Consider the following 138068-nt stretch of genomic DNA (forward strand, 5'->3'; position numbering starts at 1 on the left):
TTGCTGCTACAGTTTCTTCCTTACAATCTCTCGCACTTTAGCATTCTCGTCTTGGTCATGCACCATTTTCTCGGGTATAACAGTTAGCTTTTAAGGGTCTGTTGGGTTTTGTAACATCTCGTGGGTTTTTAAAAAAAAAAAAAAAAAAAAAGGGGTAAGTCAGAATTTTTGTGGACCAAAGGTGCCCCCACCTAACCCCACTACCCATCACACAATCCACTCCCTCTTTTCTCTCTTTGGCCGGTCACTCCCACTCTTATTCTCCTTTTCTTTTTCTTTTTCAGTCAACACAACACACATACACACACTCCTCTCCCTCACCCTCCCACCGGTACATTCCTCATCATCACCCCTACCATTTTTTCCAGCAAAATCACTAGAAAATCCTCAAGAACATCACATCTTCACACAAGTTAATTGAGGTAGAATTTTTAATCTCTTTTGATGAGTATTATGTTCTTGTTTGAGGTTATTTTACCCAAGCTTTAATATTGATTTTCATGTGATTTAAGAGCTTTGGAAATGATATTCATGTGATATACATATGGGTTTTGGTCTTGGTGGATGTATTTGATGAGTGTGTTCATGATTTTTACAATGTTGGGTATCTAAGGCTTGTTATGGTGAAAATTTAGGGGTTTTGAGGTATATTTTGTGAAATAAATTGTGAATATAATTTTATGGTTTATTTGGAGCTAGTTTAAGATCTAAATTGTTTGTTTGAAAGGATATTGTGATTTTGGTGTCATGGGTCTCTTGATGATGTTGTGAAAACCATGTGGAAACTATTTATAAATTATTGAGGTTTTGATGTTAGAAATAATACCTTGTATGATTCATAAGTATAATGGGAGTCTATGTCTTGTAAAGTAATTGGTTGAGAAACTTTGGAGATGGAAAATATTATTTGTGAGGCTAAATCTAGGCTTGCCTAATTTAGTGCTTATTTGGCAATTCCTAATATGTAGCTAGATACAATTTCAAGCTTTGTGCTCATTGTGATAGATTTGCTTGACATTGTTTAGGTTCTAGCTAATCTCCCCTTGAAGCTTGGAGAATTAGGATTTTGCGGTTGCTAGGCAAGTAGCTTTTTAATGGGTATTTTTGAAAAACAACCATATCTTATAAATATTGTTTTTAGGTCAAACACATTTTGGAAAATTAATGGTGGAACTATGTTTTTCTAAAAGGTGTTGTGTTATGACCCTACTATGTATATGATTATATATGAAAATGCATATTCTTATTGCATATGGGGGATTTGCATGATTTGTTAGCAAAGAAAAGACTAGCATCTTTGATTAAATTCTAGAAAATGCGTATATTATGGATTTATTGCATTATTTGCAAAAATATAAAGATGCTTTATCTTGGCCTATGTTATTTGGGAAGTTAATACAAAATCTCTTTGGCAAGAAATAAGTTGAAGGCATTGAGAACCTTGTGAATATCTTGGGCATTCAAATGTTTTATGAAACTACTTAGAAGTGAAATTATGTATTTTGAATTAAAGTTATGTGAGCTCTTTATGTTCTACCCTTGTGTTGTGACATGTGATTACCTAGCTAGATACTATAGTTTGTGTGACATTAGTATCTTAGCACCCGTCTTTGTGATGGTTATTAGTTCCGGCTTTGTGTCGGCGATGAGTTCCGGCTTTGTGTCGGCAGTTTAGTTCCGGCTTTGTGTCGGCAATGAGTTCCGGCTTTGTGTCGGCGATTATCATGTGGCCTTGGGTTGGATTTTCTGGTTTGGAACGGTGTTGTTATTGCTCACAGTATAGTAAGTAGTTTCATGTTGAGATATTTTGAGGAATATATAGTATGTAATCTCATGAGAACATTTTGAGAAGCTTTGTGCTGTGTCAATTTATTCATTCTTGTCATATTATTTTTGGGAAATGGTTTTGTAGAAACTATTTGGAAACTCCCGAATTAAAAGCATGATTTGTAAATTGTTACCATCATGAAACTTGCATTTCCCCCACCCCCTTTAATTATGCTACTTACTGGGCTTTGTCTCATTCCATTATTTTTATAACTTTTCAGAGTAGGCAACAATCTTTTGAGACAGCTTTTTGGTGGCTAATAGTAGTTAGACTAACTACTGATGGAGGCTGAATTTTTTTGTAATGGATATATTAGATGGTGTACATCTTAGTCTAGGCTTGACTCATTCTTTTGTATATTATAGTGGTTATGACTGTATTTCCACTGTTGGGACAAGCTGTTGTCATGTAATTGTTGTTTTCAGACCTCTATTCTTTTGTGGCCTATGGTCCTTGTAATTAATGCTTAGAGCTCTGACTTACTCTGAAAGTATATTCTATGGGACGATTATGATAATTCTTGTTGTTGGCACTTGATAAAAATTATGTGGATTGAATTGTCAAAAAGGAAAAATTTACAGGTACTTGAGACGTCTCTCTCATGTTTTGGACCCTTTGGGGTTTGGGGCGTGACAGGTTTTTTGTCTAAAGACAATTTTGATTGTACTTCATGTCAGTTAGGAAAACAGCTAGCTTTGCCTTTCAATAACAGTGAATCCATTTCTAATAGTATTTTTGAGTTAATTCATTCTAATGTTTGGGGACCTTCTCCTGTTGCTAGTATTGGTGGATCTCGATATTTTGTTGTTTTTGTTGATGATTATTCTCGTTACAATTGGATTTTTCCTATGAAATCTCGTTCTGAAATTTTACCAATATACAACAATTTTGCAAAAATGGTTGAAACCCAATTCTCTAAACGTATCAAAACTTTTCGATTTGATAATGCTCTTGAATATACTCAATATGCATTTCAAGCTCTGTTACATTCCTATGGCACTGTACATCATCTAACTTGTCCATGTACCTCTCAACAAAATGGTCGAGCCAAAAGAAAACTTTGTCATATTCTTGACACTGTTCGTGCTCTTCTTCTTTCTGTCAAAGTTCCTGCCCCATTTTGGGGTGAAGTTGCTCTTCATGCGATTAATCACATTCCAAGCACTGTCATCCATAATCAGACTTTGTATAAGTGTCTCTTTGGATCACCCCCTGTCTATCATCACCTTCGCTCCTTTGGATCTGCTTGTTTCGTTCTTTTTCAACCTCATGAGCACAACAAACTTGAGCCTTGATGTAGACTTTGTTGTTTCCTTGGTTATGGCGAAACTCAAAAAGGGTATAGGTGTTATGATCCTATCTCTCATCGTCTTCATTTTTCTTGTAATGTTGTCTTTTGGGAACATCGATTGTTTGTTGAACTCTTTCACTTTTGTTCTTCCCTAACTACCTCCTCTATTTTAGATATCTTTCCAGATGAATCTCTTATTCCTTCTACAAATACTCTTGATCCTCCTTTGGATTTCTCTATTCAACCTCCAGATATTTTTGATGCTTCTCCTAGACAGGTCGAAGATGAACAGTTTGATGACGAGCTACCCCACTTTCACCTCGCCACTTAACTCGGGTAAGATCCATTCCTGCCCATTTACTTGACTATCATTGTTACACTGCCCTTGCTACATTTCACGAGCCTTACACCTATTATGAGGCCTCCACTGACCTTTAATGGCAGATTGCAATGAAAGAGGAACTTGATGCATTAACCAAAAACCATACTTGGGATCTGGTCACTCTTCCTCCTAAACAGTCTGTGGTTGGTTGTAAGTGGATCTATAAGACCAAGACTCGCTCTTATAGGTCCATTGAGAGCTACAAGGCTCGTCTTGTTGCAAAAGGTTTTACATAGGAGTATGGGATTGATTATGAAGAGACCTTTACTTCAGTTGCTCATATCTCATCTGTTCATGCCTTCTTAGCTGTTGTTGCTGCTGGTAAATGAGATCTTTTTCAGATGGATGTTAAAATGCCTTCCTTAATGGGGATCTGAGTGAAGAAGTCTATATGCAACCTCTTCCTGGTCTCTCTATTGAATCAAACAAGGTTTTTTGCCTTCGATGTGCACTTTATGGCCTTAAACAAGCTCTACCATCTTTCGCTTGGGTTACACTACTAGTCCTTATGATTTTGCCTTATTTCTTCATCGCATTGATAAAGGCACCATTTTGCTTCTCCTATATGTAGATGATATGATTATCACTGGTGATGACCTCAGTGACATTCAAGAACTCAAGGATTTTCTCAGTCAGCAATTTGAGATGAAAGATCTTGGACATCTTAGTTATTTCTTGAGTCTTGAAATTACTCATTATACAGATGGTCTTTATATTACACAAGCCAAGTATGCTTCTAACCTTTTATCTCGAGCTGGACTCAGTGACAGCAAGACTGTTGACACTCTAGTTGAACTTAATGCACATATAACACCCTCGGGAGGGAAACCATTGTCTAATCCTTTTCTTTATAAATGATTGGTTGGTAGCCTAGTTTATCACACAGTTACTCGTCCAGACATTTCCTATGCTGTTTATCTGGTGAGCCAGTATCTGTCAGCTCCACGATTGACTCACTATGCTACTGTTCTACGCATTCTTCAATACTTGAAGGGCACTCTCTTCCATGGCCTTTTCTACTCAGCTTAGTCTCCTCTTGTACTTCATGCATTCCCTGATGCTGATTGGACAGAAGATCCCACTGATCGCAAGTCCACTACGAGTTATTTCTTTTTCCTTGGTTCTTCTTTGATTTCTTAGCGAAGTAAGAAACAAACTTTTGTGACCTTCTACAGTACTGAAGCAGAATAACATGCCCTTGCTGATACCACATCTGAGCTCCTTTGGCTATAATGGCTTCTTAAGGATTTAGGTGTGTCCACATCCTCTGCTACTCTTCTTTATTGTGACAACCAGAGTGCCATTCATATTGCTCACAATGATGTCTTCCATGAAGGACTAAACACATCGAGATTGATTGTCATTTTATCCATTATCATCTTGTCCATGGTGCTCTCAAGCTTTTCTCAGTCTCCTCTAAAGATCAACTTGCAGATATCTTCACCAAGTCACTTCCTAAGGGACGCGCTCATGATTTAGTTGACAACTTCAAGCTGGTCGTCTCACATCCACCTTGAGTTTAAGGAGGGCTATTAACGTGTATTATGTTGTGGGCTTTAGGCCCAGTTAGATTACTTGTATAGCACACATTCTTGTACTACACTCTTACTTGTACTGTGTGCCTCCTATATAAAGACACTCATGTATATTCTTTGATCATAAAATACAATACTACAGATTTTAGTATTTCTAACAAACACAATTGCATTTGGTGATAATGATTTTTCTTTTACATTTGACTTTGGAACCCCCAATGTAGAAGAGGAATGTATACATCCAAAACAAATTAACTGAAAAATGGAAAATATAATCTAAATTGAGAGAGAGAAAAAAGAAGAAGAAAAAAGTAGATAAGAACTTAACCCTACAATCTCATGTTTACTCTCCCTATAAAGTGTATAAAACTCCAATTGCAAAATTAATTTAAAAAAAGAAGAAGAAAGGAAAAAATCCCCACAATTGTTAACACAGTAAACTAAATAATATGACCATAAAAGAACACTCCTTGTTTAAAGGGTATTGGACTTTAATGGTGTTGTTATCAATATGGAATTTCTATTGATCCTTGAAGTTACATATTTATAAGGAAAATTGCAGCATTAAAAATAGAAAAGAAAAAAAATGGTATTCATAATCTTATAATATTCTTCAAAAAATTAATAAAATTATAACAATTAAATTTAAGCTTCGTGTAATGACTTGCTAAAAAAAAAGAAAGCAAGTCTTTACATATTGTAACACCTATGTTAACTATCTTAAAATAATAATAATAATAATAATTCGCACTTGTGATGAGGTTCTTTTTTTTTTTTTTTTGGGATTTAGTGTCATGATTTTTCACTGTCCCATTTTTGGATTATGACACTAAACCCCCCAACAAATACCAAAAATCATGTTGCTTTGAACTAAAAAAAAAAAAATTAAAAAAAATTTAGCACCCACAAACCAATCTTCTCAACCTTATTCCTCAAAGTTTTAATCAATTCAGCAAGATCAACTCTCATGATCACCACCAGTTGATCATTCTCCTTTTTGAGTTTCATAGAGTCCACGTCTGCATAGCAAATGAAATATATATAAAAATCTAGAATTTGACATATTAATGATTTAGTTTTTAATATGTGATTTAGCAAGAAAATATTCATTGTAGTGGGCATATTTTATAAAAACTTTTTAAAAATTAAATTACTTTTTTTTTTGGGAGAAGCAAAAGATTCAATAACTTGGTGACCTAGCATGCAGGTGAATTTAAACAGAAACTTTGTATTAATCTTATGAGTCACTTTGAAAAAAAAATGAATGAATGAAATTTCTGGATAGGCATTAATAGAAGCCAAGATGAAGAAGTATAAATGAAGGGAAAAAAAAAAAAACTTATTTTTCATATTTTTCACAAAAAATTACATGCAAAATTATCGAATTAAAAAAAAGAAGAAGAACAATTTGACATCAAAGAAGAGAAATAAGTACCAACTAAATAGAAAATTGTCATGTGGCAAGAGACAAACAAATACAATATTTTAAAACAACAATTAAATGTAAGAAATAGAAAACTAAAAAATAGGAGAAGTAAAAGAAGAATATTTGCTTATATACTTATCCGGATAATCTTGGAGAGTAGAATTCAAGCAATTTGTTAGGAGTAAAATGTGGGAGTGGAATTCAAACATGTTAAGGGTTTTATTTAAAAAAAAAAAAAAGAAATGTGGTAGATAATTTTTTTGATACAACATGGCTTTAGTTATTAGGTTTTTATTTTTTTTATTTTTTAAAATTTTTATCAATTTAAGATTTTAAACCATTTCTTATGATTTAGAGATAAAGATAAGTTTATTAAATTAAGGGTATTTCATTAGTTGTGTGTGTGTGTGTGTGTGTGTGTTTTTTTTTTTTTTTTTTTTTTTTTTTTTTTTTTTAAATTTATCTAAATTTTAGGACTTTTTAAATTGATAATTTTACATGTCTAACCCTATTATTTAAGCTTTACAAACCGGTAAATTTGAGGATATTTTGGGCATCAAAATTAAGGAATCCAAACAGGTGAAACTCCTTAAATAATAGTGATGGGAATGACGAGATCACATTACCCTGACGAGATCAGCACTAGTGACGAGGTAAACCTTGACGGCAAACGAGTCATCACCGACGAGGAAAAGAAAATCATTCAATGGCGCCAGCAGATAACCTGGGCAGTTACGAAACTAGCAAAACAGACCGTTGGAGCCTAATAAAAGCCCCATAATTGGGCTGAAGGCGTTACAAGAGAGAGGCATTAACACCCCAACGGCTAGCAGTCAAGCTCACATATATAAAGTCCTCACATTGGCAGCATAAGGTACATAGTTACTGAGACTCTCTAAAAATACCTATTACTTTCTAGTTCTGTGAATTGCTTTATTGTTCTAACTTTGGCATCGGAGGCGTTGTGGCAGGCACCACACCGGTGACTCCTTTCTTGAAGATAACCAAGTGCTGATAGGGAGTTCCATCTGCCTACTGCGATTGACGAGTTTGCACCTCATCAGTTTGGCGCCGTCTGTGGGGACGATATTTTCAGATTCATATTTGAAAATGTAGTTTCCGTCAACCCTCTACATTCAGATGGAATCCAACCCAGATTCAGCAGTCTTGGCCCAGCAAGTCCAGGCCCTTGCAGCCACCATTGAAGAACTCACCAAACAGAACCAGGAAATGAAGCTACGGCTCCAGCAAGTCCAACAGGCTCAACAGGAAGAGAACCGGTCCAAAGGTAACTTGGAGGAAGAAGGGGATAGTCAACAGAGAGGAACCCTTCAGAGACCAATTACTCCAGACGAGCAGAACTCGGACCTCCTTCGAGAAATGAGGAAGGAAATGGACGAGCTGAGGAGCGCCATTAAAGAAAAGACGGACCGAAGCGTGGACAAAATGGTAAGGGCTACAGATTCACCCTTCACCGCCGCGGTACTCGAATGCCCTGTGCCGTCAAAATTTCGCTTACCTCAGCTTGAGCCGTTCGACGGACTAAAAGACCCCCAGGATCACCTTAATACCTTCAAGACGACTCTGGGACTTCAACAACCACTTGACAAGATACTATGCCGTTCCTTCCCAACGACTCTCAAAGGAGCTGTAAGAGAATGGTTTACTAAGTTGCCAAACTCGTCCATAGACAACTTCGATCAGCTGAGTAGTGCCTTCTTGCGCCACTTCATAGGAAGGCAACGCCCAAGGAGGCTAGTAGACTACTTACTCACCATAAAACAGGGGGAGAAGGAAACCCTGAGATCATATGTCAAACGATTCACCCGGGAAACTCTGGAGGTGGACGAAGCTGATGACAAGGTGCAGCTGACGACCTTCAAAGCAGGGTTGAGGTCCAGAGACCTCGTGGCCTCTCTCGCAAAGAACCCCCCAAAGACGATGGCGGAGATGCTCCTGAAGGCACAAAAATACATGAATGCGGAAGATGCTCTAGCTGCTATAAAAGATACTAAGAAGCCAGGAGACAAGGCCAAGAGGGAAGACGACCGTAGGGGGCAAAAGAGAGATCGACCAGACCGTCAGAACAATGACGGGAACAGGAGGAAGGATGATAAAAGTCGGACGGTAAGATTTACTCCCCTGGTTATGCCTGTTGACAAAATTTTCACGTAGATCAAGGACGAACATTATCTCAAATGGCCCAGGCCATTACACTCATCCCCCAATGTTCGGGACAAAAACAAGTATTGCCGGTTCCACAGAGACCACGGCCACCACACAGAGGATTGTAGAGATCTAAAGGAGCAAATAGAGGAGTTAATACGGAAAGGGAAGTTACAGAAGTATGTAAAGAAAGGAGAATATAGTAAGTTCAGGGACGACAATAAAACCCAGCATGAAGCCTTCTCCTGGGATGACGACCATCCGTCCCAGCCTCCACACAAGGTGATCGGGGAGATAAACACGATTACAGGAGGACCATTCTCAGGAGGATCGTTCAGATCATTCAAAAAGGCATACTAGAGACAGGTGAACAACGTCCACGCAGTACCTCCGTTAAAGCACCGATGAACATACCAGGACATGTCTTTCAGCGAAGGAGACGCCGCAGGAGTGAAGCAGCCCCACAATGATCCCTTGGTCATAATGCTGAATATAGAAGGGTTTAATACCAAAAGAATCCTCGTTGATAACGGAAGCTCCGTGGACATCATTTACTCCCCAGCCTTCCAGCAGCTGAGATTAGATCCAAAAAGACTTCGGCCTTTTGACTCTCCACTCGTCAGTTTCAGCGGAGACAGGGTCTACCCTAGAGGCATAGTGATGTTGACGGTGACCGTAGGGACCTATCCAGTACAATTGACAAAACAAGTAGACTTCCTGGTGGTATATTATCCCTCATCTTACAATGTCATCATTGGGAGGCCCACCCTTAACAAGTGGAAGGCGACGACGTCAACCTACTGTTTGAAGGTGAAATTCCCGACCGATAATGGCATTGGTGAAGTGAAGGGTGATCAAGTCCTGGCAAGAGAATGCTATCAAGCTGTCCTAGCTGGAAAAGAGAACCACATGTGGATGATTGAAGAAAAAGAGGAAGACAGGATAGAGGCCCTAGAAACAGTGGAATTGGTAGAAGGAAATGCGAATAAGACGACTAAGATAGGGACGACGCTGAGCCCCGAGATGAGGACAAGACTCATAAGGTTCCTAAAAGAGAATCTAGATGTCTTTGCGTGGAGTCACGGGGACATGCCGGGCATATCTCCAGAAGTCATCCAACACAGGTTGAATATGGACTCAGAACGGAAGCCCGTCCAGCAACGACGAAGAACCTTCGCTCCAGAACGAGATCAAGCAGTTGCAGAGGAAGTTAACAAACTCTTGACAACTGGATTCATCCGGGAAGTGTATTATCCTGAATGGCTCGCCAATGTTGTCCTGGTCAAGAAAGCGAACGGGAAATGGAGGATGTGCGTAGACTTCACCGACCTGAACAAGGCATGCCCAAAGGATAGCTTCCCTCTACCAAGAATAGACCAGCTTGTGGACTCTACAGCCGGGCATAAGTTATTGACGTTCATGGACGCCTTCTCAGGTTATAACCAGATAAAAATGGCTGAAGAAGACCAGGAGAAGACCGCCTTCATCACAAGTCAAGGACTCTAATCTTACAAGGTAATGCCTTTTGGGTTGAAAAATGCTGGAGCTACGTATCAGAGGCTCGTGAACAAAATGTTCAGCCAGCAGATTGGCAAAAACATGGAAGTGTACGTGGACGATATGCTCGTCAAGAGCAAGGAAGAGCTTGCACATCTGGACGAGTTGAAGGAAACTTTTGCAACCCTCAAAAAACACCAGATGAGGTTGAATCCAAGTAAGTGCGTTTTTGGGGTAGCCTCGGGGAAGTTCTTGGGATTCATGGTGTCCTAGAGAGGAATAGAAGCAAACCCAGAGAAAGTACGAGCTATCATTGACATGGCCTCACCCAAAACCGTCAAGGATGTTCAAAAACTCACAGGAAGGATAGCGGCTTTAAACAGGTTTGTCTCTAGGGCTACAGACAAATGCCTCCCCTTTTTCAAAACCTTGAAGCAGGCTTTTGCCTGGACCGTCGAGTGTGAAGTAGCTTTCCGAGAGCTAAAGCACTACTTGAGCAGCCCACCTCTCTTAAGCCCGTCCAAAGAAGGAGAAAACTTATACTTATACCTGGCAGTGTCAGCCTCGGCAGTAAGTGTAGCTCTAATTAGAGAAGAAGGTAAGAAGCAACTCCCGGTTTACTACGTCAGCCAAGTTTTCCAGGGAGCTGAGTCTAGATACCTAAGGATCGAAAAGATTGCGTTTGCACTAATAGTGGCCTTGCGCAAGCTCAGGCAATATTTCCAGTCAAATCCTATTCTGGTAATGACGGACCAACCAATCAAGAAATCAATGAACAAGCCCGAAGCAGCAGGGAGAATGGTCTAGTGGGCAATTAAACTTAGTCAATTTGACATCGAGTACCATCCAAGAACAGCGATCGAGGCACAAGCTCTGGCGGACTTCATCGCAGAATTCACTGTCCCTGACGAAGATAGGATTACTGATGAAGTAGATAAATTGACAATACAGACTGATGGTTCGTCAGCCCAAAAGAAGGGGGGAGTAGGGGTCATCATAACCACCCCTGACGGAGAAGTGCTGAAATATGGGGTCCAACTAAAGTTCCCAGCTACCAACAACGAAACTGAATACGAAGGAATACTAACAGGACTAAGGCTTGGGAAAGCTCTTGATGCCAAAAATTTGTTGATCCAAAGTGATTCGAAGCTAGTGATCGGACAGATCAAGGGAGAATACGAGGCAAAGGAAGAAAGGACGCAGAAATACCTCAAGCTGGCGAGACAACTAACTCAGGAATTCGATACAGTGGAGTTCGTACAAATCCCCAGAAGTCAGAATATGAGGGCTGACGAAGTGTCAAAGCTAGCGTCATCAGAAGAAGGGGGACTAGCACAGACCTGGCGATGGAGGTCCAGAAACATCCTAATATCGAGGAAGTTGCAACATTCATCATCCAGAGCACTGATACCTGGATGACGCCCATAATGTCCTTCCTCCAGGACGGGCGCCTACCTCAAAACACAGAAGAAGCCAAAAAGATCAAGAAGAGAGCAGCCAGGTTCACAATCCTGAATGACGCCTTGTACAAGAGAGGCTTCTCTATGCCTTACTTGAAGTGCGTCGACGAGAAAGAGGCCAAATACATTTTGGAGGAAGTACACGGAGTAATTTGTGGCGACCATGCCTGCTTCAGATCCTTGGTAAACAAGGTGGTAAGAGCAGGGTATTTTTGGCCAACCATGCAGGTGGACGCTGCTGAGATCGTCAGGAGATGCGACAAATGCCAGCGATATGGGAATGTGCAACGGCTTCCAGCAGAGAAAATGACGACTATAGCTTCCCCATGGCCATTCGCACAATGGGGAATCGATATCGTCGGTCCTCTGTCCCAAGGTAAAGGTCAGGTAAAATTCCTTCTTGTTGCTATTGACTATTTCACAAAATGGGTTGAAGCAGAGGCCCTAGCAACGATCATTGAGGCTCGGATCCGGAGCTTTGTGTGGAAAAATATAATCTGCAGGTTCGGGATTCCCTCGACGATTATATCAGACAATGGAAGGCAATTCAATAGTCAAGGCTTCAGGGAATTCTGCTTAAACCTTGGGATCAAGAATCAGTTCTCATCCCCAGGGCATCCTCAGGCAAACGGGCAGACGGATGTGACGAATCGGACGCTGCTCAAGATTATCAAGACCAGACTGGACGATGCGAAAGGTGCCTGGCTGGAAGAACTACCAAATGTCCTGTGGGCTTACAGAACCACCGCCAGAACCCCAACAGGAGAAACCCCCTTCAGGCTAACCTATGGCACAAAAGCAGTAATTCCAGTTGAAGTAGGGGTCACGAGCATCAGGCGTGGAACTTTCAACGAAGAGACCAATGACGACGAACTGCGACTCAATCTGGATTGTTTGGACGAAGTAAGAGACAATGCATCCAGCAAGATGACGAAGTATCAGAAAAAGATGGCCGAATACTACGACAAAAGGGTCAAACTCAGACGACTGGACATAGGTGACCTCGTCCTACGCAGGACAATCATGGCAACTAAAGACCCTACCCAGGGAAAGCTGGGTCCTACGTGGGAAAGTCCCTACCGAGTCATTCACTACTCAAGACAAGGAAGTTATCACTTGGAAACCATGGACGGACAGAGGCTCCCTCGACCATGGAACATTGAGCATTTAAAAAAGTACCACTAGTAGATGTAATAGACAAATACGGTTACTCTTGAATTCAATAAAAATTTTATCCTTTGATGCCTTTATGTAGATGGGTCCAGTCAATTGAAAGTCAAACTAACGTAACAAGAGTCCGCCTTGACGGATGCAAGTTATCGACGATAACGCCAACGAGTACGAGATAAACTAAAGTAACAAGATTCCGCCTTGACGGATATAAATTACTGGCGACCCTCATAATGGGTACAAAATAAAAATGACTAAGTGATAAGATTCCGCCGAGACGGATCTAAATCACTGACGAAGCCCTAAGTGACGAGATTCCTCAATTGGATGTAAGTCACCAAAATAAAAATAGCTAAGTGATAAGATTCCGCCGAGACGGATGTAAATCATTGACGAAGCCCTAAGTGACAAGATTCCTCAATCGGATGTAAGTCACCAAAATAAAAGTAGCTAAGTGATAAGATTCCGCTGAGATGGATGTAAATCACTGACGAAGCCCTAAGTGACGAGATTCCTCAGTCGGATATAAGTCACCAGAATGAAAATGGCCAAGTGATAAGATTCCGCCAAGACGGATGTAAATCACTGACGGAGGCACACAAACGTGCTGGAAATGTAGACGTAATCCTAAAGTCTACGCGAATGGCGGGGTCCCACTTAACGAACTAAGGATACTGACGAACCCGCAAGGAAAAGAGCAAGGAGAAAAAGAAGAAGGATAAAGAATGACGAGCAAGTTACAGGTAGAAAAATTTGCTCTAATTACCAGCTAAGTACAAGGTACGCTAAGAAGTTTGTGCTAAATCACGAATATGTGCATAGTCATAGACAGTAGCATAACCACAAAAGCAAGTAAGCATTAAATCATAAAAAAAAAGGCCTAAAAACATAGGGCAATTATCCTTGTTCTTCCTACAGACCCATAAAACGAAGGGCCAAAAGATATTGTTCTGAAAATAGAAATAAAAACAAAAAGAAAAAAAAAATGTACATCTCCAAAAAAGGGCCCAAAACACAACGGGAAGATATAAATGATAAAATCTCCTAAGTATCAGGTTCGGGGGTCTGGAGCGTCAGTAACAGGATCGTCAATAGCAGGAACGTTCTCAACAATAGGAGCGTCGTCAGTAGCAGGGGCATCACCGTCAGGAACAGAAGACTGGGTAGCCTCGTCAGCAGCCATCACTTGATCTACCACTTCTAAATCCAGATTTAGCAGATCAACCCCTGTAGGGTACTTGACGAGGTACCGGTGGAGGAGTTCAAATCCCTTGAAGTACCAACTGAAGAGTACTGTGGAATACTCCTTAGTCTGCTGAAAGGCCTCGACAGACCTGGCAGCGATTGTCTTCAACTTCTCTTTTGCCGCCTGAAGCTGGTCGTCCTTCTTCAGATTCAGCTGACGCTCAACCCTTAGGTCAGAATTTAGAGCCTTGACTTTCTCCTTCAAGGTGGCAGACTCGTCCATCGACTGTATGAGGTCCTTTTTCAGAGTTGAGTTCTCCTTTTCCAGAGCCTCCATCCTAGAAGTCAAAGAAGCCACCTTAGCCTCTTGAGTAAGACACTCAGAAGCCAGGTGAAGGCTCTCCCCCAACACCTGACGAAGCAAGATAAGTGCGTCAGTAAAAAAAAAAATTTGGAAGAAGAGACCAAGGAAAAATGTATGAATAGCCTTACCTGCACAATCTTATGGACATGCTGACTCGCAACCACGTTGACAGGCACCCCAGAAAAGACCTTAAGGTCCTCAGCTTTCACAACATTGTGTGCCCGCTCCACAGCCACACCTTTGTCATCAAAGACGGACGAGCCAGCTCTCTCCTTCTCTTTGTCTTTGGCTGACAACCTCGGCCTCTTTGATGACGGGGTAGGGATCTCCTCAACGGAGGTAGCTGGCGAAGCCACCCAGGTACCCTCTACTCCCGAGACGATTGGAGTAGCATCCACGGAACGGACGACGGAAGGACCCTTCCCCGTCACACGAACCACTTTCTTGTCGATACTAGCCAAGGGTTCGTCTTTCTTGGCCCTCATCTTGGCGTACATATCCTTATTGAACTTGGTCGTCATCTCTAAAAAAAAAAAAAAAAAAAAAAAAAAAAAAAAAAAAAAAGACTAAGAAATCCAAAGTACGCAAATGAAGGTCAGTATTGACGAAGTAGACACTTACTCTTCTTCTCCTCGATGCTAATGCTGCGCAAAACATAGGGAGATGGATCCGGGCCTAAGCAGTAGAAAGCAAGTGTCCGTGGGTCAAGGAGATCGTCCCAACTCTCAATCGACTTAGAGTATTCGATTGCCTTTTGAAGATGTTCCTGGTATTTGCTCTTCAACTTGGGACGCTTTTTAACTGCAAAAGGAAGTGAACAAGTGGTTAATGACGACAAAACATGCAAGACAAAAAATAAACAAACGAGAAGAAACATAGACGCACCTAAATTTGGGGTTCCCCACCGACGAAGTAATCTTGGGATATCACCCCAAGCCTCGCTGGAAGGGGTCTCAAAGTCATCCCTGGACATGAAAATGAAACGGGACTTCCAGTACCTGAATGACGAGGCTAGACCCTTAATGATTCTAGTCCTCCTCGTCCAAGGGACTAGTTCGTAGTACCCATACTCTTTTGATTCTTTCAAACGATAGATATGGACGAGCTCACTCACTTTGATCATATCCTCGTTGGCAGCCAGCCAAATCTCCGTACAATTAATGACTATCCTCCAGGAGTTAGGCATGAGTTGCCCGGGGGCAATGCCAAAATGATCCAATAGCTCCATCACCAAAGGATGGACAGGTAGCCTAAGTCCAGAGGTGAAAGTAGCCTCGTAGAAGCACACTTCACCTGGAAAGAAATGGCAGGCCCGATCCTTAGGACCAGGCCGACGAACACAGACCCGGGCAGGGAACTGGAACCTGTCCTTAAACCTAGCCATTGTATCAGCGTCCAGCCCACACTCTTCGTTGAGAGCGTAAAAAGCCTTAACCTGACGAGGGGTAGAAACGGCTGTATCACCCTCGACCGGGCCGCCGCTAGACGACAACCCAGTGTCTAACTCACTGGATCTCACCTCAGACATCCTCTTCGTCTCTCTCTCAAACCAAGCCAATGACCGACCCAAAATCGGAGATAGCTCCCCTAAAACCACACTCAACCCACTACCTTCAAAAAGATAGTCCCCAATCGAAGGAAAAAAGTCCCTGGAAACACCCAAAGCCACCCCTAAGCGAGCAAAAAAGAAAGAAATTGAGGGGCAAGCTACCCAAACCTTAGATGAATTAACCATGAAAAGGGATACCCAATCCTAAATGCCCAACATACCAAACACGAAAATAAAAGAAAAAAGGAGAAAAAATCAGAGATTTATAAAGAGACCTTGAAGAAAAAAATCTGAGAAATCGAAGAAGTAGCGTACCTTGGAGAACGGAACAGTCGAGGCCGAAGAAATTCGTCGCCGGAGTAAGGTCAGAGTCGTTGGAGTAAGGTCAGAGTCGCCGGAGCAGAATTGGGATGGTGGCAGAAACAAGCAAAGAAAAAAGAAAAAAGGACAAACACTCGGAGCAGAAAAAGAAAGAAAAACCAGAGTGAAGAAAAATGAAAGGTCTTTAAAACCAAAAACCCAAGGAAACTGAAAAGTAGCGGGAAACCCAATGGGTCATGCCATCAATACTCTCAATCAACCTATGCCACGTGGCCACGTTCCATACTGCGCCACCATCACACATTAAATTCGGAACGAAACCCCAAGCGTCACAAACAATTCAGGAAAAGAAACTTTTCACCTTCTATGGCCTTCATGACACGTCACTGACGACCACAGAACCTGGGGGGCAACTGATGGGAATGACGAGATCACATTACCCTGACGAGATCAACACTAGTGACGAGGTAAACCTTGACGACAAACGAGTCATCACCGACGAGGAAAAGAAAATCATTCAATGGCGCCAGCAGATAACCTGGGCAGTTACGAAACCAGCAAAGCAGACCGTTGGAGCCTAATAAAAGCCCCATAATTGGGCTGAAGGTGTTACAAGACAGAGGCATTAACACCCCAATGGCTAGCAGTCAAGCTCACATATATAAAGTCCTCACATTGGCAGCATAAGGTACATAGATACTGAGACTCTCTAAAAATACCTATTACTTTCTAGTTCTGTGAATTGCTTTATTGTTCTAACTTTGGCATCGGAGGCGTTGTGGCAGGCACCACACTGGTGACCCCTTTCTTGAAGAAAACCAAGTGCTGACAGGGAGTTCCATCTGCCTACTGCGACTGACGAGTTTGCACCTCATCAAATAGTATAGAGATGATACCATGTTAACGGTTTCAAAATCTAATAAGTGTGAAATGTCAGTAAAAAATAACTTCCCCATTAACAAATGAAAGACATGTGTTAGTGAATACTTATTTTTGTACACATGTCTCTTGGCTATTAGATTTTGATATAGATGATGTGGTATTATTTGATATATAATACTTTTTCCAAAAACTGGTGAATGCACAAAGTGATGACACGTGTCCCTTTACCAATGCATATAAATATGACAAGTAGGATTTGCTTAATCTTTTATTTTATTTTTTAATTTTTGGGATACAAACAGGTTTTGCTTCTTCTTAATTAGTAAAGTACAAGAAATTTCATTAAAATGTAATTGTCTAATTGCTACCGACCAATTTTATATTATAGAATGTGAGGTCCACAAATATGTCTAGAAGACCTAATATGCATATAGCTACTGGACAAACCAAACCATAATTATATATTTTCTAAACTACATAGGTTTTTTTTTTTTTTTTTTTTGACTAATAACTACTTAGTTGATTTGCGGCAACCTAGTAACAAATAAAGAATGACAAGATAAGGCAAAGGCAAAAAACATAAATCAACCGCCCATGGAAAATAACTCGTTACACTCATTTATCTCTACTATTTTATTTCAATCTTCACAATTAATGTAAAAATATACACATTTTAATATATGAAAGTATGGATGTAAAAACAAAAACATTTTTTTTTAAGAACTGAAAATATTATTCAACGGAAAGCAAATTACAAGGAAACAAAAGAGACAACCCTACATGACTATAAACACTGGGAGGGCAACAACCCAGACCAAAAGAACCCACCAAACTTTGAATCCTAGACCATTTAGCTAATTTATAAGCAGTCATATTTGTCTCAAAATAAACTCAATTAAAGGAAACTGAATCCAGAGAGGACCATGCCACGTGGACAACCTCTACAAAATGAATTTTTAGTCTCCAATGCATACTGTCCCTGAGAGGGAATCTATACATGTCTTAGAATCACTTTCTATAATTACACGTGAAGCATCATAACAAGTTGCAAGAGCAAGACTGAGTGCCTATAACATTGCTAATGAGAGTGATGAAATAAAAGAAGAACCTACACGCTTTTAACGAGGTTACCTTCACCAATCTCATCCACAAAAGCTTTGAGATTGATATAGGAAGAAGAACCAGCTTCGTTGGTAGCCTCCATAGCCAACTCCTTCCATTTCTTGGCATTCTTTCTGATTGCTTCCCCGCTCTCTCTATCTCCCACAACCAATTCCAAACATCTCTTAATCTCATCACCTTCAACAATCCCATCCTTATTCACAGTCACCCTCACTCCTATCTTCCACACATCTTCAATTAGCTTTGCATTCGTCCCTTGATCAGACCACTGTGGAAATGCTACCATTGGCACCCCTAAAATCAAACTCTCCAAAGTTGAATTCCACCCACAATGTGTCACAAAGCATCCTAGTGAAGGATGTGATAAAACCTCCACTTGGGAACACCATGGCACTATCATTCCCCTTTGTTCTAATTCCTCTCTACAACTCAACTTCTCTTCTTCTCCATTTTCCTTAGTTCTTATGACCCACAAGAAGGGCCTCCCACAATCCAACAATCCATGTGCAATTTCCTCCATTTGTTGCCTTTTTAACACCAATAAGCTTCCAAATGAAATGTAAATGACCGATGATTCGGACTTCGAGTTGAGCCATTTGATGTAATTTTTGGAGCCATTAGACGGATCTCTTCCATCCAAAATAGCATATGGAACTAGCGGTCCAACTGAAACCAAGTTAAGTTTTTCGAGCACTTTTAAAGCCTCAGGCTCTAATGCATCAATGGTATTCACTAGAACTCTAGGATTACTCTCCTTTTCAAGTGCTTCAAGTTGGGCTTGGAATTTAGCGCGTACAAGAGCATATGGGTTTGAAGCAAGCAAGAAGGAGGGAAGGTCACGAGTAGCGAGTGATGGCAAACCTGGTAACTGTATCGAATAGGAAGGCCCGTCATCGTTGTTGTTCCCAATAACATCAGCAAAACCATTGTAATAGTAGTAGTATATATCGAAAACTATTGCAGGTTGAATCCAAAGAAGGGCGGAAGGAAGATGAAGCTCACGAGCCACGTCAGCAACCCAAGGTAGAAGCATTGTGTAGACTATGCACTGTTTATTGGCGATGGAGACAATGAGATCAGTGAGAGCTTTGGAGCCATTGCGCTTGAGTTGATCCAATTGTTTTTCAGCATCGTCTGTAGGTACAACTCCGTCATCATAACCGTCAGAAAAGGTGGCGAATGACAAGCCGTCAGGAGGAGGGCTTTTGATCATGCCTCGACGATGGGCGCCAATGCTGGTGAAGAAAGTGACATGCACTCCCAAGCGAATGAGGCGTTCTGCGAATTGGAAGGCAGGGTTTATATGGCCTTGCGCAGGAAATGTGACTATGACAAATTGGCTCTGCTGCTGCTTCAACATGGTTATTTGATATTTGATATGGGTTGTGAATAGTCTAAACAAAAACAGAATATATAGTTGTTTTGTACTTTAGATATGTGAGACTTATATAGAAGGACCAATGCATATGAGGATGGGCAAGGCTTAAAAATGTAGCAAATTTTTTTTGCTTTTTAAGTCACAATTTTTGCCACAATTGTACGTATAATAAACTATAAGTGATGGAAAAAAAAGTAATTGAAGGATTTATAGGAAAGTGATAGATAATCAATCATAAAATAAAATAGTTATAATAAAAATTATAAAATTTTTTGTAGTACCAGAAATTAGTACTAAAGTGGACTGGGTATGAGTATTAATGACGTTTGCGGTGACGATTCGGAGGAGGTGGGGCTTTGTGATTCAATTTCTTCTTGTTGTTTTCGTTATAAACGACAAGGACTAGGTTTTTTGTGGTATTAGAAATTAGTACTAAAGTGGACTGGGTAAGAGTATTAGTGACGTTTGCGGTGCCAACTCGGAGGAGGTGGGGCTTTGTGATTCAATTTCTTCTTCTTGTTGTCTTCGTTATAAACGACAAGGGCTAGTTGGTCAGACAAAAACAATCCAATGCGTGCAAATTTCAAAGCGTGGGCCCCCAAGATTTAAAGCACTTGCACTAGTTTTAGACACCCAACGGCGTCGTGTTTGACCTGGCATTGTATTGGGCAAGACTTTGAATATAGGTTTTGACTAATGCATTCAAAACTTATCGAAACTAGTTAGTTTGGTTCTTAAAATTAATTTAAGCTCTAAATAGTTAGTTATTTTTTCTCAATTATTTTAAGGATTAAACTGATTTTAGGAGGTCACATTGATTAGTTTTGAAAAGTTTTGAATTTGTTTAACATTAGCTCAAACCTCTGGGGTTATAAATGAAATTTAACCTTAAAAAATATTTTTCAAGACAATGATTTGAGCATTAGCATCTAATATTTAGAAAATGAGATGGGTTAAAGTTATACATTTTCTAAACCATTAGATTTAAGTAAATCCAACCGTAAAAAAAATGTACTTATTAATGTTGATATTCTGATAAGGATTTAATTTATTATCCTTAGTTATAACATTTCATACCTATTTCTAATCCCAAAAATAAATAAATTTTTCTCTCTGCTATTTTTTTTTCATCCACTACACATTTCTCTCTTCTCCATTGCTCTTCCACCTTTATTACCTCCATTTTTACAAGATTCCACCTCCACAGTCACATAATGAAGGCAGCAAATGCATTATTGCACAAAATGGCAAAAATTAGATTGGGATTGACATCTCTGAGTGTGAGAGCCATACCAGCTGTGTGAACCTAATGGCATTGATAATTTCTTGCACAGTGAGACTTTCAGTGCATGAGATTGGAAGTAAAATGATTACTCTGATGTATGATGAATCAGTAGTACTCTATCAGATAGATGATTCATATATATATATATATATATATATGAATCATATCCCGTTATGGGACTACTGGACTAGTCAGTGGAGCAAATGTATGGACTTATTAGGGCCTTAGGAAATTAAGGATATAGACAAGGAAGTCAAATTTCACTTTGCAACATTTAAGACTCAAGCTAGTTGCCTTTGGGGGTAGAACCGTAGATCTAGAGGTGTCTTATTGCAATGAAAGCATTGACGTCCCATCAAAAAAAAAAAAAAAAAATGTAAGCACTGACGCAATTTCAATTATTTGACAAATCTATTTGTCAATTTCTTACATATTTACTTAAAAGCTGTGCTCATGATAGAAATTATGACCAATTTTTTTTCTTTTTGGTAGAAAGGAAATGCATTAAAAACTAAAGAGTTTTGGGACAAAGTTTATTACATAACACATCATTCAAATTTGCTACAATACAAAATCAAAGGTTTGATTGACTCCCAATCTTGCCAACCAAAAGCACATTCGTTAATTTCACAGTAATAATGCCTAACAAGCACCTAGTAAAGCTGGGGAACCAACAACCTGTGATTAAGTTATTTACTTCAGTCTTATGTTTAATTAGTTCAACTTTTTGATTCATTAGATTTTATGTGGCTGTGGAGGTGGAACCTTATGAAAATAGAGGTGGAAGAGCAATGGAGAAGAGAGAAACGTGTAGTGGATGAGAAAGAGAGAGTACAGAGAAAAATATACCTATTTTTGGGATTAGAGATAGGAATGTAATGTTATAAATAAAAATAATAAATAAGATCCTTATCAGAATATCAACATTAATGAGTGGATTTTTTTACCGTTGGATCTACTTAAATTCAATGGTTTAGAAAATGTATAACTCTTTAGAGTTACACTAAGTGTAACTTGAACCTATCTTTTAGTAAATATCTTATTTTATTATTTTAAAAACTACTTTATCTATTATAGTATATTATTTTACAATTGACTTAACATCCCAATTTTTATTTTACTATATAACACATTAAAATAATATATTTATACAATAAAATAATATAACTCAATATCCAAACAAAACCCAATATCCAAATAAAACATTATTTTTAAAAAATACCATCTTGCTACAATACCATCTTATTTATAAGATGGTACTATAGCATAATTGTAAATTTTTTTCCAATTAGAGTTTCGGATAATGCACACTTTTAAGGTTTGGATGCTATAAATTTACAATTTTTTTTTTGTTGGGGGGTGGGGGGTTACAATCCCCAATGCCAATTAATGCTCTAACAAACTTAAATTATACAAAATCTAAAAAAGAGATAATTTCATGTATTGACAAAAAAAAAAAAAACATGTAAATACATAAAGTCTTACAATTTCATTTTACAAGTTTTCTTATTTTGAAATTATTGTATGATAATCTCATTATTAATGATAGAAGTTATATCACTTTCGAAATTTTAGTTAGATAAAAATTTTCTTGGGCTTTTTTTTTTTGGTAAGGATCTAATATATTGTTAAGGGAACCAAAGTTTAAGCATGAAATTTGACTACAAACTTAGTTGTAACGTAAGACTATAATTCTCACGAAACAAATTAACATGACTACACATTTTGAAAATCTAACCGTTGAATTGATTGTTCTTAAAACACAAGTGAAATTTCATGTTAATTTGATGTTATTTACTATTTAATCAATAAACTTATTTTTTATGTATAATTTTAGACTATAAAAACTTGAAAGTTAAACATTTAATTGATGACATAGTTATTGACCTTTGATATTCTATAAATTTTGCAAATATAAAAGATATAAGAAAAAAAAATGGTCTAATGGTGGATTTGTCAAAATTCACATCCAATAAAAAAATATTAAGTGGAGTTTTAGCCTTAGTCTATAATCAAGTTTGTTGCCAAACTTTAATTATATTGAGCCTAAAAAAATTTAGGATGGTCACAAACTTGGCTTCAATATGGGGCAGCCCCTGAATGGAAGCACTAGGTGTACAACCAGGTTATGAGTAGTGATTATTAGTTATTACATACACTTGGTTATGAGTAGTTCACATCAATCACTTTTACATGTAGTATGTAAATGTGTGTAATAGCTTTTTATCCTTAGGTCATATAGATATATAAAAAACTTTCATTCTCATACATCTACTTTTATTTATTTATTCACTTTTATAGGTTAAAATGTGGACTTTTTTAAAAAATTAAACATTTCCACATTATCAGTTGTAGAAATATATGTGAAATAGTAGCTGTGAACTAGTATGAAAAATATATTTCCTAGATATATAATATGTTGTGAGAAAGAGAAGCATAGATACTTTTTGCTTCTCATGAGTCTCTGACTCTAGCTGATTGTGTCAAGGCATCTTGCTATGGCTGAGCATCGATTAGTTGATATGGATCGTATGCCCTATGATTATTACAAAGGCACTCCTAATTTTTCATAATTTTTTTGTTGAAATATACTATTACTTCATGAAGTTTATCTATGGAACATTTTGTTTTTTATCTTTGAAGCTGATTAATTAACCATTTTTGTTATTTTGATTTCTAAAGTTTCACCGAAGCATTATTGATTTCTAAACTTTTAAAAATGAGCGCTATTAGTCTCTTGTAAATTTCGGTTGTATATGGAATTCTCGGCAGCAACTGCATAACTTAGCAACGTATCAATTAGGCTAGTTAGGGGCAAAGTGAAGGCAGCAATTTCGTGCTTCAAAATTCAAATGTGGAAGTCCCGTCCTTGATATTACCTCTACAAAGAAGACTTTAACCAAACTGTGATAATGTATTCCTATTTAGACGTGACCAAGCATGATTAAATTAACTGTAACTGAATGCTAAACTGAACTAACTTGAACAAAAGTTGAATTGTTTTCCCTCTGCTCAAATGCTAAATTGACAAGGTGATTTATTTACGAATGGGGAAAATTAACACGGCAAAAACCCCACCGGGTGATTTTCAGGTTACCATTCCCAAAATTCCACTATTATCACAACAAGTGGTTATAAGTAAAAGAATCTCAATACCTTATACCAATCTATAGTTGAACACTTACCCCAATACTCAATTGGACTTGTTCTGTAGTGATAATTTCTCCTTTCGATGCACGACTCCTAGTCCGTGACTAACCAATTGCGCGGATCTCAGTATGCGACTTCAATCACCAACTAGAGAAAGTTGTTAGTTGCAAAGTTTTTTAGTTCATCCCAACGATGAAGATCAAGAAGATGCTTGGTCACAAAACCTTACGGTGCACAAACACAGCAACTTCGTCACAAGAATAATGAACTAGGGCAAATTCTATCTCTGGTCACAATTTGCTTAAACAAACTTTGGTTAACACTTGTGCAACTTGTGTACACTTTGACGACCCTTAAAATAATCATTTTATATGTCTAGGATTGTGAGAAAAGAAAGCCCAAATACAAAATCACGGATTAGAGTCAAAATAGAACTAAAAATCTGTTTTTCATAAACCTTGATAGATACCCTATCTATCGAGCTGCTATTGAGCCACGGGGCTGAATAGCTCTTTTAAGCTAGATAGATGGCAAGCTATCGAGCTTTAATGATAGGCACTTTTCAACTTGTTTCTTGGACAGACTTGCATGGCTTCAACACTTGATCTTGAAACAAAATTTCTTGAAGTATTAGGCTGCATTTGGTTTGATGTAAATTGAATTCCGAGTGTAAAATGAATGCAAGGGAAAATATTTTCGGAAAAGGAAAATATTTTCAAGTGTTTGATTGCATTCCAAAAAATGCTTTGGAAAATATTTTCTAGTGCTTGGTTGTGTTCTAGAAAATGCTCTAGAAAACCCATTTTTATCATGTTTCTCACATTTTTTTATGATCCAAACAAATATTATTATAGAGAATCAAAATATATAAACAATCAAAGAAACAAAAATCAAAACAAAAAAATCAAAATCCCAAGACCAATCGTGAGAGAGAGACTCAAGTGACAGAGAAAGAGAGATCGGTTCGTGGGTGACTTGGTGGTGGCGACGGTAGTGGCGACATGGACATGGTGGGTCGATCTAAAGGTGGTGGCTTGATCTAGGAGTGGGTCACTCACTGGGTGGTCCGATCTAGGAGTGGGTTGCTCACATGGTGGACAAATCGACTCAGGGGTGGGTTGCTCATGGCAGTCCGATTGGCTTAGGGGTGGGTCATTCATTGGGTTGGTGACAATGAGGAATGGGTCGGTAGAGTGGGATGGGTGGTTGGAGTGGGATGGGTCAGTGAGGATGAGGGATGGGTCGGCGGAGTACCTTCTCCTTGCTCGGCTTGAGGGATGGGTCTTCTTTCTTTGGGTGTGAGTTCAGAGACATTGTGCTTTAGGTGGATTGTGCTTGTTTGTGTTTCTAGATCACTCTCTGTACTCTCTCTTCTTGCTCTTTCTCACTCTCTTTCTTCGGGTGTCTGTGAGTCTGGAAATCATTTGAAGGTAAAATACAAGTGTAATTGGTTTTCATGCGTGAGGCTTTCTAGTTTACGGTCAACTGAAATTCATTTTCAGTTTGATCGAATTTTCATGCGCACCCAAACACCCTCAAGGGTGTAAAACGTTTTCCTGATTTCTTTTACCACCGAAACAAATGCAGCCTTAAACGCATCCTAGATCTACCCAAATACAAGTAAAATGTGTTTTGTCAAAGGATTAGCCAATTACATAAAATAGTGACATATGTTCCTAACAAGTGAATCACATATGTCCTAACACTTCTTGATCTTCATTGTGCATGAAGTGAAGAACTTTGCAGCCAACAACCTTCTTCAAGTTGCTGGAGTTAGTCATGTACTAGGATTCGTGCATTAAACGAAAAGAGTGTCATTAAAAGATCAAGTCTACTTGGGTATTGGAGTGAAGATTCAACTATAGGTTGGTAATTTGGGATAGGCCAAGGGTAGTTGGTAAGATTCCTTTTACTTGTAATCGCTTGATTATTGATTAGTGGGTTCTTGGGAGTGGTGACCTTAAAATCACCCAATGAGATTTTTGCCTTGGTGGTTTTCCCCATTCGTAAACAAATCACCATGTCAAATTTAATTTTCACTAAATTTATTTTAGTTGGTGATTTATTTGTGCTACCACGCCATTGCATGTAATTGAACCTAATTAATTAACTTGGGTAATTAATTAATTTGCAAGGGGTCAATATATTTTTACCCTGTCAAGTGGTATCAGAGCAAGCACACTCTGATTAGGTTTTAATCATTGCTGTGAGATCCATTGACCCCTGTTGTCATGGCATTAATCAATAAGACAAGATCTTATGTTTCAAATACATCTTGCTTTTCTAACCTTTGTCTACTTAAGTGTTTTAGAAAATGCAAATCTAAAAGTTATTTGAAAGCTCTTTTATTAAATATTGAAGAGGATTTTAATGTAACCTAGAAAAGACTAGATTGTCTCAAATTGCACATGTGTAGAGGTGTTCATCTAAGAAAGGTGAAAATCAAAGGTTTTACAAGAAGATGGCAGTTGAAGGAGAAAACCATTCCAAGTGATCTCTCAAAGAAGCATGAAGTATGCTTTATGTTGAAATTAGCATTCAAAGTAATGGAAACTTGTTTATGGTATCCTGACAGTGGATGCTCAAGGCATATGATTGGAGACTAATCTCTCTTTAAGGTTTTTAAGTCTAAGAAGGGTGGTAATGTTACTTTTGGTGATGGTAGCAAATCACAAATAAAAGGGAAAGGAACTATCTCCTTGCTTGGACTGCCTGCCATTACCAATGTATTGTATGTAGAAGGCCTGAGAGTAAATTTGTTGAGCATAAGTCAAATCTGTGATCAAGACTTCATGGTATTATTCTCCAAAGGGAAGTGCATAGTACTAAATGAATCCGGAAAGCATCTCATAAGTGGGGCACTTTGGACAACTGCTACAGTTTGGTACCTGATGCAGATATTGTGTGCAATAGTATTTGACTACCTAATGAAGAATTATGGCACCAAAGGATGGGACATGCTAGTTACAAGCATTTGTCAATTATGTCCAAGCATGAATCAGATCTAGGAATGCCGAAGCTCAGCAGAGTAAGCAATGTTGTGTGTGGACCATGTCAACTTGGGAAAAAGACCAAAGCCAAACATCCTAGTACTCAGACTTCAGACACATCTAGACATCTAGAACTTCTACACGTTGATCTCATGGGTCCAACTAGGACAGAATCTCTTGGAGGAAAGAGATACATCATGGTTGTTGTAAATGACTTCACTAGATTCACTTGGGTAGTTCTTCTCAAATCCAAGTTTGATGATCCTGAGCACATTGAAGCATTGTGTATGAGATTGCAAAATGAGAAAGGTATGAAGATTGATCAAATTCGCAGTGACAACAGTAAAGAATTCGAAAACTCTTACATGGAGACATGTTGCATTAAGGCCGATATATCTCACTCCCATTACTCCTCAACAAAACGGTGTGGTAGAAAGGAAAAACAGAGTTATTTAAGAGATGGCCAGAGCCATGCTACACAATAGGGATGTTGCCAGAAATCTATGACGCGGAGCAATCAACACAGCGTGTCATACAGTTAATAGGGTATGCTTCAGACCTGGCTCAAAGAAGACTCCTTATCAGATGTGGAAAGGAAGAAAGCCAAATGTGAAGTATTTTAGAATATTTGGAAGTACATGCTTTATTCTCAAAGATAGAGAGAATGTGGGAAAGTTTGACTCCCGAAGTGATGAAGGGATATTTTTGGGATACTCCTTTACAAGCAAAGCCTATAGGGTTTTCAACAAAAGAACTATGAAGGTTATGGAAACAGTCAATGTTGTTATTGATGAAGCATCTTCATCGGATCTATCTAGAAGTGTTGAGGAGATACCAAGATGACTTTTACCTCGGATCCACAAGTCAATGATGAAGAGCTGGCTGAGGAACCTTCATCCCCTAGTACACCGAGTACTCCAAGTGTTGTAGAAGTCTCAGATACTTCAAACTCCCCAACTATTGCGAAAGCCCCTGTGGAGAATACCTTATCTTCGAAGCCAGAATTTGCTGAAGGAAAAGGACCATCTTCTAGAATCAAATTAAACCATCCTCCAGAAGTCATTGTTAGAAACATGAATGAACTGAGACTAAGAAAGTGTACAATTGATAAGTGTGTTGTTAACTTTGTATCTTATTCTTGCTACTTTTCGCAAGTTGAGCCCACAAAGGTAGAGGAGGCCTTCTAGGATAAGAGTTGGGCAAAAGCCATGCATGATGAATTGCTCTAGTTTCAAAGAAATAATGTATGGACCTTGGTACCTAGACCAAAAGGAGAGCATATCATAGGCATAAAGTGGATATTTTGCAACAAGACAGATGAGGAAGGAAATGTGATCCGCAACAAAGCAAGATTGGTGGCGCAAGGATATTCCCAAATGGAAGGAGTGGATTTTGATGAGTCTTTTGCCCAAGTAACTCCAATGGAATCCATTCGAGTTCTTCTAGCCCTAGCTTGTCACCTAAAATTCAAGCTATACCAAATGGATGTGAAGATTGCTTTTTTGAATGGATTCCTGAAAGAAGATGTTTATGTTGCTCAGCCTAAAGGTTTCATTAATCCACACTATCTAGATCATGTGTTGTACCTTAAGAAGGCTTTATATAGACTGAAGCAAGCACCCAGAGCTTGGTATAATCGGCTTACACAATACTTGATCTCACATGGATTCACAAGGGGACAAGCCGATCAAATGCTCTTCATCAAAAGGGAGGATGGAGAATTGATAATAACATAAGTCTATGTTGATGATATCATCTTTGGTTCCACAAAGGATGATCTTGCTTACACCTTCTCAAAGCTAATGCAAGCTAAATTCGAGATGAGCATGATTGGAGAATTGACTCACTTTCTTAGGTTGCAAATTTGACAGCAAGAATCAGGTATAATCTATCAATCTAAATGTGCCAAAAATCTTGTGAAAAATTTTGGTTTGGAATCTGCTAGTTCTGTTAGAACTCCTATGAGTCCAAATGTTAAACTCACTGTAGACCTATTAGGAAAAAGTGTTGCTCTTTCTCTCTATAGAAGCATGATAGGTAGTCTTTTGTACCTTACTACTAGTAGACCTGACATAAGTTATAGTGTAGGAGTATGTGCTAGATATCAGACTAATCCCAAAGAGTCTCATATGATTGTTTTAAAAAGAATCATAAAATATGTCAAGTCCACCACTGATTTCGGGGTGTGGTACAGAAAGGACACAAATGATGTCTTAGCTAGATGTTTTGATGCTGACTAGGCTGGGAATGCAGATGATAGAAAGAGCACATAGGGTTGTTTCTATGTAGTTAATAATCTCGTCTCCTGAATGAGTAAGAAGTAGAATTCCATCTCTTTATCTATTGCTGAAGCTAAATATATTGCTGCTGGTAGCTGCTGCACCCTACTTCTATGGATGCAAAAACTTCTCTCTCATTATGGTATTTGTCAAGAAAATCTCACCATTTATTGTGACAATACCAGTGCCATCAATATCTCTAAAAATCTTGTTCAACATTCTCGAATTAAACACATAAAGATTAGACATCATTTCATTCGTGAACTTGTTAATGATGGCACTCTCACCCTTGAATTCATTCATATTGATGATCAAAAGGCGGACTTATTCACTAAGCCCTTGGATAGCAAACAGTTTTAATTCCTACACCAAAACATTGGTTTAATCTCCTTGGAGTGATCTCTTTCTCTCACTCTCCTCCTTAGGCATATGCATCTAGTTTTATGCTTTGTGTGTTTTCTTTCATGTTTTCATTTTGGTTGTTTTCAGTTTTTCTTTATTTGTTTTTCATTTAAAAAAAATTGAAAAATCAGAAAAAAAAACAAAAACAGTGTGTGATGTGTATATCGGTACTTGTGTACCTTGGATGGCCTTTGAAACAAAGTTTCTTAACTTTGTATTTCTTGTAACTTAGATGAACATTTCAATGCACAACTAAGCAAGTGAGCTTTGTGGCTTGTGTTTATAATGAGTACGATTAAGATTATTTCTTATATCTCATGCTCATATAGCTTTTTGATGGGATGGATTAGAAAATCCTAAGAGAAAGACATAAATAACTATCTCACCACTAAAACTTGCCAATCATGAATAACATCCGTGTGCTTAGGCACAGCAAAATTGGGATATTTTAGCTTACATAAATGGGTATTTCTTCTCTCCCTTATATGCCAATGCATGCTATGCTTAAAATAAAAATATGTAAAGAAAAAATAAAAGCAAAAAGAAGCAAAATGCTTATAAAATGGTTGCAAGCATGTTTAGTAGATGTGGGAGTTATAGGATGTACCTCGAAGGTGATAGTTCCCATCAACCAGTTATGATTGTGTGTGAGTGCATTTGATTTTCTCATGTCTCAAATCTTTATAATATGAGACACTTATGCACTCTTGCTATGTTTCACACATAACACGCAAATTCTTTGCTACTCTTGATACATATGCAAGTACAATGTGATTTGGCCATCACAAGAAATACATGTATTGATAAATACTCACTAAATTGTCTTAACTTGTTTTTGAAATATAAAATTAGTTAGACTTGTTTAATGTGTGTGTGTGTGTGTGTTGGATTTATGAATACCTTGCATATATGCTGAGAGATGTTTTCAGAACTTAACATGTTGATTGGATCTTTGGTTGAGTTGCTTGCTTGTTGCTTTTATCTCCTTGTGTTTTTCCTCCTTGAAAAACTCCTTTTGTTCAAGCTCGACAGCTTCTCGACAAATCCTCGATAGATTCCATTTCTATCAAGCTTCTTTCTTTAGCCTCGATAGAAACCTCGATAGATCTTCGATCCATCGAGGAATTTTCCTGTGCTCTCTGCCTTCTCAATAGAATCTTGATAGATCTTTGATCGATTGAGATTTCTGGGTCATTTCTAGATAGATGTTCAACAGTTTCTCAATCTAACGAGAATTTTGGGTTTGATCTTGACAAAAGCTCGACAGCTTCCTCGATCCATTGAGCCAAATTTCTTTGCTCTCTGTTTGCTCAATAGATTCTTGATCTATCGAGACCTTCTTTTTACCATCGACAGATCCTCGATAGCACCTCGACAGATTCACTTTTGTCGAGATTTAAAGCTTGACAGATCCTCAATAGAAACTTCGATCCATTGAGTTGCAATTTTTATTTTAAGGCAAGGCATGATTTAGATTTCTTTTTTCACTCTCTTTCTCAATAGAAATCTCTCTCTCCCGACCCAAACTCTTCACTCGCACTCAAATCTTCACACCCAAGTGATTTTTGGCCTAGATGTTGCTCCAAAGTGTTCTAATCCTCTTTCTTTTCATGCATTTCATGCATTTAGACTTAGGTTTTGGGGTTTTTCAAAATTTTTTAGGCTTTTGAGTTTCTCTTGAAATTTTTGGGTTGGGTGTTATGATGTTGTTGCTATATGATCATTTGTTGCATTCCATTAGCATTATAACAATGTTTCATGCATTTTGTTAGATGTGTGCTTGATTATTGATGTGAGTGTTGCTAGGTTTGGATTGGGTTTTACCCATGATGCTCTTAAATTTTCATGTCACATGTTCATGCACTTTTCATGCATATGTATTTCTCATTTTTTCTTTTTATGGTCTGAGATTGTGTTTCTGTTCTATCTTCTCTGTCATTCTCAAATAGAACCTCTCTATGGCACCCAAACAGAGGAAATCCATTCCCGCTCGGAACCCTCTTCAAGGTTCCGGGTCATCCTCTTCGTCTCTTCCTTCTGTTCCATCTCACATCTGGTTTTGTGATGAGAAGGCCAAGACGGACTTCTTTAAGAACTTCCAAGACCGTGGTGTATATTCGAAATGCTAGGTCATTCTATCGGATTTCTCCGACACTACACTACCCAGTGTCATTCAGACTCGAGGATGGGAATCTCTATGTGAGAAACCCGTGCGTTGTCCTCTATGCCTCAGTTCGCTACGCGATTCCGAGGTACCCGTATAGTAGTTACCCCAGATCTTGTTGCTGAGGTACTATGAGTCCTTAGGGTAGTGCATCCTGACTACCTTGGCTATGATCGTCTCCGGACCGTGTCTAGAGACAAACTCATCTCCCATTTTTGTGGGACTCCTTCCATATGGGGCAGTAAGCTAAACACTTCGTGCTCGGGTTTTGCAAAGGGCCCGAGATTCCTTAATATGGTGATGACATTCACTCTCACACCATTGTCTCACTATAACTTCATCACTGAGCTGCGTGCTCATTTTCTTCTTTCTTTGATGAAGGGTTTTACCATTGACTTTCCCTCTCATTTCATCACATCTATTATTGATGTCTATCAGGATACCACTACTCATGATAAGCTCATCTTTCCTTCAGCTATCACGCAGGCCCTTCAGCACTTCTCCATTCCCATTCCTCTCTCTTCTTTCTTCACTGTCATGGGTGCCATCAGCATTAGTTTTGTTCGGCCGAGTGAGGCCCAACTTCAGTCAAAGCGACCATGTGTTGAGACGACTGATCTTGCGGCTCTTGTAGCTCCACCATCTTCGGCTCCGTCTTCTTTAGCCCCTTCTACCTCCGCGGCTGGTGGTGTGACCCTCGAGGCCATCATGGAGTATCTCCAGAGGATGCAGGCTGACTTTGGTTGTCGTCTAAACTATCTCACTGATGAGATGTGTCAGATGAGCACCCGAGTGCGTCGCATTGCTCACCGGCAAGCTCGTATGGCTGGTTTTGCTCCCCTCCTTCTATAGAACGTCCCACAACTTCTCTTTTTGAGGACGATGATGATGATGAGGATGATGAGGATAGTGTTGGCTCTTCCGATGATGACAAGATGACGACCTCTCAGTGATTTTCCCTTTGTCATTCATGACAAAAAGGGTGAGTAGTTTTGGTTTTGAGAGTAGTCTTGTACTTAGGGGAAGAGTTAGTATAAGACTTTTTTGTTAGGGGGAGTGTGTATATCTTTTTGAGGGATGTAGTGAGAACTTTATGTATTTTCTTCTTTTATTACATTAGCTTCCTGTACCTTGGTTTTGTGACCATTATATTTACATACATTGTACTTATCTTCATATATGATGATGATGTATGTTTTCTCTTCACCTACCTTTACATGTGTTGTTTCTTCTCTATCTTTATATGCATGTTTCTTTATGTATACAATCTTTATTTCTGTTTCACACATGATGCTTTGATGAGTTTTATTTAAGTGTTTCGGAAAGACAGGTTGTGAAAGTCTATCTTGTCATAAACTCTCTTCTTGCAAAGTTTTTCAAGAGATTGTAGTAGGAATAGATTTATTTTGTAATACAACAAGTGGTTATGAGTTGAGTGATTTAAGACTTCTCTCATGATTATTTGTTTTGTTGTGGTTTTGTCATGGATTGCCAAAAAGGAAGATTGTTAAGGATATATTTTATGTAATTGACTAATTGTTTGACAAAATACACTTTACTTGTAATTGGGTAGATCTAGGATAGGTATAGTAAGAAACAAGAGTTCAAGTCAAGTGTTAAAATCATGAAGATTTGACCAAGAAACAAGTTGTTCACTAAAGCTCGACATAAGTCTTGACAAAATCCTTTCTATTGAAACTTAATGTTGAAGCTCAACATAAGCTGTTTCTGCCAAGACTTATAGAATCATAATTTTCAGATTTGATTTTCAGCCCAAGCTGATGTATATGTGTTGGGTTTCTTTTCTCACAACCCTAGACATATATAAGGCTTATTTTAAAGGCCGTCACACATGTATTGAGTGACCTAATGCCTTATTTTCTCTGAAAGAAGCTATTGCGTTTTTACACCAAAGGGTTTTGTAATCAAGGAGCTTCCCGATCTTCATTATGCATGAAGTGAAGAACTTTACAGGCAACAACCTTTTTCAAGTTGTTGGAGTTAGTCACGTATTGGGATCTATGCATCATTGGTTAGTCACGTACTGGGATTCGTGCATTAAACAGAAAGAGTGCCACTACAAGATCAAGTCCAATTGGGTATTGGAGTGAAGATTCAATTGTAGGTTGGTAATTTGAAATAGGCCAAGGGTAGTTGGTAAGATTCCTTTTACTTGTAATCGTTTGATTATTGATTAGTGGATTCTTAGAAGTGGTGACCTTAAAATCACTCAGTGGGGTTTTTGCCATGGTGGTTTTACCCATTCGTAAACAAATCACCGTGTCAAATTTAATTTCCGCTGCATTTAGTTTAGTTAGTGATTTGTTTGTGCTACCACGCCATTGCATGTAATTGAACCTAACTAATTAACTTGGGTAATTAATTAATTTGCAAGGAGTCAATACATTTTTTCCTTGTCAAAATTTTTTTTAAACCAAATCTCAAAACAGATCTCTAGATTAATTTGTCACTAGCAATAAAAAAATTATATATATAAATATATATATATATATATATATTACTAAAAATTCAATTAAAAATCTTACCAATGAACAATAAATTTATAAAACAGAGTTCGAAGATAATAATGAAATAATTTCACTTATTATCAATTAAAAAGAATATTTTAAAAGAAGTTGAATACAAAAACTTAATTAATAATTTTGCATTTTAACAAGCAAGAAAAATAAAATTTAAATAAAAATATTCTATATAAAGTTAGTAATATAAAGTAGATATTTAAACAGTAAAAAAAGACCCATTTAAAAGTTTCGCTTAAGGCCTCAAAATAGTTTAGGCCGGCCCTGTTTGAATATGGAAGCATGTATATGCACATGTTTCCACTATGAAAATTACTAATGTCACATAGAACAAAACTTTTCTACTTAAGCTTGATATCAATCTGTAGTTTCCAATACAGGGAGGCGAATCTATTTATCTATATATTGACAGGACCTTGTCCATGTGCTTGCAAAGCTCTCTTCTTATTTATCTCTTCTTTTCTTAGTTACTTAGTATTTAGCATCTAACCACTCTAAATTATCACAAACTCAAGCTGACCTAATACCTAATATTACATACTAAACCAAATTAAACAAATTCAATACCACCAAAATAAATAAGAACATGATCATGAGGTGCTAAAATTTTGTTTTCTATTTCTTTGTTGTATAGTTGACACTGCGCACAAAACCCAGTATTTTTGTTTTGCTACAAAGGACATAATTTTATGTTCTACATAGACTCTTATAAATTATAATAGTAGATGATATTCGTACTTGACTAGAGGGTATTCTAGATACAACCAGCTAGTTCATGAGAATATCATCAACCCAGTTGTTATTAGTCTTTGGCAATACCAACAGTTTTTCAAATTTAATTTCTGTTAAAAATTAGTACAATTTAATTTCCATAAGACCATATATTCACGTTGGAACATATATTGAGTTTATAAAAACTATGCGAATTCACTTTAAAAAGAGGTCCAAGAAGGCCACAAGAACTTCTGATATGTGACTACCAATTTTTGTTGGATTCACCATGCTAAAGAACTTAACACGGCATAAACTCGATCAACTTGAACACCACCAAAATAAATAAGAAAATACATGAAGTACTAAACTTAACATCAATCCACCCGTTGTGAGTTGCAATACAAATTTTGATCACATTACAAAAAAAAGTTGCCTATAGTAATGTTTTTTTATTGGTGTTTTTAAAAAACGTTGCTATAGGCATATCTATAGCAACGTTTAAGGGGGCTTTATAGTGGCATTTTACCACAATGGGTCCATAGCAGCGTTTTACAAAAGCCACTATAGGTCCTGGTCTTACAAGGACATATAGTGGTGTTTGTAAAACACTGCTATATGCCCTTTAAAAAAAAAACCAACAAAAAAAAAATAATACAAAAAAAAAAAAAAAACCAACAGTCATGATTTGCAATACAAATTATGGTAATTCATGCCAAACTTGAGTTATAATAATTCGATAAATAATAATGCAACAAATAACCCAAGAAACACTATTTATAATATAGGGTTTCTAATTTTAAGCAAATCTAAATTCCTATTCAAATTTGGAGTTTGAATAAAAAATTTAATCGACGATAGTGACTATACTATATGAGATAGGATAATGCGGTTTTGTTTTTTTGGGAGAAAGAGATGATGGAGAGACTGGGAGAGTTGAAGAAGAAGAGAAAAGGAGGGGAGTTGCTCTGAATGAAAAGAAGGAGATGGAAAATTGACTTGGGTTTGCATTTGGAAGTTTTGGGGCTGGGTTTACGTTTTTAGAATTTTATCATATATATATATATATTTTTTGGGGGGTGGGAGTAAGAGAGTTTTTTTTTTTTTTTTTTTTTTTTTTTTTTTTTTTAAATATTGCTGATGTGAAAAATTGTAAGAGTTTCAAATCCTATGTGCCAAGCTATGAGAAAGTCAAAAGAAGTTTTAAAAATGTCAAAAACTTTGATTTTATAGTATATATAGATGAGTGAACTATTGGACCTCTTCTTAGGATCTAGACTAAGACAACAAAGCACCATTTCATGAAAGTTACTGGACAATTTCTTAGAATTCTTAATATATTTCTCATACCGTAGCCCAATCCTTTCTCTAACTAGTTGAGTTCCTCAACGATGTGCAATGTACATTGTTATTAATTTCCTCCAAAATTTCATAAATTTTCGCTAGAGTTTTATGGCTCAACTAGTTGGCAGCTCCTAGTGTTTCCAATAAAAACATCTAGAGTTTAAATCCTCCACCCAAACCCAACAATCTATTTATCAAACAAAGTATTTCAATAATTTTCCTTGTACAAAATTATAATCTTTAGCGTTCTATTTCATAGACAAAATAGAAAGACATTAAAAGTGTTGTAGCGATATGATCATACTACATGTGTTTACAAATTTGCAAAATGCATGATATAGTGATTGATATAGATTGGTATGATTTATGCCTATTCAAGAATGCAAACATCATTTTGATAAATAAAAATGCAAATATATTTTCTACATTCTTAATTGTGTGTTATTAAATTTATTTATTTCTTTTGTTAGACTTTGTTTCAATTTTTGCAAAAGCAACTAAATTTGAGGAACAATAACATATTTTAAAATCAATTGTTTCTCATATAAATCTTGGAAAAATGACATCAAAATTTCATTGTATTTAAATAATTAGCGCACCACTTAAAATAATTAATATAACAGAATAAATGTATTTATTTTAATATTAATATTTCTAAATACATTGAATAAATATTACAATGTTGGCTCCATTCATATATATATATATATATATATATCACTGAAAAGAGTTTGGAAATTTAAATGGTTAAAACTAATTTTTGTAAATTCACAAATATTTAATTTGTTATGGCATTTGTGTCAATTGTTGTCACATAAACTAAACATGAGGAAAAAAGTCATATTCTAAATCTATTATTATTATTATTATTATTATTTCAAATAAATATTTTTTCCTATATAGAGTTTGTAAAAATAATCATATATATTCTTTTAATATAAATAAGTAATGCACAACAATAGATACATCAATAAGTTGAGTCTAAGTACAAATTTACTTTATGTTTGCCCCCGTATGATTATTTTCTTCATCATTAGAGCTTGACTTGTTTCATCTTTAATATTTCTATACATCTTAATTTTACTATGCAGTTGTTTCATATTCAATTTTAACTTAACTTTCTTTAATAATGACACTAATCTATAATATTTTCCAGCTTTGGAATTGCCAAGACTTATAGTTTGAATTGGTTAGGATTGAAGATTGATACCATCAGTGTTCAAATTAACACTCTCTTTACAAATACTAGTAATTTGCTTGTGTGATGCACAATACATGGATAATATTTTAATATTTTATATATAAAATGGTTTTAGAGAATGTTGTACATATATTATAATATAATTGTTATAGAACTTTTGTTGGAGCATCCTAATATTATATAATTAAAATTGATTAATATGACAACATAAGTATAATAATATAAGAGTTAATATGGAAGATAAGAAGTTAGTAAAATGTTTAATCCTACATTGAAAATAATAGAAACTATTTTATTTTTTTTAATTGTTATAATTAATGAGCTAATATGTTTTGGACTAGATATTGGACTAGATACATACTCAAGGGAAAGGTGAAGGGAGGAGGTCTCCCCAAAACCTTATTTGGTTAGTTATATTAACGTTAAAAATTAACTAGCTCTTTGCTTTTAGATTAAGTAAGAAAAAAGTAAGGCTAGTTGTTATACTCTTATGTACTTTAGATTTAGATTGATTTTATAGTAATTTTTTTACGTGGCAATACATGATTGATTTTAGGATTAATATCTTAGCTTCTACTATTCTTCTTCTACTATTATTAGGGTTAAAAATTAATGAGCTCTTTAGCCTTGCTTATACCCTCATGTACTTTAGATTTAGTTAAAAAAAAGTAAGGCTAGTTGTTAATTATACTCTCATGTACTTTACATTTAGATTGATTTATAGAATTAATATCTTAGCTTCTACTATTATATAGCAATTTTTTTTACATGGTAGCGCATGATTGATTTTAGGATTAATATCTTAGCTTCTACTGATCTCTTTCTAAATATTTTTATGTGGCAGAACATGATTGATTTTAGGATTAATATTTGATTGATTTTAGGATTAATATCTAATTAAGCTTCTACTATTGTATATAGTAATGGATATTGATTACAAGTCTCTTTCTACGTATTAAAATCTCAAGCAGAGTACATTATCAGCCAAACAGAAACAAAATGCATAATAAAACCACTAAGGTTTTCCTGTAACAAATCCAACTCTAAGTATAGTCTTCAACATAGCAATGGTATCTTAGTAATGTTTCAGTAGATTATTGTGCTTGAGTATATCACTTTTTCTTTTTCTTTTTTGAGTATATACTAAGTTAACGCCAATTACTTTGGTGACTTATAGAACTCGCTAAGTTCAATGTTAAAGAACTCAGTAATCTAAATTGACAATATATTGGAGTATTATAATTTTAAGTATATAACGGACTTTCTTCTCAAAAAAAAAAAAAGTATATAATGGACTTTAGGATTTTTCTAGTTTCTCTAAAATTTGAGCGGCCAAATATTTATGGCTTTCAATTTGAAAGTCTAATGATATTTCAATTTAGTGATTTATTACGGAATTAATTTACAGTTGAAAGCTCGAAAATGTGTTAAAAATACAAAATCTATTTAGATCCCCAAATTAAAATAATAGCTCGATAGATTTTACACTAATTTAATTCTAAGTGCGGAATAGTGTAAATGCGAGCGGATAAATAAACAAGCTACTCTAATTCATAATCAAGACAACACAATAGTAAAATGGAATGTAAAAGAGTAGGGAAAAGAGATGCAAACACAAGATAACACACCAATGTGTTATCGAAGAGGAAACCTAAGAACTCGGCGAAAAACCTTTTCGCTGCCCTCCAAGCGGTAATCGATCCACTAGACAATCAGTTGGGATACATGGGTTAGCAAGAGACTCTCAAAGCCTAATCTACCCAATGTACCTAAGCCCTTTAAGCTCCTACTCCAACAAGGCTTCTCGGAACCGTGTCTTGTCTAGTTTCTGGATCCCACAATCCATCCGATTGCATCCACCAAATCCTGGCTTCTTCCAATACTTCCTAGCAGCATCAAATCCTCACTTAACACTTTGAAAGGGTGTAGTAAGTGTTTGGGCTATCAACCTCTCAATGGTATGGAAATTGAGAGGTAGGAGTTGAGGAAATCCACAAGCATATGTGTAGAGATATATGGGTAAGATAATCTCTAACTCTCAAGGTTTGAGGTTAGGGTTTTTTCTCAGAAGCACTCCTTAAAATTTGTGGGTAATATGAGTATATATAGTGTGAGTACAGAAAGTGTGTATTAGATAACACAGTTTGACAAAATAGAATGTCTCGCGGGTGTCTCGTGGGAAGGCCTTATTCGCGAGATACTCGTGAAACACAGCTGTCTCAATTTGTACTGACTCTTCGTATTTCAGTCATGTGCAGGACACATGCATTACTTCGCGGGATGCTAAGTCGCGAGCTACTCGTGAAAACCTCTTCAGCCTTCAATAGCATGAGTCTTCACACACTTTCTCTCTATCACACAACCCTTACAATCAAATCCCACAATAAATATAGGGTACAAAAGATTGATTAAAATTACAATCAAATTTGGCATGGAATTAAAGCCAACAAAACACATAGTTGTGGTGTGCTGTCACAGGCAACTAAAAATAAAATCTATACTTCTAAAAATATATGTAGGAGTGCAAGTAAGGATCGTTCCCACGGAGAGTATCTAGCCTAGTTTTATGCTACGTGAACAAGGAGGGGGAGGGGTTTGAGTATAATGAAAACAATTTTAAGAAAAACAATTAAGGAACAATTCAAATTAAAATATCGAAATCAATCAAGAGAACAAACCTTGGTTCAAGTCAACATCCACCATTGGAATTTTACAACTAATCATCGATGCAAGTATAAAAGTTTAGCCACGCAAGGCCATGATGAAAACTCAAATGAAAAAAAAATCAGAGAAGAGGGGAAAGAGAGGCGTAAGTGTAATTCTGATTTCTCTTCCCCCTTTTACACGTTAATTCCCCCTTTTCCAAGCCTACAAAATCTCCTAAAAATATTCTCAATAATAATATCCAAATCTAATTAATTAAGGAAAAATATTAAAAATAAAACAAAGTCCTAATACAACTAGGAAAGTAGTGTTTTTCAGCTGGAAATTTCGTACACTAGATCTGTAGGCTTCAAAAAATAAACCACATCAGATACGCGTATTAGAATTTTAGGCAAAGGAACATTCCAGAACGTCAGCAGTGCAGGTGCAGCAACTTCAAGCCCGATTTCGGCCTTGATGCAGCCCATGTCTCTCAAAACTCAAAATGAAAGTTGTAGAGCTTTGTCTTTGAATTCCATAGCATCTTGAATAATCTCAATCGGAGCTTGGATGAGAGAGTTATGCCCAGATTATGAAGCAATGTCAAAGCTGTCCAGTATTGCCCAATTAGCTACGTTTTGCACTTAATGCCTCTATTTGCATCCTAAACCAAAATATAAGAATAATGAGTATATTTAGGCACCAAATAAATATAAAAGACTAAACATTAAGGGAGAAAAAATATGACATTTTGCATTCTTATCAAATTCGCCCACACTTAACTTTTGCTCGTCCTCGGACAAAACTCAAATTCACTTTCCCAAAAACACCAAGGTTGCAACACCATCAGTAAAGAACAACCAAGTTCTTCAAAACTCATAACATATCATGAACAAGCATTCTTAAACAACTTACAATTACTTAGTAAGAATTTTCACTTGAAGATGGAGTAAACTAATCAATGTGAGACTCTTCTCTTTTTTTATTTATTTTTTTAATTTTAATTTTTTTTATTTTTTTTATTCCTATCATAATTTTTGTTTTTATATAGATTTTCAACGTTTGAATTTGAGTTTAAGTTGGACTTGTTAGAGAGATAGAGTTTCACTCCTTGTTAAGTTTTGCTTAAACAAAAATAATTTTACTTTTAAAAAAATGATAATGATGAGTTTAAGTTGGACTTGTTATAGAGATAGAGTTAATTTCATTCATTGTTAAATTTGAACTAAATAAAAATAATTTTATTTAAATAAATTTAAATATTGTGCTAATGTAGAAAATTATGAGAAATTTAGCGGCTTCGATTATATATATATATGTAGGGATGAAGGGCTCAGATGAGAATATTGGGCCGTGGGCCACGCTTGAGGATATCAAATAGCCCAATGACAGACCAGTGCAAATGAAGGCAGATAAATTTTGGACCGAGGAAGAGGCCAGGGCATGATGAGTAGGTGATGCTGTCCGAGGAGCAATGCCACCTCGGCCAACAGTACATAAGCCTAAAGTTCGAATGCCCATCAAGTACTGGGCAGCAGGTAATCGTGCTTGGATGGATAAGCGTTAGAAAGATAAAAGACAAATGAGAAGTGAGAAATATCTGAGAAGAAAGTTGCTACCACCGCATTGAATGCTCTACATCTAACCCCCTGACTGCATTAATGTGGAAGTGATGTCTAAATAGTAACTTTCAGCCTTATAGCTACCCCCAAAGATTTCAAGAAGGTGCTGATGAGACAAATATCAAGAAGATTAGTAGTTTGATCTACACATGGAGGGCTAAGATGAAAGAAAGAAAGGAAGTATAGAAGGGATGAACTCCCTCACAGAGGGGATGAGGAGAAAAACCAAAGAAAACATCACTATGTAACCAAGAACTGTAATTTTTGTATAAGTCTAAGAGAAATATATAAGAATATACATTCCTCGAACTTGACCGAGGAGAGCCTTTTTTGTTCAAACAGTTTGTTCATTCAACTAATAACTAATTTATATGATATACAACATGTATATCCTTCCAATACAAATACATATGAAGTTTCAACTTGAAAAAAAAATAGCGTGGGTTGCAAGAGAGATTCTATAGAACGACAATTGGTGAATATATATAAGTTTTGAAATTTAGATAATAGATTCTTAGTTGGAGTTGAATTTAAATCTCTAAAACTTAAATGCATGTTGTATGTTTTGTTAAAACATTTATTATTACTTTATCTAAAGAAATTGACAAAAACAAATAGGTTGTTGTTTCTATCAATCAAAATTTAGATGCATGTTGTATGTTTTGTTAAAAAATTATTATTACTTTATTTAAAGAAATTGATAAGAACAATTCAGTTGTTATCTCTATCAAGTAAAATTTAGATGCATGTTGCATATTTTGTTAAAATACTTATGGTTATTTTATTTAAAATGTGTGTTGCATGTTTTTAAAAATTCTTATTTTTATTTTATTTAAAATGCATGTTACATATTTGATTAAAACACTTATTGGTACTTTTTCTAAAAAAAGAACAAATAAGTTGTTGTCTCTATTTAAAAAATTGTTTTAGCCAAAATATTGTTGTAATTTGCAAGGTTTTAAAACCATACTAGATTGGCCAGTTTGACCAGTTGAACTGGGAACAAGAGGCCAGTCTAGTAAGGAAAAAAATGCTTAAAATCAGTCAAAACCAGGAAAAACCTGTAAAAAACTGGGAGAAATTCGGAAACGAAAACAAATTCGGTTTTGCCCCTAGTTCAGTTTTTAAAACCGTAATTTGGTAAAACCACATAGTATAACCATGGCTTCTAACTTTTATTATATAGTATATGATATGATTAATTTATAAAAAATTGATAAGATTAAATAAGTTGTTGTCTCTATCAATTGAAACTTTGATGTATGCATGTTTTGTTAAAACATTTTTTGTTATTTTATCTAATTAAAATGCATGTTGCATGTTTTGTTAAAACATTTATTGTTATTTGATCTAAAATGCATGTTGCATGTTTTGTTAAAACACTTATTGTTATTTTATCTAAAAAAAATGATAAAAACAAATAAGTTGTTATCTCTATCAACTAAAACTTAGATGTAAGTTGCATTTTTTAAAAAAAAAAATTGTTTTATCAAAAATATTGTTGTAATTTGGTGAAGCTACTTGGCGCAATCATGGCTTCTAAGCGCAAAATTTATTTTATAGTATATGATATAATTGTTTTGGGCAAGAAATTGTTTCTTTGAGGGCCAAATGGAAGCATGAGGTGTACAATTAGGTTATGCGTAGTGATTATTAGACTCCCTCGGCTTGAAAATCGTTCAAGTGTCATAGTTTCAATTAATTTTTCATGTGGTGTGCAATAGCTTTTATCCTTAGTTTATATAGATGTGTAACAAGTTTTCATTCTCGTGCATTTATATTCACTTTTATAGGTTAAAATGTGGGATCTATTTAAAATTTAAATATTTCTGCATGATCAATTGTAGAAATGTATTTGAAATAGTAGATGTGAACTAGTATGAAAAAATATCTTTCCTAGATAATATGCTGTGAGAAAGAGAACCTGATGGCGTCAAGGCAGCTTGTTATGACTAACCATTGATTAGTTGATATGGATTGTATGTGAGAAAGAGAAGCTGGTGGCGTCAAGGAGTCTCGTTATGGCTGATCATCAATTAGTTGATATAGATTATATGCTCTACAATTATTACGAATATTACAGAGGCACTCATTATTTTTCATTTTTCTTTTTGTTGAAATATACTATTAATTCCTGAAGTTTATCAATCAAGTATTCTAAACTAAAAAAAATGAGCACTATTATTCTTTGGTCAATTTCTGTCGTATATGGAATTCTCAGTTGCAGAACTTAGCAACGTATCAATGAGGCTAATTAGGGGCAATGTGAATGCACCAATTTCATGCTTCACAATCCAAATGTAGAACCCGTCCTTGATTTGGTAAAAGAGTTTAATAAAGGACCAATTAGCCCCTATGATGCTGATAAATTAAATTGTGAAATTGAGAGATCTAAGGCACCTCAAAGTTATAGCCTTAAATTCTATTCTGGCTTGCCCAAGGTAAATTACAAAAGTTTACCCAATGGGCTGATAATCCTTTCCTTAATTAAACAAGACCTTCAAACAGAAGATTGCAAATCTCATCACTTCCAACCAGCTCTTGTGGTTGCATTAGTTTCCTTGTCCAGCCTTCATCATATATAAACATGACGACGTATGCATTTAACTCCATATTGCAACTAAGCAAAAAAAAAAAAAAAGTTCTTGCTGCAACTCCAAATTTTAATGTCTTCACTTGGATATCATAGCCCAATATGTTGGATCATCTCCATTATATAACCGAGCTAACCGTTTCATCAGCAGCTCTCACATGGTCCCACTACCAGTTGAGAAGACCGACAACTTTCTAATGTACTCTAGCTTAGAAAGAAATAAAATTTCCCAATGTAGCACCTCTAGGCGCAACAAAGAAAATGGATGTGAATTAAGTTTAGGCTGCATTTGGCTTTAAGGATTTAGAATCAATGGATGTGAAAAAGGTAATTGTTGGTACTAATTGCTTTAATTGAATTTAAGAACACATTCAATATTTGTGTCTTACTGTTTTTAGTATGTTATCTGGATAAAAAACACAAAAGATTAAGAGAAAACAAGATAAAAAAGTGAGAGTTTTGTAAAAATTGAAAACAAACATTACCACCACCATAGAAACTTCTGTCAAGAATCATCTCTGTTGTTTAATTTTAATTTTTCCTACCTTTGTTCTTTTAAATTTTAGTATCTGTTTTGAAAATACTAGAACTCAATTAGTCTAATTATTGTTGTCAAGAACTATTTCTTGCAATCTTAGGCTCTACAATCCTAGTGTCAACAGACTTGGGCATCATCCCATGAATACAGCAAAAATCTAAAGTTGATCAGTATTGTGTTTTTGCCAAGTTCCGTGACTATACATAAGTACAAATCCAACTGCGCCTAACTGCCTAAGTCTTCCTTCAGTCAAAACTCCTCACAAAACCCACCATTAACGAACCCCAAAAGCCAATTACAAACCCAGCCTTCTTCTCATATGAGCTATGGAGGTGCAACAAATTTGAAGTCTGAATTTATTGATGGGTATTTTTTGGATTTTTTGGTTTGCCATTGAATTTTTATTATATATTACGTTCTTCTATAGGATTATAGACTTCACAATGAATTAGGTATATAAATTCAAATGAACAGGATTATATTGAAAATTTTAACAACCAGGATCCAACCGCCACATCAAGATTATCGGCCAAAAAAATTATATTAATGAGTCGTGAGTCATAAATATTCCCATCTTGGCTTAAGCCTATACAAACTCACATTTGCAAACCATTTCTTGCATGTTGAAAAGCGAAGGAGGAAAAAAAAATGGTGTACAATGTTTCATTCTTAGATCATGTGATCAAAATGGTGGATGGTCATCTATATATACTGGCAGATATTTGTGCGCAAGGATTTCTGTCTTGATGGCTAGCTGTGGAGCGTTGTTGTTCTTGGTACATACAGATATTTTCAATACTGTATTGAAAATATTATAATAAATTTGGAATGAACTCTTGCTCAAATCTTAACCTCTCCTTATGAGTAAGTGAGTCTTGAGTTTATAATAAAGTTATTCTTAATATTCATTTTCCTTCTTTTAAATTTGTGGCACTGGATAGTCTACACATTTTCTAATGTTTTATTGCAGCTCTCTATTGTTGATTTCTTTTGTTTTTGTGAACACGTTTTATTGCAGCTCTCTATTGTTGTTTTCTTTTTGTTTTTGGGAACACCATGGCACAATAAAACATTAGAAAAGGTGTAGACTATCCAATCTAGTAACAAATAAAGAAAGAAAAGGTAAGACAAAAGGGGAAAAACATAAATTAATCAATATACAATCGTTTATCTCCACTATTTTATATCTATATTCACAATTTATATAAAGATGTACATATATTAATATATGAAAGTGGACATAAAAACAAACACTTCTTTTATTTCAACAGCAGACCTACACTCTTTCAACAACGACATTACCTTCACCAATCTCATCCACAAAAGCTTTGAGGTTGTTATAGGAAGAACCACCTTCGTTGGCAGCCTCCATCGCCAACTCCTTCCATTTCTTGGCATTCCTTCTAATTGCTTCTCCTCTCTCTCCATCTCCCACAACTAATTCCAAGCATCTCTTAATCTCATCACCTTCAGCAATCCCATCCTTATTCACTATCATCCTCACTCCTGTCTTCCATACATCTTCAATTAGCTTCGCATTCGTCCCTTGATCAGACCACTGTGGAAATGCTACCATTGGCACCCCTGAAACCAAACTCTCCAAAGTTGAATTCCACCCACAATGTGTCACAAAGCACCCTAGTGAAGGATGTGACAATACCTCCACTTGGGAACACCATGGCACTATCATTCCCATTTGTTCCAATTCCTCTCTGCAACTCAACTTCTCTTCTTCTCCATTTTCCTTAGCTCTTATTACCCACAGGAAGGGCCGCCCACAACCCAACAATCCGCGTGCAATTTCCTCCATTTGTTGCTTCATTAAGACCGCTAAGCTCCCAAATGAAACATAAATAACCGATGATTCAGGCTTAGAGTTGAGCCATTCGATGTAGTCTTTGGAATCATCTCCTCCAAATGACTTATCTGATCGAAACAGTGGCCCAACTGCAACCAAATTAAACTTTTCAATCGCCTTCAAGGCCTCAGGCTCTAGTGCATCAAAGGTATTCACTAGAACTCTAGGATTGTTCTCTTTTTCAAGCGCTTCAAAGTGGGCTTGAAATGTTGGGAGAGGAGAAGTGTGAGTGTTGGAAGCAAGCAAAAAGGATGGAAGGTCACGGCTAGTGAGTAATGGTAGTCCCGGTAACGTTATCGAAGATGAGGGGTAGTCATTTTTGTCGTTTCTGATAACATCGGCAAAACCGTTGAAGTAGTAGTAATATATGTCCAAAACCATGGCAGGTTGAATCCAAAGAAGCGTGGAAGGAAGGTGAAGTTCACGCGCCACGTCAGCAGCCCAAGGTAGAAGCAGTGTGTAGACTAAGCAAGTAAAGGGGCGACCCTGGTTGGCGCTGGACACAATAAGGTGAGTGAGAGTTTTGGAGCCATTGCACTTGAACTGATCGAAGTGGTTCTGGGAATCATCCAGGGAAAATCCGTCGTCGTAGCCATCAGAGAAGGTGACAAACGACAAGCCGTCGGGAGGAGGACTCTTGATCATGCGACGGTGGGTACTAATGGTGATGGCAAAAGTGACCTGCGCTCCCAAGTGAATGAGACGCTTAGCGAATTGGAGGGAAGGGTTGACATGGCCTTGCGCTGGGAATGTAACGAGAAGGAAGTGAGCCATGATATATTCTGTTGGATTTTGGTCCGTGTGTTGAGGTGTTGTGGGTTGTGACTTGTGAATATAATAAGCTTGAAAGGGGATCGTTTTGTGTTCTTGGAAATGGAGATTACATGGGACCTGACATGAGTCATTGAGTTGTACTGTGTAAATTGACGTTTGCGGTAACAATTTGAAGGACCATATTATGTTCGAAATGATAAGGGAAGCTGGCCAAAGAATATTCCTCGAAGTTTCTACAATCTAATTCAATTTTACTACTTAAAAATGGTTGGTTAATGAAGTATTGGTTAACTCCGGTGTCCGACAAGAAGAGGACGGTGTAGGTAGAATTTCATTGTCCTCAATTAATAAAGTTTGTCTTTAAGATAGTTGTCCACTAGGACTGTGAAGTCCGTGGTTTGAACTAATTCTAATCCATGATTGCTTTGGAGTGGCATGCAAGCCTTGATTTCCTATTTGAAGTGTGTTGCCGTGTGTGTGGCTTGAATTGCCACCAGCCCAAAGTCAGTCATAAGTAAGCCGAATTCAACTAGGAATATAATTCCTAGTACAACCGACCTATAATATATACATATATATATTAGGTTTGTGTTGAACGGCAATACAGAGAGAGAATTAGAGTAATTCCTAAAACTCTAGCAGCAGCCGCATAAGAAGAAGAATTGTATTTTTTTGTCTTGTGGGTGATAGAGAGTTAGGATGTATTGAGATTTGGGTTTCTTGAGAGTGTTCTTGTGCACTATTGTATCTCCCTATTTTTATAGTGAAATTTCTCCGTCCTCTCCATGGAGGTAGGTAGTTTGCCGAACTACGTAAATTCTTGTGTTCTTTGTGTGTGCTTGTTATTTAATTTCCGCTTATTTACTATTATTGATTTGAGTTTTGGGGTACTATCTGCACAACAAGTGGTATCAGAGCAAGGTTAGGATTCAATCCTTTGAATACAGTAAAGATGTCAAGCACAAAGTATGGTGTAGAGAAGTTTTGTGGTAAGGGAAATTTTTCACTTTGGCAAAGTCGAATGAAGGATCTCCTAATTCAACAAGGAGTTCACTAGGCCTTGCTTGGGAAGGAGAATAAACCGGAAACGATGAAGGATGTAGAATGGGTAGAGATGGATGAGAAAGCAGCTAGCGCTATTCGTCTCAACCTAGGTGATGAGGTCATTCACAACATCCTAGAAGCAAAGACCGCAAAGGAGGTTTGGGAAAAACTAGAAGGTCTTTATATGAAAAAGAATCTGATGAACAAGTTGTATGTGAAGAAGCAACTGTATAGTTTGCATATGAAGGAGGGTTCAGATCTGTTGGAGCATCTCAACACATTTAATATGTTAAACACCCAACTGTTAAGTTTTAGGGTGAATTATGAGGATGAAGATAAAGCGTTACTCTTATTAGCATCGTTTCCTACTTCTTTTGATCATCTAGTAACTACGTTGATGTACGGGAAAGAGACTATAGTACTCGAGGAGGTGACTAGTGCTCTCTTGTCACACATAAAGATGAAGTAAGATGGTAATGGTTCTCAGGTTGATGGACTTATTGTAAAGTTTGAGTCAAGCAATAGGGGTAGAAGCAGGTCAAGAGGACGAAACTCCAACAGGAATAGATCACAATCTAAATCACGTGCAAAGAAATATGTAGAGTACTTTTATTGTCACAAGAAAGGGCACTACAAGAATTAGTGTAAAGAGTTGAAAGAGCATTTAGAGGAGAAGAAGAATGGAAAAAAAGCCTTTATAATCAGCTAGTGTTGCTGAAGAAATATCAGATGACAATAAAGTTGGTGCAGATTTACTTTCAGTCTCATCAGGTAACAATGTTCTATTGGAATCTTGGGTTTTAGATTTAGCATGCTCATATCATATGACTCCAAAGAAGGATTGGTTTGACACGTATAAGCCTTACAACGGTGGTATGGTCCAAATGGGTAATGATGCTACATGCCCGATTATTGGGATTGGTATTGTGAAGATCAAGATGTTTGATAGAGTTGTGAAAGTTCTTAGTAATGTCAGAGATGTTCCAGATCTTAGAAAGAATTTAATTTCTTTAGGAGTATTGGATGATTTGGGCTATTCATACTCATCAAAGGGTGGAATCATGAAGATTACTAAAGGTGCTTTGATGGTGATGAAGGGACAGAAAATAAGCACACTTTACATATTGATTGGGAACACAGTTGTAGGAAGAGTTGCAGTCACCACTCCAGTGGAGTTCTGCACTGATGACACAAAATTATGGCATATGTGACTTGGTCATATTGGTGAACGTGGTATGTTAGAGTTGCACAAGAGAAATTTATTGAAAGGGGTGAAGACATGCAAGCTAGAATTTTGCAAGTATTGTGTGTATGGGAAGCAGTATAGAGTCAGTTTCAAGATAGACTCTCATACAAGTAAGGGTGTTCTTGACTACATTCATTCAGATGTTTGGGGACCAGTATCAGTTTCTTCTCATAGCGGTGCTCAATACTTCGTCAGTTTCATTGATGACTATTCTAGAAAGGTATGGATTTATTTTATGAAGCATAAGTCTGATGTGTTTGGCAGATTTAAAAAGTGGAAAGCAAAGGTTGAGAATCAGACTGGCAGGAAAATAAAATACCTTAGAACAGATAATGGAGTAGAGTATAGAGATAAAGAATTTATAAGATTTTGTGAATTAGAAGGAATTACTCGTCACTTCTCAGTTAAAGGAACTCCACAGCAGAATGGGGTTGCAGAGAGAATGAACAGAACCTTAGCAGAAAGAGCCAGATGCATGAGATTGAATGCAGGGTTGCCTAAGGTGTTTTGGGCAGAGACAGTTAACACAGAAAGCTTCATTATTAATAGATCTCCATCATCAGCCATTGATTTCAAGATTCTAGGAGAGGTTTGGTCAGGTAGACAGTTGATTATTCGAGTCTAAAAATCTTTGGTTGTCCAGCTTATGTGTATGTGCAGAGTGGAGAGCGTTCTAAATTGGATTCGAAGTTAAGAAAATGCATATTTCTTGGTTTTGAAAAAGGTGTTAAAGGCTACAGGCTTTGGGATCCAATCTCATAGAAAACGGTGACTAGCAGAGATGTCATATTTGATGAAGCCTTTATGTTAAAACAGAATGAATCAGAGACATGTGATGATAGTCCACAGGAGAAATTAACTGTTGAGGTGGAGTTTGAAGAGAATAGTTCACCCAGTGAGAAGGGTGATGTTGAGATTGATCCACAACAACAACAAGAAGAGTCTTATTCAATTGCTAAAGGTAGAGAGAAGCGGGTTCACAAAGCACCACAGAGATATGGCTTTGAAGACATGGTTAGCTTTGCTCTCATAACTAGCAGTGGAGATCCATTGTCTTACAGGGATATAGAAGAGATGAGATCACTACAGAAGAATAAGACTTGGGAATCCTCTAATATGTTGACAAAGTCAATTCCAACAGATAAGTTCAAGAGTTACTTGGACTTGGTTGATGTTTGTAGCTTGTAAGCCCTTAAGGGCTAAGGTGGAGGCGATGGAGGAGTTTGCTAGTGTAGTTTGATCAATTCAAGCCAAGGTGGAGATTTGTTGCCGAGTGTGTGGCATGAATTACCACCAGCCCAAAGTCAGTCATAAGTAAACCGAATTCAACTAGGAATATAATTCCTAGTACAACCGACCTATAATATATATATATATATATATATATATTAGGTTTGTGTTGAACAGTAATACAGAGAGAGAATTAGAGTAATTCCTAAAACCCTAGCAGTAGCCACATAAGAAGAAGAATAGTATTTTCTTGTCTTGTGGGTGAGAGAGAGTTAGGGTGTATTGGGATTTGGGTTTCTTGAGAGTGTTCTTGTGCACTATTGTATCTCCCTATTTTTATAGTGAAATTTCTCCATCCTCTCCGTGGAGGTAGGCAGTTTGCCGAACCACGTATATTCTTGTGTTCTTTGTGTGTGCTTGTTATTTAATTTCCGCTTATTTACTGTTATTGATTTGAGTCCTGGGGTGCTATTTGCACAACAAAGTGCAATACTACTTAGTAATTGTTTTAGGAGTAGTTTTTATAGCATGTTGAATTCCCAACCGGCTTAGATATCCAAGTTCAACTTGGAAGATATTTGGACCTCACGCATTCAATCCATTGACTGGTTTGGAATGGTAGCAAATTACTAGATATCCTTGAGATGAGAACTAGAGTTCTACTTGAAGCGGGGGGAGTGCCCCCTGAACTTCCAAATTTTTTCCACTGCTAATATAGTACATATATCATTATGCCCTCCTTGACAAAAGAAGATACTAGACGTAGTTGTGCACAAAAGGCAGATTCTACTATTATAGAAAATCATGTGGGAGACCCACCTAATAATGATTTGAAAAAAAGAAGAAGAAAATTCTATAGCAAAATAAAATAGGAATCACACAACGTCATCCTATTGCCATAAGGAAATTGGAAATCATGTGGGAATGGGACCCACCTAATAATGATTAAAAAAAAAAGATCTTAAAACAAAACGAAATAGGAAAGATATATTCAAGATTATTGAGTGTGAACAAATTATGCAGTGGTTTCAAAATATGAAAAATCGTCGAGGGCAATTGAGTAAATTAAGCTAGGTGTAAAAAGACAAATTAAAGTTTAGATTTTATGTTACATTCTATATGACAATTACATTAGCATATGGTTGTTTATTTATTTTGTTATTAATATTGATTAATTTTTTTAGATTTGTTTTTTACTTTTACATTAGCCAATTAATATTGATTACTTACAACCCAACAGTCCGCATGCAATTTCCTCCATTTGTTGCTTCATTAAGACTGCTAAGATCCCAAATGAAACATAAATAACTAATGATTCAGGCTTAGAGTTGAGCCATTCGATGTAGTCTTCTTAAACATCTCCTCCAAATGACTTATCTGATCGAAGTAGAGGTCCAACTGCTACCAAATTAAACTTTTCAATCGCCTTCAAGGCCTCAGGCTCTAGTGCATCAAAAGTATTCACTAGAATTCTTGGATTGCTCTCTTTTTCAAGCACTTCAAGGTGGGCTTGATACATTGGGAGAGCATAAGTGTAAGGATTGGAAGCAAGCAAAAAGCGAGGGAAGGTCACGGCTAGCCGTGAGTAATGGTAGTCCCTGTAACTCTATCGAAGATGAGGGGCAGTCATTGTTGTAGTTTCTGATAACATCAGCAAAATTGTTGAAGTAGTAGAAATTTCAACCCAAAAGACAAACCCACGAAAAAAATGTCAATGTAAATATGGAGATTAACCCAAATACTCAAAAGAAAATCAATTCTAAACATAACAAAAGAATAAGATAGAAAGAAAATGTAAGGCACATATGAAAGCAAATAAAAAATTCGACGTAAAAGATAAAATTCATTAATAACAATATAAACAAATATCCACATATGTTGAATTGAAATTTTATTAATAATAACAATATAAACAAATTTGACATAAAATTCATTAATCAAAGAAGAAAAATTGAATCAAATTGCTTGTAAATTTTTTATTTTTTTTATATCCTAAAGTGAAGTTAAGTTTAGGGTTTTGAGGTGATAATTTCTAAGGTTTTGAGGAGGGAAAAGAGACTCCTAATAGGAGTCCTTCTCTCTTTTTTTTCTTAATCCTAACTTTTTTTTGTTTGTTTGTTATGTGAGTCTCTCTCTCTCTCTTTATTTATTTATTTTTTTGAATCCTAAAGTGAAGTTAAGTTTAGGGTTTTGAGGTGGTAATTATTAAGACTTTGAGGACGGGAGAGAGAGTCCTAACAGGAGTCTCTCTCTCTTTCTCTCTTTTTCTTAATCTAACATTAGGTTTTTTTATTTTTATTTTATTTTTTTTAACATAAGTCCCTTTTATTTTTTTTGAGTCCTATTTTCAGCGTGAGTTTTTTTTTTTTTTTTTTGAGTCCTATCATAATTTTTGTTTTTATATAGGTTATCAACGTTTGAGTTTGAGTTTAAGTTAGACTTGTTAAAGAGATAGAGTTTTATTCTTTGTTAAGTTTTGATTAAACAAAAATAATTTTACTTTTTAAAAAATGATAATGATGAGTTTAAGTTAGACTTGTTATAGAGATAGAGCTAGTTTTATTCCTTGTTAAATTTGAACTAAATAAAAATAATTTTATTTTAATAAATTTAAGGCGAAAATCACATTTTCGTCCCTACATTTTTAGGCAATTCTCACTTTGGTCCCTAGATTTTATTTTTACCACTTTTAGTCCCTATTTAAAAAAACGTCATTCATTTTAGTCCTTTCCGTCAATGCCCTAACGGCAAAATCCTAGGTGGCAAACAGAACTACAAAATAATAATAAAAATTTTATTTTGGCATTAAAAAATGCCACGTCAGCATCTAAATTAAAAAAAATTAATTTATTAATTTTAACTAAATAAAAAAAATTAAAAACAGAATTAAAAACCAAAAATCACATGAATTGAAATCTAAGTGTGTCTTGAACAAGAACAACAAGAACACAAACTTAGATTTAAGAACACAAACCTAGAAATTAAAAAAAAAAAAAAAAAACCAACAAACTATTATATTGACATTTGGAAAGAACCCAAACAAGGAAGCACTTGCAAAGGGTTAACACCCAAGTCAAGTTCACAAATTCCATTCTATTATCACAACACGAATTCATCAAAATGCAGATTGTGGAAATGTCAAGAGACCCCACACCTCAAGCAGAAGCTCAGTATCGAAAGAATGCAGATCTAAGAGTCCAGGACTGAAGTCGCCATCAGGCGAATCTTACCTAATGGCATCGTTGACATTCGCAACTCTTATGCCGTTCCTCACAGCGAGTCCACCGATTAGGTTTTTTCTTTTTTTCGATTTTTAGCTATTTATTGGTTTCTGTTTGGTTGCTGAGAAAATATAGAAAGTAGAAACGGAATATATGCTTAAAATTTGAGAGGTTGGGTTTTCATTGTTTGGGATTTGAGATAACGAAACGTTTGATTTGAAATTTGTAATGTGAAGAGCTTTTAGGAATGGAATTTAGTGTTAATGTTTTTGAACGTCAACAAGTTTCAGATTTCTGATGTAGTTTTGTTTATCGGAATTGCAGGTTGCTTTAGATATTGAGTACCATCACAATATGTTAGTGTCCCACAATATATTGAGTACCATCACAGATTTCTGATGTGGTTTTGTTTGTTGGTTTTATTTACCCTTTTTTTTTTAAAATTTCTGGGTTTGTGTTCTTAGATCTGGGTTTGTGTTCTTGTTGTTCTTGTTCAATACACACTTAGATCTCAATTCATGTGATTTTTGGTTTTTAATTTTGTTTTTGATTTTTTTATTTAGTTAAAATTAATAAATAATTTTTTTTTTTTAATTTAGATGCTAACGTGGCATTTTTTAATGCCAAAATAAAAATTTTTTATTATTGTTTTAATAGTTCTGTTTGCCACCTAGGATTTTGCCGTTAGGGCACCGACGGAAAAGACTAAAATGGATGGCGTTTTTCTAAATAGGGACTAAAAGCGGTAAAAATAAAATATAGGGGCCAAAGTGGGAATTGCCTCAAAATGTAGGAACGAAAATGTGATTTTTGCCTAAATTTAAATATTGTGCTAATGTGGAAAATTATGAGAGCTTCAGAGACTTTGGTTATATATATATGTGTGTGTGTGTAGGGATGAAGGGCCCAGATGAGAATATTCGATCGTGGGCCATGCCCGAGGATATCAAATAGCCCGAGGACAGACCAGTGCAAATGAAGGCAGATAAATTTTGGGTTGAGGAAGAGGTCAAGACATGATGAGTAGGTGATGTTGTTCGAGGAGCAATGCCACCTTGGCCAACAGTACAAAGGCCTAAAGTCCAACTACCCATCAAGTACTGGGCAACAGGCAATCGTGCTTGGATGGATAAGCGTCAGAAAGATATAAGACAAATGAGAAGTGAGAAATATCTGAGAAGAAAGCTGTTACCACCGCATTGAATGATTTACATCTAACTCCCTGGCTGTATTAATGTGGAAGTGATGTTTGAATAGTAACTTTCAGCTTTACAACTAACCCCAAAGACTTCAGGATGGTGTTGATGGGACAAGTATCAAGAAGATTAGTAGTCTGATCTACACGTGGAGGGCTAAGATGAAAGAAAGAAAGAAAGTATAAAAGGGATGAACTTCCTCACAGAGGGGATAGGGAGAAAAACCAGAGAAAACATCATTATGTAACCAATAACTATAATTTTTGTATAAGTCTAAGAAATATATAAGAACATACCTTCCTCGAACTTGACCGAGGAGAGCCTTTTTTGTTCAAACTGTTTGTTCATTCAACTAATAACTAATCTATTGTGACCAATATCTTCCTAACTCATTGAACGTTCAGTCTCAAGCCCACCCTTTAACAAATTCATTGTTTTGGGCTCATTGGGCCATTGTCTATCCATTTCTTGGGCTGTGGAGCAAAACGTGCCCCTACAATATATATATATATATATATATATATAAAGTGCATAATTTTGTATATTTGTGCTTATATAAAATATTTTTAATTAAAATTATCAGTAAATTTTTTTTTTTTTTTTTTTTTTATAATTCCTTATTTATTAATGAAAAGAGTGATTTGAACTCAAGCAGTTAAATCTTTTCTAATACTTGTATAAAACAGTTATCCTAAAATAATTAATTTTAAACTTAAGATTAAAAAATCAATTGTATTTGTACACCTAAAAGAAATTTCATTTTTAAGTCTTATTTTGATAGTTAAATCATCTGTTTTAGCGTTGATTTGATTTAAATGGTTAATACCCTAAGTTAAAAAAATAGAGTAATGTCTCTAATTATATTGTGCTTTAGGCTTTAAGAACACATATATTAACATTACACATGAAAAATAATCCAAAATTTTGAAATTAAAAATAAAAATAAAAAAGAAATTAAGAAAATATAGACTTACATAGGAATTTGGACTGAAAAATCTAATTTTGCTAAATATTATCTATGATCTAAAATGATAAAGGAGGTATTCTAAATTAAATTTAGTTAGATTTTTGAAGAAATATGGGAGGAATTCCGCATACTAATAAATTAACACAAAGTACAAGCAAAATGAAATAAAGAAAGAAAGATAAACATTGATAAAGTCATAACAATCAATAAGTAAAAGTAACTTGGAATTAGATTGCACTACAGCACATAAAGAAATGTTTCAAACCAAAATTTTCATAGTGGTAATCAATTGAGAAAATCAAAATGCTTACAAACTAAATACATAGAATAACCAAAACCTATAACACAAAATAGTTCAAAAGTTGAGAATTTAAAAATAAAAATAAAAAACTTACCTAAGAGAAACCAAGAATTTAAATGGGTGTCCCTTATTTTTCTTATTTATAGTAGACTTCCTTTAATATAATATCCATACACGAAAATTTAGAAACAAAAAACAATAAGTAAGATGAATTTATTTGATCAAAACTATCATATACAAATAAATATGCGTAAGTTGCAACTTGAAAAAAAAATGTAGGGTGCAAGAAGGATTCTATGGAAAGACACACCATTGGTGAATTAATATATATAAGTTTTGAAATTTTGATAATAGATTTTTAGTTGGAGTAAGATTTAAATTTTTGAAACTTGGATGATAAATTTTTAGCTAAATTAAATTATAATTAAATCTTATTCCTTAATTTGAGGAAATATACCCTAACAATTAATAAAAGAAAATTTTAAATAATTAATAAAACTTAAGATGCAACATCAGGGGAAAAAAAGCGTGGGGTGTTGTCAGTTGTGTGGGATTTTGGATTTTAGTTTAGAATTTATTTATTTTTTACTTTTTTTTTCTAGGGAAGGATGTTAAAAAAATTATAATAACTTTTTAGTTTGAATAGAATTTAAATTTGTTAAAATTTAAATACCAATTTTTTACGTAAATTAAACTATTGTTAATTTTATCCCTTAATTTGAGGAAATATATCCTAACAATTAATAAAAATTAATTTAATAATTAATGAGAGTAGTTGTTTATTTGGAAAAAAATTGTTCCAAACATAGAGAGAGTGTATCATATAAATTTATCAACTCCTATGAATCTATACAACATGTATATCCTTCCAATACAAATACATATGAAGTTTCAAACTTGAAAAAAAAAAAAAGCGTGGGTTGCAAGAGATTCTATAGAAAGACCATTGATGAATATATATAATTTTTGAAATTTAGATAATAGATTCTTAGTTGGAGTAGGATTTAAATCTCTAAAACTTAAATGCATGTTGTATGTTTTGTTAAAACATTTATTATTACTTTATCTAAAGAAATTGACAAAAACAAATAGGTTGTTGCTTCTGTAGGGACTAGGGCCCAAAATAGCATATTGGGCCTTGAGCCTTGTCTGAGGACATGGATAAGTTCGAGGAGGAGCGAGTAATTTTTAAATGTCCCTAGCTAAATTCTCAAAGATGAGGAATAAGTGGGAGGCAATCCGAGTAGGAAATCCTCCTCGGATATGATGAAAGTAGTTCACAATATGTACTCCATCCATTAGTATAATCCTCCAAGAAGCTCCAATGATGAAGACACGTTTCAAGAACATACAAGAAGGAAGGAAACCTAAAAATATCTAAAGGAAAGCTGCCACCACCGCATTAAATGCACTGCAGCTACTTTTCTAGCCGCATTTATGTGGAGAAGACCTCTAAACAGTACTGTTTGGGCTACCACAACTTACAAGGAACCAGAGAGGGTGTCTGATGGGACAGGTACTCAAGTGAGGGTTCGGATGACCAACAAGTGGAGGGTGAAGATGATTCAAAGGAAGATATATAAGGTAGAAGGCTCTTCATGGAGAAGAGATCAGAAAAAAGAAAGAAAGAGAACACTATAATAATCCAAATTGTCTCTATATTCAGCTGTGATCTATATACAATTATAGTCTCCTCGGACTGAAGGTCTATTGATATTAATATATCATGTTTGCATTTGATTAACATCAAATTCTATATTAGCCGTTGTTCAAATCGTTAGGGCCTAGTTCTTTGACCTACTCTCTACAAATTTATTGTATTGGGCTCATTGGGCCGAGATTCCATACGCATTGGGCTTGCGCTACAAATCGGGACCCTACAATTGGGGCCGTCTGTGGGGAGAACTTGTCTGGTAGTAAAACAACGGTCAAATCTGGAAAATTTAGGCTCACATAAAGCAAAATCCATGACATCTCAACAGGAAAATCCTTTCGTCAATCTTGAATGCAGGAAAGATAGAGAGGGCATGATGCGAACCTCAATAGACACGCTTTGAGACCCAACAAAAATATTGGAATATGTTGCGAACCTTAATCGACACGCTTTGAGACCCAACAAAAATATTGGAATACTTGCCCAAGAAAACTAAAATTCAGATTTTGATAGAAAAACCCTGACCCAACGTTTATAAGTGAAACACGAACCAAAGGTGTAAGTAACACCTTGACCCAATGATTATAATTGAATCATGAACCAAAGGTATAAAGTTTGAACGCCACAAGGAAGAATCCCTGATAAGTTCACAGTTCTTGATGAACCAAAAGGAGAGCAAAGCCTCACCTTTTCTGTTTTTTATTCAATAATTCTCTATTACAATGAGTGCATGCTACTTATAAGGCATGACTGAAAAATAGAAAATATGAAAAACGTAGTAAATAATAAAACCCTAAATAAAAGTTGATTTGGTCTGAAATTAGCATATCCAAAATAGGAAAATAGCTAAAAAACGTTCTAAATAATAAAAGCCTAAAATTAAGGTAGATTTGGTCTAAAATAATAAGTTCTAGAATAGGAAAAATGGCTATTAACTAATATGGGGCTGGAAAGTCAATCAGCCATTAATCCACGCTATAAATCACGCCTAATCAAAGCAGATCAGCCCTCAATAGCTTGGATTAAATTTATTACACCTTCATCTTCCTTTAGGCCAAGCTTGAAATGTCCTGCGTTAGAATTAGCCCAAATCTCTTGAATCAGCCCATTAAGTGCTTCTTTGATCTTGCTTTAGTAATAGGCCCAACTGGAACATGCAATGGATCCTTGAATGCTTTGTGATTCTCATCATTTGAGACCCAACAAAAATATTGGAATACTTGCCCAAGAAAGCTAAAATTCAAATTTTGATAGAAAACCCTGACCCAACATTTATAAGTGAAACACGAACCAAAGGTATAAGTAACACCTTGACCCAATGATTATAATTGAATCACGAACCAAAGGTATAAAGTTTGAATGCCACAAGGAAGAATCCCTGATAAGTTCACAGTTCTTGAAGAACCAAAAGAAGAGCAAAGCCTCACCTTTTCTGATTTTTATTCAATAATTTATGAAAAACGTTTACAGACTTAGAGGACTATTTAAGGGCTCCATAAAACTTGACAGACAAGAAAATATATTCTAAAATAACTCCTAATTGATACCTAACCATATCAGGAATAAAATTTGACCTAAAAAGCATTAAATGCACCTAAAAACAAGGAAATAAATCACCTAAACCTAAAATAACTTTTTTTTTTTTTTACATAAAAATACCAAAAATAATAAATTACAGTAATTAAATAGTAAATTGTGTCCTACATCAGGGCAACATGCACGTTACGCACACAAGCAAAATCCATTCTCGGGCTGGGAGTCACGTTTCTCAAGAACAACATAATAAAGACATGCAAAGGGAAATCGACCAGCTTAAGAAGAAGTTATGCCATGCACAACGAAAATGGGCTCTTACCCCGTCTGATTCCTCCTCCGACGATGAGAAGGATAGCGGTTATTGACGTAGATCAAGGACTCCCCCCAACGAACGAATCCTTCTCATATGAAGAAGAGCATCGTAGTGAATGTCGATGCAAAATCCCTATTCACAGAGGGTTGGGAAATGATGTGATGAGCAAAGTTTTGAACCAGATTGCCAAGTCATCGTTCACACGTAGAATCGAAAGAGTAGCTCCTCTTTAGCATTTCCATAAGCCAACATTCACTATCTATAATGGGTGAACAGACCCGGTGGAGCATGTGAGCCATTTCAGTCAGAAAATGGCTGTCTAATCTAAAGACGAAGCCTTGATGTGCAAGATGTTCCCGTCCAGTTTAGGACCCATGGCGATGAGATGGTTCGATGGCTTGAAGACAGGTTCTATAAATTCCTTTAATGAGCTCACTCGGGCGTTTGGCTCCCGCTTTATCACATGTACGAGGGTCCCTCAGCCTTTAGACTCCTTGCTGTCTTTGTCCATGCGAGAAGGGGAAACCCTGAAAACGTACTCGGACAGGTACTGGGAGATGTATAATGAAATAGAGGGGGACTTTGAAGATTGCCATCAGTACTTTCAAGAGTGGACTCGCAGCCAATCATGGTTTAAGGAAGTCCTTAACAGGAAAACCAGTCACCAGTCTGCGCCAACTTATGGATCGTATTGACAAGTATAAAAGGGTTGAAGAAGATCAGCAACTGGGTAAAGGAAAAGCTAAGGTTATCCCTCAGGAGAAAAGGGATTTCAAGTTGGACTGATTCAATAATAACTGGCCCCGGAGAGATTTTGCTGGACAATCAGGGTCTACCAACACCCAGACCGTTAATACAGTATTTCGAGAATCGGTACATCAGGTTCTAGAGAAGATTAAGAACGAGCCATTCTTCAAATGGCCAAATAAGATGGCTGGAAACCCCTTGAAACACAACCAAAACCTTTATTGTCAATATCATCAGGACTAGGGACACACCACGGAAGATTGCAGGAATCTTTGGGATCATTTGGACTAGCTTGTCCGAGAAGGGAAGTTGAAGCAACTACTACATCATTCTAGTGGCCAAGCGGGACAGACAATTTTGGATCCACGAAGAAATTCTTCCTCAAGACCTCCTCTAGGAACGATCAATGTCATCTTCGCTGCCCCCAGTAGAATCGGCTCCTGTCCTTCCAAAGTAATGTCGATGGCTCGGCTATCAACTGAAAATAGTAATTCAGAACTAAAAAGAGCCAGAATAGAGGCCCCGTTAGTCTTGGGCTTCTCGGCCAATGATAAAATCGAAACTATCCAACCCCATGACGATGCTTTGGTGGTCACACTCAGAATAGGGGGGTATGATGTGAAAAGAGTGTTGGTAGATCAGGGAAGCCCTGTTGAGATAATGTACCTTGACCTGTACAAGGGGCTGAATTTGAGACCCGAGGACCTGACAGTGTACGATTCCCCATTAGTAAGTTTCGAGGGGAAGATAGTTACTCCAAGGGGTGAGATTAGACTGCCAATACAGATCAGTTCGGATGTGGTGAAAGTGGACTTCATTGTGGTGGATGCTTATTTACCTTATACGGCTATTGTGGCCAGGCCTTGGCTCTATGCTTTGGAAGCCGTTTCCTCTACCCTCCACCAGAAGGTAAAATATCCATCCAACGGCCAAGTTAAAGAGATTGTAGGGAATCAATCCATGGCTAGACAGTGCATGGTGGTTGCCATCTTGCATAGGCCCAATATGAAGTCCTCGGCGCTCATCTAGAGAACGTTCTGACGCTATTAAAGATGAGGTGACGAAGCTTAAATAGGCGGGGGCTATTAAAGAGGTTTTCTATCTTGAATGGCTGGCAAATACTATGGTAGTGAAGAAAAAGAACCGAAAATGGCGAGTGTGTGTGGATTTCACGAATTTAAACAGGGATTGTCTGAAAGATCCCTTTCCTATGCCTTGGATAGACTAGTTGGTAGATGCTACTGTAGGCCATCCTCAGATGAGCTTTTTAGACGCTTTTCAAGGATACCATCAAATACCATTAGCACTAGAGGACTAGGAAAAGATAGCTTTTGTTACTCCCACTGGAAACTACCACTACAAGGTAATGCCCTTCGGCTTCAAAAATGCAAGATCCATCTATCAAAGGATGATGACTAAGATTTTTGAGCCTCAGTTAGGCAAGAATATTGAAGTCTATATAGACAACATGGTAGTGAAGAGCAAAGTGGTGTCCGAGCATATGGGAGACCTTAGAAACATTTTCGAAATACTGAGAGAACACAAGTTGCGCCTTAATGCCTCCAAATGTTCTTTTGGTGTGGGATCAGGATCGTTCCTGGGCTACATGGTAACCCACCGAGGAATTGAAATTAACCCCGATCAAGTTAAGACGATAAACGATCTACAACCACCTCGAAATCCAAAAGAAGTTTAGAAACTAACCGAAATGACTGCTGCTTTAAATCGGTTTATTTCTCGATCCGCAGATAGATGTAGACCTTTCTTCCTATTGATGAATAAATGGAAAGGATTTAAATGGATTGAAGAATGTGCTTTGGCATTTCAGCAGCTTAAAGAATACCTATCCTAGCCACCTATTATGTCCAACCCTGAGACAGACGAAGTCTTGTTTTCTTATATTGTGGTGGCCCCCCACGCTGTGAGCCTGGTATTGATACGGGTTGATGATAGAGTACAATGGTCAGTTTATTATGTGAGCAAATCACTGCATGAGGCCGAAATTCGCTACCTACCACTGGAGAAGGCTATCCTGGCAGTGGTGCATGGTACAAGAAAGCTTCCCCAATATTTCCAAGCGCATATAGTCATCGTCCTAACTCAACTTCCACTCAAGGCCATACTTTGAAGTGTTGATTACACAGGGAGGATTGCAAAATGGGGCACAGTTCTAGGGGCTTTTGATATTAAATACATGCCTCGTACTTCTGTCAAGGGTCAAGTATTGGCAGATCTCGTGGCCGAATTCACTGAACCCTTGTTAGAAGAATTATCAACAACGCATAACATGGATGGAAAATCGGTTGACACAATATCCCTACAAGAACTTTCAGACTGGAAGGTATACATTGATGGTGTGGCAAGCCAAAGGGGCTCTGGAGTAGGGCTAGTTCTAATCTCACCCGAGAAGCTCACCATAGAAAAGTCACTAAGATTAGGCTTCTTGGCCACGAATAACGAAGCTGAATACAAAGCCTTGCTGGAGGGAATGTCCATGGTTCAAAGAATGGGAGGAAAGACAGTAAAGATGTTCTTAGACTCGAGATTGATTGTCGGCCAAGTGAAGGGTGAGCTAGAAGCAAGGGATGATAGGATGCAAGGATATTTAAATCAAGTTTGACATCTGCAGTCAGGATTTGAATCCTTCATTCTTTTGCATGTCCCCAAGAGTGGAAATACACACACCGATTCTCTAGCCACGCTGGCAACCTTCTCGACACAAAGCCTACCTTGGGTTATCCTTATAGAAGACTTATGTAAACCCACGAAAGTCAAGGGACCAGTAGGTCATGTTCACCAAATCAGGGTGAGGCCCAATTGGATGGATTCTATAGTGTTATATCTGAGAGAAGACATCTTGCCAGAAGACAGAGGCTGAAAAGATAAGGAGAAAAACACCTCGTTTTTGGCTATCCAAGGACCAAAAATTATACAAGCGCTCTTTCTCTGGGCCATATCTACTCTGTGTTCATCCCGAAGCAACAGAGCTACTCCTTGAGGAGTTGCATGAAGGAATTTGTGGAAGCCATACGGGAGGCAGATCTTTATCTCACAGGGCCATCACTCAGGGCTACTAGTGGCCAAATATGTAGAAAGAAGCATAGAAGTATGTGAAGAAGTGTGATCAATGTCAGAGATTTGCACCAAACATACATTAGCTAGGTGGAGTTCTGAATCCCTTGTTTAGCCCTTGGCGTTTTGCTCAATGGGGCTTAGATATAGTCGACCCTTTCCCCAAAGCAGCAGGGAACAAGAGGTATTTGCTGGCCGGCACTGACTATTTTACTAAATGGGTTGAAGCTGAACCGCTAGCAAACATCAGAGATGTGGATGCTAAAAACTTTATTTGGAAGAACATTATTACCCGATTCGGGGTCCCTCATTCCCTCATCTCGAATAATGGTTTTCAGTTTGACAATAAGTCCTTCAGAAGATACTGTTGTGAATTGGGAATTACGAATAAATATTCTACTCCAGCTTATCCTCAAGGAAATGGGCAAGCCGAGGCTATTAATAAGGTCATAGTTAGTGGACTCAAGAAAAGGTTAGATGATACGAAGGGAAAATGGGTGGAAGAATTGCCACATGTCTTATAGACGTATTGAACCACACCTCGTAAATCAACAGGAGAAACCCCCTTTTCAATGACTTATGGAGCCGAAGCTGTTATTCCCTTAGAGACAGGCTTCCCAACACTAAAAACTAGCTCATTCAATCCAAGTAGTAACAATAACTTGCTAGAAAGGATTTTGGATCTTATCGAAGAAAGAAGAGAAAGTGCAATGGTTCAATTGGCATACTACTAACACAAACTCAAACAAGGTTATGATGCCAAGGTAAAGTGAAGGCCACTAGTGCCTGGTGATTTGGTATTGAGGAAAGTTCTAGGCACAACAAAGAATCCAGCATGGGGAAAACTAGGACCCAATTGGGAAGGACCGTATTGCATCACCTCTGTGGCGGGAATAGGGGCCTATCTTCTTGAGGACTTAGATGAACGTGTAATACCGCGCCCTTGGAATGTAAACAACTTGAAAATGTATTATTATTAATGAAATTCTCTTTTATCAGATAAATTCTCTTGATGTGTAAAAGCATTGTGTTCCATATTACTCTATTCAAGTATTAAACAGAACCTGAGTTCTGCGTGGCTCCTCGAACCTCAAATTTAGGGAAAATTAATTACTCTTAACATCTATTCAAGTATTAAACAGAACCTAAGTTTTGCATGGCTCTTTGGACCACAAACTTAGGGAAAATTAATTACTTTTGACAGCTATTCAAGTATTAAACAGAACGTAAGTTCTGCATAGCTTCTCGGACCACAAACTTAGGGAAAATTAATTATTTTTGACATCTATTCAAGTAATTACTTTTGACATCTATTCAAGTATTAAACAAAACCTAAGTTTTGCATGGCTTCTCAGACCACAGACTTAGGGAAAATTAATTACTTTTGACATCTATTTAAGTATTAAACAGAACCTAAGTTCTGCATGGCTCATCGGACCACATGCTTAGGAGAAATTAAATATTTTTGTCATCTATTCAAGTATTAAACAGAACCAAAACTCTGCATGGCTTCTTGGACCACAGGCTTAAGGGAAATTAATTACTTTTGACTTCTATTCAAGTATTAAACAGAACCTAAGTTCTGCATGGCTCCTCAGACCATAGGCTTAGGGGAAATTAATTACTTTTGATATCTGTTCAAATTTTAAATATCTTAAGATATGTCAGGTTTCTCGAATCACATATTGGGGTGAAATTACTCAAAGGCATGTACATAAATGTTTAAACAAAACCTAAAGCCAAAATGGATTCAAGGTAAATTTAAACTTATATTTATGGGCAACATACAAATTGTCTGCCTCTTTTATTTTCTTTCATATGATATAAGTCCATGAATATCAATCTTCATTACCTAAGATTCAATTCACAACTTTACTCTTGATACTTAATCAGATTATTAAGCAAAGTATTATTGTTGGCTTCAATTAAAGGCACGGTAACATCAATTCAATGCCATGTATAAAAAAAAAAAATAATGAAAATCAAATTACATGAGGTAAAATAATAAAGGATGAAAGGAAGAACATTCTCATTAAGTAATAAAGAAGATACATTGAACGCATTGACATAATGTCATTTAAAAAAAAAAAAAAACTTTTAAACTACTACAAAAAGGAGTCCGAGGGGCTAAGCTTCAGCAGGAGGATCTTCTTTTTGGCTTGGCTTAGTAGTAGGAGCATCCTTGGCCTTAGGATCAGCTTCTTGAGTCTCGGCCTTTGCTTCCTTTGCCTTAGCTGCATCTTTGGCCTTGGCAGAGGGCTTTTTCCCCTTATCTTTGCCCTTGCCTTTCTCCCCTTCAACCCTCTGGCCTTGGTCACCAGCCTGGCTGGATCCCTTTGAAATTGCAGGAAGAGGGAGGGCATCCGGGATGGCCAATGGCTGCTCGGAAGATTCTGGCGCAAGGGCAGGAAGAGAGGAGTCAGCTGGGACCTCACGGATCTCTAGGTGATAGAAAACATTTTCAGGCAGCCTCTAAACAGAGTCGGCTGGGACTCATGCAACAGTGAGGGCCTTATCCCGTGTCACGTTGCAATAGTCCCTGCACACCTTTGAAAGTTCCTCAACAAGCCTTACTTGAGTTTCCTCCACACCAAACTGATATGCAGCCTTCTTCTCAGCCTCGGCTGCTTCCCTGACCAGTTGAGCTTCTTTCTTAGCCTTCTGCAACTCAACCTTAAGATCTATAACCGACTGCTTTTGTGTGGCCAGATCTATCTCAGTTATGTACAGTTTTTGGCGCTGATCCTCAGCCTGCCTCTCAGCTGTTTTCAAGCCAGCCTTAGCACTCGAGCGAGCTTGGTCCGCCACTTTAAGTTTCTCAATCAGATCTATTTGCTCCTGCTTAGCAACTCCCAATGATTTCTCAAATTCAGCACGAGTGAGGGCCTCAGCATGGGCCTGTTTACGAGAGTCACGGTACCACTCCTCGGCCACAAAAACTTGTTGAGTAATCTGCCCAAAGACCACAAAAATAATATGGGTTAAAAGCTAAAATACAATTTAACATCTAAATTCATAAATGGATAAGTTGTTTACCATAGCAAGATCCCTCTTCAGGGACATAAAAAGGTCAGTCTGCGAAAAGCGCCTGTAGGCCTCCATATCCTTAGGCAGGAGTAGAGGTTGCTCCAGGGCTTCAGCTATGTATCCGGCTCGACCCCTTTGAAACTCCCAAACCGAGGCATTCCAGGGAAGAGGAGCCCCATCCACTTCCAGCCGAGGACTCCATGTACGTGGTGTTACACGCACATCAGCCCTGTTCTGTTCTTCTCGACTTTCCACAGATTGGGATCTCCTATCTTGGGCATCGAGGTTCACCCTCTGCTGCTTCCTCCCCTTCTAAAGACCCACCTCGCCTTCTTCAAGCATCTCGAGGGGCCTTTTCTTCTTTAGATCAGGATTAGGCTTCAAGCCGAGATCGGTGGAGATCTGTGGAGGAGGAGGGGGAAGATTGGAGGACACTTGGGACTTAGGGGCTGCCTTCGACATTGACTCCTTGCCCCTAGAAGCCAAGAGCTCCCTCAGACTCTTATTGCCTTTGTTTAAAGCCATGCTATCTTCCTCTTCGTCGGAGGAGTTATCCGGGCGGGCGATTACCAGAATAGGAGTGCGAACACTGGAATTCCTGTTCGACTCACCCTTGGCGTCCGAGATGTTGATCAAAGGAGCCCTCGGATTATCTTCTTCTTCAAAATGGAATTTGTCTATCTCCTCCTCTAATGATAAACGAGATGAGGCAATCTCATCTTCAGGAAATGCTGCTGCTTCAGGAAGATTCTGTGGAAGCGGTTGTGCAGCTGGTGGAAAGTTTTGTGGAATTGGCAAGGCAACTGGAGGAAGATCCCTTTGAGCCAAAAATCCTAGCTTGGAAACGTCGATTTGAGCTAGCCTTGAACTCCCGACCCTTATTGCTTGGCCTACGTCCTGGAAGATGTGGGATTGAGGCTCGTTATCCAAGATTAGGTGAGCAGCTCGCAATTGCCCGTCCTCGCTAACAAGAATCTCTGACCTCAGAAGATAATTGAGAGCCTGAACGTTAGTAAGACTAAGTCTTGAAGCAACGTGATTTTTATCTGCAAAAACATCCGAGAAGAAAATCATGGTCAGATCGCTAGAAAAGAATATCTTTCGCCAAAAGAAAATGAAGTGTCAAGCAGAAAGAGTAAAGTTAAAAAGGCTAAAGTCCCCTTCCAAAGGGACTGATCCTAAAGGTACCACACCTGGATCTCCAGCCTGAGTTGGACAATGAAGACTGTCGTTCCATTCCCCTAAGGTAATCAAGTAGTCATCTTTCATACCCTTATTGGACTTAGGGAGACAAGATATCAGCCTAACATCCTCGGACTGGGATTTGAGGTAGTAACCCGCACCGGCGAGCTTGTGGCACTCGTACATGTAAACCACCTCGTGCCACATGAGCCCTAAGCCCAGCTGCTCGTTTAGGACGTCTACGTAGCCCAAGACCCTAAATAGGTTAGGGGTGCACTAGTAGGGGGTCAATCTATGGTTAATCAAATAGTCTCTAGTTATCCTACCCATGGGAAGCGTCATTCCTCCCTCTATAAAAGCAATCATGGGAATGATGACTTGACCCACATCCCTATCAGTCAGTACTCGGTTCAGGGGACAATATTCTAAGACCACCCCCTGTGGGATACGGTACTTAGCCCTAAAACCCTCCATACCGACCAGGGTGTCTACTAAATGCTTGAACCTACCCATCTAGATAAACTGAGAGGCCGAGGAGAAAGGTTAAGAGAAAAAAGGGTAATATAAAGAAATAAAGACTTATGGAAACTCATATGTTAATCTCTAAGACTTTGAGAGGTTTTTCGAAAAACTTCTTACGGGAAATAACTGTGGAGACTCAAGAGTTTAGTGCGTTTTGTGAAGACTGGGCATTGGAGTTCTCTGAAGTTCTTGAAGATTTGTGAGAGAAAAAGGGGAAAAAGGGGTTCCTTCAAAGCTTTATATAGAAGGAGAAGATGAGGGGAGTACTCTCGCTCAAAATACTAGAAGAAATGTCAGCCATTGGATTGGCATTTCACTGTTGGATGTGGGGGACATAAAGCCGCCTAGAGTAATTAATGACGCCTCGTAGATTACAAAGCATCAGTAACCATTATGAGACATGTAAAATCGGATCCTAACACGTGTAAATCAAAAAATCAGTTGATCCTATCTCTTAAAAATCAAAACCCCACTTTTTCTCCTCGGATAGGAGGGAAAAATCAGAGTTTTGAGAGGCTATTGTAGGGACTAGGGCCCAAAATAGCATATTGGGCCTTGGGCCTTGTCCGAGGACATGGATAAGTTCGAGGAGGAGCGAGTAATTGTTAAACGTCCCCAGCTAAAGTCTCAAAGATGAGGAATAAGTGGGAGGCAATCCGAGGAGGAAATCCTCCTCGGATATGATGAAAGTAGTTCACAATATGTACTCCATTCGTTAGTATAATCCTCCAAGAAGCTCCAATGATGAAGACACATTTCAGGAACATACAAGAAGGAAGGAAACCTAAAAAATCTAAAAGAAAGCTGCCACCACCGCATTAAATGCATTGCAGTTACTTTTTTGGCCACAATTATGTGGAGAAGACCTCTGAATAGTATTGTCTGGGCTACCACAACTCACTAGGAACCAGAGAGGGTGTCTAATGGGATAGGTACTTAAGTGAGGGTTCGGATGACCAACAAGTAGAGGGTGAAGATGATTCAAAGGAAGATATATAAGGTAGAAGGCTCTTCATGGAGAAGAGATTGGAAAAAAGAAAGAAAGAGAACACTGTAATAATCCAAATTGTCTCTATATTCAGCTGTGATCTATATACAATTATAGTCTCCTCGGACTGAAAGTCTATTGATATTAATATATCGTGTTTGCATTTGATTAACATCAAATTCTATATTAGCCGTTGTTCAAATCGTTAGGGCTTAGTTCTTTGACCCACTCTCTACAAATTTATTGTATCGGGCTCATTGGGCCTAGATTCCATACGCATTGGGCTTGCGCTACAAATCGGGACCCTACAGCTTCTATCAACTGAAATTTAGATGCATGTTGCATGTTTTGTTAAAATACTTATTATTACTTTATTTAAAGAAATTGATAAGAACAATTTAGTTGTTATCTCTATTAAGTGAAATTTAGATGCATGTTGCATATTTTGATATACTTATGGTTATTTTATTTAAAATGCGTGTTGCATGTTTTTTAAAATACTTATTGTTATTTTATTTAAAATACATGTTGCATATTTGGTTAAAACACTTATTGTTACTTTGTCTAAAAAAAGAACAAATAAGTTGTTGTCTCTATTTAAAAAATTGTTTTATCCAAAATATTGTTGTAATTTGCAAGGTTTTAAAACCAAACCAGACTGGCCAGTCTGACTAGTTGAACTGGGAACCAGAGGCCAGTCCGGTTAGGAAAAAAAATGCTTAAAATCGGTCAAAACCAGGAAAAATTGGTAAAAAACCTGGAGAAATTGGGAACCGAAAGCAAATCTAGTTTTGCCCCTGGTTTAGTTTTTAAAACCATAATTTGGTAAAACTACATGGTACAACCATGGCTTCTAACTTTTATTATATAGTGTATGATATAATTTATTTTTTTTAAAAAAATTGATAAGATTAAATAAGTTGTTGTCTCTATCAATTGAAACTTTGATGCATGCATGTTTTGTTAAAACATTTTTTGTTATTTTATCTAAAATGCATGTTGCATGTTTTGTTAAAACATTTATTGTTATTTTATCTAAAATGCATGTTGCATGTTTTGTTAAAACACTTATTATTACTTTATTTGAAAAAATTGATAAAAACAAATAAGTTGCTATCTCTATCAACAAAAACTTAGATGTAAGTTGCATATTTTTTTTAAAAAAATGTTTTATCAAAAATATTGTTGTAATTTGGTGAAGCCACTTGGCGCAATCATAGCTTTTAAGCCCAACATTTATTGTATAGTATATGATATAATTGTTTTGGGCAAGAAATTGTTTCTTTGAGGGCCAAATGGAAGCATGAGGTGTACAATTAGGTTATGAGTAGTGACTATTAAACTCGCTTGGCTTGAAAATCGTTCAAGCGTGTCACAATTTCAATTAATTTTTCATGTGGTGTGCAGTAGCTTTTATCCTTAGGTTATATAGATATGTAACAAGTTTTCATTCTCATGCATTTATATTCACTTTTATAGGTTAAAATGTGTTCTTTTTAAAATTTAAATATTTGTGCATGATCAATTGTAGAAATGTATTTGAAATAGTAGATGTGAACTAGTATGAAAAAATATGTTTCCTAGATAATATGCTGTGAGAAAGAAAACCTGATGGCGTCAAGGCATCTTGTTATGACTGACCATTGATTAGTTGATATGGATTGTATGTGAGAAAGAGAAGCTGCTGGCGTGAAGGAGTCTCGTTATGGCTGATCATCAATTAGTTGATATAGATTATATGCTCTACAATTATTACGAATATTACAGAGGCACTCATTATTTTTCATTTTTCTTCTTGTTGAAATATACTATTAATTCCTGAAGTTTATCAATCAAGCATTTTTGAAATTTTAATTTCTAAAGTTTCACCTAAGCACTAATGTTTTCTAAACTTAAAAAAAATGAGCACTATTAGTCTTTTGTCAATTTCAGTTGCATAACTTAGCAACGCATCAATGAGGCTAATTAGGGGCAATGTGAATGCACCAATTTCATGCTTCACAATCCAAATGTAGTAGTCCCGTCCTTGATTTGGTAAAAGAGTTTAATAAAGGACCAATTAGCCCCTATGATGCTGATAAATTAGATTGTGAAATTGAGAGATCTAAGGCACCTCAAAGTTATAGCCTCAAATTCTCTTCTGGCTTGCCCAAGGTAAATTACAAAACTTTACCCAATGGGCTGATAATCCTTTCCTTAATTAAACAAGACCTTCTAACAGAAGATTACAAATCTCATCATTTCCAACCAGCTCTTCTGGCTGCATTAGTTTCCTTGTCCAGCCTTCATCATATATAAACATGACGACGTGTGCATTTAACTCCATATTGCAACTAAGCTAAAAAAAAAAAAGGTTCATGCTCCAACTCCAAATTTTAATGTTTTAACTTGAATATCATAGCCCAGTATGACTTGGATCATCTCCATTATATAACCGAGCTAACCATTTCATCAGCAGCTCTCACATAGTCCTACTACCAGTTGAGTTGAGAATACGTACCGACAACTTTCTAATAGTACTCTAGCTTAGAAAGAAATAAAATTTCCCAATGTAGCACCTCTAGGCGCAACAAAGAAAATGGATGTGAATTAAGTTTAGGCTGCATTTGGTTTTAAGGATTTAGAATCAATGGATGTGAAAAAGGTAATTGTTGGTACTAATTGCTTTAATTGAATTGAAGAACACATTCAATATTTGTGTCTGACTGTTTTTAGTATGTTATCTGGATAATGTTGTGCTTATAATATATTGGGAGACATTTGAATAATAAATTTTGTGTACTCCCTATGTTTGCTTAATAAGGAAACAAAATCATAGCATAATAACAAAACCCATGCATACGTAATTGTGATGATATGAGGTGCAACATTTAAAAGTTAGTGAGTCATAATTATTCCCATCTTGGCTCAAGCCTATACAAACTCACATTTGCAAACCATTTCTTGCATATTGAAAAGCAAAGGAGGAAAAAAAAGTGTACAATGTTTCATTCTTAGATCATGTGATCAAAATGGTGGATGGTCATCTATATATACTGGCAGATATTTGTGCGCAAGGATTTTTATCTTGATGGCTAGCGGTGGAGCGTTGTTGTTCTTGGTATATACAATAAATACTGTATTGAAAATATTATAATAAATTTCGAATGAACTCTTGATCAAATGTTAACCTCTCCTTATGAGTAAGTGAGTGTTGAGTTTATGATAAAGTTATTCTTAATATTCATTTTCCTTCTTTTAAATTTGTGGCACTGAATAGTCAACACCTTTTCTAATGTTTTATTGCTTTCTTCTTTGTTTTTGGTTTTATTACGCCTCGAAAACACTATTTTCTTTTGCCATGTCAATTACTTTATGAGTGATCCGGATCCCATAGCACAAATTTAGAATCCATTGAAAAACAATCATTTATAAGTTTCAAGAATCAAACTGCCAAAATCTTGTGCGATAAGAGGTTATAGCCATAGTTGTCAGTATCGTACGATACGCGATACGTATCGTACGATACGTATCGTATCGTGTGTAAAAAGTTTTGTATCGTATCGGCGTATCGTAAGTGCTTATGAATCGTACGATACAACGTGCGTATCGTATGAATTGTATCGTATCGTAAAATCGTACGTATCGTACGATACATAGAAAAATGCTTTAAAATGAGATTTTTTGTTAAAATTTGTACTTTTATTTGAATCTAACAAGTTGTTAGACTTGTTTTTAACACAAAATTATTAATTTACTTAATTTGGCCTAATAAAATAACATATTCATAAGTTTTTTTCCACTTTCTTTTTCCTATAAAATTTAGACTACACAGTATACACTTACACTTCACTTTAATATTTGCAAATTTATTTTTTGTACTATGAATAAGATATTAATTGACAATATAATTTTTTTTTTTTGTCATTATTGTTATAAGTCCAAGAAACTAAACGCCAGGAAGAATTTTTTTTTTTTAATTATTAAAATAAAAAGAGCAATGAGAGATAGTAAATGTCAATGACGATGAAGAAAATCTTAATGAAGAAATAAGTTTGCAAAATGATAAACATGATGATAGCATTGACTTAGATGGGGTTTATTAGGCAATATGATGAAAATAAATTATTATTTTTTGATCATTTGTAATATATTATCACTTTTAAATTTAAACAATTTGAATGTGTATGTTATAAACACATGCTAGGTTGATTTATTTAGTTAGTTTGTTAAATATTATTACATAAGTGATGAATAAATTAGTCATAAGTTGACTATATTTAAAATTTATAATGAATATACCATTTATATATGTATATCTATAGTTTTTTATAAATTTTATTAAGTGTTTGTGTATCTTACGATACACGATACGATACGATACACGATACGGAAAAATCAAAAATCGATTCACGATACGATTCACGTTTTGACAACTATGGTTATAGCACCAAGGCTGAGACCATGATCTCATTGTGAGGAAGATTTGCCAAAATGCGTTTTTTTTTGTTTGACTAATCTTTTTGTTCTTTAGTCATATTTCAAGAGATGCTCTAATGATCATCATATAAATATATGATAAAAATAAATAAATCATATAATTACTTCTCTGCATTACATGAAATCCATGCAAAAGCAGTAAATGATTTTCCAATCTAGTAACAAATAAAGAAAGAAAAGGTAAGACAAAAGGGGAAAAACATAAATCAACATACAATCGTTTATCTCCACTATTTTATATCTATATTCACAATTAATATAAAAATGTACATATATTAATATATGAAAGTGGACATAAAAACAAACACTTCTTTTATTTCAACAGCAGACCTACACTCTTTCAACAACGACATTACCTTCACCAATCTCATCCACAAAAGCTTTGAGGTTGTTATAGGAAGAACCACCTTCGTTGGCAGCCTCCATCGCCAACTCCTTCCATTTCTTGGCATTCCTTCTAATTGCTTCTCCTCTCTCTCCATCTCCCACAACCAATTCCAAGCATCTCTTAATCTCATCACCTTCAACAATCCCATCCTTATTCACTATCATCCTCACTCCTATCTTCCATACATCTTCAATTAGCTTCACATTCGTCCCTTGATCAGACCACTGTGGAAATGCTACCATTGGCACCCTTGAAACCAAACTCTCCAAAGTTGAATTCCACCCACAATGTGTCACAAAGCATCCTAGTGAAGGATGTGACAAAACCTCCACCTGGGCACACCACGGCACTATCATTCCCATTTGTTCCAATTCCTCTCTGCAACTCAACTTCTCTTCTTCTCCATGTTCCTTAGCTCTTATGACCCACAAGAAGGGCCGCCCACAATTCAACAATCCGCGTGCAATTTCCTCCATTTGTTGCTTCATTAAGACCGCTAAGCTCCCAAATGAAACATAAATAATCGATGATTCAGGCTTAGAGTTGAGCCATTCGATGTAGTCTTTAGAAACATCTCCTCCAAATGACTTATCTGATGGAAGTAGATGTCCAACTGCAACCAAATTAAACTTTTCAATCGCCTTCAAGGCCTCAGGCTCTAGTGCATCAAAGGTATTCACTAGAATTCTCGGATTGCTCTCTTTTTCAAGCACTTCTAGGTGGGCTTGAAACATTGGGAGAGCAAAAGTGTGAGGGTTGGAAGCAAGAAAAAAGGAGGGAAGGTCACGGCTAGTGAGTAATGGTAGTCCCAGTTACTTTATCGAAGATGAGGGGTAGTCATTGTTGTCGTTTCTGATAACATCGGCAAAACTGTTGAAGTAGTAGTAATATATGTCCAAAACCATGGCAGGTTGAATCCAAAGAAGTGTGGAAGGAAGGTGAAGTTCACGCGCCACGTCAGCAGCCCAAGGTAGAAGCAGTTTGTAGACTAAGCAAGTAATGGGACGACCCTGGTTGGCGCTGGACACAATAAGGTGAGTGAGAGTTTTGGAGCCATTGCCCTTGAGCTGATCGAAGTGGTTCTAGGCATCATCCGGGGGACTAAATCCGTCGTCATAGCCATCGAAGAAGGTGACAAACGACAAGCCGTCTGGAGGAGGACTCTTGATCATGCGACGGTGGGCACTAATGGTGATGGCAAAGGTGACCTGCGCTCCCAAGTGAATGAGACGCTCAGCGAATTGGAGGGAAGGGTTGATATGGCCTTGCGCTGGGAATGTAACGAGAAGGAAGTGAGCCATGATATATATTCTATTGGATTTTGGTCCGAGTGTTGAGGTGTTGTGGGTTGTGACTTGTGAATATAAATAAGCTTAATAGGGTTGCATTGGTGCGATTAATGGGGTCCACGTCACAAGTCACAACGTTATTGAACGTTATGGAAGTGAGCCATGATATATATTCTATTGGACGTAGGCTTAGTCAAAAAAAAAAAAAAAAAATGTAGGCTAAAAACAAGTTGTTAAACGTTATTGAACCTTTATTACTACTAGGGTCAAACTATGGTGGTACGAATAAATTAACAATCCTAAGCATATGCTTTCACGATTTCATCTAAGATTTATACAAATTGTATATTCACATCTAGAGGGGAAAGTATAGAAACTCACTGGTGCTGGGAATCAGATGAGTTGTTTAGCAAATCCATTCTTTTGTATACCTTGAGACTGCTTTACAGCTATTGAACAATGATCTAAAAGATATCAAGATTAAAATTCAGAGCCTTGAAATACGGAAGATATCTAAAAGCAGGGAATCTTTGTCAAAAAGTGTAAAGCATGAAAATAATTGATCTTCTGCATGTTAAGAATTTTTTTTTTTTGGATAAGTAAATTGTTTGTTGCCATAGGGATTGAACCCTTAAGGAAAAATGAAAATTACAAACCATATTGTGGAGTTTATGCCTTATTCCAGGATAAGAGAATATATGACACCATAGATATCAGATTAAGCAGACAAAAGATATTAAAATGTCAAAAGTTCTAAGCGACACTTTACAAGTTACAACATGAGGTTTCTTCTAATTCCTAAAAGTTAGTTGTATCACAATTTAAGAAACTTCATATTGTGAAATCATTAAGTCAATAGCAACACAACACCAATGATTCAACTCTGTACATTTTTAAAGAAATCATCAATGAAAGGAATATCCTAATGAAAGCAAGGATCAAATACAGAGACTTCATTTATTGATGTAGTTAGGTCCAAGTTCAATTACTTTTTCTTCTGCGTAAAACAAAGTTCTTATTAGGGAAGTAATCCTATGCATTTGATAGTCAGTTACTACAGCAAAGGGGAATAAGAGGAACACTAACATGTGTCCCATCCAACTTGGAACAAACGTCATAAGTAACAGTGTCTCTTAAGCTGTAAAGGGATTGCATTTGTACAAGATAAAGCAATCTAGATAGCAAATTTTAGCTACTAGGACAAATAAAAAAAGCCATAATACAATTGCACCAACAATGCAATTACAGATACTTGCCAACAAAGAAGAAGGAGGAAAAAAAAAACTACAGATTTGAGTCATAACAAACATTTTCTTCTCTGTTATTGTTTGAATACAACAAAAAAATTTGCGTCTACCCACAAGCCTATTTCTCCTTGTATATCCCAACACAACAGAAGAAACTCTCAACACTTAGGTGGAACACAAGAAAAATCTCCACAATGTTAGAAGAGATTTTAAGTATAGACAAAAACCTCAGAATTCAAAAGTATAAAATATTTAATTATTATCTCTAATTGCTTACATATAGAAGTTTCCCAAAATGCATAAGCAAATTGATTTAAAACATTCAAATACAAAACCAATTCCATTGAAAATCTCACCTCTTTGTAGTAAAATACAATTTTTACAAGGATGATCAGCTAAATTTGAAGAAATATAAGATATATATATATATATATATATTTTTTTTTTTTTGATATAGAAAGTGGTGTCTTAGCCTTTAGGAAGACAATTTCAACCCATGCCCATGAGACACTGATGAAAACAAATAATAAAAACAGAACGCATACCATAAGCCATGTAAATCTCAAATCTGCTCCTATAGCAAATACTAGAAATATTCATAAAAAGAACCACAAGCTAAACATTTTAACATTAGGAAACATAAAATCATCTTAAACCCATATATCAAATCTTTAGATTTACTCTGCTATCACACAAATATACAAAATCTACATAACCCATAAGCCTAAAATTATACACAAAGAGGACCAGACATAAATAGAAATTTTGTATTTGCTCTGTTGTCACATGAACATCCAAAATCCATAAGAATAAAAAGACATACTCACTAAGTGTCAGAACATATTGAATTTAGAGACTACTTAGGCAATACTCAAATGAATGAAAAAAAAAGGTAGACTTACTGAATGAGCTTTCAAAAGATCACATACACTATGAAGATGAAAGCCCCTGAATCATTATGCCATCACATGCATATATAAAATCCCCAAAACCCATAATATCACAAACTTGCATAATATAACATCAGAGGCTCTCTATATGCTTTGTATTCAACAAATATACAAAATCCACCCACAAGCTTAAACTCAAAAAAGAGCAACAATTTCAAAAAAAGAAAAAAGAAACTCAAATACTTTAGAAATCACACAATACATAGTATCAAAGGCCCTATTGTGCAACAAATATACTAAATCCACCCACAAGCTCAAACCCATAAAAAGAACAATTTTTTTTTAAAGAAAGGAAAGAAAAGAAAAGGTCACATACTCCAAAAATCTCACAATTAGTATCAGTCACTATATACATATACAATATATTCTGTAACAAATATACAAAATCTTGAATACCCAAAAGCTCAAACTAAGAAACCCCAAATAAAAACTAACAAAATAGAAAAAAAGAATCAGAAAAACACAAACATCACATTGTCTATTCAAGCTCAAGTACTACACATACACATAAAAACCCACATTGTCAAACCCAACAACCCATAGACCATTAAAAAAAAAAAAAACTGTATATATATATATATAAATGAAAGTTCAAATAGTGTAAAAACACCCTTGAACGTTTAGACCCCCAATTTACAAATTACCAATTCAAGCTTTATATCAAACAATTAATGTGTGGAACATGAACAAAAGCTTAATACAGAATTGATAAACAATCTAAGCCAATTAAAATCACATCCACAGTAGAAAATAAAAGGCAAAGATAAAGGGAAGAGAGATGCAAACACAAGGACAACACACGATGTGTTATCGAAGAGGAAACCGAAGCCCTCGGCGTAAAACCTCTTCGCCGCCCTCCAAGCGGTCAATAATCCACTAGAAAATGTAGTTGGGATACATGAACAACAATAGACCCTCCAAGCCTAATCTACCCGATGTACCTAAGCCCTCCAAGCTTCTTGCTCCAACGAGGTTGCGTCGAACCTTTTTCTTTTCTAGCTTACCGGATTTTGCTATAATCCATAGCATCCGCCATCCTTAGCATCTTCCAATGCTTCCCAAAGCTCCAAAAACACTCAACACTCTAAATGGGTGTGGGTAGTGTTTGGATAGAAATCTCTTCTCAATAGGTATGACAATGAGAGAGGGAATGAGAAGAGACTACAAAGATTTCTCTTTAAGAATGAGTAGCTCTCTCTAATTGGGTGGGTGTTTTGAAGAAACCTCTCTTAGGGTTTTTCTATCTGAATAGCCACACATATTTTGTGGGAATGAGGGGTATTTATACTGGTGTGAGAATGGAATGCAAAGAGTCAGTTTTTCCAAAACAGGGTTGGCTGGAGACTTAACCTCGCGACTTAACTGAGTCGCGAGTTCAAGCCGCGAGCTAGCTAAATGGCCAGTCTGGATTTTTGTCTTGTAGTGCTCCAGCTGGCATGACTGTTCAGCTACCCTGCATGCTCTGCGCGTGTGCAACTTTTGACGGCTTGCAAGCTGTGAGCTTCCCGCAAGATCCAGCCGTGAGTCCCTGCTTCACTGCACAGTCTTGAGCATTTCTTCACACTCTCTCACACACTACCCTTACATGATTCCCATCTAAATACAGGGTTTCTAAGTGCTGTATTACAAGCAAATATGTCACGGAATAAAGCCAACACATGGTTGATTAAATTCAACCTTACAATAAACGAAGCTATTAGACATACCCTATTGAGAGAACATGAAGGAGAACACACGCATACCATGATGAAGAAGCTTTGTGCCCTCTACCATTCTCCATGGATAGACAAGAGAAGAAAGAGAAAGCAAACCAGAAACAATGTGATATACAGTGAAAGAAACACACCAAAGAAACTGCTACTATATGTACACCAATGTGTTTAATTTATTTACTTTCCCTTATAGAATTCCAAATTCAGAAGCTTATGGCAAAGTATCATAATATTTGTTTAAGATTTTAGTCATTTTGTGGGGGAAAAAAAGTCTTTGTTTTTTTCTCTCTTTCTTTTACATGGGTCTTTGAGAGTCGCTGCTCTGCTTTATTGGGGTGGTGACATGTGGTTAAAGCTGTGTAGTGACTTGTACTCTCGAACCTTAAACTTAGCAACACCCCGCACTGAAAGTAAAAGAGAGAGTTTCAGTCAGAGAGACAAGAACGTAGATTTAATAGACATAAGATTAATCTACTCCATTTTCTCCTATCCCTGGTTGTTAACCTATCTTTAATGGTCACCCAACCTATAAACAAAATTTGAAGAAAGGAGCCTCTAATAAAAACACCATTCATCACTTGGATTTTGATGCTCCTGAAAGCTTTGCTGTGGCAATTATGCATAAAATGAATGCAGAAAACTAAGAGATAGAATTGGGAGAAGAACAAAATGAATTTGAAAGTGAATTGCATTAATCACAGGGAACATGTACATCAGTATAAAAACTTGTTCTAGACTACAAATATGCCTTTGATAGTTGGTAACAAACAATGCAAGATTAACTACACTTACTAGTTACCTGCCATACCAAAAGATGGTTGTAGGGTTAACTGCTATTATAGAATTGTAGTTATAACAAGCTGAACTAATCTGTAACAAAGAGGAATACTCAATTCTGAGAGACAAGCATGGTTCTCAAAAGATGGAAAAACTTAATAAATAAAAAAGGCTCATTTTCCAAAGAACAACCTCTCTCTCACAGTGTGTCAAAAGGGTCTGTTCCTCTATGTCTTAGGCCTTTGAATGATTAAAAAAAAAAGAATAGAAAAGTACAGAGTGTAATCTCAAATAATGTTTTCTTCTCCAACTCCAATCAAAAGTGTGAATTTTTACTTAGAAACAACCAGACAAAGAAGAGCATGTTCACTACTTTTATTCCATATATTATAATCAACCAAATGCCACAGATTGACCAACCTTAAATAAAAACATAGACACAAACACAGCAAACAGCGAAGCAAAAACACAGCCCAGAAGCAGAATGAGAGAGAGAAAGCAACAACTCTAAAAAGAGACAGAGATGTGGTAGTTATTGTTGTAAGAAACAATGTTTACCTGTAGAACTAGCTTAGGCTAGGAGGAGAGAGAGAGAGAGAGAGAGAGAGAGAGAGAGAGGTACAATGAATGAACACAATGGGAAAAGAGTTTGTGTTTTTGTATAATACTTTGATTTTATTTTCATCTGAGGGAGTTCTTTAACTGTTTTTCCTGAGAGACAACACTCAGAGAACCATACACACTGAAGCATGGATTGAAGGCCCAAGAAAACTCAACTTTAAGAAAATACAGAATCAATGCATATAGCAATTATCAGAAGGCATTTTTGAATATCATGATCAACATTTATAAGACAAAAATAAGTTTAGAAACCCTGTATACATGCAAGTTAACTCATCATAAAACCAATTGGTCTCTTCACAATTAAAAGACCAAACCATTACTGGAAAAAAATTTAGAAATACAATCAACAAAATCACCAAGTTATATAATAAACCACATCAAAAGAATACAAAACATAGAATACTATATAGGGAATAAACAATTACATGATTGAATGCTGCATTCTCATGGAAAATTAATCACATAAGATGTCTTGACAAGTCACAAAAACAAAGCATTACACAAAACAAAAACACATTCTGTTTGAAATATGCCAATTCATGAGTTCAATAATGATTTCAAGATATGCCATGAAAAAGTGCCTGATAGGTAAAGAAAGATACAGTATATTCGTTTCTTAATATCTCCAAAGAGATTGCAAAAAACATATATATAAAACCTGGCATACATTAAACAGAAACCTTAAAAAAATAAAGAAAAAGTTTACTAGTTTTACTAAAAATGAAATTCAAGGTGCCTTTGGTACTATTTTTCTAGCCACTTTAGTTGGACGTCCTTGTCATCACGAAGTGTTGCAAACATGTGCCTACCCTGCTCTTTTTCCATGAAGTAGAGGGTGCTGAACAGATGAAGGTATGATCCGAGTGCACACCGGGAAGACTCAACACCATGTCCAGAATTGCATTAACATGAGTAGTTGTTGTGGAAGCAAATGGTGTACGGGTACTTACACTTCTACTTTCAATAATAACATCTGAGATGCTCTTTAAAGAGTCGGACATCTCTTGCGTAACTAAACACTTTTTTCTTGATTTCTTGCAAATTGGCTTGAAAAGGTGGACATTGGTTGCCAAGCCTTTTCCCTTAGTCACTGCCGATCCTGCCCTCGACGATGATGGACCTTCAACCTCCATTGCGTCAACATTCACAAAGGGTTCACATTGGGGGTCAACAAATTTTGTGCTATCAGTGGAGTCCCCAGACCCTTCGGTGGTTTCCTTTGGGGTTTGACCGCTCGTGCAGAATGCATTTTTCCCCGTTGCAACCGTGCCTCCAAACATAATGTTCATGAAGTCACGATTCGGCAAACCTTTATTTTTAAAGGTTTTTGCATTGGGACATGTCTACATGTGGACAATTAGTAATTAGAACACAATAATATAGTTGTAGACAGTAAAGATTTTCACAATTATGTAAAGTGAACTAACCGCAATCTTTTGAGTCCACCACTCATTACTGGCCTCAAGCATCCCAGTTCCAGCATCATAACCCAACCTAGTCTCATTGTCAAAACACTCGTTATACTGCTTCCACCCTTTTCTCAGATGATCTCATTTGTTTTTAATTTGCAGGTAAGTCACCACTTTTCCCATGGCACCCAACTGCTCAATCATTGCATCAAACCTAGTTTTGGTAAAAAATCCTCCTTTCCTTTTGCCATCTAATACTTGAATAGCACAGAACTCACAAAAAGCTTGTAGTTCCTTAGGGTCTTTCCAGTCAGCTCTCGGATCATTACTACCACCGTCCTTCGATTTCTCCTTAACCATTTTTGCTACAACTTCCTTCTATACTCATTGAGGCATTTCAACAAACAGTTCATGTACATATCATAATCAGTTAGGCATGCCCACATGAAAAATGCAAAGTAAACTCACATATATCCAAATACAACAGAGGGAGGAAGAGAAACAATGGTATTACATGAAGGATCAAGAAACCCACATACTAGTGTCATGGAAAACACAAAAGAACCACACACAAATGTTGAACACAAAAACCACACACAAACATTGAACACAAAAAACCACAGATTGATGAAGCCTCATGGAAAACAATATATCCACATACCAACAAATCAGAGAGCATGAGAAGTTAGACACAACTTACTTGTGAATGCAGAGACCCATAGTGTCGGCAACGATGTCCCAAGCGAAGAGAAGGTGAACTGCTATTGATGAAGAATAGAGGGGATCTTTTCAAAGAGTTCCACGTAATGGGTTTGCTTGTACCGTGTGTGCTCTGTTTTGATGGTTTTGTGGTTGGTAGGTAGGTACCATTCATTGAAGAGGATTCGGACGGAGCATTGAAGAGCTTTGAAAGCACTCTGCCATGGTAGTTGAGAGGAAAGAAGAAAGCTGAAGAGAATGAAAATAGCCGTTGTGAAGAGCGCACCGTTTTGATCAGATGATAGCTGTGCTTGTGCAATGAACAGTACACGCACCATTTTCATCAGATTGTTAAGCGCACCGTTTTTCACAGTACATGCACACGCCTTGGAGTTTAATGAAACGGTGTGCCTCTTTTGTGTTTCAGCTCTTTTCAATTCATTCGTGAATGTTGCTGGCTTTGGTGTCCATGAACAGTACTTCAACACGTGTTTGGAGTTTAATGAAACGGTGCATTGAGCTTGCGTTTCAGCTCTTTTCATTCCTACGTTTCCTCAGCGTTTATTTGTCTATTGTGTAGCGTGGGTCCCAACAAATAATAAATGCAAACGTGAAATGCAGCCCAAAACGTGGATCCAAACAGATACTTAAATCATTGTGTTTCCGAAGGGTCAAAATATTTGCTGCGGAAATTACATTACCGTGAAATTCAAATTGTGAATACCGAGGGGTCAAAGTCCAAAGCGTTAAAAGATGAAATTTAAAAGTGAAAGAACAAGAGAAGTTAAGAGATCACTGAGAGAGTCTATAAACTACTAATGCATAGAGCTATTTGAGGCTACTGCGAGAGAGAGAATTCTATATGAGAGCTGCCCCACCACTAGATAAGTTTTTTTTTTTTTTTTTTTGGTGCTAATTTCAGATTTCATTTCAGTCCTCTAACTTTGTTTTCATTCATTTTAGTCCTCTAAGTTTCAAATTTATTCAATTAAGGCCTTTTTGTTAATTTTTGTTAAAATTTTTTGAAAAAAAAAAATTCTGGAAAATAATTTTCAATCATTAATTGAATTTTTTTTTTTAATTTAAAAAATTTGAAGAAAAATTTATAAATTTGAAAAATTAACCACAACATATAACAAAATTTGATGGAAAAGCTTTAATTGAATGTACTTGAAAGTTAGAGGACTGAAATGAAATCTGAATAAACTTAGAGGGTTGGTTTTGCATTTTACCTTTTTTTTTTCTTTTTTGATTTTATTTGATTGGTTTTGATTTAGATGTTTGGATATGTTTTTTTATTTTATTTTATATTTTTTTATATTTATTTATTTATTTACGGGGGTGTGGATATGGATTTGTTCATTCTTCATTGCTAGGTCTCATTAGACTCTTAACTATTTTAGTAATTGACAAACATATAAATCTTACTTATTTTACACAAAAATCTCGAATTAGGATGAGTATAAAATTTTGAAATAATAATAATAATAATAATATAAATCTTACTTAAAACCTAAAAAACCAGTTTTTTGAAGATTATAACAAATAAGAGAGGAATAATTTAAGAACCAAATATTATGAAATGGTAACAGACTTGCAGACACACTTTAGTTTCTTTGACTTTTTGGACTACTATAACAAAAGATAAGTGTAATAGAGAAAACATTGTCATGGATGAAGACAGAAAATCATGAGAAGGTGTACCAAACTTATCCACCCTTTGAATCAGTTATATTGAATCAAAGTAGTGGAGTCCAAGTGTTGGCTACTCCTATTAAAAGACCTAGTCTAAGTGATGATAATAAGAACCTAGATAGTATAATTCAACAGAATAATTATACTAATATATATCTAAAATCAATTGGTCAAAAGCTACAAGACATAGAAGACAGAATAACGCCACCTTCTACTTCCATAAAAAACGAAAATGAGTCCAATACCCCTTTGTTTATCCCCCATGAAGTACCTCCTCACCTTAGATCACCTTTAAAGAGACCTATGACAGAGAAAACTAATGATCTACTTAATGAAATAAATAAAAAGTTAGACTTAATAAAACTAGAATCACAAAAAGACATGGAGCCACTAAAAAACAAAAATATGAAGTTAAATACAATAGGAAGAACCGAGTCTTCAGAGGATGAAGAATCAGAAAACAATCAATTAACAGATTTGACAGACTTATTAGACATAGATAATTTAGAATCACAATTTATAGATAAATTACAAATTAATAAATCAACTTTAGCATCTTCATCACAAGATTGCAAAAAAGAAAGGATTGAAGAAATATACCCCAAAAAGAATTGGTATCCTAAACCTACTCCCCCTGATTTACAATTTGAAGAAAGACATACTTTTGTTAATTCATCTTATTCGCCAGATTTAATATATGAGTGGAATATTGATGGAATGTTAGAATATGAAATAATAAATCTTTTACATGAAATGACTTTGCTCACTAATGTTTATAAGAATCATGGAAAATCAGACCACCAGATAGCCCATTTAATTGTCACCAGTTTTACTGGCCAATTGAAAGGCTAGTGGGATCACTATTTAAATAATGATGATAGAAATCAAATATTAACAGTTATTAAAAGAGAAATAGATGGAAGTGTTATAATGACAGATAGACAGCCTTCACAAGATGCAGTCAATACTTTAATTTTTACTATAACTAAACATTTTGTTGGGGATCCTAATCAATATAAAGAAAGAGTTTAAGATGTTTTAATTAATTTAAGATGCCCACAACTTTTAGACTTTAGATGGTATAAAGATGTTTTTATTTCAAAAGTTTTAAGTAGAAATGATTGTCAACAATCTTACTGGAAAGAAAAATTTATTGCTGGTTTACCTTATTTCTTTACTCAAAAAGTTAGACTTGATATAGCTAATAATGATGGAACTATAGAATATCCTAGCTTAACTTATGGTGACATAATGATGGAACTATAGACTATCCAACATTCCAAATAGATACAGAGAGATGTTCATAAGTCACTACTGTTTACCAGCATGCGTGAAAAGAGACTGATTCCCAGACAAACTACTACTCATCAATAGTAATTTCCACAATATTCTACAAGTTTCCACCGACAGATTAACTTGAGTTAACTTTACTAGCTCAGGTTACTTTTGGAGACTTACCATGGTTCATTTCATCTATAAAAGGACAGACTTTGAAGACAAAAGACAAGTCTAGAATTAAGGTTCAATTCTCAGGTCCAAATTCTCTAAGGTTCTAGTTCTCAAGGTTCCAATTCTCAAAAAAAAAAAAGATAGCCCTCTCTCCCTTAGAAATACTTTTGTAATCCTTCCTCTCTTGTAATCTTGTAATCCTATAACCCTTCCCTTCAAACAGAATCTTGTAACCTTTCAGTTTCAAAGACAGATTTTACTTTGTAATCTTGTAACTCTTTAGACAGTTTTATTTTCAAAGCTTGTATCAAAGATAGAAGTTTGTTTTCAAGTTTTATCAAAGACAGAAGTTTTATTCAAGTAAGATTTTACTAGTTTCTGTTTTCATATTCCATACTTCGTTTTAACTAATTTTGAATATATCTATTTTGCTATTTTCTTCTTTATCATTTATTTTGTCATTGTTTATGTTTCTATATTACTACTGTGCTCTCTCCACTGTCAGAATTATAATCTATTTCCTCATAATCCATATTACTATTTAACCAATTATTGTCTATATCTCTTATGCTATAACCTTCATCAAAATCTATATCATCATAGTCCATGTTTCTTATTAGTGTGTGCCTAGCCTATAACTATTGTCTTTCTTTTCCGTGAAAGTTGTCTTTAAGTCTTTTAACTCATGATTCTTGTTATCTTTCTCATAGTCTTTCTTATTGTCTTTATATGTTATGGCTATAGGTCTTTTAGTTGCTTTTAGTTCTCTATCATCTTTTCTATTACTATTTATATGCTAGTTTTCTATTACATTATTCCTTTCATTCTGACAATTATCTGTCATGGTCTTTGTTAAAGGTGATCTATGATGAGGTTCAAATTCTCTTTTTGAATTTAAAGCTTTCATTCTTTCAAGTAGGTCCAAACAACTATCACTTTTCTTTTCTACTCTAGTGTTTATTATGGATCTTTCCATAGTTTCTAAAGATTCTAATTTTTTTATTAATTCTGTCTAATAAACTATTATTGTAACTATCAGTCTGTCGGTTGATTTTATCTTCTGTTAAAGTACTCCAATTATTTATGCTATTATTATAGTTATAATCATCTATATTGTAAGGTTGAATTTATTCAACCATCTAATTGGCTTTATTCCGTGCCAAATTTTGCTTGTAATTCAGCATTTAGTAACCCTGTATTTAGGTGGGATTGTTGTAAGGGTAGTGAGTGAGATAGTGTGAAGATTGCTCAAGAGTGTGCAAGAAAACAGAGTGTCGCGGCTGGGACTCGCGGGTGGACTCGCGGCTTCAACCCGCTAGAAGATGCACACGTGCCAAGCATGCTGGAAGATGAACAGTCATGCTAGCTGGAGCACTACAGGACAAAACAGGACAACTGGCCATACGGTTAACTCGCGACTGGAACTCGCGACTTAGTCAAGCCGCGAGGTCAAGCCGCGAGCCACCCCTGTTTTGGAAAAACCTGACGTTTCGCATTCCTCTTCACTTCAGTATAAATACCCTTTTAACCCACGATTGAAAGAGAGCTTCCAGAGAGAATTTTGAGAGAGAAACCCTAAAGAAAAACCAGATTGTTTCACCCACAATCTCTACCTTAGAGTCTCATCAAATTCCCTCACTCTCTTCCTCTCCATTGTCAAATCCTTGAGAGGCATTATACCAAACCTGGTTCTCACCATTATCATCCCTGTGAGACAGACGTTTGGAGTTCTGGGAAGCAGTTAGGAAGGAGCCAATATTCATTGGTTGATGCTACGGTGTAGTAGCGGAATCCGGAAAGCTAGAAAAGAAAAAGGTTCGGCGCAACCTCGTTGGAGCAAGAAGCTTGGAGGGCTTAGGTGCATTGGGTAGATTAGGCTTGGAGGGTCTATTGCTGTCCTTGTATCCCAACTGTATTTTCTAGTAGATTGATTACCGCTTGGAGGGCGGCGGAGAGGTTTTTCGCCGAGGTCTTCGGTTTCCTCTTCGATAACACATCCGGGTGTTATCTCTGTGTTTGCATCTTCCTTCCTCTCTATCTCTGCCTTTACATTATCTGCTGTGGTTTATTTTGTTATGGCTTAGATAGTTGTTTAACCAATTTCATATTATAGCATATGTTAAGTTTCCGCACACTAGTTGTTTAACATATTGCTTGTGTTGATTAAATTGTTTTTTTGGGGGTCTAAACGTTCAAAAGTGTTTTTGTACACGTTTTTGAACTTTCATATATCATTGTTAGAATCAGAATCTATTTCCTCATAATCCATATTACTATTTAACCAATTATTGTCTATATCTCTTATGCTATAATCTTCATCAAAATCTATATCATCATAGTCCATGTTTCTTATTAGTGTGTGCCTAGCCTAAGTGTGAACAAGTAAACAGATGATGAGCTGGTAAACGTATTTATTCTATTTCCAAGCAATTAATAATTACCAGCAGAACTATTACTAACCACTGGTATCCTTGCTATTGGGACCACCTCCTCTGGAAACTCCATTGTGGGACCACCCAAACACATGCCTGTCCATTGACTAACAAAAAACGGGTTGACCAATGTGAAACTATGATTTGCCAACGAGTCTTGAGGCTGACCAACGCTAACAAGGAGCAAATAGTGGCTATGTAGTAATATATGTTCCTAGTAACTTCTTAATTGCAAAGAAATAAAATTCATACATCTACCATCCATGGTTCTGATACCATACAATAATAATAATAAGGTACTGCATAACAAATCCAACTTCTTGAGGTATCTACATAGGATTGGTGGTTATAATAAACCATTATTTCTTCTTTCAAAATAGTCTTTTGAGTTGTTTAGGTGTTGTTTGGATTTTGCAAAACTCAGTTAACAAAACTCTCAGTTAACAAAACAGAGTTTTGTTAACTCATAACCCAAAAACCGTGGGCCCCACATATACAAACATTGTTTGGCTGGGAATTGGGTTAGTTAACAAAATTGAGTTTTAAGAGATGTGAGTTATCAATTTCGGAAACTTGTGAAGCTTGTTTTCAAGTTATGGGTTTGTTCATTTAGTGGCATTTTTCGTAATTTACAGCACAATTGGGTCCCACGGAGCAGAGTGTTGTTCCATTACTGCAGCAACAGATGCTCCAACGGGTAGTATTTTGTCATAACTTTCCCAACTACCCATGCTTTGCAAAGTTCATCTCACTTTCCCTTTTCCTTCTCCCAAACCCATAGCACCGCAAAGCAGAGAAATAAGCTCCAACAGGTCAACTCCAAAAAACGCCGATCAGCCCAACACCAAGCTCTAATAGGTCAACTTCGTTCACTGATTTCGCTTTTCGGTGAGACCCAAATTCAGATGCTGGGTTTTATTTTGATGTTTTTCATTTTTTCTATGTTCCTCCATTTCCATTTTCCTCCATTCACAGCCAAATAGGACTACCTGGCTTACATCAAGTACGAGACTCAGCTCGACTTGCTCGATTGACTCAGGAAGAAGTCGGTGGCGCGTGAGCTTCAAGCCAAAGGAAACATGAAGATGAAGCAGTACCATTCGGACTTCGCCGGCGTCACCAGGATCGTTGAGATTTTTCGCCTTGCTGTTACAAGTTTTAAAGGTGATATTGATTTGTGGTTTCGGTACCTTGAGTTTTGTAGGCTAAAAAGGAATGGAAGAATTAAAAAGATGAAGTCTTTTTTTTTTTTTTGGCTTTGTTTGGTTACTGAGAAAGTGAAGGAAAGTGTTGCTTTAGATTGTAAAATGAGAAAGTCAGCTTAAAATTTTGTGTTTTTTTTTTTTTTTTGGGTATTTTCTTAAGCTTCTTCTGGAGTTATGGGTTCGGGTTTGTGCTTTGGGAGAGTATGTGGGCTAAAGGGGGAAGGGGAAATGAGAAAAGAGAAAAAATGGGGATGAAACGTTCCACGGGTAGGCTAACAGCTTTGCTCAGACCAAGTTATAGGTACAAGGTTCACAAAAAGCTGAAAATTTTGAGTGATGACAAATTGAGTGATGTGTGCCAAACGGGTGGGTATAAGAAATTGAGGTATTTTGAGAGATGAGTGACGAAAATTGAGTGAGGAGTGGTGAGTAATGAAAAAAAATGAACCAAATAGGGCCTTAGAGAGTGTTTGGATTGGGTGAACACTAAGTTATATAACTCAGTTTTCATCACACATAATTCAAAACACGTGGGCCTCACATCATTTCTACTTGTTTGGCTTGGTTTTCTTTCTCATTTTTCATCACTCATAACTCAAAAAAATGAGTTAGAGTGAGTGAAAATGAGAACAAAATTTTTGTATTTCCGAATCATGGATTATGAGTTACAGTGGCAATGTTGTAATTCTTTAGAGCCAAGTGGATCCCACCCGTAAGTCAAGTCACCATCAAGTGCCAAAGCAATAATACTCGCCAACGGTAGAAGTACTATTCACTCTTTCAAGTCACCATTTTTTGTTTTTCCCTCATTTCTCTCTTTCACTCCCATTTCTCTCCACTTTCACTCTAGTCTCCTTGTTCTTGTTTCACTTTTCATAGTTCATACACCTAAAATGTGGAAAAAAAAAAAAAAAAATTTGAATAAACAAAAGAGAAATTTTATCTCGACAATATTTTTACAATATTGTCACAAAAAAATTATAATTAACAAGTTGTTGTAGGTTGTTATTGGTAGACAAAAAAGTAATTTTAATAGTAGGTTTAACTTGGAGCTAATAACAACTTACCACCTATAATTTATTATGAAATTGTTGTAATAAAGTTGTGGATGTAACACTCTAAACATAAGCAACCTATGCAATTTATTATCTATTGTGCCCTATGTCATACAACCAAAAGACTTTTGTAGGTATGGCATTTTTTTTTGGTAGAAACCACTGCTTATATAGAAGAGGAAATTTAGTTACAAAGTTCAGAGGGCATACCCTCTCATAATACAACCCAATACAATCATAAAGGAGAAGTAAAGATAAGTCCACAGGAGGACTTGAAGTAGACAAAAGTCTTGGTTAGTGCTCAATCCCTTCCTAGCCAGTAAGTCCGCACACTTATTGGCTTCACAAAAGCAGTGCTTCATCTTCACCTGAGGAATTTGGTTGATGAGGGTTCTGCAATCCATGATAAGAGAAGCATGATGCAAATTATAATTATACTCTTCCATCACCCACCCAAGACTAACTCTAGCATCAACTTCAATTTCAACAGCCAACAGGTTTAAATTAACACAAAGCATAAGCCCATCCCTTAAAGCCCATAGTTCTGCTTCTACATTGGTTGTTACCCATATGGAGTGGGTAAAGCCTTTCACCCAATTCCCTTTGTCATCCCGGATTAATCCACCACCACCTGCCATACCGGGTTGCTTAGGGAGGACCCATCCATATTAAGCTAATACCAACCGGGGTCAGGTTTGCTCCACCTTACATTAATAGAGTGCTTCCTTTTTCTCATGACAGATCTAGCGGCACAGAATAGGAATTCAGTAGCAGCAGGTTGGACTTCCTTTAGAAGCTCATGATTAGGGCGCGAACTCTTAAAAACTATTTTGTTTCTGTGGAGCCAAAGACTCCAAACTGCGAATGGGAAGATGGTCTTCCAAGGGCTAGGTATGGCATTTAAAACACGCCTGTGCTTGTTAATTCTTTCAATTGCTTTTGTGCAATTGGTGCTTATTTTGTTTTCTTATGTTAGAAGTGACATTTTTACCATAAAATAAAATAAAATAAAAAATGTTCACAAGCAGGTTTCACTTAGTTGAAGACAACGAATTACTAGCAATTTTATTAAGATGTAATGGCTATTGAACTATTTTATTTTAGAAAGAATGACTCTTACATTGAATCATGAAACTCGTTAGAGTGAGTTAGGGCCAAATATTTTCTGAGAATTATCTCACGGTATGTGGGGTTCACAGATGTCAGACAGGGACTACATGACTACAAACAAACCCGTCCATTTTTGGTATTTACTTTCCAAACTATTGCTAAGGCTGTTGATTTGCAAATATAAAGAGAGGTTTAAACTCTTAAATAGAGATGAGTAAATTCTAATTTACCAACTTGTAATTTGGACATATCACAATTTAATTCAATTTATTTTTTTTATTACTACATTTGTGCCCTTAAAGATAGACTATACTAAAACCATTAGGACTACGTTAAAATGAACATATTCTATATGTTGTGGATAATAAACCTTCTCATCTTCTTCTTATTCGTAGGAATTCTTCTTCCAATTCCTCTTCTACAAAACATAGTCTTTGATCTAACCCATAAAAAAACGAAAATCTATTTATAATATATATTATAAAATTTGGATCTTAAAATTGATAGATGCATATTACAATAACACGTATTCATTTTCAAAACATACTACAATAACAAATAGCAACTTCCTATATTTAATCAATATGATATGGATAAACAATGTCACATGTCAACAAATTATTTGTATGTATACATATGTTTGCTATAATACTAGCATATGTGGCATAAAATTTAAAATTTTGAGTGAAGTAAATGCATTTTTTTAATATAAGATAGAATTCTACTCTAATTTAATCTAAGTGTATATGTATGAGAAACTCCCTCCTAGAGACTTGAACTCCGGCCTTTGCCTCCTACACCCCACAAGCATTTATACTTGTGGAGTGACCATCGCGCCAATGGTGTGTGGCGGTAATATACATTTCTTTAGTATGGTATTTAAGTTAACATTTTTATTCTTATTTATGACCATTAAATCTTAATTTGTCATTTGCTTTTCTTTTTATTTTCCTAACCATTCCCCTTCTAAAGGTTATTCCAGTATTTCACTATTTTGTTCTAAAAAAAAGTATTTCGTTTAAAAGTACTTTAATTGAGTAATATGTTTGTAATCTAATTATCATAGCTAGATATTAGATATTATAAAAGCTGGATTCCAAAATTGGAGAAAGTATTTAGTATCAAATGATACCATGTTAACGGTTTCAAAATCTAATAAGTGTGAAATGTCAGTAAAAAATAATTACCCCACTAACAAATGAAAGACATGTGTTATTGAGTAGTTATTTTTGTACATATGTCTCTTGACTATTAGATTTTGATACAGATGACGTGATATTATTTGATACAAAATATTTTTTCCGAAAACAGGTGAATAAACAAAGTGATAACACGTGTCCCTTTACCAATGCATATAAATATGACAAGTAGGATTTGCTTAAACTTTCATTTTATTTTTTAATTTTTGGGATAGAAACAGGTTTTGCTTAGTCTTAATTAGTAAAGTACAAGAAATTTCATTAAAATGTAATTGGCTAATTGCTACCGACCAATTTTATATTACAGAATGTGAGGTACACAAATATGTTTAGAAGACCTAATATGCATATAGCTACTGGACAAACCAAACCATAATTATATATTTTCTAAACTACTTAGTTTTTTTTTTTTTTTTTTTTTTTGACTAATAACTACTTAGTTGATTTGCCGCAACCTAGTAACAAATAAAGAATGACAAGATAAAGCAAAGGCAAAAAACATAAATCAACCGCCCATGGAAAATAACTCGTTACACTCATTTATCTCTAATATTTTATTTCAATCTTCACAATTAATGTAAAAATATACACATTTTAATATATGAAAGTATGGATGTAAAAACAAAAACATTTTTTTGAAGAACTGATGAAAATATTATTCAACGGAAAGCAAATTACAAGGAAACAAAAGAGACAACCTCCCTTTCAACATGACTATAAACACTGGGAGGGCAACAACCCAGACCAAAAGAACCAACCAAACTTTGAATCCTAGACCATTTAGCTAATTTATGAGCAGTCATATTTGTCTCAAAATAAACTCAATTAAAGGAGACTGAATCCAGAGAGGACCATGCCACATGGACAGCCTCTACAAAATGATTTAGTCTCCAATGAATACTGTCCCCGAGAGGGAATCTATACATGTCTTAGAATCACTTTCTATAATTACATGTGAAGCATCATAACAAGTTGCAAGACCAAGACTGAGTGCCTATAACATTGCTAATGAGAGTGATGAAATAAAAGAACACTTCTTTTATTTCATCAGCAAACCTACACGCTTTTAACGAGGTTACCTTCACCAATCTCATCCACAAAAGCTTTGAGATTGATATAGGAAGAAGAACCAACTTCGTTGGTAGCCTCCATAGCCAACTCCTTCCATTTCTTGGCATTCTTTCTAATTGCTTCCCCTCTCTCTCTATCTCCCACAACCAATTCCAAACATCTCTTAATCTCATCACCTTCAACAATCCCATCCTTATTCACCGTCACCCTCACTCCTATCTTCCACACATCTTCAATTAGCTTTGCATTCGTCCCTTGATCAGACCACTGTGGAAATGCTACCATTGGCACCCCTGAAACCAAACTCTCCAAAGTTGAATTCCACCCACAATGTGTCACAAAGCATCCTAGTGAAGGATGTGACAAAACCTCCACTTGGGAACACCATGGCACTATCATTCCCCTTTGTTCTAATTTCTCTCTACAACTCAACTTCTCTTCTTCTCCATTTTCCTTAGCTCTTATGACCCACAAGAAGGGCCTCCCACAATCCAACAATCCGCATGCAATTTCCTCCATTTGTTGCTTTTTTAACACCAATAAGCTTCCAAATGAAATGTAAATGACCGATGATTTGGACTTCGAGTTGAGCCATTTGATGTAATTTTTGGAGCCATTAGACGAATCTCTTCCATCCAAAATAGCATGTGGAACTAGCGGTCCAACTGAAACCAAGTTAAGTTTTTTGAGCGCTTTTAAAGCCTCGGGCTCTAATGCATCAAAGGTATTCACTAGAACTCTAGGATTGCTCTCCTTTTCAAGTGCTTCAAGTTGGGCTTGGAATTTAGGGCGAAAAAGAGCATATGGGTTTGAAGCAAGCAAGAAGGAGGGAAGGTCACGAGTAGCGAGTGATGGCAAACCTGGTAACTGTATTGAACAGGAGAGCTGGTCATCGTTGTCGTTCCCAATAACATCAGCAAAACCATTGTAATAGTAGTAGTATATGTCGAAAACCATTGCAGGCTGATTCCAAAGAAGGGCGGAAGGAAGATGAAGCTCACGAGCCACGTCAGCAACCCAAGGTAGAAGCATTGTGTAGACTATGCACTGTTTATTGGCGGTGGAGACAATGAGGTCGGTGAGAGCTTTGGAGCCATTGCGCTTAAGCTGATCCCATTGTTTTTCACCATCGTCCATTGGTACAACTCCGTTATCATAGCCGTCAGAGAAGGTGGCGAACAACAAGCCATCAGGAGGAGGGCTTTTGATCATGCCTCGACGGTGGGCGCCAACGGTGGTGAAGAAAGTGACATGCACTCCTAAGCGAATGAGGCGTTCTGCGAATTGGAAGGCAGGGTTTATATGGCCTTGCGCAGGATATGTGACTATGACAAATTGGCTCTGCTGCTGCTTCAACATGATTATTTGATATTTGATATGGGTAGTGAATAGTCTAAACAAAAACAGAATATGTAGTTGTTTTGTACTTTAGATCTGTGAGACTTATATAGAAAATGGAGCAAAATTTTTTAGCTTTTTAGTCACAACTTTTGCTCGTACATATAATAAATTATAAGTGATGAAAAAAAACAAGTAATTGATGGATTTATAGGAAAGTGATAGACAATCAATCATAAAGTAAAATAATTATAACAAAAATTGTGAAATTTTTTATGATACTAGTATTAATGACATTTGCGGTGACGAGTCGGAGAAGGTGGGGCTTTGTGATTCAATTTCTTCTTCTTGTTGTTTTCATTATAAAACAAGGACTAATTTTTTGTGGTATTAGAAATTATTACTAAGTGGACTGGGTAAGAGTATTAATGACGTTTGCGGTGCCGATTTGGAGAAGGTGGGGCTTTGTGATTCAATTTCTTCTTGTCGTTTTCATTATAAACGACAAGGACCAGTTGGTTAGACAAAAACAATCCAATGCAGGCAAATTTCAATGTGTGGGCCCCCAATATCTAAAGCACTAGTTTTAGTCACCCGATGGCGTCGTGTTTGACCTGGCATTGTACCGGGCAAGACTTTGAATATAGGTTTTTGACTAAGGCCAATTAGGTGTAAAACTTATCAAAACTAGTTAGTTGGGCCCTTAAAGTTAACTTAATCTTTAAATAGTTAGTTATTTTTTCTCAACTATTTTAGGGATCAAATTGATTAATTTTGAAAAGTCTTGAACTTGGTTGATATTAGTCCAAACCTCTGGAGTTGTAAATGGAATTTAACCTTAAAAATATTTTTCAAGATAATGATTTGAGCATTAGCATCTGGTATTTAGAAAACTAATCGCTAACCCGTGCAATGCACAGGATAATTAACAAATGTTAAATAATTTCAGGCATTTATTACTTCTAGCTTTTCTTCTTCTTCTTCCTTTTTTTTTTTTTTTTTTTTTTTTTTGTATTTACTCCATCTGTATCTTGCATAGAAATCTCAACCATCTTGCCACAATCCATAAATAAATAAAAAAATGAATAATATTATTCATCATGTAAAATTTCAGTTAAGTTCATATATTTCCTTGCAGAAAAATGCATAGCACTTCATAGGATCTATTCTAAACCTTACCTCTATATATTTTTATAGCCTTATCCACCAAAAACCACACTCCATATAACCCTAATTCCTTCCATACACTTACAAACTATAGAAACAATTTAGAAATATGAAACAACAAATAACAAATCAACAATTATACCTAGGCTTTCTATTTCCTACTTGGATAATAAAATACCCAATACCCAAAATAATACACTACAAAATTCTCACCAAAAAAAAAAAAAAGAGTCCAAAAACTCTCCGGTCTCCTCCCCTCCATCGACTTCTCTCATGTTGCTACTCATTAAACCATGCTTTCCACACGCCCAAAACCTTGTTAAACTCGTCAACCTCTATTTATAATAAGTTATTGTCTCTCTTATTAATCATCTGTCAATTGCATATGAGGATCGGATTTCTCAACTAACCCATGCTTGATAAAGCAATTAAAATCTCAACTTGATAATAAAAATAATCAAAGCTGACATTGAAGACTCCCTCAAATTTGAATAAGAGGCTAAGTACCTGTATGCTAAATACTTCGTACCACAAATTTCACGGGAGCTAAACAAAGACTAAAACTAAAGAAAAGCACAAAAGAAAAGAAAAGAAAAGAAAGATAAGATATTAAGAAAATTACCTGTATGCATATATTTCAATGCACGCAGCATCTGATAAAGAAAAAACTGATGATGTTCACAAGTCAAGTCATCATTAGCAACATGATGTGCTTAATTTCAACAATATCTAGATGCTGTAAAAGCCTGAGCAACTTGACTTTACACAGGATCCGTATGGTTTAATATATATATATATATATATATAGATAATGATTTTATATTATATATTTGTTGAAATTTTTGTTATAAAATTTTAGTTGAATTAGAATTTTCAAGCTCTTAAAACATATATCTAATAGAGTTTTATTTAAACTAATAATAAATATATAAGATATAAAACCTAAAATAAAAAGAATCTAAAATAAAATTTAAAAAAAGTGGTGACATGGAAAATAGTAGAATTTTCAAGCTCTTAAAACATATATCTAGTAGAGTTTTATTTAAGCTAATAATAAATATATAAGATATAAAACCTAAAATAAAAAGAATCTAAAATAAAATTAAAAAAAAAAAGTGATGACGTGAAAAATTGTGGGAGTTTCGAAGGCTTCGGTTATATATATATATATATATATATGTTCAAATTACACCTAGTGTAACTCTTTAAAGTTACATATTTTTTTTAGGGGAAAGTTACATATTTTCTAAATCATTAAATTTAAGTAAATCCAACGATTAAAAAAATACACTCATTAATACTGATATTCTGATAAAAACCTCATTTATTATCCTTAATCTTTAAAATGATTACTCTGATGTATGATGAATTGGTAGTACTCTATCAGATAGATGATTCATATATATATATATATATGAATCATATCCCTTTATGGTACTACTGGACTAGTCAGTGGAGCAGTTGATGCTATGGACTTATTAGGGCCTTAGGAAATTAGGGATATAGGCAAAGAAGTCAAATTTCACTTTGCAACATTTAAAATTCAACTTTCTAAAAAAAAAAAAAAAAAAAATTTAAAATTCAAGCTAGTTGTCATTGGGGGGTAGAATCGTAGATCTAGAGTTGTCTTATTGATTTTCACTGGGATAAGTCTTACTGCAATGAAAGCACTGACGCAATTTCAATTATTTGACAAAACTATTTGTCATTTTCTTACATATTAACTTAAAAGCTGTGCCTATGATAGAAAATATGACCAAGGTTTTTTTTTTTTTTTTTTTTTTTTTTTTTTTGGGGGTAGAAAGGAAATGCATTAAAAACTAAAGAGTTTTGGGACAAAGTTTATTATATAACACATCATTCAGATTTGAGAGATAACCTAACAAGTGCTACAATACAAAATCAAAGGTTTGATTGACTCCCAATCTCGCCAACCATAAGCATATTCGTTAATTTCGGAGTAATAAATTAATAATGCCTAACAAGCACCTAGTAAAGCTGGGAAACCAACAACCTATGATTAAGTTATTTACTTCAGCCTTATGTTTAATTAGTTTGAGTTTTTGATTCATCAGATTTTATGTGGCCGTGGAGGTGGAACCTTATGAAAATGGAGGTGGAAGAGCAATAGAGGAGAGAGAAACGTGTAGTGGATGAGAAAGAGAGAGCAGAGAGAAAAATATACCTATTTTTGGGATTAGAGATAGATATGGAATGTTATAAATAAGATCCTTATCAGAATATCAACATTAATGAGTGCATTTTTTTACTGTTGGATCTACTTAAACCTAATGGTTTAAAAAATGTGTAACTCTAACCAGGTGTAATTTGAACCCATCTCTTAGAAAATATCTTATTTTATCATTTTTAAAACTATTTTATCTATTATACTATATTATTTTACAATTCACTTAACATCTCAATTTTTATTTTACTATATAACACATTAAAATAATATATCTACACAATAAAATAATATAACCCAATATCCAAATAAAACCCAATAAAACATTATTTAAAGAAAAAAACCATCTTGCTACAGTACCATCTTATTTATAAGATGGTATTGTAGCACAATTGTAAATTTTTTTCCAATTAGAGTTCTGGATAATGCATACTTTTAAGGTTTGGATGCTATAAATTTACTTTTTTTTGGGGGGGGGGGGGGTGTTTACAATCCCCAATGCCAATTAATGTTCTAAGAAACTTAAATTATATAAAATCTAATAAAGAGATAATTTCATGTATTGACAAAAAAAAAAAAAGTAAATACATAAAGTCTTTCAATTTCATTTTACAAGTTTTCTTATTTTGAAATTATTGTATGATAATCTCATTATAAATGATAGAAGTTATATCACTTTCAAATTATTAGTAAGATAAAAATTTTCTTGGGCGTTTTTTTTTTTTTTTTTTTGGTTTTGTTTTGGTAAGGATCTAATATATTGTTAAGGGAACCAAAGTTTAAGCATGAAATTTGGCTACAAACTTAGTTGTAACCTAAGACTATAATTCCCACGAAACAAATTAACATGACTACACATTTTGAAAATCTAACCATTGAATTTATTGTTCTTAATGTTCTTAAAACACAAGTCAAATTTTATGTTAATTGGATATTATTTACTATTTAATCAATAAAATTATTTTTTATGTATAATTTTAGACTATAAAAACTTGAAATTTAAACATTTAATTGATGACATAGTTATTAACCATTGATCTTCTAGAAATTTTGCAAGCATGGAAGATATAAGAAAAAAAAAAATCTAACGGTGGATTTGTTAAAATTCACATCCAATAAAAAAAATATTAAGTGGAGTTTTAGCCTTAGTCTATAATCAAGTTTGTTGTCAAACTTTAATTATATTGAGCCTAAAAAATTTTAGGATGGTCACAAACTTGGCTTCAATATGGAGTAGCCCTGAATGGAAGCACTAGGTGTACAACCAGGTTATGAGTAGTGATTATTAGTTATTACATACACCTGGTTATGAGTAGTTCACATATATTACTTTTACATGTGGTGTGTAAATGTGTGTAATAGCTTTTATCCTTAGGTCATATAGATATATAAAAAATTTTCTCATACATCTACTTTTTTTTTTTTTTATTCATATTTACAGGTTAAAATGTGGACTTTTTTTTTTTTTTTTAAACTAAACATTTCCGCATTATCAGTTGTAGAAATATATGTGAAATAGTTGATGTGAATGAAATATATACAATAAAGTACTCACATATCTACATATTTAGCCTTACTTTTATGTTATTTTGTGACTGATTATATAATATCTTTGTGTTGTAGGTAACAAGGGCTTTACATGCAAAGTGGGGCTAGGCCAATTGAATCAAGCCAACTTACATCCAACCAGGCATGAATTCAAGAAAAGACCAACCCAATTAAATTTAAGTCCAATTGGAGTAAGGAATCAAAGGAAATTTGCACCAAATCCAAGTCCAATTCAGATTAGAATTCCTGACTGCACATCAGTTAGTATTTTTGGCATAATTTTCGGCTCAGATGTCCAATCGAGATGATTCAAGTTGGGCTGGAACGTTAACTTAAAGGGCTACAACTTTGTAGTTTACCAAAAGTCCAAATTCTGACGTTAAATGGGCCAAAACCGTTGGTTAATTGAAGCCTAAAAATCTGGGATTTTCTCCAAACGGGAATTCAACTTGTAATAGGATCCCTTGACCTATTCATGCGCTCTTTAGGGAAAAATTCAAGAGGGCTGAGGCTAATGCTAGGGCTGAGGGCTGAATGTATAGAGAGTGCGGCTACTTCTTTGGTTTTCTTCCATGACAGTTAGTTTTATTTTATTTGTCTAGTTTAATGTTTAGTATTTTATTTTTGTGTTTTCTTTCAATTACCATGTGTAGCTAAATTTATAATTAGGGTTAAGGATGAAACCTTGTTAAGGATTATCAGTAATATTTATGTGATTTGATTTTTCCCACAATAATTGTTCTTACTTCATATCAATTGACTAAGATGGGATTCTAGATATGAGTTCAATCATGTTTTTCTCATGATTTAGGATTTGTCTTAATTAATTGAATGTTTGGTTTATTAATTATTGATTATAAAATTGGATATCGCTTGTGATTTGTCGGTCAATGAATACAATTTATGATTTGATTTTTAGAATTGGATATATCTTGTGATTTGTTTGGCTATGGATACAATTGATGATTTGATTTTATACTTAAGCGAAGAAGAACATGCTTTTGATTTTTAAAATAAGGATTTTAATGATGATATTTTCCATGGTAGCAAGATTGATTTATAGATTATCATGTAGTGGTTGAGAAAAATTAATGATCATAAATATATGCTGATATGATTTACAAGGCGGATTCCAAAACCTTAATTCCTTTCTCTTGATTGTTTACATCTTTTTATTGCTTTATATCTTTTGCTTAGTTTAACTATTTGCTTAGTTTTATTATTTGTTTAGTTTATTTAATTGCAAACAACCAATTTTTATTAAACTAGATTAGGATTAATTTGGTTAAGGTTTAATTAATTTTCCTATGTTCATACAAGTCCCTGTGAGTTCGACCTCATTCTTGTCCAACTATATTTCAGTACGGTTCGTATACTTGCGAGTACTTTAAAATTTCACAACAATAGTAGCTGCAAACAAACTAGCTAGTATGAAAAAATATATTTCCTAGATAAATAATATGTTGTGAGAAAGAGAAGCATAGATACTTTTTGCTTCTCATGAGTCTCTAACTCTAGCTGATTGTGTCAAGGCATCTTGCTATGGCTGAGCATCGATTAGTTGATATGGATCGTATGCCCTATGAATATTACAAAGGCACTCCTAATTTTTCATAGTTTTTTTGTTGAAATATACTATTAATTCATGAAGTCTATCTATTGAACATTTTGTTTTTTATCTTTGAAGCTTATTAATTAACCATTTTTGTTATTTTGATTTCTAAAGTTTCACCAAAGCATTATTGATTTCTAAACTTTTAAAAATGAGCGCTATTAGTCTCTTGTAAATTTCGGTTGTATATGGAATTCTCAGCAGCAACTGCATAACTTAGCAACGAATCAATTAGGCTAGTTAGGGGCAATGTGAAGGCAGCAATTTCATGCTTCAAAATCCAAATGTGGAAGTCCCGTCCTTGATATTACCTCTACAAAGAAGACTTTAACTAAAGTGTGATAATGTATTCCTATTTAGACGTGACCAAGCATGATTAAATTAACTGTAACTGAATGCTAAACTGAACTAACTTGAACAAAAGGTAAAAATACTTAAAACTAAATTGAACAAGGAATTAAAGCAATTAATAGAATTAAAATTACTGGCATTAACAAAATAGAAACGCACAACAAGCAAGGCTAAGTTAACCTAAAGGGAGACTACAGAGGATAAACAAGCAAAGTTTTGGCATGAAGTTGAATTGTTTTCCCTCTGCTCAAATGCAATCTCTGTTTATAAGATTTTCTAGTGTTTTGGTTGATTAACAAATAGTGAATATTACAAGTCTTTTTGTGCATATAAAAATTTCAACTAACATACATTATCAGCCAAATAGAACAACCACCATGGAAGAAAACACAGTGAAACTACCAAGGTTTTGTTGCAGCAATTCCAATTGTCCTTGTATGGTCTTCAACACAACAATTGTATCTTAGTAATGCTTCCGTAGATTATTGTGCTTGAGTACATCACTACGTTAACATTAATTAGTTTGATGGCAGAATTCGCTCTATTCAATGTTAAAAACTAATTGATTAAATTATAAATTGACAATATATAGAACCATTTCTCTAGGTATATAAGGGGTTTCGGGATTTTACTGTTTCTCTAAATTTGAGTGGCCAATTATGTTTGGCTTCCAATCTTTCTCGTCTAATGATATTTTCTATTTAGTGGTTTATGAAATTAATTTTCAGCAATTGGTAAAACTCTGATCAATTTTCTTTAGTAGTGGTTATTTCCCATAGATTTATAGTCCATTTTCTACGAAATCAACCCCACTATCTTGGCTGATTGGTCTTAATAAACTTGATCTTACATCAAACTCCCACCCACTAATCTTGGGTTTACTAACTTTGCCTTGAATCTCATTTATTAGTTTCGAGATATTTCTTGCAATTCTTGTGATATTTGAAAATCTAGTCGCTAACTTGCGATGTAGGGGAAAGCTATTGTGTAGGAAGATTTAAATAATTCTTTGTTTCTTCTTCTTTGATTATACATTAGGATTGAATCTATTTCACAATTTGCAACCCCTGATCCCTTTTTTGACCTTGATAAGTGCATATCTTGATCTAACTTCAAAAAAAATCTTCAAAATAAAAATATGCTTACATTAATCTCTATCACTCCCAAACCCTTTCATAGTCCTTTTCTTTTTACGGGATAGATAATAGGTCATACATAATGGAACCTTAGCTTTGAGAATTAGTGGTGATATTAAGTTCCTTTTCTAGATTAGAAGGCTTTCTATGTTTCAGATTACTAATGAGCGGGTGGAATGTTGTTGCAACCTAACCACAATAAATACTTTTGTTAGAGTCATATTTTCCATGTATTGGCTTATCCTTTGACAAAAAGCACTTTATTTGTAATTGGGTAGATCTAAGTTGGATTTAATGTATCAAGAAATATGTGAAGTCTACATTCTAAGTGGTATCATTAAAGATATGAAAATTGATCCAAGAAACAAGTGAAGAAAAGCAATTTCAGTAAGTTTCGACTCTAGCATCTATTGAGGTTTAATGAAGAGAAGCTAGAGACAGACTCGATCTATCAAAATCTACGATTTTAGAATTCACAGATCTGAAATTCGGCCCATGATAACTTGGATTGCTAGGGTTTCTCTCTCTACAAGCCTAGACCATATAAAAAGGCTTATTTTAAAGTCATCAAAGATACAGAAACTCAATTAGAGAACTTATACACTCTGTGAGAAGCTATTGCCTATTGTGTGCCTTAGGGTTTTGTAACCAAGTGCTTCTAGATCTTCAACGTGCTTTGAAGTTAAGAATTTTGTAACCAACAACAATTTTTTAGTTGCTTAGAATTAGTCACGTACTAGGATCTGTGCATGCAAAGAAGTCTTCTACAAGAACAATTCCAATTGGGGATTGGTGGAAAGGTTTAACTGTAAGTTGGTATTTTGGGATAGTCCAGGGAGCGGTGACCTGAAATTTATCTAGTGGGGTTTTTGCCTTGCGATAGGTTTTCCCCATTTGTTAACAAATCACCGCGTCTATTTAATTTCCACTGCACTTAATTTATTTGGCGATTTGTTCGTGTCTCCATGATTTGCATGTAATTTGATCTAATTAATCAACTTGAGTAATTGAATTAATTAATCAGGGTTAATCTATATCTTAACAACTTTTATGAGAAAACTACAAATATATGGTGGGAAAATCATGCCCTTATACAGCTACAATATTATAATCTCACTAGTTAGTGTAGGGGACATGTTTTTATAAGTAACTCTTTGATCATGCCTATGATCAGATTCAACATTTATTTGACTTCCTTAATCTTTGTTTCACCATGAATATGATGTCCAATGCTCCATAATACACTAGGTACATAAGTGATAAAATTGAAGAAAGACATATTTTAGAGAAAAAAAATTGATACATTATATATTCTTGGCGTTTTCATCCATTTGAATACAGGGGTAGCTTAATAGTAAAGCATCTGATGCCATTGCCTAAGGCTCCCAAGTGATAGAAGGCCCTTAAAATCAAGCCCTAGGTCAACAAAATTTAAAAATATAATCTCAAATATTAGTTAATACTTATCCAATACTATATTTTAAAAACAAAGACCGGTAGAAGAAAATTTTGGATAATTAATTATCTTGGAGAGTAGTATTAATTAAGCCCCAAAATTTAGCCAATACATGAAAATTTCAATCTCAATATGCATGTATTTTGTTTGACTCTCTCTTTCAAACGGTTAGAATTCTTCAGGATTTTAGACTAATTTGAGTCTCCTAGACCCACTAAAAAGTAAAAACATAGATCAAACTCTCTCTATCTCTCCAAAACTCCTAAACTAAAATTGATTACCTGAAGAGGTTGAAATATTCTCCCAGTTAATAAAAAATTGCCATTAGATCTTCCGTCTCTACCTAAAATGGTAGTCAGTTACAACAGCTCCCTCGGCAATCGATAGTCCCTTGAAGAGGTAAAACAAAGCCTCTCCTTTTCCAAAAATTTTTCTACCTTTTTGTGACATAGCTTTCTTATTTTACTTTCTCTAGGTTATTAAGAAAAGAATGGGAAAAAGAAGACAATATTTTTTTTTTCTTTTTAAAGAACATGGTAGAGGTTCTTTGGGCTTTTGAGGCAAATGTTTGGTAAAGAGTAAAGACAGTGACTACACTCTTCTAGATTTATTGTTTTGTTCTTTTTTTTTTTATTATTTTTAATTCATAAATTCTTATTTAAAAATATAAATAAAAGTCTAACACTAGCTACATAATTCATTGTTTCTTGGTCCAATTAGGCGTTATTTAATCTTTATTTTTTGAAAAGTATTTATTCTATTTGATTTTATTAAATAAATCTATGAATTTGGTATAATTTTTTAAAAAAAAATTGTTAATGACATATTTTATGTAATTGGCTAATCCTTTGACAAAATGCACTTTACTTGTAATTGGGTAGATCTAGGATGGGTTTAGTACTTCAAGAAACAAGAGTTCAAGTCAACTGTTAAAACCATGAAGATCTGACCACGAAACAAGTGAAGAAATAGCTATTCACTAAAGCTCAACAGAAGTCTCGACAAAATCCTTTCTATCGAAATTTAATATTGAAGCTTGACAGAAGCTTCACACAAGCTGTTTTTGTCGAGACTTACGGAATCAAAATTTCCAGATCTGATTTTCAGCTTAAGCTGATGTGTATGTGTTGGGTTTCTATTCTCACAACCCTAGACATATATAGGGTTTATTTTAAAGGCCGTTACATATGTATTGAGTGACCTAATGCCTTATTCTCTCTGAAAGAAGCTACCGCATTTTTACGCCAAAGAGTTTTGTAACCAAGGAGCTTCCTAATCTTCATTGTGCATGAAGTGAAGAACTTTGCAGCCAACAACCTTCTTCAAGTTGCTGGAGTTAGTCATGTACTGTGATCCGTGCATCATTGATTAGTCATGTACTGGGATTTGTGCATTAAACGGAAAGAGTGCCACTACAAGATCAAGTCTAATTGGGTATTGGAGTGAAGATTCAACTATAGGTTGGTAATTTAGGATAGGCCAAGGGTAGTTGGTAAGATTGCTTTTACTTGTAATCGCTAGATTATTGATTAGTAGATTCTTAAGAGTGGTGACCTTAAAATCACCCAGTAGGGTTTTTGTCTTGGTGGTTTTCCCCATTCGTAAACAAATCACTGTGTCAAATTTAATTTTCATTACTTTTAGTTTAGTTGGTGATTTATTTGTGCTACGATGCCATTGCATGTAATTGAACCTTATTAATTAACTTGGGTAATTAATTAATTTGCAAGGGGTCAATAAATTTTTTTCCTGTCAAGTGGTATAAGAGTAGGCACACTCTGATTAGGTTTTTATCATTGTTGTGAAATCCATTGACCCCTGTTCTCATGGCATTAATCAGTAAGAAAAGATCTTATGTTTCAAGTACATCTTGCTTTTCTAACCTTTGTCTACTTAAGTGTTTCAGAAAATGCAAGTCTAAAAGTTATTTGAAAGCTCTTTTATTAAATATTGAAGAGGATCTTAATGTAACCTAAAAAAGACTAGACTATCTCAAATTGCACATGTGTAGAGGTGTTCATCTAAGAAAGGTGAAAATCAAAGGTCTTACAAGAAGATGGTAGTTGAAGGAGAAAACCATTCCAAGTGATCTCTTAAATAAGCATGAAGTATGCTTTATGTTGAAATCAGCATTCAAAGTAATGGACACTTGTTTATGGTATCTTGACAGTGGATGCTCAAGGCATATGATTGGAGACCGGTCTCTCTTTAAGGTTTTTGAGTCTAAGAAGGGTGGTAATGTTACTTTTGGTGATGGTAGCAAATCACAAATAAAAGGAAAAGGAACCATCTCCTTGCCTAGACTGCCTAACATTACTAATGTATTATATGTAGAAGGTCTGAGAATAAATTTGCTAAGCATAAGTCAAATCTGTGATCAAGACTTCATGGTACTATTCTCCAAAGGGAAGTGCATAGTACTAAATGAATCTGTAAAGCATCTCATAAGTGGGGTTCGCACTTTGGACAATTGCTATGTTTTGGTACCTGATGTAGATATTGTGTGCAATAGTATTCGACTACCTAATGAAGAATTGTGGCACCAAAGGATGGGACATGCTAGTTACAAGCATCTGTCAATTGTGTCCAAGCATGAATCAGTTTTAGGAATGCCGAAGCTCAGCAGAGTAAGCAATGTTGTGTGTGGTCCATGTCTACTTAGGAAAAAGACCAAAGCCAAACATCCTAGTACTCAGACTTCAACCACATCTAGACCTCTAGAACTTCTACACATTGATCTCATGGGTCCGATTAGGACAGAATCTCTTGGAGGAAAAAGATACATCATGGTTGTTGTAGATGACTTCACTAGATTCATTTAGGTAGTTCTTCTCAGATCCAAGTCTAAGAAAGGTAGTATGAAGATTGATCGAATTCGCAGTGATCACAGTAAAGAATTCGAAAACTCTTACATGGAGACATTTTGCACTAAGTCCAAAGTTATTCAAGTATAACTCAAGAATTTTTCGCTCCCATTACTCCTCAACAAACGGTGTGGTAGAAAGGAAAAACAGAGTTATTCAAGAGATGGCCAGAGCCATGTTGCACAACAAGGATGTTGCCAGAAATCTATGGGGCGGAGCTGTCAACACAGCATGTCATACAGTTAATAGGGTATACTTCAGACCTGGCATAAAGAAGACTCCTTATGAGATGTGGAAAGGAAGAAAGCCAAATGTGAAGTATTTCAGGATATTTGGAAGTACATGCTTCATTCTCAAAGATAGAGAGAATGTGGGAAAGTTTGACTCCCGAAGTGATGAAGGGATATTTTTGGGATACTCCTCTACAAGCAAAGCCTATAGGGTGTTTTCAACAAAAGAACTATGAAGGTTATGGAAACAATCAATGTTGTTATTGATGAAGCATCTTCATCGGATCTATCTACAAGTGTTAAGGAGATACCAAGATGACTTTTACCTCAGATCCACAAGTCAATCATGAAGAGCTGGCTGAGGAACCTTTATCCCCTAGTACACCGAGTACTCCAAGTGTCGCAGAAGTCTCAGATACTTCAAACTCCCCAACTACCGTGGAAGCCCCTATAGAGAACACCTTATCTCTAGAGCCAGAATCTGCTGAAGGAAAATGACTATCTTCCAGAATCAAATTAAACCATCCTCCAGAAGTCATTGTTGGAAACATGAATGAACTGACACTAAAAAAGCGTATAGTTGATAAGTGTGTTGCTAAGTTTGTATCTTATTCTTGCTACTTGTCGTAGGTTGAGCCCACGAAGGTAGAGGAGGCCCTCCAGGATGAGAGCTGGGAAAAAGCCATGCATGATGAATTGCTCTAGTTTCAAAGAAACGATGTTCGGACCTTGGTACCTAGACCAGAAGGAGAGCACATCATAGGCACAAAGGGGATATTTCGCAACAAGACAGATGAGGAAGGAAATGTGATCCGCAACAAAGCACGATTGGTGGTGCAAGGATATTCCCAAGTGGAAGGAGTGGATTTTGATGAGTCTTTTGCTCTAGTAACTTGAATGGAATCCATTCGAGTTCTTCTAGCCCTAGCCTGTCACCAGAAATTCAAGCTATACTAAATGGATGTGAAGACTGCTTTTCTGAATGGATTCTTGAAAGAAGATGTCTATGTTGCTCAACCTAAAGGTTTCATTGATCCACACTATCTAGATCATGTGTTGTACCTTAAGAAGGCTTTATATGGACTGAAGCAAGCACCCAAAGCTTGGTATGATTGGCTTACACAATACTTGATCTCACATGGATTCATAAGGGAACAAGCCGATCAAACGCTCTTCATCAAAAGGGAGGATGGAGAATTGATAATAGCACAAGTCTACTTTGATGATATCATCATTGGTTCCACAAAGGATGATCTTGCTCACACCTTCTCAAAGCTGATGCAAGCTGAATTCGAGATGAGCATGATTGGAGAAATGACTCACTTTCTTAGGCTGCAGATTTGACAGTAAGAATCAGGTATATTCATCTCTCAATCTAAATATACCAAAAATCTTGTGAAAAAGTTTGGTTTGGAATCTGCTAGTTCTGTTAGAACTCCTATGAGCCCAAATGTTAAACTCACTGTAGACTTGTTAGGAAAAAGTGTTGATCCTTCTCTCTATAAAAGCATGATAGGTAGTCTTTTGTACCTTACTGCTAGTAGACCTGACATAAGTTACAGTGTAGGAGTGTGTGCTAGATATTAGGCTAATCCCAAAGAGTCTCATATGATTGTTTTAAAAAGAATCATAAAATATGTCAAGTCCACCACTGATTTCGGGGTGTGGTACAGTAAGGACGCAAATGATGTCCTAGCTGGATATTCTGATGCTGACTGAGTTGGGAATGCAGATGATAGAAAAAGCACATCAGGGGGTTGTTTCTATGTAGGTGATAATCTCGTCTCCTAGATGAGTAAGAAGCAGAATTCCATCTCTTTATCTACTGATGAGACTGAATATATTGCTTCTGGTAGCTGCTGCACCTAACTTCTATGGATGCAAAAATTTCTCTCTGATTATGGTATTCATCAAGAACATCTCACCATTTATTGTGACAATACCAGTGCCATCAATATCTCTAAAAATCCTGTTCAACATTCTCGAACTAAACACATAGAGATTAGACATCATTTCATTCGTGAACTTGTTGACATTGACACTTTCACCCTTGAATTCATTCATATTGATGATCAAAAGGCGGACTTATTCACTAAGCCCTTGGATAGCAAACGGTTTGAATTCCTACGCCAAAACATTAGTGTAATCTCCTTGGAGTGATCTCTTTCTCTCACTCTCCTCCTCAGGCATATGCATCTAGTTTTATGCTTTGTGTGTTTTCTTTCATGTTTTTGTTTTGGTTGTTTTCAGTTTTGCTTTATTTGTTTTTCATAAAAATAAAATAAAAAATTGAAAAATCAGAAAAATACAAAAACAGTGTGTGATGTGTATATTGGTATTTGTGTACCTTGGATGGCCTTTGAAACAAAATTTTTTTAACTTTGTATATCTTGTAACTTAGATGAGCATCTCAATGCACAACTAAGCAAGTGAGCTTTGTGGCTCGTGTTTATAATGAGTACGATTAAGATTATTTCTTATATCTCATGCTCATATAACTCTTTTTGATGGGAAGGACTAGAAAATCCTAAGAGAAATGCATAAATAATCATCTCAACACTAAAAACCGCCAATCATGAATAACATCTGTGTGCTTAGGCACAACAAAATTAGGATGTTTTAGCTTACATAAATGGGTATTTCTTCTCTCCCTTATATGCCCATGCATGCTATGTTTAAAAGAAAAATATGTAAAGAAAAAATAAAAGCAAAAAGAAACAAAATGCTTCTAAAATTGTTACAAGCGTGTTTCTAGTAGATGTGAGAATTATAGGATGTACCTCGAAAATGATAGTCTCCATCAACCAGTTATGATTGTGTGTGAATGTATTTGATTTTTTCATGTCTCAAATCTTTATAATATGAGACACTTGGCACTCTTGCTATGTTTCACACATAACACGCAAATTCTTTACTCTTGATACATGTGAAGGTACAATGTGATTTGACCATCACAAGAAATACATGTATTGATAAATGCTCACTAAACTGTCTTAACTTGTTTTTGAAATATAAAATTGGTTAGACTTGTTTAGTGTGTGTGTGTGTGTGTGTGTGTGTGTGTTGGATGTATGAATGCCTTGCATATATGCTGAGAGATGTTTTGAGAGATTAACATATTGATTTGATCTTTGGTTGAGTTGCTTGCTTGTTGCTTTTATCTCCTTGTGTTTTTCCTCCTTGAAAAACTCCTTTTCTTCAAGCTCGACAGCTTCTCAACAGATCCTCGACAGATTCCATTTCTATCAAGCTTCTTTCTTTAGCCTCGATAGAAACATCGACAGATCTTCGATCCATCGAGATTTCTGGGTCATTTCTCAATAGATGTTCAACGATTTCTTGATCTAATGAGCATTCTGGGTTTCAACTCGACAGAAGCTCAACAGCTTCCTCGATCCATCGAGCCAAATTTCTTTGCTCTCTGTCTGCTCAATAGATTCTCAATCCATCGAGACCTTCTTTTTGTCGTCAACAGATCCTTGATAGCACCTCGACAGATTCACTTCTGTCGAGATTTAAAGCTCGACAAATCCTCGATAGAAACTTCGATCCATCGAGTTGCGATTTTTATTTTTAAGGCAAGGCGTGATTCAGATTTCTTTTTTCACTCTCTTTCTCAATAGAAATCTCTCTCTCTCTCTCTCTCTCTCTCTCAACCCAAACTCTTGACTCTCACTCAAATCTTCATACCCAAGTGATTTTTGGCCTAGATCTTGCTCCAAACACTTGGTAAGTGTTCTAATCCTCTTTCTTTTCATGCATTTAGACCTAGGTTTTGGGGGTTTTCAAAAATTTTGGGGTTTTTGAGTTTCTCTTGAAATTTTTGGGTTGGGTGTTATGAGGTTGTTGCTATATGATCATGTATTGCATTCCATTAGCATTATAACAATTTTTCATGCATTTGTTAGATGCGTGCTTGATTATTAATGTGAGTGCTGTTAGGTTTGGATTGGGTTTTACCCATGATGCTCTTAAATTTTCATGTCACATGTTCTTGCACTTTTCATGCATACATACTTCTCATTTTCTCTTTTTATTGTCTGAGATTGTGTTTCTGTTTTGTCTTCTCTCTCTCTCTCATAAAACCTCTCTATGGCACCTAAATAGAGAAAATCCATTTCGGCTTGGAACCCTCTTCAAGGTTCCGGGTCATCCTCTTCGTCTCTTCCTTCTGTTCCATCTTACATCTAGTTTCGTGATGAGAAGGCCAAGACGGACTTCTTTGAGAACTTCCAGGACTGTGGTGTTCATTCGAAACGCTAGGTCATTCTGTTGGATTTCTCTAACACTACGCTACCTGATGTCATTCAGACTCAGGGATGGGAATCTCTATGTGAGAAACTCGTGCGTTGTCCTGTCGTGTTTATATAGGAGTTCTACTCCAACATACACAGCGTCGATACCTCTGTGCCTCAATTCGTTGTAATACAACAAGTGGTTATGAGTTGAGTGATTTAAGACTTCTCTCATGATTATTTGTTTTGTTGTGGTTTTGTCATGGATTGCCAAAGGGGGAGATTGATAAGGACATATTTTATGTAATTGGCTAATCCTTTGACAAAATGCACTTTACTTGTAATTGGGTAGATCTAGGGTGGGTATAGTACTTCAAGAAACAAGAGTTCAAGTCAAGTGTTAAAGTCATGAAGATCTGACCAAGAAATAAGTTAAGAAAGAGTTGTTCACTAAAGCTTGACAAAAGTCTCGACAGAATCTTTTCTATTGAAATTTAATGTTGAAGCTCGACACAAGCTGTTTCTATCGAGACTTACAGAATCAGAATTTCCAGATCTAATTTTCAACCCAAGCTGATGTGTATGTGTTGGATTTCTTTTCTCACAACCCTAGACATATATAAAGCTTATTTTAAAGGCCGTCACACATGTATTGAGTGACCTAGTGCCTTATTCTCTCTAAAAGAAGCTACTGCGTTTTTACGCCAAATGATTTTGTAACTAAGGAGCTTCTTGATCTTCATTGTGTATGAAGTGAAGAACTTTGTAGCCAACAATCTTCTTCAAGTTGCTGGAGTTAGTCACGTATTGGGATCTGTGCATTATTGGTTAGTCGCGTACTAGGATTCGTGCATTAAACGGAAAGAGTGCCACTACAAGATCAAGTCCAATTGGGTATTGGAGTGAAGATTCAACTGTAGGTTGGTAATTTGGGATAAGCCAATGGTAGTTGGTAAGATTCCTTTTACTTGTAATCATTTGATTATTGATTAGTGGATTCTTGGAAGTGGTGACTTTAAAATCACCTAGTGGGGTTTTTGCCTTGGTGGTTTTACCCATTCGTAAACAAATTACCGTGTCAAATTTAATTTCTACTGCATTTAGTTTAGTTGATGATTTGTTTGTGCTACCACGCCTTTACATGTAATTGAACCTAACTAATTAACTTGGGTAATTAATTAATTTGCAAGGAGTCAATACATTTTTACCCTATCAAAATTTTTTTAAAACCAAATCTCAAAACAGATCTCTAGATTAATTTGTCATTAGTAATAAAAAAAAAACTAAAAATTCAGTTAAAAATCTTACAAATGAATAATAAATTTATAAAACAGAGTTCGAAGATAATAATGAAATAATTTCTCTTATTATCAATTAAAAAGAATATTTTAAAAGAAGTTGAATACAAAAACTTAATTAATAATTTTGCATCTTAACAAGCAAGAAAAATAAAATTTAAATAAAAATATTCTATATAAAGTTAATAATATAAAGTAGATATTTAAACAATAAAAAAAGATCCACTTAAAAGTTTTGCTTAACGCCTCAAAATACCTTAGGCTGGCCCTGTTTGAATATGTAAGCATGTATATGCACATGTTTCCACTATGAAAATGACTAATGTCACATAGAACAAAAATTTTCTACTAAAGCTTGATGTCAATCTGTAGTTTCCAATACAGGGAGGCGAATCTATTTATCTATATATTGACAGGACCTTGTCCATGCTTGCAAAGCTTTGCTCTCTTCTTATATATCTCTTCTTTTCTTAGCTACTTGGTATTTAGCATCTAACCACTCTAAATTATCACAAACTCAAGCTGACCCAATACATAATATTGCATACTAAACCAAATTATACAAATTCAATACCACCAAAATATATAAGAACATGATCATGAGGTGCTAAAATTTTGTTTTCTATTTCTTTGTTGCATAGTTGATACTCTGCACAAAACCCAATATTTTTGTTTTGCTACAAAGGACATAATTTTATGTTCTACATAGACACTTATAAATTATAATAGTAGATGATATTCATACTTGACTAGAGGGTATTCTAGATACAACCAGCTAGTTCATGAGAATATTATCAACCCAGTTATTATTAGTCTTTGACAATACCAACAGTTTTTCAAATTCAATTTCTATTAAAAATTAGTACAATTTAATTTCCATCAGACCATGTATTCATGTTGGAACATATATTGAGTTTATAAAAACTAAGCGAATTCACTTTAAAAAGAGGTCCAAGAAGGTCACAAGAACTTTTGATATGTGACTACCAATTTTTGTTGGATTCACCACGCTAAAGAACTTAACACAGCATAATCTCAACCTCAACACCACCAAAATAAATAAGAAAATACATGAAGTACTAAACTTAACATCAATCCACCTGCCATGAGTTGCAATATAAATTTTGATCACATTACAAAAAAAAGCTACCTATAGCAGCGGTTTTTTGTGGCGTTTTCCAAAACACTACTATAGGCATATCTATAGGCTATAGCAACGTTTAGGGGGCTTTATAGTAGCATCTTAAAACATTGGGTCTATAGCAGCGTTTTACAAACGCCACTATAGTTCCTGGTTTTACGCCAGGTTTATTGATATACATGGAGTGTATATTGGCTTCAAATCCTCCACTGTACATTGTTAAAGATTAGTAGCAGGCCAATCTGAACCTCAAAACGAAAGATATTTTAAATCTCTTGTTTACTGATTACAAATGAGAAACAATTTTATTATCAAAAAAAAGAAAAAGAAAAAGAGAAACAATTCTATTTGATTTATATTTCCTTGCTTCCAAAATTAAAGATCAGGTGATGTGGGCATGAAAAGAATTAAAGTAAACCCTGTGTTACATGTAAGCACAACCTGGCGTATATGTGCAGAATAATGCTTTTATATTGGTTGATAGGCCAAATGCTAGGAGTCCTTTTGTACACATTAAAATCTTAAACCAACATAAATTATCAGCAAAATAAAAACAACTACCATGGGTTAAAAATTAATTAAATCTACAATACCATAAGGTTTTGCTGCAACAAATTTGACTCCATATATGGTCCTCTGGAGCAATTGCATATTTTAGTAATGTATTAGGGCCAATGTGAAGGCAAAGATTTCATGCTTGACCATCCAAATCTGGGAGTTCCGTCCTTGATTTTGTTGAATTCTGAAAAATGACTAATTTACGACACAATATAACACCTTCGATTTTGATGATGCTTTGAAAAATTATGAAATTCAAAGATCTAAGCCACTTCAAGGCTCAAAACTATTGCCTTGATAATCTTTGGGGCTTTGGAAAATTGTGAAATTGAGATATCTAAGCCACTTCAATGCTCAAAACCATTGCGTCAATAATCTTTGGCTGCCCCAAAGCAAACCAGCACCTCTCCCAAACCAACATCTTCTTACAGAAGAATGTCAGTCTCATTATCAGATCAGCCCTTGTGGCAGCAATCTTTTATCCATGCTTCATCACAAGCATGATTTGGGCTTAAATCCATGTCAACTCCATATATATATTATTTTTGCTTCCAGTAGCCAAGCTAAGCTACCTCACGTAATATACATGAAAGCAGCTCCTGGAACCTTGGTGAGAAGACGGACTTCTTTAAACCATAAGGCAAGTTTAGAAAGAAGGGGTACCTCAAGTTTCCAACATGGCATCATCAGGTGAAATAAAGGAAAAGGTTGTTGATAATTAAGACAAACTGATAAGCCTTTTTCCGTGCTCAACCCAACTGCTCATATTCAACTACCACATCATATGTCTCCATGTTTAATGAACTCTCTGCAAAACATCTGAAAGGAAAGTTTTTTATAGTTAAAAAAAGCCGCAACAGACGACAATATAATAAGACAAAGCTCTTTCACTCCATCCATATACAGCGTAAAGGAAAATATTTTTATAAAAATAATTAAAAGAATGAAACGTAGGAATCTAATTAACCTCAATTAGTGTAGTGGAGTGCTAGACTGCTAGTAGTGTGCTAATGTAGACCGCTGCTAACTCTTTTTACTAACGCTGCACAAAATTGCAAGGATGCCAGGCTTGCCAACATAGTGATCAACTAAATTTCTTGTTCAGACAGCCAAAAATTCTTTCCCAACTAAAAATGCAACAGTTTGCCAAATTATTTTGACAGATTCCCAAACATAATGTGTTCTGGGTTGTCTAAATTAGTGAAGCTTTTGAGGCTATCAATTGTATGCAGATTGAAAGTTCAAAAACGTGTACAAAACATCTTTGAACGTTTAGACCCCCAAATTACAACTTAACCAATACAAGCAATATGTCAAACAACTAGTGTGCGGAAACTTAACACATGCTATAATACGAAATTGGTTAAAGACTATCTAAGCCATAACAAAATAAAACCACAGCAGATAATAAAAAGGCAAAGATAGAGAGGAAGGAAGATGCAAACACAAAGACAACACGCGATGTGTTATCGAAGAGGAAACCGAAGTCCTCGGCGAAAAACCTCTCCGCCGCCCTCCAAGCGGTAAACAATCTACTAGAAAATACAGTTGGGATACAAGGACAGCAATAGACCTTCCAAGCCTAATCTACCCAGTGCATCTAAGCCCTCCAAGCTTCTTGCTCCAACGAGGTTGTGCCGAACCTTTTTCTTTTCTAGCTTCCCGGATTCCGCTACTAGACCGTAGCATCAACCAATGAAAATTGGTTCCTTCCTAACTGCTTCCCAGAAATCCAAACAACTGTCTCACAGTGATGATGACGGTGAGAACCAGGTTTGGTATAATGCCTCTCAAGGATTTGACAATGGAGAGGAAGAGAGTAGAGGAATTTGAAGAGACTCTAAGGTATAGATTGTGGGTGAAACAATCTTGTTTTTCTTTAGGGTTTCTCTCTCAAAATTCTCTCTGGAAGCTCTCTTTCAATCGTGGGTAAAAGGGGTATTTATACTGGAGTGGGAGAGGAATGTGAAACGTCAGGTTTTATAAAACAGGGGTGGCTCGCGGCTTAACCTCGCGGCTTGACTAAGTCGCGAGATCCAGTCGCGAGTTAACCGTATGGCCAGTTGTCCTGTTTTGTCCTGTAGTGCTCCAGCTAGCATGATTGTTCATCTTCCAGCATGCTTGGCAAGTGTGCTGCTTCTGGCGGCTTGCAACCGCAAGTCACCCGCGAGTCCCAGCCGCGAGTCTCTGTTTTCTTGCACACTCTTGAGCAATCTTCACTCTATCTCACTCACTACCCTTACAACAAAACCACCTAAATACAGGGTTACTAAATGCTGAATTACAAGCAAATTTGGCACGGAATAAAGCCAATTAGATGGTTGAATAAATTCAACCTTACAATCTCCCCCTTTGGCTATTCCGTGACAAAACCCTAAAACATACTCTAGACTTAACATGTGAGTTGGGAACAGTTGAACAAAACTCACTCACACCTAACTCTAGAAACTGTGAAGCACTTGAATCATATGAACATAATACTCCTGAAACACAACAATACACCATGATCATTGTAAGCAGAAAATTATAAATGCATATGAAACAGGCAATATGTGATCAAGCAAAGATGGAGTTAAGAAACAAACCATGGCTTGATCAACCAAGTGAACACCACAAGGTAGTGATCATAGTGCTCATTCACACTTGGAATGAACACAAGGACATACAAGTTAACAAGCACAAGGCAAGACACTTGTATGCTCAACACTCAACCAATGCATAACACACAAGGCATATGCATCTAGGAACAATCCTACAAGGACACAAGAGTGACAGTACATAAACCAAAATGCAGAACATTTAGATTAAAGTACTGATTTCAACAAAGCATAAAGGCTGCATTAAGCAAGGTACATACCATAAAGCCTACAAACTATGCATAAAACATTAACCCTAAAAGCTTACAAAAGCACATGGGTACAAACACAAAAACATCCTGAATAACATCATCAAAATATATTAAAGTTTAAACCAAGAGTATAAGTAATGAGTTAGAAACAACTATACACCAAAACACAGTGTATCAAAACCATAAAAACACTAAAAGTACCCAAAACATAAACATATATAAACAAAGTCTCTGATTTTGACAACTCCCCCTCAACACAATACTCCCCCTTAAGAGCTGCATTTCTGCTTCTCAATCATCAATGACATTATCAACAGACAGAAGCTTCTCCCCCTTTTTGACAGGAATGGCCAAAGGGTCAGTGTTCAGGCTGAGTGGTGAAGCTATCAAGTTTTGCAGACAAAACATCAATCTGATCCTGCATGGCTCTCATCCTCTCAGAGTGCTCAGTTTGGACTTCTCTGATCCCATCAAGTCTTTCCAGAATGATTTGGAAAGCATCTGGAGGTGTATCTGAAGAAGTTGATGCTCTGGGTCTTTTGCCACTCCTCCTGGGTGTTGAGGTTGATGCATGCCCTGCTGCCTCTGCTTCAGTCTCCATTGGGACACCTTCTCCTTCATCACCTTCATCTTCTTCTCCTGGAAGCCTAACACTTATCCTTTTGCAGGTAAGCTTGTTAATTGCAGAAGGTGTGGACATGGGACTGATGTCTTGAGGGATTGGAACCCCCTTCCTTCTAAAGATCCTCATCAGCAAACTGGGAAAGATCAATTTTGGCCTAGAGGTTGTTCTTGTCTCATCCACAATGGTGTCATATATGTGGGAACTTATGTCTATGAAATTCTTTTCTTTGAGATCCATCAGAAAGATTGCTCTAGCACAATTGATTGTAGTCAACTTCTTAATGGGATAGAGGTTAAACATCATGATGATTGTTAGACACCTCATGTCCACTGGAAAGGCAGTGGTATTCAAACATTTTCCTTCTCTCTGCCCACCTATCCTTTGTTGAACTGTTTCAATAGAGACACTCCTATCCTTGTAGTTGATAAATTCCTCATCTTCTAATCCTTCAAGCCCTAATGCATCATCTATGACATGTGCATCCAAAATGAATTCTTTACCTCTAACCCAGCAACTTAACTCATTCTCCTTTATCACAGCATTTGAGTAAAATTCCCTAATCAGGGGTTCACACACTACAGGGAAATCACTCAGAAGCTTTTCCCATCCTCTTCCTTCAAAACAGCTAGGGATAAAGGTTTGTCTCAAATCCTCCAAATTTACAAATCGTTCTTGAATAATTCCTGCTTTCATGAAGTTATCCCTGTATCTCTCAAAATGATGAACTGATCTAAATAGTTTAGAATCCATTTTCAATCTTTTGTCAGCCTTCTTTGCAGGAGTTTTCTTCTTAGGAGGTGAGGGAGCCATCTGTGAACAATCAGAAGAGGCCACAACAGTATAGAGCAATATATGTGTAGAACTAGTCAGTACCATGTAATTAACAAAGAGATTTCATCCATACAAATGAACTTGGAACATTTAAACACAAGCTACTTAGATCAAACACATGGATAAACAAGCCTAAGATAGGAAACACATATAAAAGCAACAGATATAGAAACTATCCTAAAGGCAAATATATGTCAATGAGACAGATAATGAAAAATGATATGGCTCATAAACAGCATTGTGAAGCTCACATATGCTCCCAAAAGATTTACACAATAGAGCATGCATATTTAGCACAGTAAAACTCACAGCCTCAAAAGGAACAATTTGAAACAACTCAACAGCTCAAAGTTCAGATAAAATAAAAGAATCACTTAGCTAAGCACAGGATGAAAAGCAATAAGGAAACAACTAAGATTAAATCAAATTCTAGCAGCAGCATTCGCAAGCTAAGCATGAACAAGGAGCAAAATCCGAAACACAAACCCATTTCTAAAACACAAACATATGCGAAAAATCAAAGGGAAAAGCACAAAATCAAGTAGAAAAGAGTGCAAAACTGAAAACCCATACCTGTGACTTGAAGATTTTGAGCTACAAGAATGCAACAATGGAGATTGGAAATGGGAGCACGGAGTGTTTGGGAGGGAGATAGTTTAGAGAGAAGATGAACAGTCACAAATATTCGAGGGAAAACTGAAAAAGATTTAAAAACTGCTCTTATTTCTGCAAAACACGCGTTTTTCGCGACTTGATTAAGTCGCCACACAGTCGCCAGCTCAAGCCGCAAAAGCACTCAAGAACAAAAATTTGTAAAATTTTTCTAAGTGTTTTTCGCGACTGGAAGGTCTACCCGCGAGTGAGTCGCGAGCTGAGCCGCGAAAATCTCTGAGTGAACCTCGCGACTGGACCTTCCACTCGCGAACAAGTCGCCAAAAATGACCAGCGAAGATGCGACTGAGGCTCGCGACTTGACATACCTGCGACTGAGCCGCCAAAATAGGGCAAAACAGGATTTTTGAAATTTTCAGATTTTTCAAACAAAATACTTTCCAAAAACACCTAAAACACTCAAAAATCTTTTTGTGCTTGAATTAACAAAGATTGAGCATGTGAAAACACATTTCATCAAGTACAATCACACAAATGAATATGGCATTTATTGAACATAAACTTGTGTGTTGTGTGTGGATATCAACAATGAGATAGTCCTTCGTCTAATGTGAAGTTTCAATGATCGATTCAACCAAGGCATACACAATTAGCACTAGATCATGTGACCTATCTCAATTATAGAAATATGTATATATGACCTCCCACAAAACTTGATAACATGACTTGGAGCTTTATATTTTACTCCACTTTTAATCATAACATTTGATCTTTTTGATCTTTTGAGGCAATCACCTCTCATTGTGAGAGTGATATTTGACATTTCACTTTAATGAACAAGCCTTTGGCTTTTTGAATAAACATTCACTTTAATATAAGGTCGCTTACCCTTTTTCCTAGTCGAATACTAGAATGTGCGACAGGCTTTTGCAGCTCAATATCTCTTTTCATTTGGAGATTTACATTTGGTGAGCTCTTTTTAGCAAAACAAAAATAAAGAGTGGGAAGATATATAGACACAAGTCTATGCATGTCTCAAGATCAACATAACCATTCACTAATCATTCATGACAAGTTTGAAGATCTATTTACAACAATCACATAGATTTCAAGATTTTTCCCACAGTGATATAAGTGCATGAAAACAAGCAATGCTCGAAAATGCACAAAGCCATTAGCACAAAGGTACAAGACAAAACAAGTTTTGAGACAAAACTCAACAAAGTCAATCAAGCTTTTTGATTTTCTAATTTTTTATGTGATTTTTGGATTTTTGACACAAGAAACAAAAAGATTGATAAAACAAAATTAAAAATATTCACAAGTAGACAAGCAAACAAACAACATCAAAAACAGCAAGCAAACCAAACAAATATTGTCACAAAGCATAGGAAGTATTAATGCATGGACATGTTGTAATGCTTATGCATGAGTAACCTTTTTCACCCACACGTCACTTGCGTTTGGGGTGATTTCCTTATAGGATTGGGTACGGGAGTTAGGGCTTTCAAACCTTCGTGAGAAGCTTTCCAAGCAGTTGGTGAATGCACCAATCATCTTCATCACGTTCATCATTCCGGGATCTCCATTTTGATCTCTAGATTGATCACCTGCCCAAATTCTCCTATCATTTCTGGGTCCTCCTGACCTTTGAGGAGTTGCACTGTTCTTTGCTCTCAGCTTTTGGCAATTTGGTCGAGTATGCCCTTGAAGTCCGCAATAATGGCACACATAAGTTCCTCTAGGACCTCTTTGTGGTCGTGGACGTGACTTGGCACGAGATTCAGACCTGCCCACAGACTGATTACAGGGATTCAGCATCCATTGGTTCATCACATTCTTCTTCTCCTCCACCTCGAGCTTCTCACCAATAAGGTCAGCTACAACTGGATCTTTGGCCTTTACAAACTTCACTTCTTTAGTGACATTTCCAGATGAACTACTTCCTCCGGTATATCCCAATCCGGATTTGTCTGAAAAGCTCTTTTGAGATGATATAACATCATCTAGCTTCTTGGTGGTGACCCTCTCTATTTTAGCATTCGCTTGCACAACCTCATTCTCAAGAAATCTCACTTTTGTGTAAGCTTCGGACAACTCACCATTCAGTGTTTCTATCTCAAATTTGGCCTCCCTATATCGAATTAGGAGACTTTTGTAGTCCTCCTCAGCCTTCTTCATTTTTCTCACAGCAGCCTTAGCCACCCTTGTGTACTCACCCGACTTCTCCAAGAGTGAGTTATAATTCTCTTGAAGATTTGCTGTGCTTTCATCTTCTTCAGCATCTGATTCTTCAACAATTCCTAGTGATTCATCATCACTATGTTCTCCAAGATCTCGTACAAGCAGATTCAGCTCATCTGAAGACTCAACATGAGCAATAGTCATAAAAGCCGAATAGTTCCCCTCTCCATCACAGCTCTCTTCAGATTCTGAGTCAGACGAATCCGAGTCACTCAAGGTCGTGGCATACACTTTACCTTTCGATTTCAGATAATTCGGACATTCCTTCTTAAAGTGTCCATGCCCGTTACATTCGAAACAAGTGACACCTTGTGTGGGTTGGGATTCTTTTCCATCTTTCTTTTTGAATTCCCTCTTCTCCCTTCCAGAACTTTGGAATTTTCTTTTATCATCAAATTTTCCATTATTTTTGAATTTCAAGAACTTTCTGAAATTTTTGACAAGGTATGCAACATCTTTGTCAACCACATCTTCTCCCGATGAGTCTTGATCTTCCACCTTCTCATTAATGGTCTTTAGAGCAAGAGATTTACTCTTCCGTTGATTGGGCAGCGACATCTCATAAGTCTGCAGAGAACCAACCAGCTCCTGTACTTTGATGTCATCAAGGTCCTTGCTCTCTTCAATTGCTGTCATCAAGGTCCTTGCTCTCTTCAATTGCTGTCACTTTAGCACGAAAACTTTCCGGCAATGATCGAAGGATCTTCCTTACAATCTTTGAGTCCTCCGTTTTCTCCCCCAAGTTGAACTTACTGACCACCACCTTATTTAGCTTCCCATAGAAAGAGTCAAAAGACTCATCCTCACTCATTTTGAGCTCCTCAAACCGAGTGGTCAGCATTTGCAACTTGGTGTCTTTCACTTTCTTCGTGCCTTCATAGGTGGTTTCCAAAATCTCCCATGCTTCTTTGGCAACGGTAATATGAGAAATCCTGTGAAATTCATCTGGAGACACACCACAGAAAATAGCATTGAATGCTTTACTGTTAGCATTAGATGCAGCAAGTGCTGCCTTATCCCATGTGGATTTGGCTGCCTCAGGTTTGGTCCAACCAATCTCAACAGCATCCCAAACGGATTCATCAATAGAACACAGAAAAGCTCTCATGCGAACCTTCCAAAAAGCATAATTACTACCATCAAAATATGGAGGTGCATTTAGGGATTGAGATCTATCCATCTCAAAAGGGAATCAAGGATCACACAATGGTAATGAAACCAATAGCAATGTACCCGCTCTAATACCAAATGAAAGTTCAAAAACGTGTACAAAACACCTTTGAACGTTTAGACCCTCAAATTACAACTTAACCAATACAAGCAATATGTCAAACAACTAGTGTGCAGAAACTTAACACATGCTATAATACGAAATTGGTTAAAGACTATCTAAGCCATAACAAAATAAAACCACAGCAGATAATAAAAAGGCAAAGATAGAGAGGAAGGAAGATGCAAACACAAAGACAACACGCGATGTGTTATCGAAGAGGAAACCGAAGTCCTCGGCGAAAAACCTCTCCGCCGCCCTCCAAGCGGTAAACAATCTACTAGAAAATACAGTTGGGATACAAGGACAGCAATAGACCCTCCAAGCCTAATCTACCCAGTGCACCTAAGCCCTCCAAGCTTCTTGCTCCAACGAGGTTGCGCCGAACCTTTTTCTTTTCTAGCTTCCCGGATTCCGCTACTAGACCGTCGCATCAACCAATGAAGATTGGTTCCTTCCTAACTGCTTCCCAGAAATCCAAACAACTGTCTCACAGTGATGATGATGGTGAGAACCAAGTTTGGTATAATGCCTCTCAAGGATTTGACAATGGAGAGGAAGAGAGTAGAGGAATTTGAAGAGACTCTAAGGTATAGATTGTGGGTGAAACAATCTTGTTTTTCTTTAGGGTTTCTCTCTCAAAATTCTCTCTGGAAGCTCTCTTTCAATCGTGGGTAAAAGATGTATTTATACTGGAGTGGGAGAGGAATGTGAAACGTCAGGTTTTATAAAACAGGGGTGGCTCGCGGCTTGACCTCGCGGCTTGACTAAGTCGCGAGATCCAGTCGCAAGTTAACCGTATGGCCAGTTGTCCTATTTTGTCCTGTAGTGCTCCAGCTAGCATGACTGTTCATCTTCCAGCATGCTTGGCACGTGTGCTGCTTCTGGCGGCTTGCAGCCGCGAGTCACCCGCAAGTCCCAGCCGCGAGTCTCTGTTTTCTTGCACACTCTTGAGCAATCTTCACTCTATCTCACTCACTACCCTTACAACAAACCCACCTAAATACAGGGTTACTAAATGCTGAATTACAAGCAAATTTGGCACGGAATAAAGCCAATTAGATGGTTGAATAAATTCAACCTTACAAAGATTCTGTACCTTAATTCATGCCAAATATACTGGTTCTGTCATCCAAGAAACGATGCAAAGGAGCAATGGATTCATCTTCAACATTAAGCTGTTCCGAATGGACACTAATATTGTTTTCAAGGCTTGCAATGAAAAGTGAGAAGGCTACATGAACAATAACAGATGGATCTGGGTCCCCAAGGATAGCCTGTAGCTCCCTCCGAATCCATGGTCCTATTCTTTGCACTATTCTTTCCTTTGCACCAATATTTCCTGATACATTCTGAAATTTCAAAGATGAAACACGAATTAGATCAGGTTAAACTCAACCCTTCTTTCAGATTGTAATTATAATTCAATAAAATAGTTTTGTATTAATCGATAATCAGATCCTTTGACAATGACTTTCATTACAAACAGGCATCACATCAAGATCAAACACTAATAAATGCATTATAAATCAACCCATTGAAGAGGGAAAAAAAGTTCGTAGAGCTATGGATGCTAGAAAGAATAACGTGATTGGATAACAAAGCAGTCTGTTTATTCAATTGGTGATAACAATTGTATTCCGAATAATGCGAAAACAATGATCCTCCATGCTTCAAAGGCGAGAAATAAGTAATCATACCTGCTCACGACAATTTTGGGAAGGTGAAGAAACAGCCCGCAAATGTCGGCTATAAATGCAGCACAAAATCATAGCCCAAATGCCAAAATTAGCACAAAAACAATCGGAGCTATCAGATAAATGCCTTTAGGAACAAGGAAAAACACAAGAAAAATTTAAGCCTGTTGCTTTGTGTGTGTGTATGTTCATAAGCCAAATGCCAAAATTAGCAAGAACCGTGGGAGCTATTAGAAAAATGACCAGATCTGATAACAAGAAAAATTCAAGACCGTTGATTAATATGTAAGTCTATGTACATGTCATAGCCCAAATGCCAAAATAATATTCATAATTTGTATTTTAGATAAGGTACCTGGCACGCCATTGAAGTTTTCTTTCAGCAATAACATCAAGAGACACAGATCCTGGCTCCAAAAGATCTCCGCCACGGCAATGACCTTGGTTGCCAGCTAAGGCTATTTAATTCATTCCTTATTCTACGAATACTCCTATATAAAGTTGGGCAAAGGTAATATTTCAGTTCAAAATCCCAATTCTAACAAAATCCTATATACAAACAACAATGAACTCAATTCAATACAAAACAAAAGAAACAAAACACTCTATTTCTCTCTTTTACCTTACACTTTCTCAGCAGCCAAACACAAACAAATATAATAAAAACTCAACTTCGAGGCTCTACTCTTTTTAAACCAATTTCAATCTAAATTTGAAGCTAAATAAATAAAAAAGAATGCCGCCATCACTTAACTCTTACTGAGCCTATTTCACAAACTAAAAAGTCTAGTTTTTCATTTTCTTTCATTCCATTTTTTTTCCTATTCCAAAAAATAAATTTCTTTTCTTTTTCTTACACTTTCCTCAACAACCAAACAGAGAAACAAGTATTTATTTTGAAAATCACTTTCAATTATCTATTCGGCTAACATCAACTTTAATCCAAATTTTAAGCTAAAAAACACCACAACTATATTGAGACTAATTCACAAATTATCAACTTTTTTCTTTTATTCAAAAGTCAAATTCCTTTTCTTTTTCCTACACTTTCTAGGAAATCAAACAGCAATATATACACAAATCTCAAAATTACTCACCTTCGACGTCGATTACCTATTTGGCTGAAACCAACTTGAACGCCGTCGTTTCTAATATTATCAGTATTATTATTGTTCAAAGCAGGTAATCTCTCTTTGTAGAAGGTCATCATCTCAAGAGAAGGCATGGGAGAAGATGAAGTGCCAAAGAGAGATAAGGGGGCAAGGGTTTCGTCCTTTCCCTCTTCCAACTTACGCTTCTGCGATCTAGGAGTGAGCAACACAATAAAGGTTCGTTTTTCAAACTCTTCACACGAGCATACTTATCCTTACTGTACAAGGTGGACATTTCTACAAAGTGGAAGGTTAGAAGACTCAACCCTTATAAAGAAGAGAGAAATAAAGAGGTAAGCTAAGTCAAACCTACTTTTCTCTTCACGAGCGATCTTTTTTAAGACAAATGCCGAAGGTTCAGGTCCAAGACAACAATCGTACAAATGATGAGGATCCACGAGATCGTCGAAGTTGTCAATGGTGAGGGAAAACTTGAGAGCAGCTTCAATACGCCCTTGGTAACGCTCCTCTAACGTAGGATGATCAGAAACTGCAAGACATGTCAACAAGGAATGGTCAGAGAATGACAAGTTAAAATAACTGATTTAATGAAAAGATATAGAGACGCACTAAGTGAGGGAATTTCCCATTTCCTTAGCAACCACAAGACCTTACCCCACAGGTCGTCGATCATGGTTTCCCATCCGAATCCAGAGACAAAGAAGTATCATGATTTCCAATCACAAAAGGAAGTAGGAAAGTTACGGACAATCCTAGATTCCCTATTCCAAGGCAAAAGTTCAAGATACCCATAATGTGTAGAGGGTTTTAAGCGGTATAAGTGAAGAAAATCATTTAAGGTAATCATGTCCCCATCATGGACAAATACCCAGATTGACATACATCCAATAATCGTCCTCCAAGCGTTAGGGACGAGTTGACCGGGTGCAACATTGAGAACAGAAAGGAGTTGCATGATAAAAGGATGAACAAGAAAATGAAGGCAGAATGAAAAGGTAGCTTCGTAAAAACTCACCTCACCATGGGCAAAGGAACAAGCTTTTTCATTAGGACAAGGTAGTCTTGTGACAACCCTTACAAGGAATTGGAACCTTTTTTGTATAGATTTCAGGTGCCTTTGTTCCAAGGAGCAGGACTCAGAAAGAGCATGAAACGGAATTGAAGACGAAGAAGAAGTGGGTTTTAAATAAGAATGGGGTTTTGAAGACGATGAAGGCTTCAACATCACGACCTCAAAATCCTTGTCACAAGACTTGCTACTCGACGACAGACCGGTTTCTAGTTCGCTAGACCTAACATCAATATCCCCATACTCTATGGCAGTCATCTTGAGGTGATAGGTGATCAAAGAACGGCGAATCAAGGGAAAAAGACTCTTCAAAATAGGTTTGAAAGCTCCACAATCTCAAGGCAAAAACAAGCCAACCTGAGGACAGTGCCCACCAAAAAACTCAAGAAAGACTCCTAGACTAGCAAAAAAGAACGATATAGAAGGTGTCTCTCGCCTAATGAAAGTAAAATCAACCATTTAATGGAATCTAGAAGTAAAGAAAGTCTTACCGTACAAAGAGTGCAGAAGCTTTCTTTTGTTCTCAACCTCCAAGTTCAACAATGAAGAAGAAGGAGAATAGGAGGAGTTTCTTTCCTAAGAAAGCAAATGAACTCAATGCACGGGAAACACAAGGAAGAGACTCATGTGCAGCCAACACGGAAGAGAAATGTGGCGCTCATTTGATGAAAAAGTTGCCCCATAATAAATATGATGGGACGAGAATCTTGGGGCACGAATAAAATGACGCACCCGAGAAAAATTTTCCATATTCCCTTGCTCGTCCAAGCAAAGAACGACAAAGGAATAAAGGGGACAACTGACGAGTATCATATGAATGGTCATCTGTAACTTGCAAACCGTCTATAACAACAATGAGTAAAAGTACAGACGAGCGTGAACGCATTAATTCTAGACGGCATTCAATGATCAAATGATAAATAGGCATAGGACCGTTATCCCCATCCAATAATGTGCACTTAAAGGTCGGTTATGGATAGAAAATATGGGGATTAAATAACCATTATTGAGCATTAAATCTGCTAGCTACAGAGTAACGATAGACTGAGCATTAACTCAGTTTAATGCTATATAAAGCCAAGAAAGACAGGTAAAAGGACACACTAAAACACAAAAACCAAAATTGAGATTCTCAAATAAGTTGAAACTAACTTCATCATTGGAGGGTCCTTAGCAAGACCCAAACTGATGCCATTATCTTTTTGGTGCTTTTTTCTATACAGGATCTCAGGTCGTCCATCGAACTAACAAGGAACATACTAACGAGGTGAAATCGAGTTTCATTAATTCGGAGTTCAAGTTGAGCCATTTGATGTAATTTTTGGAGCAATCTCTTCCATCCAAAATAGCATATGGAACTAGCGGTCCAACTGAAACCAAGTTAAGTTTTTCGAGCACTTTTAAAGCCTCGGGCTCTAATGCATCAAAGGTGTTCACTAGAACTCTAGGATTGCTCTCCTTTTCAAGCGCTTCAAGTTGGGCTTGGAATTTAGGGTATACAAGAGCATATGGGTTTGAAGCAAGCAAGAAGGAGGGAAGGTCACGAGTAGCAAGTAATAATGGCAGACCCAGTAACTGTATTGAATAGGAAGGCCGGTCATCGCTGTCGTTCCCAATAACATCGGCAAAACCATTGTAATAGTAGTAGTATATATCCAAAACCATTGCAAGCTAAATCCAAAGAAGGGCAAAAGGAAGATGAAGCTCACGGGCCACATCAACAACCCAAGGTAGAAGCATTGTGTGGACTTGCATTGTTTATTAGAGGTGGAGACAATGAGGTTAATGAGAGCTTTGGAGCCATTACGTTTGATTTGATCCCATCGTTTATCAACGTCGTCCATAGGTACAACTCCATCATCATAGCTGTCAGAGAAGGTGGAGAACGACAAGCCGTCAGGAGGAGGGCTTTTGATCATGCATCGACGGTGGGCACCAACGGTGGTGAAGAAGGTGACATGCACTCCCAAGTGAATTAGGCGTTCAGAGAATTGGATGGCAGGGTTTATATGGCCCTGCATGGGATATGCAACGATGACAAAGTGGCTTTGCTGTTGCTTTGCCATAATTATTTAATACTTTGATATGTGTTGTGAATATTCTAAAGTAAAAACAGAATAGATGTTTTGCATTGGGATCAGTGAGATATATATAGAAGGACCAGTTCATGTGAGAATGGGCAAGACTCAAAAAATGGAGCAAAATATTTTAGGAGCACAACTTAAATCAGAACTTTTGCCACAATTGTCTACATGGCAAATTGTGAGTAGTAGATTTATTTGAAAGTGATAGACAGTTAATCACAATTTTCTATATAAGATAATTGTAGCAAAATTTGTGACATTTTGTATAATACTAGAATTACTCAAAATAGAAGGGATTGCATAAGAGTATTAATGACATTTGCGGTGACGATTTGGAGAAGATGGGACTTTGTGATTTGTAATTTGTTCTTCTTGTTTTCATTAAATTAAGTTTAGAAAGGAAAAGGACTTTTGACTTAAGGGCTTAGGTTGGTCTAACCAAAACAATCCAATTCTGTATGCATTTAATATGAATGTATGATCTGTCCAACTTGGAAAATGTAACGTTGGGGGCATGGTGGCCCCAAAAAGTTTGAAATCCCTTTATAATAATATATAAAAATAGGTTAGGCTTTTAAAATTGTAATGATTGGCCCCCACAAAAATTTCATAGATCCCAGTCTATGTCAGTTTGCTTATTCTTTCTTTTAAAATCAAACGATGACCCATTTAATTAGTTTGCCTTACTATTAGTTTATCAAGTAGACCCCACCCAAATAAAGTATAAACTTTTATCAAAGCATAACAAATGCATAGACGCCATGTGTCCTTTCTTTTTTATAAGCTTACAAAAGTGTAGTGCATTGTGTTCCTTGAATCCAAAAGTACACTATATTGTTACCCAAAAAAAAAAGTACAATGTTTCCTTTGTATATTTTGTGCATTGGCAACACAAACTTATGAGTTTTTTTCTTCACAAATTTGATCTTTTCGTCATCAGCTCATATATTCCCTAGCTAATTTTATATTTTAATTTTAGTTTTAGATGCATTTGAGTTTAGAAATAATATTATTATATTTTAAATTTGATCATTTTGTATACCATATATTTATAAATTTAACATAGGAATATATAATTCGGCCCCCAAGCAAAATATCCTAGCTACGCCCTGCCAACTTGTTTCTTGTGGATGCAACTAAAGCACTAGTTTCTACGTGGCCCCAATATCAAAACAAAATGGGTTTCTTCACCTATCGTGTTTTACTTGGCATTGTGAATAAGCTAACTTAAACCTATTCGCGTAGCAAATGAATCTTTCTGCGTGTCAAGGCATTCCATATATGTATGGTCATTAATTTGTTGCTATTAATTATTTTTTCTACAATTAATTATTGAGATAATATGAGGTAATTGGTACTTAATATGAGTTGTGAGTAGGTATTTATTATTCATCAATCACAATTTTTTTTTTTTTTTTTTGCTGGATTCAAATACAACTTATTAATTTGTAAACTGTGAAACAAAAAACTATAGCATTACTAAATATGACATCTATTTCACAACAAAACATTTGACAAATGAGCTATGAATGCCTCCATGCTCAACAGAAAGGGAAGAAAAGGCTAATTTATGAGATGCCCATGGATTTTTGTTGTTGGAATTTTTTCTGACTATCATTATTTATCCACAAAGGATGATATTCTTGGTGAGTTCTAAACTAAAGAAAATAGTGGAACTTAGCAAGCTTAAATTTCTCTAGTGCAATATGTCTTGAATTTCTGATGGTCTGTGGACTGTGGATGTTTTTGTTAAAATGGAGTTTATTGTTTTTTTTTTTTTTCCTGAATTTGTAAAAAAGAAGTTGATTAACAATAAAAGGAAAAAAAAAATTTTGAAGAGAGAGAAAGGAAGTTTCACACATATAAACTCTTCATAGTTCATACCCCAAAAATCTATAGAGAGAGAGAGAGAGGAAAAAAACCAGCAATAAACCTATGCAAGTAGTTATCTTCCTCTTTCTTATTCTATACAAATATGAACTAATGACCTTTGTACATACGACATATAAAATAATAATATGCAAGTAATTATTTTCTCTTTCTTTTGCCATACAAATATGAACAAATGACCTTTTTCCATACAACATATAAAACACACTTGTGTGTGTTACTGGCTTCAGTTGTTTATTTGCATTTGCACTTTAAAAAAAAATATATATATATTATTTTTATAGAGTTTCAACCATCTGCTTTTGGTAATTATATTTTTTATCATTAGACCAAGACATTAATTGGTTTTCGGTGTAGGTAGAAATTGAACTCTAGATCTTTTATTCAACCATCAGAAACTTTTTTATGTATTAGTATGTTCAAACTTAGAAGTGACAATTGCCATTAAAAAAATCACAAGTAGGATTTGCTTAATCTTTTATTATTATAATTTTTTTTAATTTTTGGGATAGAAACAGGTTTTGCTTAGTTTTAGATAGTGAAGTACAAGAAATTTCATTAAGATGTAATTTGCTAATTGCTATCGACCAATTTTATATTACAGAATGTGAGGTCCACAAATGCTTAGAAGACGTAATAAGCATATAGCTACTGGACAAACCAAACCATAATTATATATTTTCCAAACTGTTTAGTTGATTTGCCAACCTAGCAACAATAAAGAAAGACAAGATAAGACAAAGGCAAAAAAACATAAATCAACCGTGCATACAAAATATCTTGTTACACTTGTTTATCTCTACTATTTTATATTAATACACAGAATTAATGCAAAAAATTAGGCCAAAATGGGCAAATGCCCTTTTTTCGGAAATTAAACATCTTTGTGCCCTCATTCTGAAACTAAATAGGGAAATGCCCCTCTTTTGTAACTCGATGATACTAAAATCGAGTTATATGAAATACTCGATACTTCAATAATCGAGTTATACACAGGTTTTTCCCGCACTGCTGGCATTTTTTGTTTTGAATCTCTACATAACTCGATTAGTTAAAAATCGAGTTAGTTATACTGTTATAAACCCTGATTTCGTACTGTCTTTGTGTCAGGTGGAGTGTTTCAATGTAACTCGATTCCTGGAATATCGAGTTATAAAGTATACTTGATATCCGTAAAGTCGAGTTATTCTCTTATAATTTCTGCACACCTTCTCCCACTCAGTGTGCCTTGCTCTCTGCTGAACTGAGGACTTTCTGCTGAACTGAGTTGGAACTCCTCCACGGATCAACAGCAGGTTTCTTCAAACTCAATTGAAATTTGTATCACCTCAGGTAAAAAATTCACATCACAATTTTAGGGCAATGTTATGTTCATTTGATATTGTACTAAATTTTGATTTTTTAGGTTGAATGAATGTGAAGTAAGTACATTGGTGTGATTTTGGTTATTTGTTGTAGTAAACGTTGGTGAGAAGAGAATGAAATAATTTCTTTACTATAGCAACATTTTGTATTGCACATAATCATCATTGGTCAGACATTTACAACAACATTTAGTGTTGAAGACAATGTGTAGACATTACCAACAATGTCTATTGTTTATGAATGTCTTTGTTGTATACCATTCTATGCAGGATTACATTATTTAGCAACAGTTGATACACACTGTTAACTTGATCATTTGGTGTTATTGTATTCAGTGTCAATGTCTGGTTCTGGCAACCCACAACTGTATAGGCCTCATGATGTGTTCACTGCTATGGGTCGTTGTTGGGTATTGGAAGATGAGTTCAGCTATCCAATCAATCCGAATTTGCGAAATAGTGCTTACGTTCACAATACCATGAGACAGGAGTGGGCTTGGTTATTTCGTGAACAACAAATGTTTTATGATGAGTTGGTTGGTTTTAAGTTGCCAGTGCCTCGGCGACTCGCATCAGAAATGCCCAGAGACAGCATCGACGAACTTCGTAAAGCATTGAACCGCATAAGAGAAGAAAATAATCGAATGAAGATACGTCTTAATCGATATCGGACCCAAGTTGAGATTCGAGAGTCAGTGCAGGAAGGGTGGTACGAGCATGCACAGTTCATGCAATCACTTCTTGCTGATCCCATTTATCAGTCAGACGTGGAGATGTCAGATGAAGAGTAATCGTGTTGTGTCGTGGTGTAATTAGATTTTGTTGGAGAACTATTTTGCTTAACTATGTGTTATATGTATGGTTGCATTTGTACTATGTAAACCTTATTATTGATTATGAGAAGCATGCACGTTATTCGTAATGTAGATTATTCTCACATAAGTCATAAAAGTCAAATATTCTCACACATGATGTTTTTCAATAAGCACGTACGACATAACACAGAAAACATAAAATAACTTACACTAACATTATTAACTTAACCATAGACATAACACACACACACACACACCACAGTGGCATTCATTCTGATAGGTAGTCCTCGTAGTTGAGGACATTGTTACGTTCTGCCGGAGTGAGTTGCCTGTTTGTTGCAACGGCTTGCTCCTCCGCCAATTGTAGCATATGATACCTGGACCTACGAAGTATCATAAGATTGTTTTCTTTTTTTATTTTCGTCACTGCACGCTCATATTGGTGCATGTTTTGTCGTGGCAGTGTGAGCGAGCTACGCTCGACAAGAGGCGCTCCGATTTGCAGGAGATCATTGTGCAGAGCGTTGGACTCGTTCACGCGAAAGTCCCACTCCTGTTGCAATCCGGCATAGTATTCCCTCTCGTCAGAATCTCTTTGCGTTCTATAGTTATTTGGAAAACGAGGTAGCATCCAATTACGCATTGACATTGGAAAATGTGACTTTAGATCGGTATGTGTAGAAGTTTTGCAAGGGTAGATGTATGTAAATGGGACTTCGGTATGTGTAGATGTTTTGCAAGGGTAGATGTAAATGGGACTTTATATAGGGGTTTTGCAAGGGCAAGTATTCAGGTGGATGTGAGTATAAGTATTCACGTGAATAAAGATGATATGAGTTGACAGTATATTGTTCAGTGGCGTCTGTTGGTACATGTGATTCGTTGAGGTAGCTGTCGAGTTACACTATAGCTTGTGCTACAGTAGCGGGCTGGTGATGTGTACTGCAAAAGAGGTTGCGTATTTATTCACGTGAAGACTATTCAACATTGATGTGCTTCATCTGACATGATTTGACGAGACAATGTTGAGCTGTGTTAAATGTATCATAAACTTCTCAGGGATGCTATAGGTACATCCTTTAAAAATGCTGCATTGCAAAAGGATGCATAGCTGTGTTAGGTGTCAGGTGGAGTGTTTCAATGTTACTCGATTCCTGGAATATCGAGTTGGAACTGAGTTGGAACTCCTCCACGGATGCGTGTAGGTGATATGACTGGATAGGGTTCAATAGTGCAAAGCTATTGAGCAGCACTACGAACATCAATGTAGCAATAGGACCAATAACACTCGAAATTGATGCACAAAATTTTCTGCGTTGCTATGTGTATTGACGTGAGTGTGGATGGGTACTTCTGGTCAGGGTTCAACAATACTGAGCTATCCACCGTAGCTACAGTCATTGCTCCCTATGGTGGAATTTGGCAAGTGTGATTGAAGAAAGCTGATAACAACATTAGGTTTTGTAATGGTTGGCAGGATTTCGCTGAATACCATTTTCAATGCACTATGGTTATTTTTTAGTCTTCAGATATGAAGGAAATTCAAGCTTCCATATTGTTATATTTGATAAGACTGCCATTGAGATTCAATATCCACGTAGGAAGAATTGTAAATTGGAAGATCATCAGGTAAAAATATCAAAAACTTAGATGAAGATCATACAAACATTTCTTCCTTAATGTACAAACCCATAAAACATGAAGTCAGAGAAAAGTTTGTTCTTAAAAAATTACAGATTATGTCCAGAGGAAGAAAGAGAGAGAGCAATCCAAGCAGCCAAAAAATTGAAGCCTAAAAATCCTTCTTTCATGGGTATCTCGTGGCCACATAATATGGTGAGCCTTTATACATAATGTGATTATAATGTTCTCTTAAATATGGCTTGGAAACATATATGGGAAGCAAGTATATTATTGGGAAGCAATTTGTCACACATCAATGTCTTGTGCTATTACCCTCCATCAAAACCTATTAAGCAATGAGATTCGGGGAAGGCTGGGTTGCATTTTCGAAAGACAATAATTTAGAAAAAGGAGATGTCACTGCCAATGAGGTGATCGAAAGGACTCCTGTTGTGATTAGTGTCTCAATATTTCACTTGGTTGACCATCAGAGTTTGGACAAGGATAACCTATTTAAAATTTAAACTAGTGATGTTTATGCTTATATTTAATTAGGGACTTTGATCAGTACTATGGTTTATTTCTCTGACCAGTTTGGTATGTCTTGTTCAAAACTATTCAGAATTCCTGTGCTTCATCTGACATGACTTGTTGAGACAGTACTGAGCTGTGTTCAATGTATCATAAACTTTTCAGCCATGCTCTGCATCCTTGAAAACGGTGCATTGCAAAAGAAGGCATATCTGTGTATTGACTGGACAGGGTTGAACAGTGCGAAGCTGTTAAGCAGCACATGTAGCACTACGAACAACATCTGTGTACCAATGTTGGACAGCTCACACCCAAAATTGATGCATAGCCAATTCAGGGATGCTCTGCCTCTTCGAAAACGGTGCATTGCAAAGGGTTGCACATATGTGTATTCACGTGAGTGGGGATGGGTACGTGTGGTCAGGGTTCAATAGTTTCGAGATGTTGAGTATCACATGCAGAACTACATCAATCAAGTGTAGCAATGATGGACAGCTTACCCCCAAAAATTTGCTTACACTTTTGAAGGGTCCTCTGCATCCTTGAAAATAGTGCATTGCAAAATGTTGCATATCTGTTTATTCACGTGAGCATGGATGATATGACTGGACAGGGTTCATTACCGTCGAGTTGTTGAGCAGCACATGCAGAACTGCGAACATGACTTCGCCGAACAGTGCCGAGCTGTGTTAGCCTTTTCCAACCTCACTTGCCAAATGCTAGTATTACGAGCAGTGAGTGTAGCAACAGTGGCTTGAGTTTTATCCCCCTGTTTCCCTACAAACTTTTCAGGGAGTCTTTGCAGGTAGAAAATGTAGTTACATTTTGTCAACATCAATGTAAAATTACATGAAGAAAACTATGCTTCCAAGTTTTACATCAATGGCTTCCGATCATCACAATTGCAATATTAGGGAGCTTTCAAGCAATGCTACAACAAACCAATAACTTGAATGAAATATTTCAAAGGCTGATCAGGCTTTTAGGCCTTTACTCTATTTTTAAGCAAACCAAATATCGTTGTGAGAGTGTGTTGGGTGAGCCATATGGATTTTCAGTGAGTGAGTGGTTAGTCTGGTTTGGACGAGTCTTTATGTAATGTATCTATATAAAGTAGGACACTATTAGAACTAAGATACACAGATACATGCATATTATATCGTGACTCAAAGAACTCATATAAAAGAATTATTCGAATTATTGAATCATATGCGCGGTTGGTCTATGTGGTTTGGATCAGTCTGTATGTATTGAATCTATTAAATTTTCCTACAAGTAATGTGCAATAAATATAATTTGGAGGCATTTCACTTCCTAAGGTTTTCCCTACATTACAAAGCAAAGGACATTGTTCGTCCATGACCCACATTACTTGAATGTAGCAACAAAGAACACGTATGAAAAAAATGAGAAAGTGATTTCACATAAACTTAGCCAAAAGTAATAAACAGTTAATCTTTAGAGTTGCAAAAGTTGAACATACATAATCATCATTTGTCACACATTAACAATAACATCATGTATTGCACATAATGTGTAGACATTAACAACAACGTCTAATGTTCGTAGGTAGAAATTTTTGGAAATCATCATTGCTTGAATCTGAGAAGTCTGAAATATCTGTTTCATCATCTAACGCTGTAATTTC

General features: G+C 36.1%; 9 protein-coding genes, 3 long non-coding RNA genes and 1 pseudogene across 13 annotated transcripts; 7 read left to right on the plus strand and 6 right to left on the minus strand.

The window, feature by feature from the left end:
* Nucleotides 1-265: 265 nt before the first annotated feature.
* On the plus strand, nucleotides 266-2318 carry LOC126689139 (uncharacterized). Its single transcript, XR_007644430.1, has 2 exons — nucleotides 266-422; nucleotides 2049-2318. It is a non-coding gene; the product is annotated as an uncharacterized LOC126689139 (long non-coding RNA).
* A 5284-nt stretch (nucleotides 2319-7602) lies between these two features.
* On the plus strand, nucleotides 7603-8988 carry LOC126690286 (uncharacterized). The gene is made up of 2 exons (XM_050385398.1): nucleotides 7603-8589; nucleotides 8638-8988. Exons 1-2 carry the CDS (start codon nucleotides 7603-7605, stop codon nucleotides 8986-8988), a joined length of 1338 nt encoding a protein of 445 aa, XP_050241355.1.
* A 60-nt stretch (nucleotides 8989-9048) lies between these two features.
* On the plus strand, nucleotides 9049-10398 carry LOC126690287 (uncharacterized). Its single transcript, XM_050385400.1, has 2 exons — nucleotides 9049-9938; nucleotides 10209-10398. The coding sequence occupies exons 1-2, from the start codon at nucleotides 9049-9051 to the stop codon at nucleotides 10396-10398; spliced, it is 1080 nt and encodes a 359-aa protein (XP_050241357.1).
* A 7303-nt stretch (nucleotides 10399-17701) lies between these two features.
* LOC126689127 (phloretin 4'-O-glucosyltransferase-like) lies at nucleotides 17702-96286 on the minus strand. The gene is made up of 2 exons (XM_050384184.1): nucleotides 94610-96286; nucleotides 17702-18123 (listed from the first exon to the last, which is right to left on the minus strand). The coding sequence occupies exon 1, from the start codon at nucleotides 96043-96045 to the stop codon at nucleotides 94672-94674; it is 1374 nt and encodes a 457-aa protein (XP_050240141.1). The 5' UTR covers nucleotides 96046-96286; the 3' UTR covers nucleotides 17702-18123; nucleotides 94610-94671.
* On the minus strand, nucleotides 18120-19704 carry LOC126689126 (phloretin 4'-O-glucosyltransferase-like). Its single transcript, XM_050384183.1, has one exon. It carries the CDS (start codon nucleotides 19536-19538, stop codon nucleotides 18165-18167), a length of 1374 nt encoding a protein of 457 aa, XP_050240140.1. The 5' UTR covers nucleotides 19539-19704; the 3' UTR covers nucleotides 18120-18164.
* On the minus strand, nucleotides 46142-47806 carry LOC126689133 (phloretin 4'-O-glucosyltransferase-like). The gene has a single exon (XM_050384188.1). The coding sequence runs from the start codon at nucleotides 47648-47650 to the stop codon at nucleotides 46295-46297; it is 1356 nt and encodes a 451-aa protein (XP_050240145.1). The 5' UTR covers nucleotides 47651-47806; the 3' UTR covers nucleotides 46142-46294.
* Nucleotides 49519-51128, plus strand: LOC126690288 (uncharacterized). Its single transcript, XM_050385401.1, has 5 exons — nucleotides 49519-49782; nucleotides 49841-49927; nucleotides 50081-50160; nucleotides 50205-50529; nucleotides 50757-51128. Exons 1-5 carry the CDS (start codon nucleotides 49519-49521, stop codon nucleotides 51126-51128), a joined length of 1128 nt encoding a protein of 375 aa, XP_050241358.1.
* On the plus strand, nucleotides 61562-62134 carry LOC126690289 (uncharacterized). The gene has a single exon (XM_050385402.1). It carries the CDS (start codon nucleotides 61562-61564, stop codon nucleotides 62132-62134), a length of 573 nt encoding a protein of 190 aa, XP_050241359.1.
* Nucleotides 74568-76139, minus strand: LOC126689132 (phloretin 4'-O-glucosyltransferase-like; annotated as a pseudogene).
* On the minus strand, nucleotides 82124-83131 carry LOC126690290 (uncharacterized). The gene is made up of 3 exons (XM_050385403.1): nucleotides 82986-83131; nucleotides 82790-82856; nucleotides 82124-82705 (listed from the first exon to the last, which is right to left on the minus strand). The coding sequence occupies exons 1-3, from the start codon at nucleotides 83129-83131 to the stop codon at nucleotides 82124-82126; spliced, it is 795 nt and encodes a 264-aa protein (XP_050241360.1).
* LOC126689141 (uncharacterized) lies at nucleotides 89488-90936 on the plus strand. Of its 2 annotated transcripts, none has more exons than XR_007644432.1 (2): nucleotides 89488-89934; nucleotides 90022-90936. It is a non-coding gene; the product is annotated as an uncharacterized LOC126689141 (long non-coding RNA). The 2 variants fall into 2 exon arrangements; XR_007644433.1 differs by having other exon boundaries at nucleotides 89488-89904.
* A 19353-nt stretch (nucleotides 96287-115639) lies between the features above and the next one.
* LOC126689140 (uncharacterized) lies at nucleotides 115640-117115 on the minus strand. The gene is made up of 2 exons (XR_007644431.1): nucleotides 116773-117115; nucleotides 115640-116624 (listed from the first exon to the last, which is right to left on the minus strand). It is a non-coding gene; the product is annotated as an uncharacterized LOC126689140 (long non-coding RNA).
* Nucleotides 117116-132979: 15864 nt separating this feature from the next.
* LOC126689136 (uncharacterized) lies at nucleotides 132980-134382 on the plus strand. Its single transcript, XM_050384192.1, has 2 exons — nucleotides 132980-133419; nucleotides 133788-134382. Exon 2 carries the CDS (start codon nucleotides 133793-133795, stop codon nucleotides 134240-134242), a length of 450 nt encoding a protein of 149 aa, XP_050240149.1. The 5' UTR covers nucleotides 132980-133419; nucleotides 133788-133792; the 3' UTR covers nucleotides 134243-134382.
* Nucleotides 134383-138068: the final 3686 nt, after the last annotated feature.

This window comes from Quercus robur, chromosome 6, assembly GCF_932294415.1.
Source record: "Quercus robur chromosome 6, dhQueRobu3.1, whole genome shotgun sequence".
Taxonomy (NCBI): Eukaryota; Viridiplantae; Streptophyta; class Magnoliopsida; order Fagales; family Fagaceae; genus Quercus; species Quercus robur.

Excerpts from the sequence above, each read along its gene's own strand:
- LOC126690286 (XM_050385398.1), top strand. The coding sequence starts at position 7,603 with ATGGAATCCAACCCAGATTCAGCAGTCTTGGCCCAGCAAGTCCAGGCC. Across the intron at positions 8,590-8,637 it reads AGGATGATAAAAGTCGGACG|ATCAAGGACGAACATTATCT; the intron begins GTAAGATTTACT and ends ATTTTCACGTAG.
- LOC126690287 (XM_050385400.1), top strand. The coding sequence starts at position 9,049 with ATGTCTTTCAGCGAAGGAGACGCCGCAGGAGTGAAGCAGCCCCACAAT. Across the intron at positions 9,939-10,208 it reads GCGAACGGGAAATGGAGGAT|CCAGCAGATTGGCAAAAACA; the intron begins GTGCGTAGACTT and ends CAAAATGTTCAG.
- LOC126689126 (XM_050384183.1), bottom strand. The coding sequence starts at position 19,538 with ATGTTGAAGCAGCAGCAGAGCCAATTTGTCATAGTCACATTTCCTGCG.
- LOC126689133 (XM_050384188.1), bottom strand. The coding sequence starts at position 47,650 with ATGGCTCACTTCCTTCTCGTTACATTCCCAGCGCAAGGCCATGTCAAC.
- LOC126690288 (XM_050385401.1), top strand. The coding sequence starts at position 49,519 with ATGACTCCAAAGAAGGATTGGTTTGACACGTATAAGCCTTACAACGGT. Across the intron at positions 49,928-50,080 it reads TGGTCATATTGGTGAACGTG|ATGTTTGGGGACCAGTATCA; the intron begins GTATGTTAGAGT and ends ACATTCATTCAG. Across the intron at positions 50,161-50,204 it reads TTGATGACTATTCTAGAAAG|ATTTAAAAAGTGGAAAGCAA; the intron begins GTATGGATTTAT and ends TGTGTTTGGCAG.
- LOC126690289 (XM_050385402.1), top strand. The coding sequence starts at position 61,562 with ATGTCGATGGCTCGGCTATCAACTGAAAATAGTAATTCAGAACTAAAA.
- LOC126690290 (XM_050385403.1), bottom strand. The coding sequence starts at position 83,131 with ATGGTTAAGGAGAAATCGAAGGACGGTGGTAGTAATGATCCGAGAGCT. Across the intron at positions 82,857-82,985 it reads GGATTTTTTACCAAAACTAG|GTTGGGTTATGATGCTGGAA; the intron begins GTTTGATGCAAT and ends CAATGAGACTAG. Across the intron at positions 82,706-82,789 it reads GGTGGACTCAAAAGATTGCG|ACATGTCCCAATGCAAAAAC; the intron begins GTTAGTTCACTT and ends GTCCACATGTAG.
- LOC126689127 (XM_050384184.1), bottom strand. The coding sequence starts at position 96,045 with ATGTTGAAGCAGCAGCAGAGCCAATTTGTCATAGTCACATATCCTGCG.
- LOC126689136 (XM_050384192.1), top strand. The coding sequence starts at position 133,793 with ATGTCTGGTTCTGGCAACCCACAACTGTATAGGCCTCATGATGTGTTC.